The sequence below is a fragment of the Xenia sp. Carnegie-2017 genome, unplaced genomic scaffold (assembly GCF_021976095.1).
Source record: "Xenia sp. Carnegie-2017 unplaced genomic scaffold, XeniaSp_v1 HiC_scaffold_19, whole genome shotgun sequence".
NCBI lineage: Eukaryota > Metazoa > Cnidaria > Anthozoa > Malacalcyonacea > Xeniidae > Xenia > Xenia sp. Carnegie-2017.
The window spans coordinates 3,696,861-3,818,756 of record NW_025813481.1 but is presented as its reverse complement, the minus strand read 5'-3'; the positions used below and the strand labels follow the sequence as shown (position 1 = coordinate 3,818,756).

General features: G+C 35.7%; 8 protein-coding genes, 5 long non-coding RNA genes and 1 other non-coding gene across 20 annotated transcripts in view; 3 read left to right on the top strand and 11 right to left on the bottom strand.

Moving 5' to 3' along the window:
* Positions 1-5,857: 5,857 nt before the first annotated feature.
* Positions 5,858-7,109, bottom strand: LOC124437981 (serine/threonine-protein kinase pakH-like). Its single transcript, XM_046987988.1, has 2 exons — positions 6,356-7,109; positions 5,858-5,983 (listed from the first exon to the last, which is right to left on the bottom strand). Exon 1 carries the CDS (start codon positions 7,019-7,021, stop codon positions 6,377-6,379), a length of 645 nt encoding a protein of 214 aa, XP_046843944.1. The 5' UTR covers positions 7,022-7,109; the 3' UTR covers positions 5,858-5,983; positions 6,356-6,376.
* Positions 7,110-9,895: 2,786 nt separating this feature from the next.
* On the top strand, positions 9,896-23,081 carry LOC124438008. Its single transcript, XR_006945947.1, has 3 exons — positions 9,896-9,906; positions 10,138-10,143; positions 23,005-23,081. It is a non-coding gene; the product is annotated as an uncharacterized LOC124438008 (long non-coding RNA).
* LOC124437993 lies at positions 16,945-18,706 on the top strand. The gene is made up of 2 exons (XR_006945932.1): positions 16,945-18,043; positions 18,113-18,706. It is a non-coding gene; the product is annotated as an uncharacterized LOC124437993 (long non-coding RNA).
* A 2,941-nt stretch (positions 23,082-26,022) lies between the features above and the next one.
* Positions 26,023-35,602, bottom strand: LOC124439306 (60 kDa SS-A/Ro ribonucleoprotein-like). Its single transcript, XM_046989530.1, has 11 exons — positions 35,598-35,602; positions 33,655-33,768; positions 33,245-33,322; positions 31,192-31,901; positions 30,478-31,102; positions 30,058-30,135; positions 29,531-29,584; positions 27,726-28,603; positions 27,275-27,559; positions 26,610-26,846; positions 26,023-26,325 (listed from the first exon to the last, which is right to left on the bottom strand). The coding sequence occupies exons 3-11, from the start codon at positions 33,255-33,257 to the stop codon at positions 26,023-26,025; spliced, it is 3,183 nt and encodes a 1,060-aa protein (XP_046845486.1). The 5' UTR covers positions 33,258-33,322; positions 33,655-33,768; positions 35,598-35,602.
* Positions 35,603-38,122: 2,520 nt separating this feature from the next.
* LOC124438003 lies at positions 38,123-39,496 on the bottom strand. The gene is made up of 2 exons (XR_006945942.1): positions 38,738-39,496; positions 38,123-38,483 (listed from the first exon to the last, which is right to left on the bottom strand). It is a non-coding gene; the product is annotated as an uncharacterized LOC124438003 (long non-coding RNA).
* Positions 39,497-41,828: 2,332 nt separating this feature from the next.
* On the bottom strand, positions 41,829-42,350 carry LOC124439305 (short-chain collagen C4-like). The gene has a single exon (XM_046989529.1). It carries the CDS (start codon positions 42,333-42,335, stop codon positions 41,829-41,831), a length of 507 nt encoding a protein of 168 aa, XP_046845485.1. The 5' UTR covers positions 42,336-42,350.
* A 25,536-nt stretch (positions 42,351-67,886) lies between these two features.
* Positions 67,887-68,160, bottom strand: LOC124437999. The gene is made up of 2 exons (XR_006945938.1): positions 68,113-68,160; positions 67,887-67,933 (listed from the first exon to the last, which is right to left on the bottom strand). It is a non-coding gene; the product is annotated as an uncharacterized LOC124437999 (long non-coding RNA).
* A 270-nt stretch (positions 68,161-68,430) lies between these two features.
* On the bottom strand, positions 68,431-69,692 carry LOC124437977. Its single transcript, XM_046987981.1, has 2 exons — positions 69,043-69,692; positions 68,431-68,688 (listed from the first exon to the last, which is right to left on the bottom strand). Exons 1-2 carry the CDS (start codon positions 69,687-69,689, stop codon positions 68,433-68,435), a joined length of 903 nt encoding a protein of 300 aa, XP_046843937.1. The 5' UTR covers positions 69,690-69,692; the 3' UTR covers positions 68,431-68,432.
* Positions 69,693-71,342: 1,650 nt separating this feature from the next.
* LOC124437992 lies at positions 71,343-72,387 on the bottom strand. Its single transcript, XR_006945931.1, has 3 exons — positions 72,361-72,387; positions 72,118-72,219; positions 71,343-71,422 (listed from the first exon to the last, which is right to left on the bottom strand). It is a non-coding gene; the product is annotated as an uncharacterized LOC124437992 (long non-coding RNA).
* Positions 72,388-75,737: 3,350 nt separating this feature from the next.
* LOC124437959 lies at positions 75,738-92,331 on the bottom strand. 7 transcript variants are annotated; one of them, XM_046987920.1, is made up of 17 exons: positions 91,866-92,331; positions 91,135-91,702; positions 85,618-86,531; positions 84,689-85,398; positions 84,019-84,610; positions 82,639-83,357; positions 81,926-82,550; positions 80,839-80,901; positions 80,648-80,713; positions 80,362-80,448; positions 79,623-79,914; positions 79,495-79,550; positions 79,281-79,334; positions 77,954-78,040; positions 77,626-77,712; positions 77,365-77,418; positions 75,738-77,036 (listed from the first exon to the last, which is right to left on the bottom strand). In XM_046987920.1, the coding sequence occupies exons 3-17, from the start codon at positions 86,393-86,395 to the stop codon at positions 76,735-76,737; spliced, it is 4,572 nt and encodes a 1,523-aa protein (XP_046843876.1). In that variant the 5' UTR covers positions 86,396-86,531; positions 91,135-91,702; positions 91,866-92,331; the 3' UTR covers positions 75,738-76,734. The 7 variants fall into 7 exon arrangements, 5 of the variants coding, with proteins under 5 accessions (XP_046843876.1, XP_046843878.1, XP_046843879.1 ...); XM_046987922.1 differs by lacking the exon at positions 77,626-77,712 and having other exon boundaries at positions 91,866-92,330; XR_006945923.1 differs by lacking the exons at positions 75,738-77,036; positions 77,626-77,712; positions 79,281-79,334 and having other exon boundaries at positions 79,789-79,914; positions 91,866-92,330.
* A 362-nt stretch (positions 92,332-92,693) lies between these two features.
* Positions 92,694-100,300, bottom strand: LOC124437979. The gene is made up of 11 exons (XM_046987986.1): positions 100,051-100,300; positions 99,592-99,677; positions 98,815-98,916; positions 98,465-98,531; positions 97,906-97,967; positions 97,488-97,571; positions 95,906-95,950; positions 95,686-95,773; positions 95,376-95,426; positions 93,026-93,593; positions 92,694-92,949 (listed from the first exon to the last, which is right to left on the bottom strand). The coding sequence occupies exons 8-11, from the start codon at positions 95,708-95,710 to the stop codon at positions 92,865-92,867; spliced, it is 729 nt and encodes a 242-aa protein (XP_046843942.1). The 5' UTR covers positions 95,711-95,773; positions 95,906-95,950; positions 97,488-97,571; positions 97,906-97,967; positions 98,465-98,531; positions 98,815-98,916; positions 99,592-99,677; positions 100,051-100,300; the 3' UTR covers positions 92,694-92,864.
* A 1,319-nt stretch (positions 100,301-101,619) lies between these two features.
* Positions 101,620-116,805, bottom strand: LOC124437970 (60 kDa SS-A/Ro ribonucleoprotein-like). The gene is made up of 8 exons (XM_046987965.1): positions 116,677-116,805; positions 116,484-116,600; positions 110,223-110,289; positions 107,471-108,142; positions 104,251-104,361; positions 103,113-103,397; positions 102,538-102,774; positions 101,620-102,322 (listed from the first exon to the last, which is right to left on the bottom strand). Exons 4-8 carry the CDS (start codon positions 107,996-107,998, stop codon positions 102,020-102,022), a joined length of 1,464 nt encoding a protein of 487 aa, XP_046843921.1. The 5' UTR covers positions 107,999-108,142; positions 110,223-110,289; positions 116,484-116,600; positions 116,677-116,805; the 3' UTR covers positions 101,620-102,019.
* Positions 111,321-111,395, top strand: Trnaa-ugc. The gene has a single exon. It is a non-coding gene; the product is annotated as a tRNA-Ala (tRNA).
* Positions 116,806-119,155: 2,350 nt separating the features above from the next.
* LOC124438783 (probable serine/threonine-protein kinase ireA) overlaps positions 119,156-121,896 on the bottom strand; it is a 3,208-nt gene continuing 467 nt past the window's right edge. Inside the window, exons 1-4 of the mRNA XM_046988978.1 lie at positions 121,571-121,896; positions 121,333-121,371; positions 120,347-120,454; positions 119,156-120,037 (exon numbers count right to left, since the gene is read on the bottom strand). The exon at positions 121,571-121,896 is cut by the window's right edge and continues 467 nt beyond it. Coding sequence (XP_046844934.1) covers positions 119,403-120,037; positions 120,347-120,454; positions 121,333-121,371; positions 121,571-121,896 — 1,108 coding nt within the window. The 3' untranslated portion in view covers positions 119,156-119,402. The remainder of the gene's footprint in view (positions 120,038-120,346; positions 120,455-121,332; positions 121,372-121,570) is intronic.

Below are 121,896 nucleotides of genomic sequence, written 5' to 3'. Positions count from 1 at the left end.
GTCAACACCTGCAAACGTCGCTTGAAGGATCTCTTTAAAACCCATATCAGACATAAGTGATCCAGAGCATCCAACAAACCCATGAACATATGCATTCCTCAATGTTTTGGAATGAATTTCTCGTACATATGCGGATACGCCAAAAGGATGTTTACCATTACTCGATATAGTTGTTGATCAGAAGTAGAGCAGTGTAATCCTGGCCAGTTTGCATAACAAGTTTCTTTGCCTCGACCATAGCAGTCATCATCGTTTTTGGGTCTGAGGGAATATTGTTAATCAGGGATCGAAACACAGCTTTAGTTGCAGGATTCAATGTCTGACCTTGTTCACGTGCCATATTTGTGTTAAATCCAGAACATTCGGGCATTGTCGAATTTGAAATAATGTTACAAAAAAACTTGAAATTTATGGTATTCGACCTGTTCTTGGTTATGCATTGGTGTGCTAGCCCTTTTAATGTTGAAATTGAACGTTTTGCTTCATTTACTGGCATTGTTAAATTTGAGGGGCCATGAAAATTTTGAATTTGAATGCCGCGTGGTATGCTATCTTTCATTTTTTTTTTCCTTTAGACGGCGGATATTCTGTGCACTAAAGCTTTGATCAGTGGATTTCGTCTATGTCAGTAGCATTATCAGAGGGTGTGTAGATAGCTGGCAATTCTGGGATGAAATGTTGGCATCAAAGTTATCAGCCACCACCTGGACAAAATTTGGGAAGCATTTGAAATCCCCATCATTTCACAATAGTCTAAAGCTGCCACCGCAGCAGAGGTTTTAAACCTCAAAATTTCATTATATGAGCAAGTGACTGCAAAATCATACAAATTCGATATGAGGGATTTCTCTCTCGCAAAAAGATCGCGTGAAATTTGAAGGGAAGTAGGCCGGTTAGAAAACTGCTAGTTACTAGATTGCCAATAAGTATTGCAGGTTAAGTGTTAATCAATTAATGGAGATATAGGATAACAGATGCAACAACGTAGGGCTTGTGCTTTCGGCAGCAATGTTTTTATCCACAGACGTCTTGTACTAGGTTTCATTGCCAGGTTTAAGAGTTTTACACTCTGTAACTATACGCTCATCAATGGCATTTATATCAGCGCTGCCAATTTCCTCGAGCGACTTTAAGACATTGTGACGCTTTCTCCCGAAAAATATCATGCTTGCAACACCAGGAGATGACAGGATTAGCAAATCTTTACAAAGGACATTGTTAAGATTCTCCAAAAGTTTACGTCGAGAAAGTTGGTTTCCACTGTTAGAAATGTACATATTGTAAATTTCAACAGAGTTCCAAACTTGGGAGTAATCGGATCTTATCTTATTAATAACAGTTTGGAAAGTATCATCTTCGTCTTCTTTATTCTGACATTCCTTTGCTTTTGCACATTTGGACATTTGTCGTAGTGCCATGAAATTTAGTCGGCAGTCCCAGTGGAATCTGGCATCGGCAGCATAAGGGTAACTAACTGCCCCTAGTACTCTGGTTCTTACTTGCTCTGCTCATTTATCATTACGTATGTCACACGCATGTAATATCGTTTCTTTAAATGACTTTTGCCCCAAACCACGATCTGCCATCTTACACAACGTAAGTGAATGTCATCGACTAGGGTGACGGGGATCCTTCGCATAAAATATTTTTCACCGCATAAAACACAGTCTTCCTGGAAAGAAAACGTTGTTCTTGAATTTGATTGTCGTGTACGTTTTACAACAAATGAGCAAGTTGTAGCATCAGTTTTTTCTTGACTCACGCTTTGACGCTTTAAATGACGCTTTATATAGGTCAGTGAGGTATACGATGGAACACGTGACTTGCTACATTGTATTTGAATGTCAGGATTCCCTTCAAGGATTCTCTTTTTCTAACCATTCATGAATGGAATCTCCTCTACTTTTGCTCGTGTCAATGATTCTTTTTCACTCTTTCTTTACATGCCTTTATTAACACTTTGCTTGTGTCCTCACATTCAAAAAAAACAATCATCTATCTTCGAAAATTTCCGTAGGGATTTCCAATTTTTAAATAACAGCACAAATTGCCCACATTAATTTTTTTGTAATAATGTAGAAATAATTGTTGAAAACCCTTTTCCGTAGTTTTTACAATAAACATGATTGTTTCACTAATGACTGAGCTACTTCATGTAAGTTTTGTAAAATTATTTTGTGACTAAAGCGTAAGCCGTATGCAAAAAATAACTATTTCTTAATGTTTATGCCCAAATACTGATTGTTTACCATACAATAAATCTTCTATTCTTGCTGTACCCTGTGGCGTAACATTTCAAACAAAGAGCATTGCTTGTTTTTCAATATGGAGTCCATTTTAAATAGGAGTACGCAGCCAAAAGCTGCATTTTCACTTCCTTAAAGGTGTTAAATTGGCACACGGAAAATTATAAATTCAAAAACAAATTAAATAAATACAAAAACTCTAAAAATCTGTTTGGGGTCCTCCAAAACAAAGTTTAGCCTTTGGGAATTAATTAAAAAGTAATTAGAGATTAATAGGAATCTAATCTAATAGACACCAGAAATATAAAACATAAAAATCATGTCTAGCCGACATCAATTGACTAGATATGGTTAAAAAACTCAGGCCTACGTTAAAAACGATTACATGGTGGTAATTTTCGTTCCAGTGCTGAGTTCGACATATGGTGAAAATAGAATGTTAAGGGGCTGTTTACATGATCCCAGTTAACCGGGTTTCAGTGAGGCGTGAAATGATTTCGAGGGATTTCGAGGCAAAATTTCAAGATTAAAAACTAGAACAGTTTGTTAAATGCCGCAATTCATTCCTGTTGTAATTCTCAAATTAGGCCAAATTGATTGTTTTCATTTTAAATGTTTTGCGTAGTTATTAAATCAGAATATTGCGAAATTGCTCGAGAAGATTTATCTGATGACAAGTATTGAATCGTTTCCATTCGCCAAAATCATTTAACGCTTGGCTGAATCACGGCTACCCGGGTTTCTGTAATCAGCCCCTAATTGGAGCCGCAATTTTAACCCGATTAGCTAAAACAGGGTTGAAATTTCAACATTGGGCTTGAACTCAGCACAGGGTTGAAAATTTGGCTTATAATTGCGTGTTTGATATAGCGAATGATTTATATTAAGACGGAGCTGAAGTTTCAACTCACTTAACGGAGCTCAATTTAGCACAGGGTTGAAAATGCTCCATGGCTGTGCAACTGGCTGCTGTATATTTAATTAGTTTACTGGCTGCCGTTAACCATTTCATCATTCCTATTGGTCAGAAATTGCAATTGACTGGCTGCCACTATGGTAATCACATGTGTAATAAGATATGCGTGACACAAAAAATTTCAATAGAGTGACTATACTGTATGTTCTCTATACTGTAGCTGAGCTAAGCTTCACTCCTGAAAGTTGGAGTAAGCAAGTTCCTCCAGTGTTCGGCGGTGTTTTTGAGCGCTTTCCGGCACGCGTGTCATATTTGTCTTGATATTCATCATGTTGAATAATGTTGGTCACGAATGAATGTTTCCTCCAAGTTAGCGCGCATCAAAAGCTATCGCCTCAGCAAATGTAACTTTATGCATGCGCAAAGTAACTCATTTTATACCTTAGACGAAGATGGCGGCACAAAACGTGATAGCTGATATAATGTTAGAAGACCAAAGTCATTCATCGAAAGCGGTTTTATCCAATCTACGATTCTTCCGAAACTGCTCAGCCTCTTCAGCATCCAGCTCATGGACAATATTTGTAGCTTCCTGTGTAGGCCATCCTGAAATCCCACGCTTTATCCATGTAGTTGATTTAGCTGCTTTCAAACACCTTCGCCATAGCCGCAATAAAAGTGGCAAAAGCAACATTTCTTTGTCTTCTACCTCTGACGACGAATCAAACATACCATAAGCAGCAGCCATTTTGCTTTGAATAGCAAATATTACCGTAGACAGAGCATGCGTAAAGGTTACATTTGCTGAGGCGATAGCTTTTCATGCGCGCGCACTTGGAAGAAACATTCATTCCTGACCGAAATTATTCAACATGTTGAATATCTGGTAATTATGACACGGGTGCCGGAAAGCGCTCAAGCTTTCATTCATTTTGCATTTTATCTAACACAGACATATTTTTTTTAATCGATAGCTGTTTTCCAACTTTATACATAACATTCTTCGTCTGCAGATGGCTTGTCTTCTGATTTTAGTGTGGCATCTTTGATTTCATCCAAGTCCACTCCAAGTAGCAAGAAATGTCGGTAAACCTCGTACAAATCCCCGGCTGTGCTTCTACAGTAGAAAAACACAGGACTGTGGTTTATGCGTATATTTTGCCGATATCTTAAATAGCTCTCGAGATAATTTGATGCGAACGGTAATGAACTGTAACACGAGTAGGACTGAGAATGTCCATACAGGCTTGAGAACGAAAAATCTTCCGACTGTAGAATGGAATATGGCAAATCTATGTGTGTTTTCCATCTACAAAGAAAGCTGAGAATTATCAATAAAGCATTTTGACATGATGTTGAAATGTGGCAGGTGTACAAACAGCTTGGATATATTCAATAATCAAAAGCAAAAGCAAAAGGGAAAAGGAAGACTTGTCAAAAATATCTCAAATCTTTGGAGTGAAGTGAAACATCATCTGTATTTCATTGAATAAATTTGACAAATTTCATTGCATAAAATGTTACTTAAATAATTGACTTTGACTATTTGCCAATATCAATTAGCTTTCATACTGAAAACATTTACGAAAAAATAAAAACCGTTCAGGTCCTAAACGATGTTTTCCATTTGTTTCAACGTAAAAAGCCACTATTCCTGCATTCTAAAATCAATAAAAAAACATCATAACAGTTACATGTTTACTGGCGGTGGATACTGAAACGTCAAATATTGATTTTATTTGCTATTTGCAGAATTCAACTACATTTAAATGTACACAACAAACACTTATCATAACATATAACGAATACTTGGAACATTGGATAGATCATATGACTGGAGCTATCCAATTCTTAACTCCTCGCTGTATTCTGCGATGAGGTAAATCTCCAACGCTCAAAACTCTAAATAATTTTGAGTCGGAGCCATGCATATATTTAACAAAATACGAATGACGAACATACAATTTTAATTCATTTAACAAGATGAATGCCATGTATTCCGAGGAATGCCATGTATTCCGAGTAATCATATCCATTTGCAGAGATTACAATTTTTCACAGTATATATTACATAATTAATTATATGACTTCAGTATCGAGTGAGAAAATGTTTAAATGAAAAGTCATTAAATTTAAAAGCGAGACAATAAAACTTATGATTAGATAGTGTAAACAAATCCTGAACAAATGCATGATGTTCTTAATTATTCTTGTGATCAGGTTTAGTTTTCTTGTGAGCAGACCTAATGACTTTGTGCACCAGAAGAGGAAGTTCAGGAAAACGTTGCAGGAAATACTTTTTATAATTGCCTTGATTCACATGTTGTGATAGATGCGGACGACGTTTATCATGCCAATGTTGGTTAACGTTTCGTATGAATATTAAGCATCCTGCCCATGTAGACTCGTACTTTAGAGTTCTTATACTGTCGTTTACTTCTACGTTGATCAAATCTTTGACGACTTCATCATCGATACGCTTCATCCATTCTGTGGAACCATACAACTGCTTATGAACGTCTAAAGTGGGAGAATTTTGACTTTGTGAATGTTTCACCTCCAGTTGCTTCCCCATATCACACAGCATGTTAAATTTCTCTTCGTCTGATTGTAGATAAGGGTGTTTTAACGCCTCGTTGGCAGATGGCCTGTCTTCAGGTTTTAACTGTAGCATCCAATATAAAAGGTCTTTGAACGTAGCATCCTCGAGTTCGTCCAATCCAACTGGGTTTCCAATCAAAATGTTGTCCAGTCTATGCTGTTCAATTCCAAAAGGATGTTTTCCCTCTGTTGCAACATAATAAGCCACCATTCCGGCATTCTATTTTCAATAAACAATTGTCATAAACAGTCAGTGGTGGATACTAAAACCTTAAAGATTAAATCTATTTGCGATTTGCAGAACTCAATCATAAATGTGCAGCTTAAAAAAATCTAAAAAATTTTCTCCAAATAGAATTGTAACCATATATATGTATCAAAAGCAATCTAAATAAAGAATATACCATTGTAACTGTAACACGATTAATAAAAATTGATTTATTTCTATTTAAATTTATAGGTTGACACTATATGACGATTTAATCGAGGCACAGAGGTAAAATCATTATCACTACCAAATACCAATATTTAATTTATTGCAAACAAAACATTGAGCTGTAGTTGGACCTCTAGTTCTACTTCAAGAACATACCATAATGTCAGACTCTGTTTTCTAACGAACTTTATCAATTGATGCATTTGATTTGTCATATGACTCTGGAGCTATCCAATATGTAGCTCCTCTTTGTATGCTCCGATGTGTCGAAGTTTCATCAGATAACATATGACTTATACCAAAGTCAGCGATTAAAAAATTTCCATCCACATCTCGAAGAACGTTCGAGGGTCTTAAATCCCGATGAAGAATAGGACGCTCACCACTGTGAAGGTGAACTAGACCATTTAAGATTTGAATAAGAACTTTAGGAACGACTTTTTGAAGATCTGGCAAAGAAGAAGAATTCACATAACTCTCTAACGATTCTTCACACAAATCTAATATCATGTACAAATACTCTTCGTCAAGGCTCTCCTTTAAATCCCAAAAATTCACAACATAATTTGAACGCTTTGCATTCAACACATTAAAAATTTCTTTTTCTCGATTTGCATAGTCTTTGCCGCTATCTTTGTGTATTCGCTTTACTGCTTTTCCATAACCATTGTTTCCCAGGGCAAGGTAAACACGGGTTCCATCACTTCCCTTGCCAAGCAAAAACTCCTCCTTGAAAATTACACGCAATTCACTGAGCAGTGTAACTTTTTCTGGATGTTTGCGTCCATATTCCTCCATCTTTTTAAACTTTTCCTGATGCATTATTGATTTATCAAAACATTTCCATGGTTGACGCAACAATTCTTGAACTTAAAGGAGAAGTACAAATCAGGAAAGATTAAAAAAGGACTGATAAATTTATCAATTCACATTTTTATTTGTTTTGGCAATATCACATAACATATAACATTGCTGTGTTTTTCTCTGGATGAGAAAACACGGATGTTTTTTGCTTTGATATGGAAATAATATTTACTCCGGTAGAAATGAGTTGGTCATCATAAATAATTAGACGGTGACAAAACTATTGTCATTAATGCGTTATTTATAAACATTTGTAAGTATTATACTACATGATAAACTAACCTTCATCATCATCGTTACTATCTGCAATGTATAAAAAAAATCACATTATTATCACATTTACGCATTATACGTCAAATTAAATATCTTTTTTTTAAAAATTGTGACTAAATAGAGACGAAAAGCCTCTTAAATGAATTGAATTTGCTCCAAGACAGTTTTTACAAACAGCAAACAGGAGTTAACAACTACAAAAATCTATCCCAAAATAACGTCAATTCATACGTCAATTGTCAAATTGTATATTACTTGTATACATCTACTTTAAAAACTCAGTGATATTTTAAGACTGAAAATCAAGAACAGTACATTTTCAGTCAGTGTTATGTGTGAATGACTCTTTTTACGTCTTTTTAGGGACGAATAAACCTGTTGTTGTAACTTAGCTAATCACAGATAATAATGTTTTTTTAACAAATTTTCCAGCATTCTTTGCAAAAGATTGGCATGATAAAAAAACAAGGGCATAAGCACGGGGTACCAAGTATTGGAAAGCAGATATCGGAAAGCAAATACTGAGTGGAAGGTACCTGATACCAGATAGCAGTTTATTCGTATAAATTTATGTTTTTTGCGAAAATATTGCATTTCAAATTGTTATCTAATATGTGCCTAATTCAAGAAGAATTGATCACAGGCTCCCACAGAAGTAGCATTGTGTCTTTGCCACACATTGTGATTGCTTGCGCAATAAAAATAAATATTTGCTGATTCGCTTTGAGAATGATCGTGGAATGACCACTATTACGGTAAGAAAAAAAAGAAGTAACAGTTGTGGCATTGCTTGCTTTTTACTTTTCTTTCTTGGAAAACGCTAACATTTTTTTTCTAGTGTTTTTGGTATTCCAAAAGTTCTTGCTTTCAAGTAGTAAATTCCTCCTGCGTTTTCCTTTGATTTTGAAAGGAAGCTAAAAAAGTATTTTCTTGTGTTTATCGTCAAAGGAGAAAATTACGTGTGCACAAATGGAGGAAGCAACGTATCGAGGACAAAATATCAGAATATTCAGTCAGTATATTCAGCTTTTCATGCATGCAAACACAAATTTCAATTTGCAATGCTTCCATTGTTACACAAAACAACATAAACACAAGAATGTTTTTTTTTTGTCAAAAAAGGTAAAAGCTTCGGACAATAAAACTTTTAAGACCTACAATTAAATACGTTAAGTTTCTTTGTTGAATCGCCTTTTTTTTTTTACCACAACAAGTTCATTACGTCTTCTTGATAAAGCGTTTATCCGGTATTATATTATACTGCTAAATAGTACCAGTCTTCTCTAGCATTACCCCGCTACATGTTACCCAGTACTTGCTACTTGGTACCTGATATCACACCCACATTCTTGACTCTGCCGCAGTGGTATTGAGAATCAAGTGAAAAGAAAATGTTCGTGTAAATGGTAATAAATCTGATAATAATAAAAAAATGATACATGAAATGAAAGCGTTCATGGATTTCTGCATCGCATCATTTTTGTAATAGAAGTATAGAACCTGCTGTGGGTTGAAGACCCCTCAACATCTTTAGAATGATGATATAAGAATACAAGATTCTTCCTGTGATTGGTTAATCCCTCTTTTACTACTTAATTTATTTATACATTGTAAATACTTATATCCTTTTTGTAATCTTATTCCATACTTATACTACCATTCTAAAGATGTCGAGCGCTGCGATGAAACGTCAATAAAATTTCCTCTTTTCATATTTCTGACTACAATGGCAGTTCATATTATTGCAATAAGTTGGGCATTAATGTTCATGATACGACTACGTTTCACGCATGGAAAATCTACAGCCACTGTTTGAATTTTGCAGGTGTTAACATGCTGAGAGAGAAAAACTGGAGTTTGAAGGTAACGCTTTTCAAATACATTGAGTATAAGCAGACATAAACAACCGTATAAACATTATTACTATTAGTTTTTGCATGACTATACCGACCTTTTCGATGTCGTTTCTTTTTTATTGCAGTATTAAAAAAACAAATCTTAAAAACAACGTTACGTTAAATTTACACGTGGCAGTTAACTGATCACTTGCGCATTTGTTTTCATTAGATAAAAAGTCGGAGACTTTGGGAAGAACAAAAACAGATTATTTTAATTTTGTTTAAGTAAATCAGATGGTAGGGAAATACAAAATATAACGCCAACGCATCAATCGTTTTCAGTTTCAGGAGAGTAAATTAAATAATTAATTTGCCGTCAATGTAATGAATAATTGATATTTGCTGAACACAACACAATAAAATAATTCATTCAATGGTAAGAATTTTTTATTCTTAGGGTTTCGGATAAAAATAGCGATCTGTCAAAACGCTGACATTTTGAAAACAACGCTTGTTAATTTTCACACGACTCACGCCAATATCTAAGTCACAATGAGCATTTTCATAAAGAACATTTTTTAGCATGCATTTTATTTTTTTGCTGCCCACATCGGCTTTGCATACTTTTAACGATCTTGTGCAAATATTCTAGTGTAACGATCTTATGTTATTATGCAGTACAGTACTATGCAAAACTTTTAGCTCACCTTTTAAAATGTGAAAAATTTAGTAGTAATGATGTATTTTAGAAATTCAGTAAAGAAACTAGTAACTGTGTATGTAGAATGTAGATTTACATGTATAATTTACGTTGATAATATGAGGCTGGGAAGTAAAGAAAAGACTGTTACTTACCAGCTTCCGATTTAGAAGGCACAGCACTTTTGGCAACGTTAACATCTTCAAATGCAGTAACAATGCAATTATATGATAACATAATTACAAAACATCACATGCAGCAAGACTAAGGTAATATTTGGTGAGCTATTCCACAATAATTTCCCACTTCATTACCTCTCGTTTTAATTTTTTCATCACTTTCTAAAGACGTGATATTGGGCAAAATACCCTCTCTTTTTATATATTGCTCTATGGAGAATAAGACAAGAACATTAATGCAAAGAAAAGAGTTTCAAGCTCCATTAATAAATATCAAAAATTCGTATTACTCATTGTACTAGAAGATGAAGATTGGTCTACTTTTTTAAGTTCATCATTATGGGAAACTAAAACATAAATTAGATTTCAAAGTTGACAGGAGTCATAAAATAATTAGCACCAATAGCTGCGGATAGCGCTGTGGATTCACATTGAAATAAAATGTACCTTCTTCTAACGCACGACAAACTAAACATAAAAACAACAGTATAATTACATTGAAACACAGCAAACTAACTGCTTGAAATGCATTTTAAAAAAGTAAGTAAGCAATTCAAACTAGCTATAAAACATAATCACAGACTGGCTGGTTATGCTCATGATGTGGCTAACTTTTTTCTAACAATCATCAGTGATTTTTCTAAAACTTATTCTAAAGCTTAAAGAGAGGTTTTTGATTTTTAGTCGCTGAAAATTTTAAGAATTGTACTTTAAAAGACGTCCATGTTTTGGTCATATATTTAGGAACGCAAAAAGGGACTGTATGGATTACCCGAACTCAGGCTATACCTTAGAATAATGACATTTTAAACTTACGCTTCAATGTTTTGTATGACGACAAAAGTGCGTGAATATGACTGGCTAAATTATGATAAACTTCTGTAAAGCCATGCAAAAGTCATGATATTGTTGTATCCCATGAATTAAATAATAGCTTGAAAGACGCTATATGATACGTGATATTTTTTTTCTGTGCAGTACAATTATACAGGGTGTCACACTACCGAAACCATCTTATGCTAGAGTATGAATGCCCTAGCAATGATAAATTCATTGTATAAATTTGAGGTATTTTCAGAGAAGTCACTATTTTGTGTTTTTGGCCAGCCCAGTGTGTGAGATTTTCAATACCTTGCGTAAGTAGTGTTTGTGACAATATTTTACAAAATTATTATCATAGTTGTGAAATTATAATCTTTCACTTCTTAAAGAGGCTTTTATAAATCTTATATAAATGTCTCATACATTTTATGTTCGTTAAATATGGATCATTTGAATTGTGTTGAAGAAAGGCTGTTACATGTACGCATTGCGTACCTGTTTTTCTTCAATGATCACTCTTATACACTTTAATGTAAAATTTACATTGTAAATATGAGTTGAGAGACAAGCAGGAAACAGAACGACAATGAAGAATGATTTTTCTGAAAAATAAAAATTTTGTTACCTGATGCATCGCTGTCTTCGAAACCGTGATTATCATTCAATTGACCTGCAGAAGTTTCTGTTATTTTTGAAGCTGGAACAATGCAAAAAAAAAACATTAGCAAATGATAATATAATACAATACACAGCTTTCTTAAGGGGCGTAGCTAACTCGATGATGACACAATAATATTCATTATACATGTTTTGCAAGATCAAGTTCTTTTGAAATTATTTGTTTCTTACGGATAATAACACGCATTTATGAAGAAAAAAATTATGCAGAATATCTTAGATAGACTGGGTGATGTATCAGAAGAATATGGTATGAGCACAAATATAAAGACGACAGAAGTTACTGCAGTTTCCAAACAATTTGGTGGCAATCTTGATATAGTTTTGAATGAAGAATTACGCCGGTAAAACATATTTGTTATTTGGGTTCCTTGATAACAGATAATTACAAGAGATAAAAATGAAAAGAGATATGGCAAAATCAGCTTTCAACAAAAGAAAAGTACTCACAAGAGGTATACGTAAAAAAAAGAAAAATTGAATCATTAAAACAGTTGTTTGGTGTTTGTAGCATCGTTTTTGGATCATAGTCATGAAGAGCAAGCGATAGATATGAGAAAGATAGAGGCACTTGTGATGTGAATCTCGGGAAGAATGGAGAGTAGGCTGAATAGAAAGGAAAACAATAGAAGTGATGTTGATGTTGTAGATGAAAAAAGAGAGATGTTGGGTAGAAATACCATAGAATTAAAAAGAGGTAGAATTGACACATCTTTCGCAGTAATAACGTGTTGAAATAAGTGGCCGAGGAAAGAGTTTATAGCAACAAACCGAAGGAAAGAAAAAGAATAGGAATGCTAAGTAACTGGAAAGAGTACAAATATGCCAACGTGAAAAGAAAACCTGAGAATTGAGAGACCTAGAGAAGATAAATGCTTAAATAGACCTCTCGGCACATAAATAACTTGACGGCGATAAAAGCTATTGTCATTAATGCGTTATTTATAAACATTTGTAAGTATTATACTACATGATAAACTAACCTTCATCATCATCGTTACTATCTGCAATGTATAAAAAAATCACATTATTATCACATTTAAGCATTACACTTCAAATTCAATATCTTATTCTTTAAAATTGTGACTAAATAGAGACGAAAAACCTCTTAAATGAATTGACTTTGCTCCAAGACAGTTGATAATAACAGAAAACGGGAATTAACAACCACAAAAATCCATCCCAAAAAACGTCAATTCATACATCAGTTGTCAATTTGTATATCAGTTGTATACATCTACTTTGAAAACTCAATGATATTTCAAGAGTGAAAATCAAGACCAGTATATTTTCAGTCAGTGCTGTGGGTGAATGACTCTTTTTACTTCTTGTTAGGGACGAATAAACTAGCTAATCACAGACAACAATGTTTTAAACAAATTTTCCAGCCTTTATATGTCAATTTCCAAATGTCAACATTAAAAACTAATATTTAGTGCAAAGAGGACATGTTATAATTGAAATTATTCTTCTTAAATGTGGCAGCATAGAAACAGAAAACACGCTTAAAATTAGTTTCTTTTCAATACAGTAAAATGTAAACGGACATAAACAAACAGAGTAATCATTTATCGTAGGTAAAGTTCATGACTTTTGTGACGTCGTCTTTCTTTCTTTTCTGCATTATGAAGAAATAAAGAACATGAAAACAAACATTATAACACACAATTTTTCATGATTTGAAATTTACAAATTTTTACCCAGGTTATGCAATTACATGTTTGTAGACGTTAGTAGATAATTCAGGTTGTTGCAGACTGTTGGTTCTAGCCTTAGCTGATGTTTCGACACTCTTTGCAAAAGATTGGTATGATGGAAAACAAAAGCATAAGCACCGGGTACCAGGTATCGGAAAGCAGATATCGGAAAGCAAATATCGAGTGGAGGGTACCTTGTACCAGATAGCAGTTTATTCGTATAAATTAATGTTTGTGCGAAAATATTGCATGCCCAATTGCTATCTAAGATGTGCCTAATTTAGGAAGAATTGAATACAGGCGTCCATAGAAGTAGCATTGTGTCTTTGCCACACATTGTGATTGCTTGCGCAATGAAAATAAATTGTTGCAGGTTCGCTTTGAGAATTCCGTGGAATGACCACTCTTGCGGTAAGAGAAAAAAGAAGTAACAGTTTTTGCATTGCTTGCTTTTTACTTTTCTTTCTTGGAAAACGCTAACATTTTTTTTCTAGTGTTTTTGGTATTCCAAATGTTCTTGCTTTCAAGTAGTAAATTCCTCCTGCATTTTGCTTTGATTTTGAAAGGAAGCTAAGAAAGTATTTTGTTGTGTTTACCGTCAAAGAGGAAAATTACGTGTGCACAAATGGAGGAAGCAACGTATCGAGGACAAAATATCAGAATATTCAGTCAGTATATTCAGCTTTTTATGCATCGAAACACAAATTTCAATTCGCAATGCTTCCAATGTTATACAAAACAACATAAACAAAAGAATATTTTTTTGTTAAAAACGGTGAAAGCTTCGGACAATAAAACTTTTAAGACTTACAATTAAATTCGTTAAGTTTCTTCATTGAATCGCCGTTTTTTTACCACAACAAGTTCAATACGCCTTTTTGATAAAGCGTTTATCCGGTATTATATTATACTGCTAAATAGTACCAGTCTTCTCTAGCATTACCCCGCTACATGTTACCCAGTACTTGCTACTTGGTACCTGGTATCACACCCACATTCTTGACTCTGCCGCAGTGGTATTTAGAATCAAGTGAAAAGAAAATGTTCGTGTAAATGGTAATAAATCTGATAATAATAAAAAATGATACGTGAAATGAAAGCGTTCATGGATTTCTGCATCGCATCATTTTTGTAATAGAAGTATAGAACCTGCTGTGGGTTGAAGACCCCTCAACATCTTTAGAATGATGATATAAGAATACAAGATTCTTCCTGTGATTGGTTAATCCCTCTTTTACTACTTAATTTATTCATACATTGCAAATACTTATATCCTTTTTGTAATCTTATTCCATACTTATACTACCATTCTAAAGATGTCGAGCGCTGCGATGAAACGTCAATAAAATTTTCTCTTTTCATATTTCTGACTACAATGGCAATTTATATTATTGCAATAAGTTGGGCATTAATGTTCATGATACGACTACGTTTCACGCATGGAAAATCTACAGCCACTGTTTGAATTTTGCACGGGTAAACAAGCTGAGAGAGAAAAACCGGAGTTTGAAGGTAACGCTTTTCAAATACATTGAACATAAGCAGACACAAACAACCGTATAAACATTATTACTATTAGTTTTTGCATGACTATACCGACCTTTACGATGTCGTTTCTTTCTTATTGCAGAATTAAAAATAAATCTTAAAAACAACGTTATGTTAAATTTACACGTGGCAGTTAACTGATCACTTGCGCATTTTTTTTCATTAGATAAAAAGTTGGAGACTTTGGGAAGAACAAAAACAGATTATTTTAATTTTGTTTAAGTAAACCAGATGGTAGGGAAATACAAAATATAACGCATCAATCGTTTTCAGTTTCAGGAGTGTAAATTAAATAATTAATTTGCCGTCAATGTAATGAATAATTGATATTTGCTGAACACACAATAAAATAATTCATTCAATGATAAGAATTTTTTATTCTTAGGGTTTCGGATAAAAATAGCGATATGTCAAAACGCTGAAATTTTGAAAACAACGCTTGTTATTTTTCAAACGACTCACAAGAATATCTAAGTCACAAAGAACATTTTCATAAAGAACATTTTTTGGCATGCATTTTAATTTTTTGCTGCCCACATCGGCTTTGCATACTTTTAACGACCTTATGCCAATATTCTGGTATAACGATCTTATGTAAATATGCAGTGCAGTCCCTTTAAATGCGGAAACATTGAGATTGAAAAATCAAAGATGAAAGCATCTGTCGAGGTGAAAAGAGTTCGGAGAATAAAAGAACCTAATGTTTTTAAGGTTACCTTCTGAAAAGCTTGTGTTCATCGAAAAGTGTTCATCCAAATTATCATCTGCATCTAAACACATGATGAAGAAAATAAACGTGTATATCACATGTTACACTACCCAGTTTTTGTAAAATATGAATAAAAAGTAGGTTCACTTTGGGATAATTGATCCAATAAAGACACAATAAAGTTGGTCCCATGACGTTGAACACTCCCCCTCAGACCTTTCAGCGAGCCATAATTTATTTAGAGTTTGCAGTTACGTAGCCATTTATTGTATGTGATTCGGTCTTGCAAATATTACATGCATGGTTATGCTAATACCGTGTGTTTGCAAAGAGGGAGTTGAACCAGTGAGTTGAACTACCTTACTTTGTGGTTTCTAATCTTTTGGGTGGAAAAATAACAACGTAGGTTTTATTGCAAGTTTTTCTGTAAAACGAATAATTTACTCTTCCATAACGCATCATAAATATCTCTTGAAACAGTTATCTTTCACAAAAAATGAAAGGAAACGGATAACTTAGATCCAACATCAAGGCATCTAGCTACTACCTAAACGCTAAATGAAACTATGTATTCGTAAACATATTTATTGGCTTTTATTGGCTATCAATAATCAAATAATATGTTTTAAAAGGATGTTTTCAACAATATTCTATTTAAGTTAATTTGTGTACGTGTAACGTATACATGCAACTGACACGTTGATCATGATGGTTTTCACATTTCACTTTTAGCATCATAGCCAGTTTCCACTTTCCATACATATTGATCAAATTTCTATGATAACAAAGTTTGTTGGCTACATATAACGATACCTTTTAAAATTAATTTATTAGGCTATAAATTATTGTTTGTTAGGCCGTATTCTGTATCAAGAAAATGTGCTAAAAAATGATTTCTAAATGCCGAAATTCATGACTACATAAAAATCACAGAAAACTACTTATTTTTAATGACTGAATATGATTTAAGTTGTTTGCATCTCTTGAAATTGCAATCTTTGGAGTTTCAGTACTCCAAAGTTTCATAATATTCGTTTAAAGTTTTACCTGTCGCCATCTTGTTTTATTTGTGAAACTGATGACAATATAGCAAAAATTGCGTGTGCACTGTTACATGATAGCAACTACTATCATGTAATATCATTTATAAACTACTATTATATTATATTATATTACTAAGCATTCCATATTTTTATATTTTAACTTTAAAATCCATTTTGCAATGTCATTACTAATTAGGACATAATCTAGAAGTTTGCTTACATGCGTAAACATATTTTGAAACCGCAACCGCATTTGTTGTTGTTGTGGTTAACTATTTAGTGCTGTAACATACTGTATTGCGTATGGGATGTAGGTCACAAAACCACAATACTTCCCATTAGATATTATATATATATGAGTAGTTTACACCACTGATTACAACCTACGAGAACAACCTACGAGCACAAGCTACGAGGAGATAAACCTAGGAGGCATAGACTACCGAAGTAGTTTGACAAGCTACAATCTACCAGACAACTATCTTGGCATTTATGCCATAACTATCTTTTGGCTTTTGTGCCTTTAATCAATTTGGAAAACTATTGTGAGTCATTGTTGGACTCACGAACGCTCAAGAATAAAGACTCACGGTTGTACTCAGACAGAGGAGATAAGTTTTATTCATACTTATTGATATTATAATTAAGACACTTATCCACTTTAATATTTACGCGTTGGTTAATAAATTGTTTGAGAAATATAACTGGTTCACATTATCTTTGTTGCGTGTGGAAATAGAACCAAAATTAATAGTTATTCTTTCGGGACCACGCACGTAACATGCACAATGATCAAAACAACAAAAAGGCGAGCTTGCGGGGATGTGTAATCCATTTTAAAGGTGAAAATGGGCCATTGACTGATTTTACCGAGACATCTTTGAAAAAAGTTTTACATTGTCACGAGCTTTGGTTACTATACAATGGTGAGCAAAAAGACATCGCTGAAAAGAACAAAAATTTGATGAAAAAAATTCAGTCCATGAAAAGTCCTTTGGCTGAGTACCGTGGAGAGTTAAAGTACCATAGAAATTGCTAGGCAAAGTTCACCAATGTCGGCCTGATTAGACGGGCTGAAAAAAGAATGAGCAAAAAGTTTGAAGCTTCAGCAGCCACTGTCAATGAAAACTATATACAAGAAAATAAGTCGACAGATGTAAATGAGCCACACACGAAACTGCTACGATCATCCTCGTTTTGTCATGACAGTTCTAAACCTCCGATAAGAACTAAAGCAGTTTTGCCATCAATAGGCATAATATGCAAGCAAGAAAAGTCCTTCGTCACTCAATCGGTAAATAATGGAACAAATAAACCAATATGTTACAGGTATTCCAATACCTGTTTTGTAACATCATGTTCTGTACTTAATCTACCTACAATATGATTTTACTTTTGTTGTCTTACTGATGGTGAGCAATGTCCAATTTTTCTACAATTTGGTAAAGATCTTTATTTATTGACAAGAGTTCAGCGATAGTTAATGCTTCAAGGTAAATGTAAAATTTATTTTTGCTACTATTGTCTTTTCTGCATTTGCTTTGTATTTCTTTCGGTCCTAGGTACACTCTCTTTGCATCTGGCAAGTGTTCGGACGAATGCCTTCCCCCGAATGCAGATAGCCTGCTTTTGCACATTAAGAGAGCCAACTACCAAGCAGCCATCTGGAAGAATAGTTTGCAATCGCACATTAATGTTCAACCTCCTGTGAGCCATGGATGGCATATGAAAAATGGTCATTTAGAGATTCTTTGGATGACTGGACCATCTGCTCCAGATACACTTATTGAGTGCGTGACATGCAAGTGTAAAGCTGGTTGCAAGAATCTTCGATGCTCGTGCGTGAAGTCTGGTTTGCAATGCACTGACATTTGCGGTTGTTCTGACTGCAGTAACTACGCCTCTGAAGATGACGGCCCAATGAAAGAGCCGGATGAGTGCGATGATAGCGATTACGATGATGCCGACGATACACATGAAAACTTCATAAACGATTTCAATGAAATGTTCTATTAAGAATGCACTGCTCAGCAGTGTGTACAGCAGGAGCTAGATGGCGACCAAAGGATTCTGAGTACGCAATCTCATGTGCCAATTTATTATCGTTATATTATTACCACAAAAAGATGAAGGACTCCTTCGCAATTCAATTTCAAGAATTGTTTTTTCATTTTTTAGTCTTTTTGTCCATCAACAGTGGCGTAGCTAGGAAAAATAGCCACTCCCTCCAATCCATCTCGCGCCGGAGGCGCGACCCTACTAGGGAGGTCCGGGGGCATGCTCCCCCGGAAAATTTTGAAATCCAGAGCCTTGGAAACAGCATTTCCTGCGATTTCGAGGGCGAATTATTTGTTGTACAATAATTTATAAAAACCAATTTTTGTTAGCTGCATTCTTAATGTGGCAATCGTTGAAACTGCAACTAGTTAAAAAGGTACTAAAGGTGGCTCAGAGAAACGTTACGCAGGAGACAATTGTCCCCTAAAACATAATTTACTCATAACTGCCCCTGCATAAACAGAAGAAATTTGTATTAGCACAAAAAATAATATAGTATACGACACTTCTAAAGTGCATAGAGAGAGATTTTTCTTAGCATTCTACTTGTTAGTTTAAACTTGTTTAGATTGGGGCAAGTAAACAGGGATGGCTTTATTCTTTAAAGTTATGCTTAATTTTCTCAATGAAGTACCATGTATTATACGAACAAATATCAAAACACATACTATACTCATCGTTTATAAAGAAAGGCCAGCCTCCTGGGTTTTTCTACAAATTTTTCAACCACCTCGTTATGCAACACCTCTGATTCCTCTTTCTTTTCAATGATATCTTTGTGAATAGATATTCTACACAAAGAGCTAAGCCGACCTTGACCCATTCTATTTCTTAAATAGCTTTTTACCCTTTTTAAGCAAGAAAACGACCTCTCTACTGAAGCACTTGCCACTGCCAACACACCATTCAATTTTAACAAATTTACCACTTGACCTAAACTCGACTGGAGATTAAATTTGAAGATGTATTTAAGAACCTCATTACTGCACTCTTTGTGAAAGTCCTTGTCGTTGTAAATGAAGGAAAGTTGACTCTCCAAAGTTTGGATGTCAAAAAGAGGACTATACTTATCTTTGAGAAGATTGATCTTCTCCTGTGGAACTATGCCCTTCCATGTAGTAAATAGTTTAGGATTTACAAGGTCTAAAAACTCGAACTGATTAATATCTTGAAATCGTTCACTTAACATGCCTTTAATGGAATCAATAATCTCAAAATAAAGCTGTTTGTAATTGTATCTACTATCTGCTCTGGTTGCTGGTGGGCCTACTTTTTCTAGTGCAGTTTGGTAAAACTCGGTGAAAGCTTGATCTGTGGTGACACAATAAACTGCTTGAAATTGTCAATCTTGCTTATGCCATAGTTAAAATGGGTTTCCTATTTTGAAGAATGGAATACAAAATTGTGGACTGTTCTAAAATCCTGTAAAACACACACTAGAAAACAAAAGAGAAAGCTATCAAGATAATGCAGTAAGCCACTTATTTTACTTAATGACTCATCATCCCACCCAGCTGGTTGTTCAAGTACCCTCTCAAAAATATCTAAAAGTTTTTCATAGTTTTTGTGCAATATATTGATTAATCTAGAGCGATAATACCATCTTGTTTCACCAGGGGCAGGAAACTCAAGGTTGTTAGATGTGAGAAAAGCTTTTCTTTTGGGGGCATTGCTTGTAAATGTGCTGAATGTAGCTATATTAATAAAAAAGATTTTAACAGGAGAAATTGATGAGGCTGACTGGCATAGGACCAGGTTCAATCTATGAGCTGCACAATGAACAAAATGAGCAAAAGGATACTCTTGTCGAACCAATGCTTGAACACCATTGATATGGCCAGACATGACAGCACCGTCATATGTTTGTAAAACCAGTTTTTCTTTTATATTAGAATACTCACCAAGTTAATCTTTGACAACTTGTGATATTGCTGTGGCATTTCTGTTCATACTTACATCCACAAATCCTAATTGCCTCTCCATAATTTCACTTGCTTTGTCAAACCGAGCAATAACACTTAGCTGCTCTTTGGTGGAGACATCAGATGCTTCATCAACCTGAATACTCATAAATGTGCAATCATTTATTTCCTTTCTGATTTCATCTTCAATAATTGAATCAAGAGAGCTGATAAGACCATTTTGAATTTCTGGGGAGACTCCAGTAAATCTTCTGTCACCAACTATATCAGATTCTGCTAAGTCTACTGTGCAGTCGACGCTCAAATACAGAATCAAACTTAGCAAAACATTCGAGCAACTCTCTATAATTACCTTTGTTCAAGCTACCTTCGGACTCATTGTGACCTCTAAATGGCAACTCTTGCTTTGACAAATACAGCACGGCCTCAGTAACAGTTTTTAAAATTTCGATTTTGTCTTACCTCCTCATTGTGACGCTGAATCTCATTTCTTCTAGCGAGGGACATAAGACAATCAATTCGTTCACTAGCTCCATACTTTTTCCATGTCTTAAATGCAGTCAAATGCGATTTAGATTTTTCATGCTTCTTAGCATCAGACATAATACTCCACATATCGTTGTAGCCATTCTTAGTCCACGATGGCGATGTTTTTGGGGAAAACATTAGACATGGCCAACAAAACACTTTCTGCAAGGTTGTACTGCCACACAGCCAGTCCTTCGCCTCATACCAATCTCTCTGAAATGCTCTTCCCTTATTTTGGATAGTTAAATCAGGAGTAGGCCGTTCATGAACGATAACATTCTGTTCGACCGACGATCGAGCAGAGAACGGTTTAGCTAATAAGCTATTTACTAAATCAACATCAGTTGAGCAAATCGCAGTCGCACTTGAAGCCATTGTGTCATACACAAATACAAAATAGCAATTTGAGAGTAAACACAATGGAAAATTAATACCGACAATGACACGTAATTTGATAATCACTAATCGCTGTACTCGTATTAAAAGGTCGAATAATTACAACCTCCGCCAATTTAAAATAGCGGGAGTTCGACATAAAAACAGCAGATTTGAGCATGCGTCAAGTCCCTTAGCCAGCCAGAATTCAAAACTTCTTATATAGAATTATATTGTATGTTCCGCCCTCTGAAGATGGGCGGAATACGTGGAGAATCGCGCGAGTATGCAATGTGCGAGAAAAGGCGGTTGCTAGGTTACATAACAAATCTTGAGATTTTGCTGTATTACGATTACGAACCACCTAATAAAAGCGTAAATATGAACGAATAAAACATAATATCAGACCTGCCAACTCTCCCGGTTTCGCCGGGAGACTCCCGCTTTTGCTGCATTTTTCCCGACCTCCCGACAAAGATACTAAATCTCCCGGTTTTTTTAAAGCTTAGGATTTTAGAAGTTTGTTGGCATTTTTATTCATCGCATGGAAAGAAATACTCGATGAATAGCATTCAAAACATAACGTATTGTAGCCGCAGTGCGCCGTGAACTGGGCATGACATTGATTTTTGTTTTTTCGTATAATTATGTAACACAAATTGGCTGCCAGTTAAAATTTTTGTGCATAACACTTGAGGTAATCATTGCCATTTGCCTAATAAATCAATCTAAAAATATGTCGTATACAAGAATAGAAATCTCCAGTTTTTTTGCCAGATCTCCCGGTTTTTCTGCATTAATCTCAAGGTTTTGTATTCCTTGGGGTTGGCAGGTCTGTAATATTACAAATTGTTCGTGAAATAATGTATATCTTATGTCCAAATAGAATATTATTATTTTTTTGGGAAATTTCTACTCCCGCCGGGCGGGAGTAGCGGGACCGCTAGCTACGCCACTGTCCATCAAGCAGCTATGGAAGATTAATAGCTAAACATATCATTTCAAATTAACTTAGAAAGATTGACCTTAATCATTATTTAGCACCGTTCTTTTGAATATGAGCCAGCAAATTTAGCGAATTTCACACAAAACAATATGGCGGATATAGAAAATAAATGTCGAATTTTTGATGGCTCTAGCTCTCTTGATTGCAAGTTTTCGGGATGTAAACAGGCAGATTTATGTTAAGTGAGTACATATAAGTACATCTATGTTGCTTTTACTTAGTCATGAATTTCTGCATCTCAACCTGAACAATAATCCACCATAGAATACGGCCTAGTGCACGCGTCAGTCGCTTGAACGGTAGAAACACACATGCAGCGACCATCGCGACTTTTACCGTGGCGTCTATTGAACATGGCGGTGATTTTAGTTTGTTACAGACACAGATATCACTTAAACTTTTATTTTGGCCTTTATTATAGCTACTAATATATGAATATTTACTCAGTACAAACTACTATGTGGAGAAAAGAGAACAAGCCAGTTAAAACACGCCAATATGATCATAGACCCATTACGCGTATATTGTGGATAATCTTATTCTGCGCACTTAGGTTGTGCATTAGGGTTCCAGTTTGTAGCTCCTATTGTCCCTATTTGATAAGTCATATAAAAACTGAAAGATTCCAGTGTGAATTCACTATATATTGCCTTCGTTTTTCAAGGTATATTCTATAAATTTCGTATGATGCTTATGACAGGAAATATGATATGCATTTAGGAAGTTAAAATGTATCCATTGGCCAATCAGTGTAAAGCGACTGAAGCGACCAAAGTCAAAAGTTCAACATGTTGAACTTTCAAAGCGACTAGCTGACGCGACTACGCTACTAGCTTAGTAACCGCGCAAAGCGGTAGTTTTAGACGCGCGACTGAAGCGACTACCCAGTGTGTTTCAGCCTTTAGTGTTTTCTTCAATTTCTTGACTTCACGGAAGTGCATAAAGCATGGGTTGAGCACAATCTGCTTTACCCATTGAAATCTGAAAAATACAACATAAAATTGACACTTACACAACATACTTGAAATCTTTTGAAAATAAAACACACACCTATTTTTCATGGTGCAGCATTTGTATATAATTATCATAACAAATAACTCCATCATCACCCACAGATAATTAAGCACCTCATTTCAGTCAGTATTACGATTATTTATATATTATTTATGCTAAATGTCTTTTCTCAATGCCTAAAAGTTTTAATATTCTTTCCAACTAAAAATATTCTATGCTATTTTTTAAATTTTTTTTAGTTCAAATAACAATTGCAACTTTTTATATTTGTCTTAATTAAAATTCATTTATATGATAAGTAGAATCTATATCTACATCCACAATTCTTCATCTTTGTTCACACTGAATCATCTTTGTTGTCGAAATATCTTGCCAGAAAGTGCAATAAAATACGTTTCAATTAATTTTCAATCTCTTCGGAAATTTTTTCATCAAATTCAGCAAACTGATTCAAAGGTGATGAAGTCTCATTATTATGCAACAATAATCCTGGAGGGGATTGTAGATTGACTAGGAATGAAATTGAATTAGAAAGAATGTAAAAAGTAGAAAAAAATATTTTTGAAAAGTTGGAGTTACTATGCTCAAATAAATTTAATTTACTCACATTGTTAGCAACATTTAAAACTTCATCCAAATTCATGTTACTGGAGATCTCCATTGGAACTATTTCATGACTAAATGCAACAAATTCATGTTTTTCTGTTCGTGCTGTCATCATAGCCATTGCAGCAGAAGCCATGTGAGGTTTTATTGAACTTGCACCAATACATCCACTGGATTGCTTTGAGCCACTTACATCCAAAAACCAAAAAACGACGAAACCTATTCATATCAACATTCCGTACAAAACCACCCGCTCTGCTTTCAGGTGTATTTACCATTTGACTATGGGGAACGGCGTCATCCTGTTCCATCGGTTCGTCCGCCATAGTCAATCCGTCCGTATGTAACAAATCACCTTATTATCGTTCTACCAAAAGGGGAATGGCAACAGTGAAGTAATGTAATGTGGAAGTAATAAACGTCACGATCAGTGGTCACGATCATTATAGAACTCAATGGTCACGGTCGGTGGTCACGATTTCCCAGTGAACTCCATATATATATATATCTGGAATGATAACGACAATACATTTTATAGATATAAAATTGAAGCCAAAGTCCTAGTCTCTTGCGCGGTTTGTACGTCAGTTCCAGTCCTTCAAAGTCGAATATTTACGCGGTTTGTACACGGCCAATACCAATTTGAATACAAATTGTGAAAGCATAAACATATAAACAACATCACGACAAACAACACACGAGGCCAACTCCTCGCAAAAGGTTATTTTTTACAGCTAAAACTTTAATACAGTGAGTTCGTTGTAACTTACAACTTGTAACGAGGAAAAGCCAACTAAAAATTACACTGTATGCTAAAAAGACAATACAATAGAAAATATGACGAGAAAAGATTCAAGCATAAATTTTTCTTTCGTCGGAAGGTAAATTTTCAAACGGTGTCAGACAGTGTTTGTCTTTTTTTGTCATTTCAGTGGATTTAAAGATCTGTTTTTCCGAAGAAAAAAGAAACTTGAATATCCAGTTTCATAAAAAATATTGAGTCTATAATTTTTAATTTTTATAGAGCGTTTGTATTTTTCATCGATTTTGATAGTGCTTGAAATACTTAATGGTTGTCATCTCGATGTCAATAATTGAATATCCTTAAAGACTTTGCATGTTTGTAAATGTAAAGCGTCCAGGTTGGTATAGTCCTGAGAAGGATCGTTTTTGTTGTTGTTGACTGACGTTTCGACAACCTTAGCGGTAGTCATCTTCAGAGTCATTTTTTTGACCTGGACGATCTACATTTACAAACATGTAACGATACTCCCGGGTTCAAACCATTTACTTTAAAGACTTTGATATGTTTTAAAGGAAAACCGCAGCGTAAGAGCAGATCGACTAAGTTCACCTCACCCTGCTTCTCGATTTATCACTTTGATTCACTTTCTGTGAACCTTTTCATTCCAAAAATTTCGTTATTTTTACGCTCTGATCAAGCTCCGAACTCTACCATTACCAAGGGACAAATGATTTAAAAAAATTAAAATGAACACGCGAGAGACTAGAGCCTGACGTGTAATGAGGAATGATGACGACAAATATTTTTTTAGCTTCAATTTTTGCCTTCGGTTATCATTCCAGTTATTCAAATGTCGAGTTCACTGCGATTTCCTAGTAAAGGGGGCTTGTTTCTATCGCTCAAAAATGTACCGAGACTACGAGAGCTGACCGACCGAGTCACTAAGAAGAAAACGAGCATTCGTTCGAGCAATCATCGTTTCAATTTATTATTATAGTGAATGTTTTGTTATGTTCAAAGTAGGAAGACTTTTTAATAAATACCGAAGTACAAGCTACTCCATTAAAATAGTGAGAATAACCACTTAAATTTACAAAAAAATTATTGAGAAATTTAAGATTTACATGTCATACATCATACATGGGGGTCACTACATTAAAATTTGTCATGTCATGAGGACATTTGTGGATAAGAAACATTAATGTTTACTAAAAACTGTTAAATATTCCCCAAGATAAACTCTCTCATCACCTGTGGTGCAGTAGAGTCAAAGCCAACTATATCAAGCATATCAGGATCATCTGGGTCAGCCAAAGTGACGCCATTTGATGTCATGGCAACCACAATGAGTTTAGCATCATGAATCTTTGAATGGTGACGATATTTTGCGAGAGCCTCTCTTGGTAGAACATCGCCAAAATATGATTCAGAGTCTGTGTAAACAATAAAGACATCAATCTTTAAATTGTTGTAAAGGGCATAAAGCATGGGCTGAGCAAAGTCTTTATCACCCTTGCGAATCTAAAAAATATAATTTAAAATCATTTGAAACCAAAATACATACGTACATATTTTCGAGACTGTAGCATTAACACACTATTATCATAAACAGCTTCATCATTATTCACACATAATTAAAAGCACTTATTATGTCAAACCACATTCCAAAAAGGGTTCCTAAAAATAATTGTGAGCACTCAAATACAAAGTTGAATCATTTACAATGATAGCAAATAGTCACGCACAGAAAAAATTTCAAGGCTTGAAGGTATTTGAATGAAACAATGTTCAATGATACATCTTACTTCATTACAAATCTTTAAAACTTCATTCAAATTCATGTTACTGGATATCTCCATTGGAACTATTTCATCACTAAATGCAACAAATTTGTGATGTTCTTCTGTTCTTGCTGTCATCATAGCCATTGCAGCAGCAGCCATGTGAGGTTTCATTTTACTTGCACCAATATATCCACTGAATTGCATTGAACTACTTACATCCATGGCTAGCATGTAACTTTTTCCTGTTGGTGCAACATTCTAAAATTGTACAAAATGACATAACATGAAAAATGCAAGTTAACAAAAAATAGAATGCTAGTTATTCCAAAAATGACATCACACCAGTTAATTTCATTGCATGAACTTGTACATGAAAAGAATAAAGCAAAGTGATTCATAACATGTATACTACATATAAAAGACAATACTTACAACTTGCATAGCAATAAAATTAGCTTAAGTGGTCTATAATGTGTATTGGTCATGTATTTCACACCAAAGACAACAATTGTGGGAGAAAAACTGATTTTGTATGCTGTCCAGTACATCAGCAAGATTCTTGGAGAGGAGGATTGCCCTTAATACAATTTTTCCTGGTGCAAAAAAAACTATAATCTTGAAAATATTATGGAGGAGTGGTTTCCCCCCATTGCCTTCCCTTTGCCAATGCACATAATTTTGTCTACCTTGAATGATAAATAAAATGCTTTCTCCAATGCTTTGGTGATTTCCACATTGGCTTTCCATTTCAGAGAACCATTCTTACCCTTTCCTGACTCATATGTTTTCAAAGCCAATAACATGTTAAATGGATGGATACGTGCACTTCTTAACTGATTCTCGTTGCACAGTTTATTACAAACATCTTTAACCTGAGGTGATCCTTCAGCAAGCAAGCCAATGGAAGTCATTTTGTTTAAGTTACGTATCATTGCCGTCATTGGCATTTTGTTTAAGAGAGCATCCCACACCTAGAAACAAGAGTTGCAACAAAAAGGATTTCAGATTAACAGCTTGCAAATTACCCAGTGACAAACCAAAAAACTCACAGCTAAACTAATTATTTCAGTTAGTAAACACTGAAATGATTACAAGTTGAGAACTGTAAAAAGAACACAAAAAATGAAATGTTTTTACCTCTTTGGAATTAAGGAAACATGTTGGAATATGTTCTCGAACAAGATTATGTTGATTTATCAATTCAACCACTCTTGCCTCCTCTTGCACTGTTTTTACTTCCTCAACTGCTCTAAAAAACTCCAAAAGTGCATTGCCATTCTCTCCAATTGAACGCCGTGATGTTGTTTCATCTTGTGGAAAAAAATAAGCATTAAGCTTCTGCCAACCACAAACAACATACGTCATTATAACAAACAACTCATCAGAAACATCAGTCCCTTCTGAATTAAGATGCATTAACCTTGCAACATCACTATGAGACCATCTTTCATGCTTTTGGTATTTAGTGATATCCATGGCCAGTTTCCAAGGATCTTTTTCTTTGTACCAACGTTTTATGGCATTCCTATGGGCACGACCCCAACCTTTGCCAGGCTTACTCAACAACTTGCAGAACTCAATAAACATAAACAAATGAGTCGGAATTCGACAGATTCTGGGTAAAGCATTGTATGCTTCTCTTTTCGTGGCAAGATCCCCCTTCCGGGCACAAATAGCGAGAGAAAACACGATGGCCTGCTGCCTTGGTGTTCGTCCTTCAATGCTATACTTCTCTATTTCATTGACAACTTCAACACTCCTTCCTGCTTCCAAAAGATTAGAAAGGGCTTTCGCATTTTCTATAGCTAGCTTTCTTTCGTCAATGTAGAACGTGGGTGTTTCACTTCCCAACACCAAAAAACGTCGCAACCTTTTCATGTCATCAACATTCCACACAAAATTTTGCAAGCTGTTTTCATTTTCACCTCTATTGAATGATGTGCCTTGAGAATCCAGCTTTTGACTTTGAGCAACATCTTCGTCCTCTTCTATAGCCAATCCACCTTTCAAAAATACTAAATTCGATGTATATGTAAAAAAGTAAACAAAATAAAATTTTAACAAAACAACTTTCACAAAAATAACGATAAAAGTTTACTAATTTAGTGATTATATCGTCTACCAAGCAGAACTCAAAAAAGTAGTACGTATTGGTAGGTAGTGAGCGTACCCTTTCCTTTACAGTTTACACGAAAATTTTATAAAAACTACAACAGAGACGGGTGAGTCTATTGCTGTTCCGTGTAACTACTTGTAGTGTTTACCATTGTACTGTAAGTAACGCTAAACGCTACGGTAAATACAACAAATCAACACACGCTAGACTACCATGTTACAATTCTATATGACAGAAAACCACCACGAATGGAACATTAAAAATAAGTGCACAACTCGCTTGTGATTCAACAGACGCTCTATACCACGAGAATAACTATTTAAAACACGTTTTAAAACACCAACCACACTCCCGAACATCATCGAATGACAAATCACAACATTGATTGCAAGGACTCGGCATAATTCATCACATACAGCACTGAATACAGACTTCTCACGTTAAAAAGTTGCTATATTTACTCAGAAAAAAACCCATTAAGAAACTGAACAGATCACAACAATTACAAACATCTACAAACGACTTATTCACAATTTTGAACAAATGAACAAATGATAAAAACGAGCCACTTCAACAAATTGACAAATGAACAAAATGACAAAATGAACAAATGAACAAATGACAAAACAATGAACAAATGAACAAATGACAAAACCCATTAAGAAACTGAACAGATCACAACAATTACAAACATCTACAAACGACTTATTCACAATTTTGAACAAATGAACAAATGATAAAAGCATACCACTTCAAACTAATCTACGAAAACAATGCACAATAGACCCCTTCCACACACACAAATAAGTTTGTTGCCATCAAATACCGTCATAACTTGGGTTTTCTTTGTTTTTTCTTCCATTTACTCTTTCAATTTCTACTAGATGGAAGCAAAATGAAACTATTTTAAGTCAAGCAAACTCAAATTGCAGCCAGAAAGACAAAACTACTTTCGAATGAGAAATATATAAACAAATTATTTAACTTTCTCAGATATAAGTCTAAAACACAATGCACACAATTAAAGTTGAATGGAATTGAGAGAAATAATGCAGAGCATTTATACGATACCCATAAAAAATTTTAATTCATAGAAAAATTTTTAAGCTCGGAGTCATCTCTTGGATATAGTGACGGAACCATCATTCAGCCAAATCATCGAAACTAAAACTGCATTTTGGTGCTTAATGGATTTTCCTAATTCAATGACTAAATATATAACCATATCCTTTCAGACAAACACACCAGATCTTCTTTTCTTCTTACCACATCATTTTGCTTATGTTTAATTCTTACTCTCCTACAAGCCTAAGATTTATGATTTAAGAGTGACAAAGCAAGAATTATATTTACCGTTAAGATCCACATCGTCATTTATGTCTTCACTTTTCGTTCCATTGATTTCTTCAAGTTGTTCAACCAACTTGGTATCTAAGAACGCATGGTTGCAAGGGCAATTTGAAATAAAGAAATGTTATAAGGTTGCCAAAAAGACCAACTTTACCCCAAATAAGAAATAATGAAATAGTAAACGTCTTGACAGCATGCATAAAATACATAAAACTAAAAGCAGTTGAGAGTTGTAAGAGGATAATTGAAGACTTTAGTACTAAAATAATCATTACCAGAAATCAACATCAAAATAGTACATCCTAGGAAACGAATGTACGATTACGGTGAAAATGACAATTAAGTTTGGACATTATAGTGTCATGGAACCATTAATTAGCTACAACATCGGTGAAAAAAATCATTTTCGTAGCTCTTACTTACTCGTAAAATGTTTCTTGACATCAGGTCTTGTTTTCCAGTCAGTCGACCTTATGATTTTGTGCACCAGAAGAGGCAGTTCAGGAAAACATTGCAAGAAATAGTCTACATAGTTGCCTTCCTTGACATAACGCAACAGATGTGTACGAGATTTATCGTTCCAATGTTCATTCACGTTTCTTATAAATCTTAAAGACCTTGCCCATGTAGGCTCGTAAGTCAGAGTTATGTCTTTGCCATTCTTTTTAAAGGTTGTGAAATCTTTCAAGACTTCATCATCGATACGCGTCATCCATTCTATGGGAGAATATAATTGCGCAATAACATCTGAATTTGGAGAACTTTGACCTTGTGACTGTTTTATTTCCGGTTGGTTTCCCATATCACATAGCATGCTAAATTTCTTTTCAAGGGATAATAGATAAGGGTGTTTTAGCGCTTCTTCAGCTGATGGCCTGTCTCCTGGTTGTCGTTGTAGCATCCATGATAGAAGATCTTCAAGTGAAGCATCCTTGATTTCCTTTAAGCCAACAGGGTTTCCATTTAACAAGTTTTTCAGTCTATACTCTGGAGGTCCAAATAGATGTTTCCCTTTTGTTGCAACAAAATAAGCCACCATTCCCGCATTCTAAAATATATGAAAACATAACAGTGTCAACAAAAGATTTCTCAAAAAATTTGGAAGTAATTTGCAAATGGTTATATTTTTACACCCACCATTACATCAGACTCTGGTTTGTATCGTGCTTTATCAAATGACTCTTCATCAACATCGTACGATTCAGGAGCAATCCAATAGTGAGTTCCCTTAGTAGCATTACTTACATGTGTCTTAAGGCCGTTTTTCAATATACGACTAATACCAAAGTCAGCTATCAGATATTGTCCTTGTGCATCTCGAAGAACATTAGATGGTTTTAAATCACGATGAAGAATAGGATTTGGTTCGCTATGAAGATCAGCTAATCCTTTTAAAATTTGCTTGAGAATTTCGGGAAGAGACTTTTGAAGATCCTCCAAAGTAGAAGATTTTACAAAATTCTCCAGCGATTCTTCACATAGGTCAAGTATCAAATAGACATGTTCTGTTCCAAGATTTTCTTCGTAGTAGGAATAATTCACAACATATTGCGAGTACTTTGCGTTTCCCTCATTCAAAATTTCCTTTTCATTCTCTGCTATTTTTATGCAGCTATCTCGACGAATTCGTTTCACTGCTTTTCCATAACCATCCTTTCCTAGTCCAACATAAACACGGGTTCCATCGTTTCCTTTGCCAATGCAAAATTCGTCTGAGAAAATTACCAGTACATTGTTCACATTTTCAACCTTGTTATCAGGGTGCTGCCCACAATTAATTAGCTTTAACAACAATTTTTTGTGCTTTGTTGATTCATCAATGTGTTTCCATTCTTGCAACTGCATATCTTAAATTATGTAAAATAAATTTAGAGATTAATGATGAAAACATTCAATCAATTGGGAGTAGTTGAAAGTTTCCATCATACACAAAATTCGGATGGTGGCAAATTATTTATCATATATTTCTGATTTATGCAATTGATTGGACAGCAGTATAACGGTATAAGCAGATACCATAACATTTTTTTGTGAAATAAAGCCGTATATAATGACACCCAGTGTTTGTTGCTTTTGAGTGTAAAAAACGTGATAAACATGTTTATCAGGTCTACAGCTATATAATCAAGTGACAAATACAACAGAACAAATTTATTTCAAATCTCAACTTTTACTGTCGACTCTAAGTCTTTATAAGCAATTCGATGCTCGCCTATCTAACAATCTGTTATGTATTCACTTTTTATTAGTGAAATTAGACCACAGATAAGAGACCGTGCACGAAAAAAGAAATCATCAATTTTAAACTTCAAGGGAAGTATAATGCATGGCTCAAATTTTTGATCTAATATTTTCAGAAAGGATTTCGTATTGTCCATTTCATCCATCATTTCCAAATTCCAATCCCCGTGATATGATATTGTACATTTTTATTTCTGGTAAAATAACTGTGGTAAAAAGTATTTCTTTGAAAGTAACTTACTGGTTAAATGTTCTTCGAGATCTAGAATTGATTTCCCTTCAATTAACCTCATGATACTATGTACAAGTAGAGGAAGCTCAGGGAAAACATGCAGGAAATACTCTTCATAGTTGCCATTGCTTTGAAGCAGTTGTGTAGGAGGCTTATCGTGCCAATGCTTCTGAAAGCTTATTAAAAACTCTGCACAAGCTAACCATGCAGAGTTGTAGTATCGTTCATCGAAAAGATTAAAGACTTTAGAGTCGATACAAAAGGAAACTATTTTAATTCAAGCAAACTCAAATTGCAGCCAGAAAGACAAAACTACTTTCGAATGAGAAATACACAAACAAAATATTTAACTTTCTCAGATATAAATCTAAAACACAATGTACACAACTAAAGTTGAATGGAATTGAGAGAAATAATGAAGAGCATTTATATACCCATAAAAAATTTTACTTCATAGAAAAATTTTTTAAGCTTGGAGGCATCTCTTGCATATTGTCACGGAACCATCATTCAGCCAAATCATCGAAAATAAAACTGCTTTTTGGAGCTTAATGGATTTTCCTATTTCAATGAACAAATATATAACCATATCCTTTCAGACAAACACATCAGCTCTTCTTTTCGTCTTACCACATCAATTTGCTTATGTTTAATCCTTACTCTCCTACAAGCCTAAGATTTATGATCTAAGAGTGACAAAGCAAGAATTATATTTACCGTCAAGATCCATATCGTCATTTATGTCTTCACTTTTCGTTCCATTGATTTCTTCAGGTTGTTCAACCAACTTGGCATCTAAAAATGCATGGTTGCAAGGGCAATTTGAAATAAAGAAATGTTATAAGGCTGCCAAAAAGACCAACTTTACCCCAAATGAAAAATAATGAAATAGTAAACGTCTTGACAGCATGCATAAAATACATAAAACTAAAAGCAGTTGAGAGTTGTAAGAGGATAATTGAAGACTTTAGTACTAAAATAATCATTACCAGAAATCAACATCAAAATAGTACATCCTAGGAAACGAATGTACGATTACGGTGAAAATGACAATTAAGTTTGGACATTATAGTGTCATGGAACCATTAATTAGCTACAACATCGAGGAAAAAAATCATTTTACTTACTCGTAAAATGTTTCTTGACATCAGGTCTTGTTTTCCAGTCAGTCGACCTTATGATTTTGTGCACCAGAAGAGGCAGTTCAGGAAAACATTGTAAGAAATAGTCTATATAGTTGCCTTCCTTGATATAACGCAACAGATGTGTATGAGGTTTATCGTTCCAATGCTGATTCAAGTTTCTTATAAATCTTAAACACCTTGCCCATGTAGGCTCGTAAGTCAGAGTTATCTCTTTGCCATTCTTTTTAAAAGTTGTGAAATCTTTCAAGACTTCATCATCGATACGCGTCATCCATTCCATGGGAGCATACAATTGCGCAACAACATCTGAATTTGGAGAACTTTGACCTTGTGATTGTTTCATTTCCAATTGATTCCCCATATCACATAGCATGCTAAACTTCTCTTCATCGGATTGTAGATAAGGGTGTTTTAATGCCATTTTGGCAGATGGCCTGTCTTCTGGTGAATGTTGTAGCATCCATGAAAGAAGATCCTTAAGTACAACATCATCAATTTCCATCAATCCAACAGCATTTCCCTCTAGCAAGTTTTTCAGTCTATACACTGGAGGTCCAAAAGGATGTTTCCCTTTTGTTGCAACATAATAAGCCACCATTCCTGCATTCTAAAAACAATTAAAATGTAAACAGCACGAAAAAATATTAAAAATAAATTGAAATGTACCATGCATATGGGTACACATCTGCACCTACCATCACATCAGATTCTCTTTTGTAGCGTGCTTTACCCCTTGACTTTTGATCTACAATGTAAGATTCAGGTGCAATCCAGTACTGAGTTCCCCTATTAGCATCGCTTTTATGTGTTGGAAGGCCATTCTCCATTATTCGGCTTAAACCAAAGTCAGCTATCAGAAATTTGCCTTGTGCATTGCGGAGAACATTGGAAGGTTTCAAATCTCGGTGAACAATAGGATGTTCACCACTATGAAGATCAACTAATCCTAATAAAATGTGTCTGAGAATTTTGGGAAGAGAATTTTGAAGATTCTCCAAAGTAGAGGATTTTACAAAATTCTCCAGCGATTCTTCACATAGGTCGAGTATCAAACAGACCCAATCTGTTTCAGTGTCTTTTTCGAAGTAGGAATAATTCACCACATAATTTGACTTCTTTTCTTTAATTTCATCAAAAATTTTCCTTTCTTTCTCAATGATAAAGTTGTAATTGAGTATTCGTTTCACAGCTTTCCCATAACCATCCTTGCTCAGTCCAAGATAAACACGGGTTCCATCACTTCCTTTGCCAATGCAAAATTCATCAGAGAAAATTACTTGAACATCGTTTAAAAGTTCAACCTTTACATTAGGATTACGCCTATACTCAATCATTTTTAAAAATAATTCTTTGTGTTTTATTGATGGATCATTAAATTTCCATTCTTGTAGTTGCATTTCTGAAATTGAAGGAAAAAAATTAAATTTAGAAATGAATGGGGATAATAAAATACATAAAAGTAGTTAAAGATAGACTATTACAATGAGAAATTGGATAGCGACTGTACAGTTTGTTAAAAGTTTTAAAATGATAAAAGTATAAAATTGAGGTTAAGTAAAACGGAAACAATCAACGAACAGATTACTAAAAAGCTTTCTCATTAGTGTAAACTCTCTACCTTTTTCGTTCTTTTTCTTAATGATTTCTTGTAACTTGGCTTCCATTGAATTTCTTAAGTAATAACGCTCTTCTTCTTTGTATATTTGCACCAGACGCTCCATGACGTTCATTTGTTTTTCTATATCTTCATCTTCTGTGACAATCCCCAGATACATTTCATAAATTTCTGCTGCTTCCCTATATTGCTCAAGTTTATCAAATAATTCTGCTAATTCCCATAAAACAGCCAACACTCCACTGACAATTCCAGCTGAAGTAACAATTGAAAAGTTCTTCCATCTATGTATGACGAAATCTTTACTAACGTTGATACCACCAACTTTTCTTTGTCGTTGTGGTCGATGGTGCTGTTCATGTCGTTGCTGTTGATATTCAATAAGAGAAAATCCTTTTCTATAATGCTCCAAAGATTGCTCATAATTTTCAAGCAACTTATTCAATCCTCCCAATGCAATATGGCAGAGACATTCCATTTCATCTTTCTTCATTGCGTCCTCCAATCTTTCAATGGTAGAATGAACACTTCCCAGGCCAAGGTATACTTGATGTTCAAAATATTCACTTTCAACTTTAGACGAAAACTTTAAGCAATGATTAAAACTGTTCAATCCTTCCTTCCAATTATCAGAGAGTGTGTAAGCATTACCAAGACCAAATAATGCCATCATTTTGATGCTGTTCTCGTCTGCAACTTTTACACAAATATTGTAATGTTCAATAGCCGTTTTATAATCGCCATTATTCATAGAACAATTTCCTTCTTCCAAGATCCCCATAGCTGTATGAACTTGATTTCTTTTCGTAAACACACAAGGTTTGTCGTCGTTTACATTTTGTGTTATGATGGCCAGTGTAGCACATTGACACATATTCTGTGACATTGAGTTCTATAATAACTGGAGCGGCTAACTGTACTGGGGCGAGGACGCCGAAAAATGGCGGCCAACGGACGTATTTCCGCTGAAATGATCGCTTTGCAGAAAAATAATATACTCGACCTCCCCCTGGTGTCTATAGTAAATTATAAAGAATTTTTCAAAAACAAACACGATATCACAGAATATGGATATCGTTGGTTTCATATTCTGTGACGATATCTTTTTTGGCATTTCTTTTATAATGCCAACACTTCAATCGTTCAATTGTTGGATGTCGTAGTTTCCACAAAAAGGAACACATCGCTTCTCACAGGTGAGATAGTTGCTTGTTTTGTTAGTCCGTCAACGATTGAAAAGCAATTATACATGCACTTGAAAAGCCATAAAATACATATTTAAGACTGACTTGAACGCCAAATATACTGATGTTTTCCTGTTTTTGTTTATATAACTCAGCATACTTTTCTGTCATTTGTTAATGCATGAAATCGTAAATTTACCCATCAATTTGCAAAATAGTTTCCCTAAAGCAAAAAAGACCCTGCACACATTTTGCTCTGTGAGTAAGTATCAAAAAGAAATGATCAGCCCAAACAGTACCCATGATTTGGAGCAGAGCTTGTTATGTTCTATTTGCTGACGACATACAGGGAAGATCAAGGAGTAAAGATGACTGGAAGATGTTATTGACCAAGCAGTCTTAAAAAATGATAATGCTGTAAAGATAATTGATTTATTGTCTGCCCTATCCAGAGTTATTTAATTTGATCGTGGTCAAATTCTATGGATGGAGACAATGGATTCACTAAGGGTGCCTTGAATGCTTTGAAGTTAAAGTTCATGAACCAAAGAAAGATGGCAAGAAGGTTGTGTGTGTTTTGATGCTTAATAGTCCGTGATCTGTGCCTAAAAAATATGCTTTAAACATGAGTTTCGTTGGACACCTCAAGGAAGGTCGCAAAATTTTCAAAATAGATAGAAAGTCACTTGCTGTTTGATATTCTTTTTATTGTCACTTCTAAAAAGCTGCAGTTTTTTAGTATTTCGCGGTTGAATTTCAAAATTCCTCGCTCCTTCAATTTTGAATGTCGCCATTATGTCGCCATTTTTTTGGTGCGGAACTCTTTGATCTAACTGCCGTTGTCATGGTGAGGCAAATTTATTAACGGGCGCCATCTTGAAAGGTGGCAAAAAGGCGAGACTCTTAATAAAGTCCAAGTAAAATGTAAGTTTTAAATGAAGAATTCTATCGAAAATTTTGGAAGCAAACCTAAACTGTCACCTTTGCACTTATGTACCAACATAGGAGAAGCCTGTTTTAGACCTAAATCTTGTCAGTTTAAGAACTCATGGTTAAATCGTGCGCAACTTCACTTTTCGAAGGATAGCAACGCATCTTTCCATAAATTTTTCCTTAAACACTAAAGCTTGGTAAGAAATTGATCATTACCACTAAAGAATTTTTTGTTAATAAGCTTTTAAAGAGGCACATCATTATGCAAAGGCCTAAGATAAATGTAAAAATTGTAGAACAAACATTTAGCAGCTTACAGCTATGTTACAGATTCCATAAAGTACATGCTTTTCTGATTAACCTGCTTTAAGTGATGCAAGAGCAAAAATAAAGTTTTAAAAGTATTGCTATCAGGCTATTAGACTCACTAAACACAAGAATTACTTTGATTCAATGTTTTGACCACTCTTTCTACAAGGTCACTCCACATAGGATAAGTGAAGTCCATTCTTTACTTTGGAAGAGTAGAACTCTAAAATTTCTCTTTTTAAATATAGAAGGACAACATTTTTTGGTTTTGTAGAACCTACACTAAGCATTAAAGTGCTTGCTCACTTACTTCTAACAGAGGATCTTGTCTCCATTACATACCAATGTCCCAAAACCATCTTTAGTTGCTGTTTCCATGCATTGATTATATAAAGAATGACTTCAAAAATAATTCAGATATTCTTTATTTTAAATCAACATTATAAACTTTTATCAAAGGACAACAGAGTAAATTAGTATGTATAGATCAGAATCATAACTACATTTCTTGTTGAGAAATATATATACAGGATCACTTTTTCAATCAATGTGCCAGAACTCTTTCACTCTCCTTTTCATGGTATGACAAAGACAACTTTTATCTATGAAAGTCCTCGCTAATCAAATTTACAATAAAACAAGTTTCAACCCAAGCAAAAAACCCCAGCTTTCTGGCTTCTGAAATGGCTCACTGAAAAATATTCTTTCTTGAATTGTAAAACATGATCTTGAGCATAAAGCCTTAACTGAAGATTAACAATCATCACAACCTATGAAAGAGATTGTTGAAAAATACAAAAGTTTACCACTTCTGACATATTGTAAACAAATAGTAGCTAAGTTTGTTCTAAGAATCATATAATGTTGAGTTCTAGCTTGGTGTTTTGAGATTTTATGCTTCTTAACTGAGATTTTTAACTTCTTTTAAAAAAATACCTCTCAGTTGTCTACAGAATGCAATAAGAATGACTTTAGCAATATTTACACTAACTCTTGATTAGCAATGGAAGTTTATGGAACTTACATTTTTGTACCAAGCCGCGCTTTGGCCTTTCTGTTTACAACTACAAATGGATATTACTCCTCCGGATGAAAATGGGAGGCAAACGAGTGACGGGAAACTGCAAGTCTGAAATCGTATGGATGACCATTCCCCTAGCGCCGAATTCCCTACTTGATAACGTTCATTGTGGTTGTAAGACTGGCTGCAACGTGGCTGTAACTCCCAACGTTGTTCATGTAACAAAGCCGGAGTGAAGTACACAAATGTATGGTCGTGTACTGCATGCACGAATGTAGATATTGATAACGACAATGATGTTGAGGAAGAGGAGTTTTTAGATGATGACATTGACGACGAATTCGAGACAGACCTTTAAAAAAAGCGCGCCTTGTCTTGCACAATACGATTATAACTTTCAAAATATTATCTTCGCAACAATTGCTAAAATCCAACCTAATGCACGAGTGAAATATGTATTTCTTTCAGACATTTTATTTATGTTGCCAGTATTATCGTGCGGAATAGCTCTCTATTAGGTCTGGCACTAGCACACAAAATATAAATAACATGAAGTTTCCTTGGGAAAATGGCGGATTCCGAAATTGTAATGAGCTACAAATTTTAAAATTTTAATGTAATATAGCAATAAAACTGCAGCTTTTTGGAGATGACAAGAAGTAAAACTGCGTTCAGCATGTAAAAGTCGTTCTGTCTTGAATTTTTCACGACCTTCCTTGAGGTGTCCAACGGGAATGAAAGAAAATCGGTCACAGATCACGGACTATAATGAAATGTCAATTCACAAACATATAAAATGGGAAGACCATAAACGTTGTGTCTATGTAGACATTTGTACTGAGATTGATGATGACTTGATGCAGATGTGAAGCATCAAACTGTATAAGCCATTGGGTTTTGTTAACGAGTGATAACTTTCCCGCGTAAAGTTTACTAATAGGTCATTGATTGGGTAATGATGTGATTTAATTATTTTATTTTATTATGATTATTTTATTATGATTTTATTAGAGGTGAGATGAACACATTGGCATTATTGATTTTGAGATGTAGAAGCACATATATTTTACTTTTATATACAGTGGCGTAGCTAGCGAAAAACATTTGCTCGGGCTCACGAGGCGCACCTCACAGTTTGAGAAGGAGTGTACACAAATCTAAGCGCCCCGGCCCTAGTTCACGTACGTATGCTAGCATAATTACAGCGAATGTCAAGCCCAGGACAACGACAGGAGCCAATGACGGCCGGCCCATCCCCCGCGCCCGCGCTGCCGGCCGTCGGGGTCTATTAGTTCTGATGTGATTATTATTTAGAAGTAGCGTATAGTAGGGTACGTGGTAAGATGAATAGTGAATCCAAAAGAGTCCGTATGAAAAGACAAGAGCAAAAAGAAAGAAGAGAAAGAGAGAAAAAATTGAATAATATAACAATAAGACAAAGAGAAGAACATCTTAAATTACAAACCAGGCTGCTAATACAGACAGGTACGATACAACTAGAAGAATAATATTTATATAGTATATAGAATCGAGATGGACACTGTTAGAGAGATTCTGCTACTAAATAAACAGGGTGTTATAAGTGGAAGAGCTCTAAACTCATTCCTTGAAGCTTTTCAACTACTAGCATCTACATCAAGAAAGCGTACTAATATAGTTCCACCTGAACCTCCTTCGGCACCCCGTAATCGTAGACCTATTAAGCCTAATGACGTAATAAAAAGTAGACCACCTGTTATAACAAATTCTGTAGGTTGGGAAGCTGCGTGTGGAAATATGAGCGACCCAGCGTTAATACGCTATAACGCACTTCAGTTTCTAAGTGCAATTCCTCCAAAAACTAAAACTCCGACGCCTCCGGCGGCCGGTTCACCCCCTTTGCCAAACGTGAAGTGTTCTTATTCAGTTCTAGATAATGAAGGTAAGCATTCGGACTCGTATAGCGCTTCGTGTAGCAAATCTTCATCAAATAACCGTTGAAGATTCGGGTATTATACTTTCTATAGTGAGTGTGATAATTACTTTAGCAGTTCTCATCTGTTGAACAACTAATGTTGCATCAGCAGGTAAATCTACATCTATAAAATCGCTATAGCTACATTCAGAGTTAATATCACCAATACGATATGTTTTTGTTTTACTTAAACAAGTAATTTGCTAGGAGATTGAAGTACTTGTAGCGCACCTGCACTTGTAAAACATTTTCCACTTAGTGATATTCGGTAGAATCCAGCGGTTTCGATGGTGATTGTAGAAGAATCTTCTTCACCTTTTTCACACATCGCGACATTGGTCCAATCTGAATCTCTTTTTCCAGTGACTGAAGTACCAACTTGAGTGTACACATCTACTGGAATTTCTAGTCGCTTTTTATGTTTTTCACGTCTTCTATGATGTTTTACACTACGGACGTGGTGTCTTTTTACCGGACGTAGCAAAACTTTGAGAGCCTCACGCGTAGGTTTATCTACGTCTGAATAGTTCCAAGAAGATATGACTATTTTTTCAGCACTAGAATTATATTCTAGTTGGAATTTTTCAAAATTTTTCTCTCTATTTTGTCGTGAGTATACTTCTACTGCTCGGCGAAAGAGATCGTTTGTTGATTCAAATTCATGAACCTGAGTTTCAGCTGCGTTAGACATTGTAAGTCTATATAAACTATAAAAATTTATTGATTTAGAATTAAGAATACTCTAAATAGTGTACCTCATATCTTCGCGTCCAGTTAGGGGGTATTGTACTAACATATGATCAATTTGTTAGTGGTCTCATGTACGAAACTAACATAGGGTCCCCACTTTCGTTGAAATACGGTGGTTCTAATATTAAACCACTCGTGTTGAGACCGTTCAAACCAAATGTTTAATAATGCTATTTTATTATTTTCGAGTGTTTTTCCAGTAGGAAACGTTACTAAAGTTACATTTACTCCGCTCATGTCTGGGGGGTAAAATCCATTAGGAGAGTTTAAAACAGGTTGATCTCCTTGGTCTCCTTTAAGCCCATCAGCTCCTGGTTGTCCTTGAGGTCCTTGACGTCCTGAAGGCCCCTGAGGCCCTGTGGCTCCAGTATCTTCTTTAGGCCCTGTGGCTCAAGTATCTCCTTTAGGCCCTGTGGCTCTAGTATCTCCTTTAGGCCCTTGAGGCCCTGTGGCTCCATTATCTCCTTTAGGCCCCTGAGGCCCCGTGACTCCAGTATCTCCTTTAGGCCCTTGATGACCTCTAGGACCTGTTGGACCTCTAATGCCTTGTTGCCCCTGAGGCCCTGCGGCTCCAGTATCTCCTTTAGGCCCTTGAGCTCCTGTGGCCCCGGGCGCACCATCGCTTTCATTGGTCCCATCAGTTCCGTCATCTTCTCTAGGACCCTCATCACCTTTCTCTCCTTTTGGTCCTTTAAGACCCGTATCTCCTTGAGCCCCTGTAGCTCCTGTATCACCTTTCTCTCCCTTTGGTCCTCTAGGACCCGTATCTCCTTGAGCCCCCGCAGCTCCTGTGTCACCTTTATCTCTCTTAGCTCCTCTTGGGCCTCTAGGCCCTGGTGGTCCTGGTTTTCCAGATCCATAACCATCATCAGTTCCACCGATTACTAAAGTTGCCATTAGTTTGATGCGACGTTTATAAACCTATTATATATAATAGAAAAATTTTTTATATTTACTGGATTTATATTTGACCGCGAGAGATATCTATGACAAGCCTCCAGCCAGAGCCGCGATTTTATAAAAGCTTGAGCTTCACCTTCACAGCGTGCGCTTTCAGCAGCTGCGGCAACAGCTTCTTCTTTTTCAAGCTCTAAGTTCTTATTTGTCTTTTCCATCTCTTTGAATAGCGAAGCTACGTCGGCAGCCTGTTTCTTACGCATCGGAGCGTCGAATTCATCTTGGATAACGCGTATACGCTCGTTAAAACGCCGTATTTGATCTAGAACCTGTTCAAACTCTTCATGTGAGACTCGGCTGTCACTGAGAGCACGTGACGTAATATCACCAACAGTCATCAGAATCGTCGCAGCAGCTTGGGCTATGCGGTCGTGCTTTTTAGCCTTTTTCTCGAGCTTTTTACAAACAACACGCCCAACACCTGAGATCAACCCGCCAGCGACAGCAAGAGCTTCAAGAGCGGCCTCAGCCGGGGCGCCCACACCAGATAGAGTGAGAGTAATACCTCCAGTTCCTGTCACGACTGTAAAGGCACTCGATGCAGCAGATAAGGTGTCGAGTGTCGAAATAATGCGCGTGTATTTCTTACGCAGCTTATGACGAGCGTCACGCTCTTGGCGGAGCTCTGCCTCAATGCTTGAAATGCGAAAGTTGCTCGTTTCGATTGATGAACGGGGTGAAAGAACGTCTTCTACCTCTTGGTATTCATATTCACGTTTTAAATCCGGATATATCCGTGGTTTTGGCCTAGGAACGTCTACTGGCTCGACTGGAGGTGCGCTTGCAGTTGCCATTATATGGCAGTACTATATATAGATGCAGAAAAATTGGTCTGTTTGTCTGATGTGATGTTATATGGCGCTCATAAATTTCGACCCACCGACCGCTAAAAAATCAAGGCGCCACCATTGGATGATGCCCGAAAGCCATTATCTAATCGTAGGCCCTACTAATTCCGGTAAAACGAACCTTTTAATTAACATGATTATGCGTTGGCTTGATTTCCCTAAATTAACTATTTACACAACAAGTCGCGACCAGGAAAAATATCACATTCTATCAGAGTTCTACGAAAGCATCTGCCTGGAAGAATGTGTTGAATTAAGAGAGCCTGATGATGTAATGCCAGTAGAGGAGTTGGACACTAATCCCGAGACAGTAGTCTTTGACGATATTCGGCTGGATTCAAAAAGCTTAAACCCAATCAAAGAGTATTTCTCAGCAAGTCGACATATATAGTAGTTCGACAAGTATATTCGACGAAATACCGGCTGTATTGTGCTTATGAGAGGTCTTGACCAGCTCGACGTCAGAGAAATCGCAGCTGACCACGCTGATGGTATTACAAAAGAGCAGCTAGCGGCGGCTTACCATGAAGCCACTGAAAATAAGTACGACTACTTTATAATCGATCCTACTGCAGAGAAGGTTCCTTTCGCTATCGGAAGCGTTTTGACGGAATTCTGGTAGTCCCGAAGCGGTAATTCATTCTTTGAAGACATCATTAAACTTATTCTTGTTGGCTCTTTTATATTTTGGAAGATGAGGAGTAACCGCCTGCATTATAGCTTCGACGGTTTCAGCAGGCCAACCCGAGGCGTCGTATTTTTGACAAATCGGAACGAAATTTGCTATGAAAGAAGGGTAATTTAAAGGCACTCCAGTAGACCAAGACATATCAGCCGCCATACAGATTACATGGTTCAATTGAATTACGTTGAATGGAATTTTGTGCTTAGAGCAGATTTTATACATATACGTTTTTACCTTATAAAAATGAGTCACGTGACTTCTCGCGAGGTTCTATAGGCGATTTTTTTGTACCACGTGACTCTTCATCCGATTCCTCTGTATTAATAACAGGCGCTGGCAGGGTAAAACGTGGTTTATTATCTTGAGATTGTGAATCAATAGATGCTAGCACCGACTGTATTTCAGGTAGATTATAATTTTTCATTACACCATATGGGTCGTCCATTTTTTTGTTCTATAATATAGTAAGATAAAAAAAAATTTATCTATCTTCATCTACCTTGAGATTGAAGTTCAAGTATGTTCAGGTCAGTTGCATCTATGGAAGAGCGCGAAAAATTAGTCCAAGAGTTTGTAAAAAATCGCGCGGAACTCAAGCGGCGCCGAGTCGATTTCATAGTGTCTCGACAGCACGAAGGAGAATTCTTTGAAAGGGCGTATGAACCAATTGTAAATGCTGAAAAATCTGCAGCAGAAGCTATTAACAAAAAACAAGACGAAGCAATTGAAGGGTTGCAAGAAGTCACTCAAGCGGTTGAGAACACTCAACAGCAGCTTGCCCAACGGCTAGATGATCTAGTCCTGTTAACAAAAGACAAACCATCTTGGAAGACTATTGAGAATTCAAAGTTGCTTGATCGGTTGGAGGCTGGTGAGTATATGAACGACGTAGATTTTGAAAATCTTGGAAAATCTATCGGCTCGTCTATAAGAAAAACCGCTTCTCCAGCTAACCGAAGAGCTAGGTAAAAAAACTTCGAACGTTACAAGGTTCAAAAAGAAAAAAGAAGTCGCCCCAAACAACTCCTTAAAAAAACAGGAACTGGAGTGCACTATTATAATAGCCCATCAGAGCTTATCAACCGCCTTCACCTTCCCTGCAAGTCTGTAGAGGCTGGTAATGACTCTCGTGAGTTGAAGAACGATATTGAAGCGATTCTAACAAAACTGCTAGACGAAAGTGCGATATCGAAAAGTTATTACCGAAAAATTAGAAATGCATACATGCGTTAAAATTTCTCCTTATATATTATACAGAGCTATTGCTTAGTCTGAGTTACGTTTAGTGTTATCAATGTAACCATAATGGCTGGAGTATTAGAAGACGAAATCAGCATTGAGATAGACTCAACAAGAGCCATTGCGGCGCACGGTGGAGAAGCGAATGACTTTCAAATTGGCTTTAGGCCACCTATACTTTTAGAGGCTAACAAAAAATATCAAGTGGCTCTTACTGAAGCTAGTTTGTGGAATTCGTGGGAAAATGTTACTACTAAAAACAATCAACTTGAGTTTGACATTAGAAATGGAAACTATGGTGATACTGATGGTGCACAGAGAGGAGAGCTTAAACAGACTCCAATTAAACGGCAAAAAATCACAATAACCCCAGGCGCTTACAACATTCCCGACATCAATCAAGCTATTGAAGATGCTATGCAATCATTGGGGGTAAAGTTCGCACATGAAGATAAGATCGCGAGACGTGATCCACCCTTTGTGCTTTCAGTAAATATTCCTACATCAAAATCTGCGATTACTATTAAAGGTGACCTTGTAGTTTCCTTTGACATAGATAACAGCATAGGCCCTATTCTTGGGTTTGCTGTGGGTGGAGGTGATATTACTAGAGGAAAGACTTTAAGTCAGAATCGAATTAACATTACAGATGTACAGAAGATCCATATTCACTGCTCGCTTGTTAATTCATGTATAGTAAACGGGAATCCTAGTGATGTTATTAAATCGTTTACTCCAAACCGAGGACCACGACGTTTGTTGGAAATAAGTCCTAGTCCACCGACCTGCTTACCACTCATAAAAACTAGCCTTATTACTAAAGTGAGAATGGAAATCACTGATCAGTCAGAAAATAAGATTGATTTAAATGGTGAGCAAGTAACTTACACTTTAAACATCCGTCCAAAAATGTGATTATACACGCTCATAAGCGAATATACTAGGCAAAATGATAGTTCCTATGATTAGACGTGGTATAGTTCGTCAAAAAATTGTCAGGGGGTCATTGATTGGACACCTGTGGACCTTGCTGGTAAGGCAAAGGGTGCGCTATTTAGTGCGGGGAAGTCCGCAGCTGCAGCCTTAGGATCTCGCTTAGGCAAGTTTGCTCCAAAAATCAAGAATGTGGCCGTGGCGGCGGGTAAAAAAGCAATTCGTGACACGGCTACAGCAGCCAAAAAGGCTGCTATATCGACTGCAAAAGAGCAGTTCTCTCCTGAAAACGTAAGCAGTCTTGTTGCCGATCTCGCCCGCGGAGACGTTAAAGGAGTGGCAAGAAAAGCTAAATCACGTGCATTTGCAGTGGCTCATGCTGGGGCTGAAGCTAGTATTAGTACTGCAAAAACGCGCGCAAAAAGTACTCGCACTGCTTTAACGAAAGAAGCTGGAGCTAAACTTAATGAGCTGGTTGGGACTTCTGAAGCTAGAAAAGCTCTAGTATTGCGCGCTGAAAGCCTTGCTAAGCAACAGCTGACTTCTCGAGACTTAGGTATTCTAAGCAACCTCGTGTCAGGTAACGGCATGATGTATGCCTAAATATCACATCAGACTAAATATTAGAAATAATAATTAAACTACATCAGTCAGATGATCGGCAGACGCAATTTTTTTATAATATATATATACTGTACGAAGTACAAACTATCATAACAATGGCTACGGACATGATATTCCCAGCACTTCGACTCTTTGACGAGACCCCCGTTGACCGGTCTGTTGAGCGTCTGCAGTACGAAAGAGTTCTTCCCCGCGATCCAAATTTCGATAATAAGAATATCAATATCGACACTGAGAACGCTGACCAGCTTTTATGGCTTCACATAAAAGCTGGTCCAGATCCAGGTTAACAACAAGACCGTTGAAGAAATAAGTCAGTATGCTTCAACTGTCAACACGATCATGCAGCTTGTAACTGATTCGGATGATTCGTCCAGGAGCACCGCCACGAGTGCTTTCTGGTACCGCGACACTGGAACTGGTGCACCTAATCCGAATAAGTTTGTGAACAGAACTAACGCTCAGTTGCTTCCTGCTGCTAATGTAGGTAACGGTGTCGCTTTGAATGGCGGCAACTTCCTTGCTAACTTTAACTTAAACCTCAACGCAACAGAGAACCCTAACTTCAACATTGGTTTCGCCAGTCACCCCCAGCTTTGCGCGGGCGCCAAAGACGTTACCATGATGCTTCCCCTCGCTGACATCCTAGGCTTCTTCAAAGACATTGATTCAGCTTTCATAGGTATAAAGTTCAATCTGAATCTCACTCGCGCTTCTGCTGAAAACTCGCTTCATAGAGCAAATGGGGTAGATGCTGGAAAATTTAAGATAAAATATCTTTCGCTCTGGGTTCCTTTCATCACTCCTTCGATCGAAGTTCAAACCATGATAGAAAGCAAGTTGGTTGCTGGTTACACACGCATGCTATACTTTGAGAAAGGTCGTATTTACCGAGAGAGATACGCCAGAGGGTCAACCAAAGTCTCGTGGCGTGTGACGACAACCGGAAGTGAAGAGCTACCAACACACATCTTCGTAGCGTTCCAAGATGCAGAACGCTCAGACAATCAAGAACAAACTATACATGTGTTTGATAATGCTAATTTGCGTGCGATTCATGTGCGGATTAATAACAATCACAAGTATCCTGAAGAAGAGCTTGAAGTCAATTACGCAGAGGCTGAGAGAAATTACAGCAGAGCTTACATGATCTTCCAAGACGCTGCGATGAAATACAGCGACCCGGATACAGGCTCTCAAGTAAACGTAGGAAACTTCGCAAACCTCTTTCCTATTTACCACTTTGATGTTAGTCATCATCCTGAAGCTTTGAAAAATGCTCCGGCAAACATTGATGTTCGTTGGATCTTAGGTGGCCCTTTTAATAGTGCTATTAATACTGGTGGTGAACAGGCGTACCACGTGTACTGCTACGTGCTTGGCGAGCGTTTCCTTCGGCTCAATGCGATTGACGGTAAAATGGACATAATAGTTTAGTCTGATGTGATGATTATTCTGATGTGATATGTTGATATTTAAGATTAAAAAAATTTTTCGACTGGATATATACGCAAATTTTTTTGCAAGTGCACAAAATGTCGGACATTGATAACGCAATATTTGTTAAAGCTCTCAGACCCGCCATGGAGCGAGTAATCACTCAGGAATTTAAAGGCGCTGGTATTTATCTTCCTGGGTCAAGAAGTATAGAAGGTGGTAGCTTTATTGGAAATCTTGTTGGAAAACTCATACCTACGGTCACTAAACTCATACCAAAAGTGTTACCGTCTCTAGGCCTAGCAGCTATATCAGGTGCTATCACCGGCAGCATGCAAAAAGCAGTAGCTGGTAGTGGTATAGTTAGAAGAAGAAGAGGTATCACACCATTTAATGGACCTGAGTATAATGACAGTCGTCTTGGTTTCGGTAGTAGCTCTGGTAAGAAAGGTCGTTCTGGATACATAGTTCACGGTGTTAAACTTTCAAAAGATCAGAAAACTACCTTGGCAAAAGCAGTTAGGACAAAAGTGGAGTAACTTTGCGAATTACCAACAGCGCTCTTGAAGGTCCTGATATGCTTATGCTTACTAATACACAGATCAAGCGAATAATGGGTGCAAGATCCAAAGGATCTGGAATCGATCTAAAATTGTCTAAGAGTCAGATTACAGCCATGACGCGCGCGCAAAAAGGTGGATTCCTTGGTTCTTTGCTTGCAGGTATAGCTGCTCCCATCGTAGGGCCTGTCCTAGGAAAAATCCTTGGATTTGGAACGTCGGGGGAAGGAGTATACCTCCCCGGGACGCGGTGACGCGGTGGGAAGTGGAAGCCGCTATCAAACAAAGATATCAATCGTATAGTAAATGGTAATCTAAAAGCAGTAGCTAAAGGTTTTAGGTGGGTGTTCTCAAAAGACATGCTTCCTAAAGAGCCTCTTAAAGCTGAAGAAAGTGTTATAATCAACTTACAAGACTTTCTCGATGGAGGTGGGACTCACTGGGTTTGCGCCTTTGCTGATAAGTTCTGTGTAGATTACTTTGACAGATTTGGCCTTCAACCACTTGACGTAGTTAAAAAGTGGATGGAACGGTCAAAACTTGTTGTTCGCTATTCTAGCAACGAGATACAGGATCGGCGCTCCATTATGTGTGGGTGGTACTGCCTTCTCTTCTTACACGATCGGGTTCACAATCGGTCTGCGACAGATATTCTGTTAGATTTCGATTCGCGCCCTTTTGCGCATAACGAGCGTATTGTAAAACAGTTTGCTAGAGAAATTTTAAGAGCGCGCTAATAACTAACATAGCGATGCATTTTCATATCAGACTAAATTTTTGTGCATTATATAGAGATGGCCATCGCTTACTGTTTGTACTGTAAGAAACGACAACCTGTTGTCAAAGGAAAAATCGAATATACAAAAAGCCAACCTAGGCTCACGGGGCGCTGCCGAGTCTGTGACAGAGGCGTCCCCAAGTTTCTTTCTAAAAGTGAACTTCTGGATAAAAAAGGAGGGAGAATAAGAGGTTAAATAATGCGCTTTCATTCGGTATTAATCCAATTGATTTGGCAATCAAAGCCGCGAATAAAATTGATAAAATCAGAAAAGCTTGGTGAACATAACACATCAAACACAACACATAGTCAACTGAAAATGACGGTCGCGTTTTGTATGCGTTGCAAAAGACTGCAACCAGTTATAAGTGGTATAGTTGTAAATGAAAACGGCAGCCCCAGACTTGCAGGGCGCTGTGGTGTATGTGGTAGCGCTGTTTCTAGGTTTCTTTCCCAAAGCGAATCTCGTCGTAATGGAGGAAAAATAACCGTTTCTACGGACGGAAGCGTTGAGGAACGCCTCGCAGACGCGTACTACAGTCCTGCGGGGTACTGGCTCGACCGTGCTGCTATCCCAAAGCTGGATAAAGAGGCTGGCGTCAGCGAGGATGAGGCTCATGAATGGCTAAAAAACAGGCCATCTGGCAGATCTACTTGCCCGCACCAGCACGAAGTGCTATCCGGCGACCTAAGTTTGACATCAGCACCCCGAATGAGGTCCACCAGGCCGATCTCATGTATTTGCCTAACGATCGAGTCGGAAGACGCACATTCAAATACGCACTGACGGTCGTCGACGTAGCAAGTCGGTATAAGGAGGCCCAGGCGATCACAGACAAGACAGCGACCCTGGTTGGGAAGGCGTTAGAGTCCATTTATGCCCGTGGGCCTCTTCGATGGCCTAAGGTTTTACAAGTCGACCCTGGCTCGGAGTTCCGCGGGGCTGTGCAAAAAGCGTGTGATAAAAATGGTGTCACGATTCGACGGGGTAGAGTCGTAGTTTATAGAGATCAGGGAATCGTAGAAAGATTTAACCGAACTTTGGCGGAGCGATTGTTCGGTTACCAGTATCATCGCGAGCTGGCTGAGCCCGGAACTCGGAACAAAGAATGAGTATCACGATTGCCTGAGGTGGTTAAAGCGCTCAATAATGAAACTACTCGTTTGACGGGCGAAAAGCCCTCCCTTGCGATTCGGAAGAAGAGCGTTAAGGCCAAACCCAATGCGACGGCGCTTCGGCCAGTTGGTTTCAAAGAGCAACGCTTGTCATCGGATGTTATGGTGCAGTATTTGTATGCGCCTGGCGAACTCGAAGGGGGCGAACGGCGAAGGGCGACCGATCCTATCTGGAGTGTGACCTCCCACCAGGTCGAGCGGGCTGTGGTTGAGGGCGGGAAGCCTGTGTTGTATTATTTGAGCGATGGGCCCAAGCGCGCCTTTGTGCGAGGAGCTCCAAGTGGTGCCCTTTGGGACCGAAACACCGCCGGCTTAGCCGTGGAAGGCATTTATTTCTGTTATTCTGATGTGATGATTAGTCTAATGTGATATTCACCTGCGCACCGGCTTCCCTATGCCCGTATGCTAGGGTAGAGATCCCATCGGCCGCGATCCAGCGCTTCGTGTCCAGCGGGCTCAACAATGTCTTGTTGACATGCTCGCCGAAGATCTGATGTCCGCGACTGCGCAGCATATCCATACCGTGGCGGAGCGCTTTGCTTTGAAGAGCGCCTCTTTGTACTGGGCATGACTGATATGCTTTTTCACGACGGCCTTTTTAACACCTTTGGCTTTGCGCTCCTCCAGATCATCGGCTTTCAGGATAGAGTACATCTTGGGCCTGAGTCCCACAAACTCGGCGATAGGCACCCCAGCGTACTCGTCCTTCATTTTCCCCAGCACCTTTTTCTTGGCTGTGCTCAACAGCGGATGGTCTTTGGGTTAGTTGCTGGTGTCGTACTGACCGGCGTCGCGTCTCATGTCGGCGTACACGTCCTCAGTCTGGATCTCCGGCACAAGGCTGTCGGTGTCGGTGTAGAGGAGCTCTGCTGACGACCCGTACTGCACCTTGAGATGGTTGTAGTACCAGTCGTACATCAAATGCTTTGAGAGGTCGAGAACGCTAATGCCCACGAAGACCGGCCGGTTGAGCAGCAGACTGCTTTTATTCATGTGAACAGCTGCGAGGGCCCCCAGCATCGCAAAAGATGAAATGCCGATTGAATGTCGGCTTGGCAATAAGTTTGCGGAGTCTCTCGGTCTCGCTTGGCCGGAGCAGCTTCACATCGACAAGCTCTCGGAGGTTCTCCATCGTCTTGCCGAAGACGCTGTTGTTCAGCAGTTTGCAGAGGTTGACTTCAAAGTCACTCTTTGCCTTCTTCCGGAGTTCGGTGTTTTTCCGGATGTAGGGCTCCATCCATGGGCTTTGATCGAAGCGGAGTGCCCTGTGGATCTTTTTCAGGCGCATGCCAAGCTGCAGATAGAGCTGCAGATTCCGATAGTTCAGGATGTATCGGGTCTTGTCGAACAGATTGGGGACCAGCTTTTCGACTTCGTGAGACGCACCCCCATACATCTGTTAGAGGAGATTTTGCTGGATAGAGGAGAGAATCCGACATCCACGCGTTGTCTACCTTCAGGCGTTCTGGCGCTAACGGATATGCATTGTGCTTGTCGTGCAGCTCTTCTGGGTACTCCAGATCAACTTCGAGAATGTAGCCCTTCTCTGCATCTACAGGCTGGTTCAGGGCCGCCTTCGCATCCTCTTGGGCAACCCACTCAAACGCACCTGTCGGCAGCGGGTGCGACATCGCCCAGCAGTACAGGTTGTTGGCGTCGTAGTACTGGATCCAGCTTTGGGGCTTCCCGGGTTGTTGGCCTTGGCGAAGCGCCTGCTGGCCTTGCTGATGCCGCCGCGCAGGCCCTTCTCGATGAAGAGATGCATGTCGATGTCGGTGAGCAGCTCGAGCTCCACCCCTGTGTGCTTGAGGATAGCGTCCCAGCTTAGGCCCGGGCTCGTGTAATAGTGGGCCGGGTCTAGCCGGTATCGCTCGAGGCACAGTTTTCGGAGGTTCTCGAAGACGTCGGCGAGGAGGAGGACATCGGTTTGAAGGTAGAGGTCGTGATAGTCGCTGAGGTTTGTACTGCCGAAGGCGTCCCAGACCTTTTTTCCGTGGGCATAGTCGTCGTCGGTGATGCCTTCATCGGAGAGCTTGCTGTAGAAAGCCTCCTTCGGCGGGAGGATCTCCTCGTCGAATCGGGGCCAGCCGTCCATATACTCGTAGGGGTAGACCCCCTTGCGAAACAGGAGGGTTCGCCTCTGGAGGTTCGGCTCGTAGTCTGCTGTGATGCGCATGTCTTGCGGGTCGCTGGCTTTCACCAGGCCATCCAGGCTTGACAGCATAAACTGGGCGCTGTCGATGAATCGGAGCTGGCCGATGCTGAACGAGATGTACTTCTCGGCGTTGTTGGGAATGCAGGTGACCTTCCCTTCAGTCTCTGCGATGGTCTGCATGATTAGATGGCTGTCGTAGCCCCGCAGGTTGTGGAAGACAACCGGTATGGTTGTCGTCTTTGGGCTGAGCCGCAACTTCAGGTTGCCCTCATTGTGGGCCGCACCTCGGTACTTGCCAGTAATGTGGCAGTGGTCTCGAACGGAATCGCCTTCGAGGGGCTTGCCGCAGACGTGGCAGTTTGTGGCTTTCTTGTGGCTTCCCCAGTCCTTTCCTGTCATGTGCATAGGCTCGGGGTTAGCCAACACCGTCTTGATCTTACGCTCTTCTTCTGGGAGCGCTTCCAGGAAATGCTTGGCCGCGTCAGGCACTCAGTAAAGCTGCGGCGGCTGAGTTTCCCGGTCGAAACGAACAACTATGAATGAGTAGCCGCATGCTTCGTGTCTGGAGGTTTGCTCGGTGCCGCTCTTTTCAGTGTTAAGCGCGGGGCCCTCGATTTTGCAAACCAGACTCTCGAAGTCGGCGTAGATTATGAAGGGCGCTTAGAGCTGTTTGTGGTAGTTCTCATGCTCTCAAAATGCGTATTTTGTCGTTTTTTCCGGGGGTTGGCATTCTGATGGCAACCGCGGCCTGGTTGATGCCTCGACATTCAGGCTTATGCTCTTCCAGCAAATCCTGTCTGGTGAAGCCGTGAAGGCAACGCTCACAGAAGTGCAGCTGATGGTGGCCATTCTGGTTGAGAAGGCGGTCGAAGTTCTTGATCCAAGTGTAGTGGTGTTTCTCGGTATTTTTCGAATACGAGACGAGGAAGAGATTTACAGTCTTGCGGGCTCCCTCTACTTTGCTCAGACGGCAAGGAACGACGCCGCCTTCCCAACCGTACACGTTGATAGCAAGGTCGTTCTGACGCTCTACTCGTTCGAGCTGGGAGAGCGGTGTGTGTGAGCTCACTCCCGCAAAGTCAAGGCCATCTTCAGTGGGATATTTGGCAGGCCGTTGCGGGTCTTTAGCTGCAGGAAACAGCGCAGCCCTTAGAGATCAGCGGAGGCAGTCGTCGTCTTTATTTTTTACGTTGACGATTGCCTTCTTATTCTTGACCGCGGTGGGGAGAGGAAGGTATGAGCCTCCACGTAAAGGCTGGTAGTGAGCGATGTCAAGCCAGAGTGCTTTGACACGATCCACTATCCACCCAGACCCTTCCCGAGTGAACTTTTCCAATCTCTCCAGGATTGTTGGGAAGCCTTCGTGTAAGGCTTGCCGAATCTCATGCGCCTGTAGCAGCGTGATCTGCTTTATCCGGAACACTGGTGCTTGAAGCACTTCAGTGCCATTTGCTTCATCCTTCCGAAGCTCAACCTTTACAGCCAACTGGAACTTAACTCCTCGTAGAGCTAGTAGCTCCTCGACGAGTTTGCGTTTGATGTAGGGCTGGGCGCTTTTGAGGAAAGCCATCAAATCACGTTCGGAGGGGTGTCCCTTCGGCACCTGCATTTTCCAGGCTCTCAGATGATAGCTGAAGGCTTTCGTTTCATCCCACTTAAGTTCCGTAGGTGGTGGGGGAGGAGCCCTTGTGGGGCGTCGTGGTTTTAGAGCAGGTCTTGTGGTTGGTGTAGTATTTGTTACTCGTGGTTTTGGTGTAGGCCTGCGGGCGACAGGAACGGGAATCTTAGACGTCCTCGGCTTAGGAGTAGGTCTGCGGGGCGCAGGTACGGGGATCTTAGACGTCCTCGGCTTAGGGATTGGCCTGCGCTTTCGCGGTTTGGGGATAGGCGGAGTGACATTTCTTGGCGTGGGTGTTGAGGCAGCGGGCGGTTGAAGAGCCTTGAGAGAGTCGTGCAGCGCGTCTCCGCTGATCACACCTTGTTAATATAATTGTATAAGATCCTTATTATCGATTTCAGTTAACTTTTCAAAAGGCGGTTGCCAAGTTACTTTCTAATGTTGCCAACTACATTTCCAAATATGGAATATTCGATATGAACTTGTCAACTTGAGTTGACAAGTTGTGCAATACTGAAGTTGTGTACTTGAGTACTGAAGTTGTGAACTAAAGTTGCGAAGTACTAGCAAACGCGAAAGGTCTTTGTACCCTGTAGACATTTGGCAATGAATTCGTTCAGTAAGCAAGGAAAAGCTTTAGCAATTCTAATCCGTTTGACGGCCCTCTGAGAGTGTTATAATGCGATACGCCGTTTACGTTATGTAATAAATTTACAGTAAATGTGGCACTAGAAGAGTATCGTTGGATTTTAAATGCAGAAGTACCCTGCATACTGTGCCCTCGACGTCTGTTGTCACTCGTAACAACTACAGGCGACTGGCGACTCATCAAAGAAATGCATACGGTTGCAATCAATCAATGAAATATTTGCTACGTAAGCTTCTAACTTCTCCATAACGTCCGGCCGTTCTGTCTCTCGAGGAATTTGACTTATTATCTTGTAAGAGTAACCAAAATCTTTATTCAAAATTCTACTAATGGATGACCTACTAGGTATGTTTGCTGGAAGGCAAACTTTGTTATTTTCTAGATGTTGCTAAATCTCTTTTGCGTAAATAGATGGTTTATCAATTTTTAGATATTCAGTGTATGCAATAACGTCATCTGTACGCGTGGTTCGAGCATCACGTTCGCTCTGGTGATGTGCAATAGAACCAGTGTCTACCCATAGATCTATTGTATTTGATATAGTCTTATACGGTAGGTTTAGTTGTTTCGAAATGTTTGTCAAACGCTCGTTATTTAACCACATTTCAAGTATTTCATTTCTTACTTCTATTGGTAAAGCTTTTCCTTGCTAACTGAACGGATTCATTGGCAAATGTCTACAGGGTACAAAGACCTTTCGCGTTTGCCAGTACTTCGCAACTTTAGTTCACAACTTCAGTACTCAAGTACACAACTTCAGTACTCAAGTACACAACTTGTCAACTCAAGTTGACAAGTTCATATCGAATATTCCATATTTGGAAATGTAGTTGGCAACATTAGAAAGTAACTTGGCAACCGCCATTTGAAAAGTTAACTGAAATCGACAATAAACGTTTGAGTGTGTTCACAGCTACTCTCAACCAATCAGATTACAGATGTTCCCACTATAGATTTTACTACTTGGTCAGGCTGAATTTTCAGAACCCGACTAGATGTTGCGAAACAGCGTATTTGAGTTTGCTCGGTTGCTGTCAACCAATCAGATTGCAGATAATCCCACTATAGATTTTACTACTTGGTCGGGCTGAATTTCAGAGCCCTACTAAACTGCGTAATGCCTGGCACTAGAAATGCACTAGTTATTGTTGCTAAGTAACGTTTAAAAATATGATAATTTTGCTAATGACGACGCAATTTGACAAATATTACACTAAAAGACTGTGGATTATTCCAAAAAGAGTCGCAGAATTTAAAATTTTCGCAAATCCAATTTTAAAGAAACCAAATTTTTCATTTTTGGGAAAATATTTGGTTGGGCTGGGCCCGACCAGCCGGACCGCTAGCTACGCCACTGTTAATATATATATTTTTCATTAAACGTTTCAACATATATCGCTTTCGTTTGCTCTGTGGGTGAATGTTTAATAGGTTATGGGCCCAGGACGTGTATGATTGAATAAAACGTGTGTGTTTGTCCTGTTGGCGAATATTTAAACCAAATACATCGAGATCGAAATGGCGACCGAGATAACGAGGATTCATTAACTGAATGCCAGTAACTATCAATCATGGAAATACAATGTAAAACTGGTGCTTATGGAACGTGGTTTATGGGGATTTACGCAAGAGGGAAAAGAGATACCTCCAAACGAAGACGCGACAGATGTCGTTAAAAACGCATTCCAATTACGGTCTGATAAAGCTTACTCTTTAATAGCTCAGAACGTTGAGAAGCACCTACAAATTCACATATCAAATACGACGGATACTTTGACATCCTGCATGGGACAACCTCCGCAAGCAATTTGAGTTTTTGTCCATAACACAAGTCGTTCGACTCAACCGCATCAATGGAAGAAGATGGTGATTTGATGAAACATTTAACCAATATGACAACACTAGCTGAGCAGCTGCGAGAGATGCAAGACGATATTTCCAGTAAGAATTCGCTACCGTTGTATTGGGAAGTTTGCCAGAGTCATATGACAACTTTCTAACAAGCTTGAACGCGAGGAAAGCTGATGAATTGGAATGGGATAGTATCAAGGCTCTGCTGGTTGGAGAATATTTGAAAAGAAAAGATAAGGAGCAGCAAAACACGATCAACAATGCGCTATTTGTTAAGAGAGGATCACATAATGGAAGAGGAAGATTTCACAATGATAAAAAGGGGAAAAATATAATCTGTTTCAAGTGCAACAAACCTGGGCATATTTCCAAGAATTGTCCACTAAATAAAGGTACAAGTAACAACAGAGAGGAACATTCGAAAATGGCTGAAGGAGGAGTTGCATTAATTTCTAGTGAAGCTCCACTGAGTGGTATGTTGATTCAGCTGCCACAAAAGACATGACTAACTGTAAGGAGTCCTTCATTAACTATACAAAGTTTGAAACCCCAACAAGTATTTACCTTGGTGACGATACATGCATAAAAGCATCGGGTCAAGGAATGGTGAAGTTGTTCCCGAAATGTGATAATTCATATTATTTGGAATTACATAAAGTTCTGTATGTGCCAAAGTTGGCTAAGAATTTATTGTCTGTACCAGCGATGACTTTGATGGGGGCTCAAGTGTCTTTTGACAAAGAAAAGTGTATTGTCTCTAAAGATGGCAAAGAATTTGAGATTGGAAAACTGGCTAAGGGAATGTTGTACACTGTTGAAAATATTGAATATGCCAACTCTACAAGCGAATCATATGATGGCAGATATATGGCATGAAAGGTTTGGTCATTTGAACAGTCATTATATCAGTAAACTAGTGAAGGATCATATGGTCAATGGGATGAAGTGTGATGTAACTAAAGAAGCTCAGAGAGAATGTAAAGGTTGCTCATTGGGAAAAATGCACAAGTAATCATTTCCTAAAACAAGTAAGCACAGAGCAGAAGATGTCTATGAAATTGTACACAGTGACCTATGTGGACCAATGCAGGTGAAATCGATGGGAGGAAGTCGTTACATGATCACATTCACAGATGACTACTCTCGGTATACTGTGGCATACTTCATCAAAAGCAAAGATGAAGCACTGACAAAATGTTGATATTTGAGTGATTCATTACAATCAGAAATCAGGAATACATAGAATAGAAATGTAATTGATAGAAAAAATAGTTCATGGCTTCCCGTATAACATAACATGTGCTAAGTTAACATAAATACTTCATGCAATAATATTATAGTGTAACATTACATCATCAATAATACTTCATATTGCTAACACTCCCACTTAATGTGCACTATAAATGTTCTTTAAGAATTACGAATTCTTAAACTAAAATTTCTTTGACACCTAACATGTCTCGAAAGTTTTGGAATGTTTGCTTTGGTAAACTTTTCGTCATAACATCCGCTAACATCTGATCTGTACTACAGTATTGAACAATAATGGAATTATCGTTGACCTTTTCTCTAACAAAATGATACGCAACGTCAATATGTTTAGTGCGATTGTGAAATCGTGGATTCCTCGAAAGTTCAATTGCCCCTTGGTTATCTTCGTTCAGTATAGATGGTTGATCTTGATTTATTCCAATATCCGCTAGTAAACGTCGTAACCATATGATTTCCTGTGTTGCATAACTTAGTGCAACATACTCAGCTTCAGTCGAAGATCTTGCAACACAAGATTGTCGCTTGCTGCTCCAGCTGACGGTTGATTTGTTTATCTGGAATACGTATCCTGATGTAGATCTTCTTGTATTTACATCACTTGCCCAATCAGCATCTGAATATCCAACCACTTCGCATGTTGAATCTTTGCTTTGAAAAACAAGACCATAATTGATTGTGCCTTTTAGGTATCTCAACACTCTTTTTGCTCCCTGCCAATGCTCCTTTCCTGGCTTTGACATAAATTTTGAAAGAATACCTACAGCAGATGCCAAGTCAGGTCGAGTTGCCGTTGTCACGTATGTCAAACATCCGATAAGTTTTTGATATTCATGAATATTTGTTGCGGTCTCTTCTTCGGGCAGATTCTGAAAATGTTTTCCAGGTTCTAACGGTGTCAAAACAGGTTTGCAATGTTCCATGTTGAATCGTTTCAAGATTCCTTCTAAATATTTTGATTGACTAATTGTCAATTTTCCCCTTTTTCTGTCTCGTTTGATCAGCATACCAAGGACATGTTTGACTTCATTTAAATCTTCAACTTTGAACTTTATTGCAATGGCTTTCTTCTCCACCTTCAGCATTTTCGTAGAATTGGAAAATAGGAGAATATCATCAACATGAATAGATAGTATCACGAAATTCACATTTCCATCTTGCTGTTTAATGGATTTCACGTAAAGACATGGATCACAGCTCATTTGATTGTATCCTTTTGATTTCAGGTATGAGTCGATGGCGCTGTTCCAACATCTAGCTGACTGTTTTAAACCATAGATGCTTTTTCTCAATTTGCAGACATAGTCAGGATGCTTCTTACTAATATAACCTTCAGGTTGTCGCATATAAATTTCTTCATCCAAATTTCCTTGTAAAAACGCTGTTTTGACGTCCATTTGGTGAACTTCCCAGTCTTTTGCATTCGCTAAAGCTAACAACGATCGAACAGTTGTATTTCGTATGACAGGTGAAAATACTTCATGATAGTCGACACCTTCAGCTTGTGAATAGCCTTGTGCAACTAGGCGAGCTTTGTATCTCTGTATTTCTCCATTTTCGTCTCTCTTCACCTTGAAAACCCATCGGCTTCCAACAATATTCCTATTATCTGGTAATGGGACAAGTTCCCAAGTATCGTTCTCGATAAGTGAATGAAATTCGGAGTCGGTTGCTTTTTTCCAGTCATGTCCATGTTCTCCAGAATAGGCTTCGTTGATGTTTGCTGGTTCGTTGATTTCCGCAGTTAAATCATTGGCGATGTAGCATTCTTCATCAAACCTTTGGGGAGGTCTTCTTTGTCTCCTTTCACCAATGTTTTGTACTTCATTCATAAATCTCTCCTCGTACGTTACTCCCACTGGCTCGTTATCGTTGATTTCTGCATCCATGTTGACGTTTTCGATAATTGGATTCAAATCAAAATCTTTACCTGCTTGCGTTGGTGTTTCTTCGATAATCACCGGAACATTTTGCTCTTTCTTTTGGTCAAATGCAGTCAATGGTCTTTTGTCTTCACCAAAGTCATGGAATTGTGTTTCCACAAACATTGCATCACGGCTACGGATGAATTTCAATCCAATAGGGTCATAAAACTTGTACCCCTTTGTTCCGTCAGGGTATCCCACAAAAAGTGATTTCCGGGATTTTGGGTCTAACTTCTTACGCTGGTTCTCTGGAATATGTACATAGCTCACACAACCAAATACTCGTAGATTAGCTACATTCGGTTTTCTTCCATATAGACATTCGTATGGAGTCATATCCTTTACTGATGTTGTAGGACTTCGATTACGTAAATAGACGGACGTATTTACAGCCTCAGCCCAAAATTCATTTGGCAAATGTGAATGAGACAGCATAGAACGAGCAGATTCAACAATGGTACGGTTCATTCTTTCTGCAATGCCGTTTTGCGCCGGATTATGAGGTACACTTAACTGATGGATGATACCATTTTTCTTCAGGAAATCTTTAAATTGCTGTGAGCAATATTCCCCACCGTTATCAGATCGTAGGGTCTTGATAGGTTTGCCAGTAATGTTGCGAACATGACTATGAAATTCCTTGAATTTCTCTAAAACTTCGCTTTTCTTCTTTATGAAGTAGATGTACGTATACCTTGAATAGTCGTCGATGAATGTGATGTAGTAGCGCGATCCACCAAAAGAGTTTACAGACATGGGACCACACACATCACTGTGTACAAGCTCAAACGGTTGGTTGGCACGGTAATGGTCATCTTTCGGATAAGAACACCGATGTTGTTTCCCCATCATACATCCCTCGCAGAATGAGATATTTTCATTTACATCACTCATTCCTTTAACCAAATCTCCATTTAACAATTTACGAACATTGTTCATTCCCAAGTGCCCAAATCTGCAGTGCCATAAATGCAAGCTTGAATTTGATGCGTCCTTTGCAATGTTCACATGTTCATGTCCAATCCTTAATTTGTACAATTTTCCTTGTATGTCCCCAACAGCTAGAAGTTTGGAATTACGAGATATCTTACACTTGTTACCTTCAAACATAACAGTAGCTCCAAGTTTTATCATGGCATAGACTGATAGTAGATTCTTGTCCAATTCTGGTAAGTACAATACGTTGCGTAATGATATGTTCTGAACGTGATCATCAAGTATTGCTTTCAAATGATAGGTACCTTTTCCATATGCCAAGATTGATCTATTATCACCTAGATTCACCACCGAGGGTTGCTTGAATGTCACATAATCCGTCAGTGCTTCTCTTTCATATGACATATGCTGGGTAGCACCAGAATCTATGATCCAATCTGATCTTCCAATAAGTTCAGATCCATTGCTTATCAAGGCTTCATCCTCATGCACTTCGTCATCTTGTCCTTCGGCACAATGCGCTTGAGTGTTTCTGTTTGCACCATTCATAGTTTTCTTGTTTGGACAGTCACGAGCATAGTGTCCTTTCTCTTGACAATTGTGACATTTTCCTTGAAAAGGTTTTCTGTTGCTTCCATCGTTCTTCCTTTGCGTATTATTTTTATCACCACGATTCCTACCACGAATAAAATTTCCTCTATGAGCAGAATATGCATCTTCCTTAGTATTCTTCAAATCATTAGTACGGTCCACATCATTCAGAATTAAGTTCTTTACTTTTTCAAAAGAGATCTCTGTTTCTCCCATGGCATCTAAGGCTGTTATTAATGGTTTGTATTGCTCAGGTAAGCTAGCTAACAGAGTCATAGCCAATTCTTTGTCATCCACGCTGACTCCCATTTCCTTGAGTTGCTCATGCAGCGATTTGAGATGGCTGATGTGTTCAAGCACACTATCTCCAATATGGTATTTACAGGAATAATACTGTTGGCGTAGTCTCACCTTCTGAAGAAGTGATTCTCGTGCGAATTGATTTCTAATTGCATCCCATGCCTCCTTGGCAGTTTTCGTATCTCGCACGTGGATCTGTTGCTCGGGCTCGATGGCCAAACAGATGTACGTCCACGCTTTCTTCGCAGCCGAGTTAAACTTCCTTCGCGTTTAAGCACTAGCATCCTCATTTGGAAATTCAGCTGTTCCCTCCGCATGCTCGAAAAGATCCAGACTTTCCAAATACAGCTTCATGTTGAAAACCCATGAGAGGTAATTACTGCCGTTCAGTTTCGCGAACCTTAACGCATTCGACATATCCGACGTGGCCATGCTTAAATTTCGACTATATATTTTAATGCAATGCTTTTTCACTCAAATACTGACCTTTTACGTCCTGGGCCCATAACCTGTTGATATTTGAGTGATTCATTACAATCAGAAATCAGGAATACATAGAATAGAAATGTAATTGATAGAAAAAATAGTTCATGGCTTCCCGTATAGCATAACATGTGCTAAGTTAACATAAATACTTCATGCAATAATATTATAGTGTAACATTACATCATCAATAATACTTCATATTGCTAACACAAAATTCAAAGAATTTGTGTCCCATGCTGAAAATAAAAAGGGTCGTAAGTTAAAAATTTTGAGAAGTGATAACGGGGGTGAATATAGGTCGAAGGAGTTCACCAAGTTTTGCGCTGACAAAGGTATAATACAGCAATTTACATGTCCTTATACTCCTGAGCAGAATGGTGTAGCCGAGTGTCTAAATCGTACACTCATAGCATCAGCTCGATCAATGATATCCACGCAAATCTACCATTGCACTTTTGGGCTGAGGCATGTAGTACTGCAGTGTACATGCACAATCAAAGTCCCACAATGAAGTTGAAGGATAAAACACCTTTCGAGTGTTTGTTCGGAGTGTTCAACCTTAGAGTGTTCGGATGCATTTGTCACGTTTTCATTGCTGACAGCAAGAGAAGAAAGTTTGACCCAAAGTCCTAAGAGGCTATTTTCGTAGGCTATCCTTCAAACAAGAAGGGTTACAAGGCGTATGATCCAAGACAAAAGAAATTTGTAGTTAGTCGCGATGTAAAGTTTTCAGAGAAGAGATTCTTTCGTTTTGAGCTATCAGGGGACGAGAATGAAAGAATGACTAACGACACGGAGAATGATCTACACGTGGTTCTTATTCAACCCAAGGAGGACACAATCACCGATGCAAATAATCCAGTTGAACGTATCGAGCAGCCAGACGAACCATGGGAGAACCAGAAATTCCATCAGCGCCAATAACATATGAAGAGTTATTCATGGAAAATGTACGCAATTTGGGACCCGTCAGACAGCGTAAGGTTCCTGTTCGGTTTACAGATGACGCATATGCGATGTTTGGATCTATGACGTCAGAAGTTGATGAGCCAGAGAGCATTCGAGAAGCATTACATGGGAAGCATTCCCAACATTGGAAAGAAGCAATGATTTCTGAATATTCTTCTCTTGAAGACAACCAAACATGGAAATTGGTACTCCCAACTGGAAGCGAAAATGTGGTCGGCTCTAGATGGATTTTCAAAGTAAAACGTAATGAAAACGGAGCAATTGACCGCTTCAAAGCGAGAGTAGTAGCACAAAGCTATTCGCAAAATAAAGGAACAGAATACGATGAAGTATTTTCACCCGTAGCCCGGCATACATCATTACGAACATTAGGGACCTTACGATTTTACGACGCGCTTTTCAACGACGCTACTTGTGCGCGCACGTCCTGGGGCGAGACGCGTCGGCGTGGATAATAGATTTTGACTTAAGTTTTTGCCTGCGCGACGTGTGTAGCTTCAGCAACATCATTTTAGAGTATTTAAAAATGTCGTCATTCAGAAATGCAAGAACTGCTATCGCTTTTGCCTATGATGCAGCTTTAATTAATGACGAGGAATTTGTCTTACTATACGATGCTTGCCGTTCGAAAAATCCTGAAATAATGCACAATGATTATCCATCATTTGATCTGGAAGAAATAGACGAAGTTACCTGTTCTTTGGATTTTCGTTGTAAAAAGCATGAAATACCGCTGCTTGCTGAAGCTTTAGGTTTGCCTTACCGATTCAAGTGCAAGCAAGGAACAGTTTGCACTGGAGTGGAGGCTCTTTGTATAGCCCTTCGTTGTTTTGCTTATCCTTGCAGATACAGTGACTTGGTACCTCAATTTGGTAGATCTGTGCCTGAACTTAGCATGATTACCAATTCTGTGATAGATTTTATTTACGAAAGGCATGGGGAAAAAATAACAAATTGGAATCACGATCTACTGAGTCCCAATAACTTGAAAATTTATGCTGAAGCAATTCACCAGAAAGGAGGAGCTTTAGACAATTGTTTTGGTTTTATTGATGGCACAGTGAGGCCAATTTGCCGTCCAGATGAAATGCAAAGTTTACTATATAATGGTCATAAGAGGGTACATGCTCTAAAGTTTCAATCGATCACTCTTCCTAATGGAATGATAGCCAATTTGTTTGGACCAGTTGGTAAGCACATCATTTGACTAATATCCTTATGTTTACTTTGAATTTCATTTAGTTTTTTTGTTTTATAGAAGGAAAAAGGCATGATTCTGCTATGTTAGCCTCATCAGGGCTACTGCAGGATCTACAATTATATGCCTTTTACAATGATAAACCCATGTGCTTGTATGGTGATCCAGCCTACCCATTACGTATGCACCTACAGGCACCATATAGGAACAGGCAACTTACTGTCCACATGCAAGAATTTAACAAATCAATGAGTGCTGTAAGGATATCAGTTGAGTGGATTTTTGGGGACATAATAAACTATTTTAAGTTTCTTGATTTTAAAAAAGATCTAAAAATCAGCCTTAGTTGTGTTGGAAAAATGTATATAGTGGCTTCATTGCTTAGAAATGCTCTGACCTGCTTGCACTCAAATACAATCATTATTGGCGTTAGCAAACGCGCATGATCTTGAAGTCCACCAAATGGACGTTAAAACTGCATTCCTCAACGGAGACATTGATCATGATATTTATATGGCACAACCCGAAGGATTCATCGATCCAGAAAGACCTAACCATTTGTGCAAGCTGAATAGAAGCATTTACGGCTTAAAGCAGTCGGCCCGTTGCTGGAACGAAACCCTGGGTAAGTTTTTAAAGCCACGAGGATACCGAAGATCCAACGCAGATGGATGTATCTACATCAAATCAAAGAAGCAGAACGAACTCATTAAGTTTGTGATAATTGGTGTCTACGTAGATGACATCGTTCCTATCTCGAACGACATCACCATGTTAAAGGAAGAAAAGGAAGCAATCAGCAGAAGATTCAAGATGGAAGATAAAGGCAATGTTAATTTTCTACTGGGGATGTTGATCCGACGTAACCGAGAAGCTCAGGTTATCACAAATTAGCCAGCACAAATACATCGAGAAGATTTTGGATAAATTCGGGATGCAGGATTGTAAACCTATAATTGCACCCCTCGAACCTTCAAAGAAGTTTTTTGAATGCTCGGATGATGAAGAGAAGTTTGACACGCAAACTTATCAACAGGCAATTGGATGTCTCACATATCTTTCAGTAATTTCCCGACCAGATATATCAGTTGCAGTGGGAGTCTTATCACAGTTCATGGCAAAGCCAAGTAAAGAGCACTGGAGTGGTGTGAAGCGTATATTACGATACCTAAAGGGAACAACAGATCATGGATTAAAGTTTTCGGCCGAAAGAAACCCTGACCTTTTAGGGTTTTCTGATGCAGATTGGGCTGGAGACATTAATACACGCAAATCAACATCATGTTACATTTTTCAAATTGGTAATAGCACAGTCAGCTGGTCAAGCCGAAAACAAAGAACGGTTGCAAAGAGCACAACTTAAGCAGAATATGTAGCATTAAGTTACACCACGCAGGAAGCAATTTGGATTCAAAGATTACTTATGGACATTGGATTTGGAATGGAAGGACCAATTACAATCTTTGAGGATAATCAAGGAGCGATTGAACTTGCAAAGAATGCTAAGTACCACAACCGCACTAAGCATATTGACATTTGTCATCATTTTGTCCGGGAACGAGTTCAGTCGAAAGAAGTCAATATTGTTCACTGCTCAACTGATGAAATGAAAGCCGATATTCTGACGAAAGGATTACCAAAATTTATCTTTGAGAAATTAAGATCTTTGATGGGAGTCACTACAACATGAACAGTATAGTTTAACGATTTATAACTTTTCATTATTTTATTTCGGTTATGAGTTATCAAGTGGGAGTGTTAACGAGTGATAACTTTCCCGCGTAAAGTTTACTAACAGGAAAAATTAACAGAGAAAAAGCAGATTTCTACGATTCCCCACAAAAAACTGACGTTCAAATCACCTGGCAAACAGGCAGAAACAACAAACTTCTATGTTGGAAAGTTATCAGGGAAAAATGCAACATTAATTTATAGATCTCGTTCATACTGAAAAATTATTTCTTTGACTGAAACTTACTCGCAAACTGTTCTTCAAGATCAGAAACTTTTTCGAACTGTTCTTCTGACAGTACGAAATCCCGCAGTGATTCTTCACACAGGTCAAGTATTATATATACATATTCTGTTCTACTCTCTTGTTCTAAGTAAGAATAATTTACAACATACTCCAACTTTTGTGCATTGCTTTCATTCAAAATTGTGTTTTCTTGCAGAGCAAGATTGTTATCTCGTCGTATTCGTTTCATTGCTTTACCGTAACTATCTTTTCCAAATCCAAGATGAACACGTGTTCCATCACTTCCTTTGCCGATACAAAACTCGTCAGAGAAAATTACACATACATCACCCACATATTCAACCTTGATGCTGGGATTGCGCCCGTACTCAATAAGTCAACGATTTACATCGTCATCCGACATTTAAAATATTAAATGTTTTAGATCAGTTTATCGGCTCAACAAAGTTTTTTCTTTTTAATCGCTGTGGCGAAAAGTATACAAAAAATATAAGGTTAAAGACATAGAGTTAAATACAGAGGGATAAATAAGATAAACAGAACTAACCCTGGCAAATGAATAGATTATACATTATGAAATATTTCACATATATTCAACCTAACATTTAACGCGTACCATTTTTTAGTTTTGTGAGTAATACAATAAAACAAAGTCTGGAAAACTTACAATTAAGACGACGAATAGTTGTATTAACGTTGTTAATACATACACCCTAAAAGAAATCACAAACTCAAGTATTTTTAAAGAATATCAGCCTTTAATCATGTAAAGAATACAATATAACAAAGTCTGGTAAACTTACAGATAAACCACTGATCTCCGATCACGGTCTCCAATAGTTATTTCAACAAGTGTATTTCTATAACGTTGTCCGTCAGGTAAAAAACATCAATAATAACGCCTTGTTTGCAATGTCGTCATAAAAAAGATTATTTTAACAATGTAGAAATTTCAAAATAAAAGTAGGAAGTACATTTTTTGAAAAAATGCTATATGTTCTCCATGGGGGGAGGGGGGTGAATGAATAATTTGTGGATTTAAACGTCCTTCAAATGTAGCAAAAATAAAGAGTATGTTATTACATAGATAGTAAATTCACCATATAAAGTGAACCATATATAAGTCGAAAATAGCTTGTTAATAAATCATCCAACTTCAATTTTCTTTCTCCCCATCGCTACTTTCAAACTGAATTAAAACTGGTTCTGGTGGTAGGACTTGAACACCATTTATTGGCACATGATATTTCTTTCTAAAACCGCTGTTATTATGAACCGACGTTTTTCTACTTTCGTTTCCATTCCTCTTACGCGTCTCGCCATTTCGTAAACGCTGTTTATAGAAAATAGAAAATGTTGTATGATGAAAGACAATCTAAAGCAATGATGTGAAAGATTTTTGAAACTTAAGTTAAGTAAATAGAATAGACACATAGCAGTGCAAGGACAAACAAAACATTTACATTCACTTCAAAACATCAAATACATTTACTTTATTTTACATATAAATACCTCTAAAGTTTCTTCATTATGCTTTTCTTGATCTGATTGACTTCTCTCTTCAACAAAAACCTTCCTGTTTTCTTTAACGTTTATTTCAAGTTTGTTTTTAAATGATTTATAACTACCACGGGAATATCCATCCGTAGAGATATCTGATTGCCTGTCGCTTGGCCGCGAAGGAGTGGGTAAGAATTCAGAAAACTCACTGCCACTGATAATTGACATGATTTCTGGGTCATGTGATTTCTCTCCCCACTTTTTGTAGGAATAAATCGCTTGAAAATTTTGATTTTTAATTTGGTCTTTAAACACAGGAGACGATCTATAATCTACTTCTGATGCAGAAGTCTTCTAATAAGTCGAGGTTTTAGCATTTTTGGACAGTTTTCAACGATGTAGCTTCTGCCATTAGCAAAACCATGACTTTCAGTTTCGCAAACTTTCATTTCTTCATAATTTTCATAACTAGACGGCAAAGTTCTAAGGTTTATTGTCCAGGCAGATGGTAAAGGTTTTTGTCTGGGAGTAGTTGAAGATTTTTTGAAGTTTAGTCTTGAGTGGTTTCTTGGCAGTGATCTCCTTTGTCTATAAAGAACAATGGAAATTTTAGAAACTTTAATTACCAAAAGAAAAGGACAACATGTGTATTTGATGAAATGATACATAGTAAGCCATTCGTTGTAAATAAATGCCAGAGTAGGATTCCAAATGCAGTTGACTTCAAGTCAGTGACTTGTACTGCAACCAAGCAGTAATAGCTTAAGTGCTCTGTGTTAGTACAACTGACCTGTAATAGTATAACTGCCCTGTGGTAGAACAACTGACCTGTAATAGTGTAACTGCCCTGTGGTAGAACAACTGACCTGTAATAGTATAACTGCTCTGCGTTAGTACAACTGACCTGTAATAGTATAACTGCCCTGTGGTAGAACAACTGACCTGTAATAGTTCGACTTTCCTGGATGATCAAATGTTCTCACAACAACAACAGGTTGTTGATAATCAACACTAGACACATCATCGCCATATTGACTGTAACCCATGTTGGTATAATTTCTCACTGAATCACTGGGCATCATGTTTCTTGAACGGTTGTCATGTGACGCCATACTACGTGACGTCATTGCGGCTGTCTCCTTGGAAGAGAAGTTGATTGGCTGTAACCTCTCTGTACGTAGTGGAGCATTGGCTTTTAACTTCACATATTCTCCATATTTATCATCAACATTAAAATTACCACTTTCCTTTTTTCTGTTTTCATGAAACTCTGAAGACGACTTCCATTCTTCGACAACACGATACTCATTAGCAACTCGTCCCACATTATATCCACGATTCTCGTGGGAAACACGAATCGCGTCGTCCACACGACTATCTTTAGCTTCACGAGTTTGATTCGCTGATACACCAGCATTTTGAAGGGTTTCATGAGACATTTGTAACCTGTTTCTATGGCCAACTTTACTCTCTTCAACAGATCCATGATCTTTTAAGCCTAAAATGTGAACTTTGTCTGTTTTTACGTTATATTCAACTTCGCCTTTGTTTGCACCACTATCAATTTCATCCAAAGTATTTTCTCTCATAATTTTAGTAAAAGTTCTACTGTATATGCCTCCTTAAGCAGACTCTTTTCCATCCTTCGTATCGAATTTAAGAAAACGATGCTTGAATTGAAACATTGTTGAAAATGTTTGTAGAAAAAGGAAATCAAGCGAAGTGATAACGGTAATTATTACGACAAGTTTTTTTAAAATAAACATGGTTCAATACATTTTTATTAAATGTGCTTTATCAATAGTGCTTTTACGCAGTTGCGATAACGGTGATTATAGAGTTGGTAGCAATTGCCAAACTTCTGGGATGTGACCACCATTTTCAGCCGGTGTAATATAAACTGCAGTTTTCATTATTTTCTACAGAATCTTAAACCAAATTTTGTTAACAACTTACCTCTCGAAAAATATCTTGAAATAATTCTCACTAATAAACGACCATTAAAGTTTGAATAACAGATAAACCAATAGCAATGGCAAGCGGAAACAGATCTTAAATTCTCCTTTTATTACTCCGTGCAGTCATTCTCGAGACTCAGTTCAACAAGTAAATATTGACATAGAAAAGATATCCTTTTCCAAGTCTTCAAAAGGTGAAAGTAACCATATTATTTGCAATATTGTACATTCATCCATGTTCTAGAAAAGTGGATAGAAACAAGAAATTTGCCGAATCGAAACGAAGCATCCTTTGATAAATTTTCAGTAAAAGTTTTCGTTATTTGAATTATAGGTTTAGATTTGCAGACTCACAGATTAGACTTCGGACACCGGCAAGAAAAATGAAAAGTCATTTCATACATACGCAGTACAAAACTACGAAACTAGCATATTTACGATAATAGATATCGTTCATAGACGATGAAATCATTGCATATTTAATTCTTTAAGGAAAAAACAACATGTACGCCGAACGGTGGAAGATTTTCACATAAAAATAAGCATTCAACAAAGTCTTGTTTAATGTTTAAAGTTTGATGTACAAGTACTGACCTGTAATAGTTTGACTTTCTTAGTAGATCAAAAGTTCTCACAGTAAGAACAGTTGTTGGTTTTGAACATTAAACACATTATAACCATGTTGACCAACATAGTACACCTTCTCACCAGTGTGTTTATTGGCTGTAAACTCCTTCTTTAAGTCATAGAACATTGGTCCTTAAATTCACATATCCTCCATCAATGTTGCCATCATTGCTTTCCTGTTTTTTTGTTTTCATGAAACTCTAGGTTAGACTTACATTTCACAACATTGTCCTCATTATATACACGTCATCGGGAAAATAAAATTAGCTACGTCACCTACACGAAACGATAAAGTTTAAGCTGAGAAATAATGTAAAACGTTATCAACAGAAATATAAATTAAGTGATTGTTAAGTACTACAGTTGTAAAGTAACTTTGAGCATCTTTAAGTTTGTGTTGTAGATTTGTTCTATCATAATCGCAAATATCCATCAAATTATATTTAAAGAAAACGAAGTTTCAACACCCTACATGGCCTAAAATGAAATTTTTCTACCTTTACGATTCGCAACAGGGGTTTTATCGAGTAAAGATTGCTGCTTTGATGGAGTCAACGACAATAATAAAATCTTCTATAGTGACTGATATCTTCATTATCAGTGTCTGTCTCAAGGCTCATCAAAATACCTTTAATTTCTCAGAATTTAACAGCGAATACATCCTACCCGAGATATTTCTTAAGTCAATTTTTTGATATTTATGTTCACCATGTTAAGGCTTTTTCCTTGAAAATTGTCTGCAAAAGGATTATTTCTATTTTGAAGTTCTAAAATTTACATTCAGATGTGATTTGGCTAATATCACCAACATATAAAATGTACATGAATATTAAAAACCAAACATGAATATTAAAAACCAAACATTGACAGAATATTAAAAACCAAACTGAGTATGTCGGAATTACGTAGAATATAACGATACTGATGACAAATGTTAACTATAATAACTAACCAAACGTAACATGAAGTGTTTAAGAGTTTGAAAATATTTTCATGCTTTCACGAACATTTAACAACTATGATAAACGTTCTTTTTGTCAATTTTCAAATGTTTGTTTTTAGTTACATCAATCCTGTATTATGACTAGTGTCCAGCAAGATATGAAACGAAACAACATACCAGAAACAAGAAACAAGGTATGTTTCTCATTTCAGGGTGACAGTTCAACAAACTTGTAACGAAAATTGCAATTCATTTTTCCACCTTAATTCACAATTTCACACTCTGAGATTCATGACCAGTGTAAAATGGCCTTTCAGACTAGTTTATCACAAAAGAATATCATGCCTTTAGTAAAGTAAAGACAGTACATACATGAGCATTGCATTCATATTCAAAAACTGACAAAAGTCTGTTTTGATCAATGAAAATTGCCCCACAAAAAAACATTGTTGCAACATCAGTTCATCATTGATAAATTTAAATACAAACCTTCATTTTCAACAACATAAACAACGACGAAATATGACAAAATATACAGTTGAAATAACCAAATCATGTTGCAATGACAGGAATGTCTTCAGGAAAACTGACCTGAAATTAGCAAATACTTCATTTAAAAAAGTAAAGTGCAGTTATTGTTTGACAAATATATATTGGCACATGATACATGCTTAAAACTGATCAACTATATAAATAGTCTTTAATACATCACAAGTGTATGATGTCAATCACCAACAATTTACATATAAACCATTCACCTCTCCTTGAGATTCAAAGATATAATCACAAAAAGAGCAACCTAAAACACTTCTCCAATTCTTTTCCAGAACTATATTCCGAAATATACATGAGAAACATCATATGACATACAGTCACCATTTTTAGTGGACAATAATGTTGCGATAAATAAATGATTGAGGAGACTGAGACTATTGCATTTAAATGACACTTGGTAACACCTTTCTGATGTCAAAACTTTTAAAATTACCAATACCAGCGAATATCACACAATTCTCACGACATTTTTCATTTTATCTGTGCATTAATCATGTCACATGATAACTTCCTTATATCTTCCCTTTGTTCAAGCTTTCCTTCTTACAAAACCAGGAAAGGAGCCAGTCCTGGAGAGGAAAGAAATATGTAAGTCATAACGTTATAACCAATACGGCAATACTTACTAACCTTGAGAATCATTGTAAAATCCACAAATAACAAAACCTGTAAAAAGTTCGCAACATGAAATGATGTTTCTCGTTTATTTAAATTAAAAAATGGTTATAAAACTATTTTCATTTAAGTTCAATTTGTAAATATTATTATATTTCTACTAACAACGATGTTGCCATTTTAAAAAATTAACATTCATGTTACAAGTCCCCAGTCCACTTTAGACTCACCAACATTACCTTACTTATCTTCAGTTGAGATCAGGATTTTCTTCTCCATTTTTAATAAGATGACCCGTGTCCTCCATCCTGCACGCCTTTAGTTCTTTCATAAGTAGTAGGTTCGGCAAAAAGGAAGTAAATCGTGAAGTCTGTACTGTGAATTTATAATAATCGTGGAAACTGCTTTTGATATGAGCACATATCAACGCTTCGTGAACATTTTTTGGAGTAAAGACATTCTCCTACCTTGACAAGATGATTGCTCGTGTCGTTAAATCACCATATAATTTGAGTCCTTGTAATAGATAGCATTCGTGACAAAACATTGAAAAAAACCTAGTCGTATTTGACATAATTATATTACAAAAATTATAACTATTAAACCAAGCATTGAAATGAATATGAAATAATGAAAGTATTCAATTAATTTACTCAGAAACTGGCGACTGTAAAACTTGATTATTTTTTTTCTGTACCTATATTTTAGCTACAGATGCAAATATAGTTCTATAGCTGTATTTAGTTGTAAAATACAGCTCGATCACTAATAATTATATTTTTTGAATACACGCTTTTCATGATATGTAGCGACGGAAATCATGTTGAAGATAAGGACATTTCTAAAACAAGTTCTTAACTACAGTAGGAACTTTCGCAAAAAAATTGCGCAAATGTTAAATTAATGAATAAATTCTAAACAAACTAATGCTTGTAAAAATGATAAATAAATGAACATAAGTTAAATGAGTACATAGGTTTTAAATGAAGCATATATATGTTCTTCATCACAAAGAGTAATCATTTAGTACCACGTGAAAAGTCTTTGAAGGAGACATTTTCGAGAATTCCCAAATTTTCTAAACCATCTTTTAATCTCATGCAAACATAATACGTCTCGTTTTTCTCAGTCACTGCAGCAACTCCGTACGCAAATGGTATCTTTTTGTTGTTCTCATCATAATAATACATTAGGCAACCAGAATCTCCAGGCCGGTGGAATTCGTCATTACTCTTTACTGCCACTACGTCACGAAACACTTCTTTGTTGTTGTTGTCAAAAACGCTACGACTGAGGTCAGTAATTACGTATAAGCAAAACTCGTCGCCAACTTTATAAACTTTTTCATTTGCCTTTGATAACAAATTATCAAACACAGCATCGAAAGAACTCGGCACCTCTACTTTAGTCGCAGTAAATTCATTTTCTTTGTCATCAATTAAGATTGCCATGATGTCAGTTTCAAGATCAAATGAGAAAGGAAATAGCTTGCCAAGAGGTATTTTATGCTGTTTTCATGAGTATAAGAGTACTTTTTAGTAGAAATTTCTCAAATGCCAATTTATGATTTTCAATTTTGTCTCGAATGTAAATAAACTGATCGGCACCTTTCGGAACTTTTCCATATCCAGCATGAAGACAAGTCAACGCATAATGTTTTCCATCTCTACAGCTGAACAGAGTCAAAGTGCCAAGGGATTCTTCATTAGGCTCATCATCGCGCTTTGAGTGAACCATGTTGGATAGTGGTCGAATTATTATTTCGTCTGATGGGTCGACAAAACGTAATTCAATGTATTCTGACGCATTGCCATCAAATATCTTATTGATTTCTTGTTTCAAATCATTCTTTCTCATTTTTTTGTCCACTTCGAGGTACAAATGAAGATAACGCATCTCTTTGTTGGGATAGGCTATGCCATATTTGCCACAAAGCCAAGAAAAACTGTGAATGTGAAAACGTCATGGTGTTCGACAAAAAATTAGCACGATGGCGACTTGTCAAGCCAAATGAATCAAAATTATACTAAATATGATAAGAAATCATTACCTTTTCAATTTTTTATGCACACAATCTTTAATTTTGCAACCTTTAGTTAGAAACATATTTTTAAAGTCACTCGTGTTGGGATCGGGAGCTTCATCTACGAAAAAAAATTAATGCATTACATAGCACGGTGAATACATCATAGCAAGATAAAAGGAATACTTGCTGAGTTATTTCACTCTTCATTACATCTCACATTTTTGACCGTTAACAAAAATATGTGAATAAGGAAGATATAAACAAATCTCAATGGTTACATTGCATTCTTGTTTGCACTTAACATTTCAAAAGGCAATAAAGATTACGTTTGTGAAAATAAGCACACAAAGTGAATTAAAATTACTTTAACTTTTAAATCCCCGAAGCGTAATTAGTTGCACAGTCATTGAATTTTTAATGTTATAATCTCGTGCAAACAAATTATGGTATTTGCAATTTTTTGATACATGCTGTACTGGGTGTCTTCTCGTCTGCATAATGAAAAAATAAAAAAATAAAAAATAAGAACAATAGTATAACATTTAAAAATGACACGCTATGTAGACTATTCGTTGCACATTATTTTCAAATTAATAAAACTTAGTCAACAACAACAAAAACAGTCCTTCTCAGGACTATACCAACCTGGACGATCTACATTTACAAACATGTAACGATACTCCCGGGTTCAAACCATTTACTTCAAAGTAATTTAGACACCAATAATAACAAATGGTAATCGGATTGGTAATGCAAATTTTAGATGTTTTCAATTGATAATCAGAAAAATAAATATCCAAAAGGATTTGAGACGTTTACAAATGATAAAAGACATGATGATAACATGTCTATCATGACATATTGCAAATGGTAATGGACATTATGATAGAATGACAATAACCTATAAGACAACTTTCAGATATTCCAAAATTTTTGTAAGAATTTTCTAAGTTGGCATTCACGTAGTATTATAAATGTGTACATAAAGTTCTATGAAAATAAGCACAAAAAGTGAATTAAAATTACTTCAACTTTTAAATCCCCGAAGGGTAATTAGTTGCACAGCATTGAATTTTTAACGTTATAATCTCGAGCAAACAAATTATTGTATTTGCAATTTTTTGATACATGCTGTACAGGGTGTCTCAAAAAACTGCACATCTTTGAAATTAGCCGAAGTTAAAAATTTGCAAGATTCAGCAGTAATTGATTCTCAAATACACCCTGTAAAGCAATTAAAAAAATTAATACATACGAATTGCGGCCACGAAAAGCTAGGAAAATCAATTATATTACATTAAAGAATGATAATTTTAAAACATGGCATTGAAATATTTCTCGTCTGTGATTGGTTGATGACAGTGCAGTTTATCTCTAAGTGCACTGTGTTATTGCACTGTTCAAAAGCTGTAATTGCACTGTAAATACTGTAACCTGATTGCTAAAAACCATTGAAAGTTTCTGTGAGAATGTGGACTTTTTTTCAATTCAAAAAACAACATGGCGGCAGTTGTAAGTAAACCAAAGTAAACAAAGACTTCAACAATTGCAATCTTTTGAAATTCAAGAATTACCAAAGAATGCAATTGGTGAATCTTTTCTAAAAATTAGCAGCGTAATAAGACTTTTGAAGCGATAGAAAGTAAGGAAGCAGACAGAGTTGGGGTACACTCAAGAAATATCTCAAAGTATATTTTTATTAAGTAACAGAAAAGTTTCTCATCCAATTACGAGAAAAAATGCTATTACCTATACTAATTGGTGACATATTTTTACTCTTCATTACCTCTCCTGTCATCGTTTTGACCCTTAAGCAATGTCGTAATATTGGTAAAAGTATTCATATACAATGATAAAAATTGTTCATGTAAGTAATAGTTACGTGAATAACCGATGACTTATATTTTAAATTACTGATTATGGGCTGGGTCTGATTCCAGTAAATCTACTAGATCATTTCTCTCCATTTCCTTCAACAATTTCATCAAAGCAGAAACATCGTGATTAATGCTTGTCGTCTTCCAGTGTTGAAGCAACGCATCAGCAGGACTTTTTTCTCTTGAGAAGTCTCTAACCTCACCAGCTGTGAAATTCATTTTTCCAGCTAGTGTTTTCCAATCCTTGCGATACAACTCATCGTCTAGTTTATTACATAGCTGTCGATAAATCTCACAGTTTGATTGATCGATTGATAATCTTTGAGAATCTAAAACTATTGACAAACAAGAAAACGAAATTATCTCAACCAAAACATTTGAAAGCAATGACAACGTTCTACTTAAAAAAAAAATGTTCACAGTAGACAGTCAAGACATCCTTTCAAAATTAAGGTATTAATTCGCGAGTTATTTCACTCTTGGTTACCTCTATTTTGATCCACAACATTTGTGTTATTTTTGAATTAAAAGATTTTAGTTGGCTACTTATAACGATACCTTTTAAAATTAATTTATTAGGTTATAAATCATTGTTTGTATTTAGCGTTAAAAAAACATGGAAATGTTTGGGCAAATGTTTGCTAACAAAATTTTTTTGCTTACCAGGTTTTGATGTGGAAGGCGAAACACCAATGATGACTTCACTGTTATTATGATCTAATAGATAAATCAAATTAATTTCTTGCAATGCAATTAAATAACATTACAGTATGATGAAAAATTCTAAAACTGTCTTATCTGACCCTTTACAAACGTATGAATGATACGCATGATATAAACGACTCTTAATCGTTCGTGTTTCACTTTTAAAGGGAATGTAAAGATGTTTGTGCAAATGTTTGCTAACAAAATACAATTTCTTATCAAGTACTGCTGTAGAAGGAGTTTTGTCAATGTCGTCATAGTCGTTGTCACTCATGGGAGATGGCAAAGATATCTTTTCGTAAGAAGCTGGAAATTAATGCAATACATTACACGGTTAATACATCATAGCAAGATAAAAGTAATACTTGCTGAGTTATTTCACTCTTCATTACATCTCACATTTTTGACCGTTGACAAAAGTATGAGAATAAGGAAGATATAAACAAATCTCAATGGTTACATTGTATTCTTGTTTGTACTTAACATTTCAAAAGACAATAAAGATTACGTTTGTGTAAATATTTGCATATAAAATTCCATTACTTACTAGGTCCTGATGTAGACGTTATACCAATATCAGCATCACTGTCATTATCATTTAGTAGATATAGCAACGATTTCTTTTCTTCAAATGCTGAAGCAATGTAAATATGAAACATTTAAGAATGATGATATTATTAAGAAGTATTGCAACAAATGTAAGCTTTTATCTGTTAAACACCACACAAAAAGAAAGTTCCCTTCTAGCTATTTAACTTTTTAACAGATTTTTGGGAGCTGTAAATGGTTGTTTGTTTACGACAAAGTGTCATATATTTTGTAAACAAACTTGATCATGCTGATTTTGTTGTGACTGGTGTGTAAGATGGTCTTACTAGGAAAAATCTGAGCGTATTTTCACCAAATCGAAAAAGGATCTTCAAAATATTATGTTAACTATAGGTATTTGGTTATGCCTTCGAATACTTTTAGTTTTTACTATAGTACGTTTTCCCTTTAATACTTTCTACATTTAATTCACATTAGTTATAGTTTTACTCAAGCCTAAAATCAAAGTAATTTAGTCACCAATAGTAACAAATGATAATCGGATTGGTAATGCAAATTTTAGATGTTTTCAATTGATAATCGGAAAAATAAATATGCAAAAGGAATTAAGACGTTTGCAAATGTTAATCGACATGATAGAATGATAATAACCTATAAGACAACTTTCAGATATTCCAAAATGTTTGTAAGAATTTTCTAAGTTGGCATTCACGTAGTATTATAAATGTGTACATAAAGTTCTATGAAAATAAGCACAAAAAGTGAATTAAAATTACTTCAACTGTTAAATCCCCGAAGCGTAATTAGTTGCACAGCCATTGAATTTTTAATTTTATAATCTACTGTAAACAAATTATGGTATTTGCCATTTTTTGATACATGCTGTACAGGGTGTCTCAAAAAATTACACATCTTTGAAATTAGCCGAAGTTAAAAATTTGCAAGACTCATTCAGCAGTAATTGATTCTCAAATACCCTGTTAACGCAATTAAAAAAATAATACATACGAATTGCGGCCGCGAAAAGCTAGGAAAATCAATTACATTACATTAAATAATGATAATTTTAAAACATGGCATTGAAATATTTCTCGTCTGTGATTGGTTGATGACAGTGCAGTTTATCTCTAAGTGCACTGTGTTATTGCACTGTTCAAAAGCTGTAATTGCACTGTAAATACTGTAACCTGATTGCTAAAAACCATTGAAAGTTTCTGTGTGAATGTGGACTTCTTTTCAATTCAAAAAACAACATGGCGGCAGTTGTAAGTACCAAAGTAAACAAAGATTTCAACAATTGCAACTGTTTGAAATTGAAGAATTACCAAAGAATGCAATGGGTGAATCTTCTCTAAAGTTTAGCAGCGCAATGAGTTTTTCTGAAGCGATAGAAAGTAAGAAAGCCAGACTGAGTTCGGGTGCAGTCAAGAAAAATCTCAAAATATGTTTTTATTTAGTAATAGAAAAGTTTCTCATCCAATTACGAGAAAAAACGCTATTACCTATACTAATTGGTGACATATTTTTACTCTTCATTACCTCTCCTGTCATCTTTTTGTCCCTTAAGCAATGTTGTAATGCTGGTAAAAGTATTCCTATACAATGATAAAAATTGTTCATGTAAGTAATAGTTACGTGAATAAACGATGACTTATATTTTAAATTACTGATTATAGACTTGGTATGATTCCAGTAAATCCACTAGATCATATCTCCCCATTTCCTTCAACAATTTCATCAAAGCAGGAACATCATGTTCGTTGCCTGTCGTCTTCCAGTGTTGAAGCAACGCATCAGCAGGATTCAGTTCTCTTGAGAAGTCTCTACCCTCACCTGCTGTGTAATTCATTTTTCCAGCTAGTGTTTTCCAATCCTTGCCATACAACTCATCGTTTAGTTTACTACATAGCTCGCGATAAGTCTCATAGTTTAATTGATTGATTGATAATCTTTGAGAATCTAAAAATATTCACAAACAAGTAAACAAAATTATATCAAATAAAATATTTGAAAGCAATGACAACGTTTTGATTTAAAAAAAAGATGTTCGCAGTAGACAATACTATACATAGAGTATTATAAAAAATGTGTAAGTAATAAAGTCTGGTTTGCACTTCCGGTTTTATTAAAAGATTAACTGCAGTCATTTATCACACAAAAGTCACTTACGTATCTCTCGAAACAACAATTATAAGTTGCAATGCAGTCTTGTTTGAATTGAACGTTCAAAATGGGAGTGTATAGATTTCTGAGTAAATGTTTGTTAACAAAATTTTATTATGAAAGAATGTTATATGGAGTGCGGTGGTTGAAATTAAATGAACCTAAAAAATTCATGAGACAATTGCTTAAATTGTCCAGCAAAAGTGCGAAGATCATATCTTCATTTAAAATTTTATTACTTACCATTTTTTGAATTTAAAGCATCGTCGACATTACTGACATTAACATCGGATTGATATGTCAAATGAAGCTTTTCTAAAGCAGCTGGAACTACATTACATCACAACATGAATGTTTATTACAAAACAAAGCATTACGGTTAAGGTGTTGTTTAGTGAGCTATTTCGCTCTTCATTATCTCTCCGCAATAACGAGAAACAGAAGGTAGAATTCACTCTTAGAAAATGTGGTTCTGAAAAGCCAGTCAACATGAGTATGATGATGAAAATATTAGCATGTACATGTTTACCTTTTTCCTCGTAATCTTTTGACGGATAGGAGAATGGCCTTTTGGGTGTTTTTTTTGTCGTCTTTCCTAAAGATAAATCAGGCAAAACATAAAAGTAATAACAAAACTTCGAGGTCGTCGAGTTCCATTTCGTTATAAGGTTCACCGAGATTTTCAAATGCGAAAGTACAAGGTAAACACGTGGTATCTACCTTCTTTTAACAGTCTACCAAAACTTTCTCTTGTTATTTTTGAAAGTTCTTTTGACTTCTCGTCTGCATAATGAAAAAATAAAAATATAAAAACAATAGTATAACATTTACACATGACACACTACCTAAACGATTCGTTGCACATTTTTTTCAAATTAAAAAAACTTAGTTGGCGACGAATAACTTTAAATTTTAAAAACAAATTATTGGGCTCTTTAGGAAAAGAAACACAAGCAAAATGATAATAAATAATGATGATCCTTCCGCAGGTTTACCTAACGAAAATTTGTTACGACTTTTACTTCCTCTAAATCATCAAGTCTTAATGTCTATGATATTGTCAAACTTAGTTCACAACCTCCACCCCAATCCTGAATTAAAAAAAAAACACTTTTGAGATTTGTGCAAGTCCAACATTCAGGAGTCTACACACAACTGAAGCTCGCAAAAAAATACAAATCTCCTCTGAAATTGGAGTAAAAATATTTCTATATACAAATATGTATATAAGTTTGAAAATTGGTAAACCAGGCATTTAATACATAAAAACAGACGTATCGACATACCTATCATATACTCACAAATAAAAGGGAGAAAAAAACTACAAACAACACCAAAACTACAACATTACACTCTAATAATATTAACACCGATCATATTAACCATACACCAAAACCCATGGCAACGCATTCCACCCCATCCAATCACATTAATCCACCCGCTAATTCAATTAGACGCCAATCCATCTTAAATATCTAAGAATGCATGGTCGCAAGGGTAATTTGAAAAAAAGAAATGTTATAAGGCTGCAAAAAAAGACCATCTTTACCCTAAATGAGAAATAATGAAATAGTAAACGTCTTGAAAGCATGCATAAAATACATAAAACTAAAAGATGTTGAGAGTTGTGCGAGGATAATTGAAAACCTCAATACTAAAATAATCATTACCAGAAATCAAGTTCAAAATAGTACATCCTAGGAAACGAATGTACGATTACGGTGAAAATGACAATTAAGTTTGGACATTATAGTGTCATGGAACCATTAATTTGCGAGAACATCGACGAAAAAATAATTTTACTTACTCGTAAAATGTCTCTTGAGATCAGGTCTTGTTTTCCAGTCAGTCGACCTCATGATTTTGTGCACCAGAAGAGGCAGTTCAGGAAAACGTTGTAAGAAATAATCTACATAGTTGCCATCCTTGACATAACGCAACAGATGTGCACGATGTTTATCGTTCCAATGCTGATTCAAGTTTCTTATAAATCTTAAACACTTTGCCCATGTAGGCTCGTAAGTCAGAGTTATGTCTTTGCCATTCTTTTTAAAGCTTGTGAAATCTTTCAAGACTTCATCATCGATACGCGTCATCCATTCCATGGGAGCATACAATTGCGCAACAACATCTGAATTTGGAGAAATTTGACCTTGTGATTGTTTCATTTCCGGTTGGTTCCCCATATCACATAGCATGCTAAACTTCTCTTTATCGGATTGTAGATAAGGGTGTTTTAACGCCTTTTCGGCAGATGGCCTGTCTTCTGGTGAATGCTGTAGCATCCATGAAAGTAGATCTTTAAGTACAACATCATCGATTTCCATCAATCCAATAGGGTTTCCATCTAGCAAGTTTTTCAGTCTATACTCTGGAGGTCCAAAAGGATGTTTCCCTTTTGTTGCAACATAATAAGCCACCATTCCTGCATTCTAAAAACAATTAAAATGTAAACAGCACGAAAAAATATTAAAAATAAATTGAAATGTACCATGCATATGGGTACACATCTGCACCTACCATCACATCAGATTCTCTTTTGTAGCGTGCTTCACCCCATGAATTTTTATCTACAATGTAAGATTCAGGTGCAATCCAATACTGAGTTCCCCTATTAGCATCGCTTTTATGTGTCGTATGGCTGTTCTCCATTATTCGGCTTAAGCCAAAGTCAGCTATTTGAAATATTCCTTGTGCGTTTCGTAGAACATTGGAAGGTTTCAAATCACGATGAAGAATTGGACGCGGACCTCTATGAAGGTCAGCTAATCCTTTTAAAATTTGTTTAAGAATTTTGGGAAGTAATTTGTGAGGGTAATAGAAACAACTATTTGAATTTGATTCCACATATTCCTTCAACGACTCTTCACATAGGTCGAGTATCAAATAGACGTATTCTGTTCCAAGGCGTTCTTCGTAGTAGGAATAATTCACAACATATTGCGAGTACTTTGCGTTTCCCTCATTCAAAATTTTCTTTTCGTTCTCTGCTATTTTTATGCAGCTATCTCGACGAACTCGTTTCACTGCTTTTCCATAACCATCCTTTCCTAGTCCAACATAAACACGGGTTCCATCGTTTCCTTTGCCAATGCAAAATTCGTCTGAGAAAATTACCCGTACATTGTTCACATTTTCAACCTTGTTATCAGGGTGCTGCCCACAACTAATTAGCTTTAACAACAATTTTTTGTGCTTTGTTGATTCATCAATGTGTTTCCATTCTTGCAACTGGATATCTTAAAATTATGTAAAATAAATTTAGAGATTAATGATGAAAACATTCAAACAATTGGGAGTAGTTGAAAGTTTCCATCACACACAAAATTCGGATGGTGACAAATTACTTCCAAATCACTTCAAAATTAAATCATATATTCTGATTTATGCAATTGATCAGACAGCAGTATAAAGGTATAAGCAGATACCAAAACATGTTCTTTTTATTGTCAAATAAAGCCGTATATAATTACACCTAGTGTTTGTTGCTTTTGAGTGTAAAAAACGTTAAGAACATGCTTATCATGTCTACAGCTATATAATCAAGTGACAAATACAACAGAACAAATTTATTTCAAATTTCAACTTTTACTCTTGACTCTCAGTCTTTATGAGCAATTCTATGCTCACATATCTAGCAATCTGTTAGTATTCAATTTTTATCAGTGAAATTAGACCACAGATAAGAGACCATGCACTATAAAAAGAAATCATTAATTTTAAACTTCAAGGGAAGTATAATGCATGGCTCAAATTTATGATCTAATATTTTCAGAAAGGATTTAGTATTGTCTATTTCAATCATCATTTCCAAAATCCAATCCCCGTGTTATGATATTGTACATTTTTATTTCTGCTAAATTAATTGTGGTAAAAAGTATTTCTTTGATAGTAACTTACTGGTTAAATGTTCTTCGAGATCTGGAATTGATTTCTCTTCAGTTAGTCTCATGGTACAATGTACAAGTAGAGGAAGCTCAGGGAAAACATGCACGAAATACTCTTCATAGTTACCATTGCTTTGAAGCAGTTGTGTAGGAGGCTTATCGTGCCGATGCTGGTGAAAGTTTAGTAAAAATTCTACACAACCGAACCATGTAGAGTCATAGTGTCGTTTCTTGAAAAGCTTAAAGACTTCAGGGTCAATACAATCTTTCCAACTTCTTTGACGATTCAACTGCTTATGGACATCTGAATTAGGATGATGAAGTAAACGATATATTTTTATCACTGTTTGGTTACACAGGTCACACAGCATATCAAACTTCTCTTCATCAGATAGTAGATAAGGGTGTTTAAGCGCTTCGTTTGCTGATGGTCTGAGTTTGGGATTTAGCTGTAGCATCCATGAAAGAAGATGTTTAAGTTGAACATCCTTGATTTCCTTCAATCCAACAGGATTTCCACGTAACAAGTTTAGCAGTCTACACTCTTCAGATCCAAAAGGATGTTTACCTTTTGTAGCAACATAATAAGCAACGAGTCCTGCATTCTAAAATCAATAAAAACAGTGTGAAAGAAATGTAAAAATTCAACTTTATTTCACACATGGTTACATTTTTATACCTACCATTACATCCGACTCTCTTTTGTAACTTGATTTGTCAAACTTCCCATTATCTTTACAATATGATTCAGGAGCAATCCAATACGGACTTCCCCTATCACCATTGCTTGCATGTGTCGTAAGGCCATTCTCCATTATTCGGCTTAAACCAAAGTCAGCTATCAGAAATTTTTCTTTTGCGTGGCGGAGAACATTGGAAGGCTTCAAATTCCTGTGAAGAATAGGACTTGGCTTGCGGTGAAGATCAACTAATCCTAATAAAATGTGTGTGAGAATTTTGGGAAGAGAATTTTGAAGATTCTCCAATGTAGAAGAATGCACAAAATCTTCCAACGATTCTTCACATAGGTCGAGTATCAAATAGACCCATTCTGTTTCAGTGTCTTTTTTGAAGTAGGAATAATTCACCACATAATTTGACTTCTTTTTTTCAATTTTATTAAAAATTTTCACTTGTTCCTTTGCAAAATCGATAAAGTTGTACTGAAGTATTCGTTTTACAGCTTTCCCGCAACCATCCTTGCTCAGTCCAAGATAAACACGGGTTCCATCACTTCCTTTGCCAATGCAAAATTCATCTGAGAAAATTACTCGAACATCATTTAAAAGTTGAACTTTTACATTAGGATCTTGCCCATACTTAATCATTTTTAAAAATAATTCTTGGTGTTTTATCGATGGATCATTAAATTTCCATTCTTGTAGAAGCAGTTCTGAAATTGAAGGAAAAAAATCAAATTTAGAAATGAATGGGGATAATAAAATACATAAAAGTAGTTAAAGATAGACTATTACAATGAGAAATTGGATAGCAACTGTACAGTTTGTTAAAAGTTCTAAAATCATAAAAGTATAAAATTAAGGTTAAGTAAAACGGAAACAATCAATGAACAGATTACTTAAAATCTATCTCATTAGTGTAAACTCTCTACCTTTTTCGTTCTTTTTCTTAATGATTTCTTGTAACTTGTCTTCCATCGAATCTCTTAAGTAATAACGCTCTTCTTCTTCGTATATTTGCACCAGACGCTCCATGACGTTCTTTTGTTTTTCTATATCTTCATCTTCTGTGACAATCTCCAGATACATTTCATAAATATCTGCGGCTTCCCTATACTGCTCAAGTTTATTAAACAATTCTGCTAATTCCCATAAAACAGCCAACACTCCACTGACAATTCCAGCTGAAGTAACAATTGACAAGTTCTTCATGTTAAGGTTGACGAAATCTTTACTAACGTTGATACCACCAACTTTTCTTGGTCGTTGTGGTCGATGATGCTGTTCATGTTGTTGCTGTTGAGATTCAATAAGAGAAAATCCTTTTCTATAATGGTCGAAAGATTGCTCATAATTTCCAAGCGACTTGTTCAATCCTCCCAATGCAATATGGCAGAGAAATTCCATTTCATCTTTCTTCATTGCGTCCTCCAACCTTTTAATGTTAGAATGAACACTCCCCAGGCCAAGGTATACTTGATGTTCAAAATATTCACTTTCAACTTTAGACGAAAACTTTAAGCAATGATTAAAACTGTTTATTGCTTGCTGCCTTTTATTAGAGAGTGTGTAAGCATTACCAAGACCAAAATATGCTATCGTTTTCAGGCTATTTTCGTCTGCAACTTCTACACAATTATTGTAATTTTTAATAGCCGTTTCATAATCACCATTATTCATAGCACAATTCCCTTCTTCCAAAACCTCCATAACTGCTGGAACCGTGAAAGCCTGATCTCTTCTAGTAGTCACGCGAAAATTTATCTAAGTTCTCCAATGTTCTGCATATGAACAGCAAACTTTTCTTTATTGTACTTATTTCTATGCGCCAAACATCAAAGTTTAACTATATAAGGCAAAATTATAAGCTTTATTTAGTCCACTCTTTAGTTTCAAAATTACAATAGAGGAAATTCATTTATGGAAGTTTAGAGCAAGAAAATGAGAGGTCTGACTAACATGTATGTATAGTGTGTGTAGGGTCTCATATACCAGTAGGTTAAAGAAACGGCAATTTTGCAAATTGAAGGTAAATCAATTCTCAATAATGAATGTTTTAACATTTTAATTCATTCAAGTGTCCATTTCAGCAACATTGAATTTAGGAGTGATTTCCACCGTACCAGTAAGAAAAGTTTTTAAGTTTCTCAAATCGCTCCATTTTTAAGGTTGTTTAAAGTAGGCAAAATGCTCCTTTTTATGGAGCTTGTCAGTCGCTCGAAAAGTCTGGAACGACTTACTTTTGTAACGTCATGCAAAGTATTCATCAAGATATATATATCAACCACGTGTTTGTCGGTAATTGCACGTTGCAAACCCCCACTCCCACAGTCACAAAAGTCACGCATCAAGACAATACTTAATTCTTCTAACTCTGTAAACTTCTTATAGCTAAAATACAATTATTTAGCATATGAAGACAACGCAAGATGCGACAGCTTGAAATTGAATAAAACGATCCATTAAAAACTTTCCGTCTGATTTCTTTTGAGTATCTTTTTTTCTAGTATTTTTAAAAACAGGTGTTGAAACACACGAAGAAGAAAACAATACAACAAAGTCTGGAAAATTTACAATGTGACGATCCTTAAGTTAACAGTGTCACAAATTTTGATTTCTTTATCATTTTTGTTCTCGTCAGATCAGAACCATCAAGCTATGTCGAATACCTGTCTTGCATATAGTTGCACATAGTCGTAGATTAATATATATAAATTGGGACATTTGCTCCAACTCGTGTCTAATACATATTTGAGCGAAATTGCGCATGCATAAACCACGATGCGTCAATACCGAAACGTGCTTTGAAAAATCCTTAGCGTTTTATTGATGAACAACTATAACTCTGACTTCATCAAACGCAACACTTACAAACTCAACGAACCCAACGAAACGAACAACTCATTGACAACAGCGACAATACCTTACATCAAAGGTACGTCTGAGACTATCTCGCGTATCTTACAACCATACAACATACGTGTCGCACATAAACCAATCACAACGTTACGACAAGTACTAACGAACATAAAGGACAAAGAACTACCCAACGAACGACAAGGTGCAATTTACAAAATAAACTGCTCCGACTGCCACGCCTCCTATATCGGGGAAACTGGCAGGAACTTAAACATAAGACTTACTGAACACAAACGAGCTACATAGAAACAAGACAAAACTAATCACATTGCCGAACATCACCGAATCACAAAGCACAACATTGACTGGGACTTGGCAAAATGCATTACTTACAGTACTGACTATAGACAACGGCTTACAATAGAAAGTTGGTATACCAACTTAGACACTAATTCACAATGACAATACACAGTTGACACCCACACATTACAACTAAAAACATCGCAACTAAATCATACATCACAAATAAAAACATTACACTTCACACTAATTCACAATGACGATACACAATTGACACCCACACATTTCCTGTACACACAATGAAATTCAATCAAACTACGAATGTGTCCCAATTTAAACATACAAATATATATATAAACTGGGACATTTGCTCAAACTCGTGTCTAATATATTTGAGCAAAATGGCGCATGCGTAAAAAAAGATGCGCCAATGCCGAAGCGTGCTTTGAAAAAACGTCAGCGTTTTATGGATAAATTTGTAGTAAATAATGATTTTTCTACGAAAGAAAACCAAACAACAAAATAAAGGCGCCAATTTTCTTAATATAGAAGCATATGAGGTTGACCAGTCCAATCTTAATTCGTATGTAGTTTCCAAATAGGGAGGTACCCACACGTCACAATGCATTGTAAATTGCAACTTACATGACCAACCTATTATAAACTCCAAAGTTCAGGTCTACAGCGCGATGAATCTCTGTCAAAAGAGACTCACAAGACGCACCAAGAATCAAATTCTTATAATCCGTTGGCCTTAGTTAGACTTCTGACACAATGAATTTTCTAATGAATGAAAAAAATCCGCAAAATTCAACCTCACGTTTTAAAGCGTTCCCGTTTTTAATATTGACTATTGATGAGAGTACAATACAACTAAGTCTGCAAAACGTACAAAAAATTCTCCAGTCTTCAGGTAATTCAACACTATTGACTTCTTCACCGTTTTTACTAACGTCTGACTAAAAGCATCAAAACAACAAGAATGACTTGTTTTGCAAGTCCTCATACCTACATAAATTTTCTCAATTTGAAAAGATCACAGCAAGATATAGTGACCTGGCGACCCTTGGTGGCGGAGATTGGAGGAGTTTTGAAAAGGCATAGTTTCAATTTTACACGCGAATGCTTTCGAAAATGCCTTTTGTGTGAGACATAAGCAAGTACAATAGAGGAAACACAAAAAACAGTCGATTATTCATCATATACATCATATTGCACACACTATACTTGTGTTTTAACCCGATGCCTGCCTTAATCAATGCCCTAAAAGCACAAGCAACGTCTTTCGCCCGTTTTTAGTCGTGCTCACTCAGGCCGGCAAGACCAAATTATATATTCCTAAAGGGTTAGAAACGACTGGAATGAGATGCAAAATTGAGCAACTGTACTCCATGAAATGTTCCAAAAAGTCTCCCTTGTCTAACCGAACTCCTTTCTTTTCATGCAAAGGTGTGAAAGGCGAGTTTCAGGCGCCTGAAAATCAGATTGCTTATTCAGCTTTTTACAAGACTGTCCATGCCAGATTCAGAAGTTAACCATTTGTCATTGATCTATGATGTAAATGGCATTTGTAATTCCTAGGCATGCTGATGAGCCCTGACATTGGGCGAAACAGCTATTTCAAAAAAATTATTTAGTTGAAATAAATGAATGATTTGCTTTGATTTGATTTGAAATGTAAAATGATTTTGAGAATTCAGATGTGATCGATTTTAAACTTTCTCGGAGTGCATCAACCATGACACCACCGACTTATGTTAGCACCAATCATTTTAGTAATTCATGTTTACAATCACAACAGCACGACTAGTTGTTTTAGTCTAGCTACGCCACTGATGTCAGTCTGATGTTTTTTTTTAATAAACCATGCTAGTTTAAAAATTGCCAACTTTAGACAGCAAAATTTTCCTGAAAGTGTATAAAAACAACACACACTTAACAACATTTTCAACAAACCATGCGTGTTCAAAGACTTGCCAATTTTATGAAAACAATCGAATCTTAACGACAATATAAAAACACATGTTCATTTGAACGATAAACATGATTTTCAATATCGTCATTATCCCAGCAGTAAAAGAAACTTATTTTTACTTGGATAGGAAAATGATAATTTTTGAAGAATTCAGATGTTAAAGATAAAGATTAAATCAAATTTAGCTCAAACAAGAGCTTTAAGACAGCGTAAAATCTGTTGAAAGCGGCGTTGCAATACATTTCTTTGCCATAAAAGAAAAGATAATTAATAAAAACATATTATTCATATCGTATTCAAATGGCATATATATCCGACTGCGAAAGAACACGTCATTTCAATATTCGCATCATTCTTGTTTTGCTTAGCATGGTGCATAATGAACCGGTAACTTTTATACGAAGTCGATCATCGATAATCCTAAATATTTGTAATAGTTGTAATTTACTTAACGTTCACAAAGACTATAGGAATATAGTTACTCTTTAAAACATAGAGTAGACTGAAACTATGCGCTCACCCCCCAGAATATAGGTGATGGAATGCAAACTTGAAGGGCTAACTTAATTCAAATGCTGGAAAATCCAGATAATGTTTGATGTACAGAATAATGCTTGATATGCAGAAGTATCTGACATAGGACAAGACATTTCCGACATTTTCAGTTGTACAATGAGCTAATCGAAGACAAGCAATCGTTTCTTGTTAAATCATTTCATGAAAATGTTCATGAATGACAATATTTAAAGTATCAATGCAAAATGGTTTATATACATATCATAAATGAAAAAATTAATTTAGACAACACCAAGTACAGTTTTCTCAAGAATTATATTTCTCATAATACAATTTGCTTGCGTGTCCACTTCCGCCAACGTAGTTCATAAAATTGTCATGAAGAAGAGAAAGTATACACGCTAACAAAGCTAAAGCATCGTGAAAACGTTAAATATAACACTGTCGACATTCTGTATGTATGAAAGTTTAATTATGATTAAAAACGCAGCAGAAAAAACACTTTAATGCTATAGAATTGTTTTAGTCCGTATAGTTACTGCCTACAAACTTTATGTTTTTATGCGTGATGGGTAGAAAATCTTTACTTCTAAACTAAATCGGAGTATTTGTAAAGAGAGTTATAAATAAGTTACATACACAAACTTTCGGCAATGAAAATTAACGTCTGACGCAATATAATTTTCTTAATGTTGTTAATATATACACCCTAAAAGAAATCACAAAGTCGAGTATTTTTAAAGAATATCAGCCTTTAATCATGTAAAGAATACAATATAACAAAGTCTGGTAAACTTACAGATAAACCACTGATCTCCGATCACAGTCTCCAATAGGTATTTCAACAAGTGTATTTCTATAACGTTTTCCGTCAGGTAAGAAACATCAATAATAACGCCTTGTTTGCAATGTCGTCATAAAAAAGATTATTTTAACAATGTAAAAATTTCAAAATAACAGTAGGAAGTACATTTTTTTGAAAAAAATGCTTTATGTTCTCCATGGGGGGAGGGGGGACAATGAATAATTTGTGGATTTAAATGTCCTTCAAATGTATGAAAAATAAATAGAAAGTTATTACATAGATAGCTAATTCACCATATAAAGTGAACCATTTATAAGTCTAAAAAAGCTTGTTAATAAAACAATCAACTTCAATTTTCTTTCTCCTCATCGCTACTTTCAAACTGAATAAAAACTGGTTCTGGTGGTAGGACTTGAACACCATTTATTGGCACATGATGTTTCTTTCCAAAACCGCTGTCATTATGAGTCCACGATCAACTGCTCGTTTCTTTATTAAATGAACCGACGTTTTTTCTACTTTCGTTTCCATTCCTCTTACGCGTCTCATCATTTCCTAAACGCTGTTTATAGAAAAATAGAAAATGTTGTATGATGAAAGACAATCTAAAGCAATGATGTGAAAGATTTTTGAAACTTAAGTTAAGTAAATAGAATAGACCCATAGCAGTGCAAGGATAAACGAAAAAAAATCAAATACATTTACTTTATTTTACATATAAATACCTCAAAAGTTTCTTCAAATGATTCATTATGTTTTTGTTGATCTGATTGACTTCTGTCTTCAACAAAAACCTCCCTGTTTTCTTTAACGTTTCTTTCAAGTTTGTTTTTAAATGATTTATAACTACCACGGGAATATCCATCCGTAGAGATATCTGATTGGCTGTCGCTTGGCCGTGGAGGAGTGGGTAAGAATTCAGAAAACTCACTGCCACTGACAATGGACATGATTTCTGGGTCATGTGATTTCTCTTCCCACTTTTTGTCGGAATAAATTGCTTGAAAATTTTGATCCTTAATTTGGTCTTGAAAGACAGGCGATGATTTATAATCTACCTCTGACGCATCTGAATGTGAGCTGAGTTGCGATCGACCAGAAGCTTTGTAATAAGTCGAGGTATTAGCATTTTTAGCATGGGATAGTTTTGGACGGTTTTCAACTATTTATCTTTTACTATTACCAGAACCATGACTTTTAGCTTCACAAACTTTTATTTCGTGATTTATTTAATCTCATGTACGAGTTGAGCCTTGATATTTGGCTTTTCTTCTAGGTGGTAAGTAATAAGAGTGAACATCTTCATAATTTTCATGTCTTGACGGCGAATTTCGAAGGTTTATTGTCCAGGCAGATGGTAAAGGTTTTCGTCTGCGAGTCGTAGAAGATTTAAAAGATTTTTTGTAGTTCAGTCTTGAGCGGTTTCTTGGCAATGATCTCCTTTGTCTATAAAGAGCAATGGTAATTTTAGAAACTTTAAAAACCAAAGGAAAAGCCAACAGGAATGTATTGCTAACGCTAATTGGGGGGCTCTTATTCATTTATTCATGATATGCTGAATTAATATCTTTTGAAATGTATTGTTATCTACGGATCTATAACATGCATATATGAATAAGAGCCCCTCCAATTGGCGATATCAATACATCCCTGAAAGACAACGTGTGTGTTTGATAAAATTAAGCATAGTAAGCCATTGGAGGTGAATAAATAACAGAGTAGGATTACGTGTGCAGTTGAATTCGAGTCAGTGACTTGTACTGCAACCGAGCTGTAATAGTATAACTGGTCTGTGGTAGTACAACTGATCTGTAATAGTTTAAGTGCCCTGTGGTAGTATGACTGACCTATAATAGTTTAAGTGCCCCGTGGTAGTACAACTGACCTGTAAGAGTACGACTTTCCTGGATGATCAAATGTTCTCACAACAACAACAGGTTGTTGATGATCAACACTAGACACATCATCACCATATTGACTGTAACCCATGTTGGTATAATTTCTCACTGAATCACTGGGCATCATGTTTCTTGAACGGTTGTCATGTGACGCCATATTACGTGATGTCATTGCAGCTGCCTCCTTGGAAGACACGTTGATTGACTGTAACCTCTCTGTACGTAGTGGAGCACTGGACTTTAGCTTCACATATTCTCCATATTTATCATCAACATTGAAATTACCACTTTCCTTTTTTCTGTTTTCATGAAACTCTGAAGAAGACTTCCACTTATCAACAACACGATCCTCATTAACAACTCGTCTCTCGTTATTTTCACGACTCTCGTAGGAAACACGAATCACGTTGTCCACACGACTCTCTTTAGCTTCATGAGTTTGATTCGCTGATACACCAGCAATATGAAGGGTTTCATGAGACATTTGTAACCTGTTTCTATTGTTAACATTACTCTCTTCAACAGAGCCATGATCTTTTAAGCCTAAAATATGAACTTTGTCTGTTTTTACGTTATATTAAACTTCACCCTTGTTTGCATCACTATCAATTTCATCCAAAGTATTTTCTCTCATAATTTTAGTAAATGTTTTACTGTATATGCCTCCTTAAGCAGACTCTTTTCCATGAATGCTTGAATTGAAACATTGAAAATATTTATAGAAAAAGGAAATCAAGCGAAGTGATCACGGTAATTAATACGACAAGTTTTTTAAAATAAACATGTTTCAACAACTCATGATGCCATCTTCAATAAATACTTGCTTGTGATAGGTGCATATAGGGGTTTTATGTTATGTACCCATCACACAGAGTACAAAAAGTTCAAGAACGAAGTAGAAATTGACTTAAGAAGGAAAACAATATCAATACTGTCAGATTTAGTAAAGACCGCAAACGAACAAAATTTATGCTAAGATCAAATGAGAATTATGGATATCACTTGAATTAGCACGATAAGCGACATTATGAAAACGTACGTCCTTGTATGTGTAGTAAAGCTCATAAACTTCTTTGTACACATTTAATGCATACAACAAAGGTCCATTTTTAACCTTTCAGAAAGTAAAAACATCTTAGTCTGACATCGAACTAGAATTCCTAGCTTGCAACTAGTACGACCAATCGTTTAGGCTAATAGTTAAATTCGTTCGTTTTGTGCAATGTATTGATTTTTGAACAATACTTGCACTTTGTGTATTGTAATGAAGTACAACTAAATCATAAAGGTTTCATGACTTTCTCCATTTTCAATGTTTGTACTAGACTCCCCGAAGCTTCAAAAAATAAGGATGCGGTATATACTATACTCGTCGACTTTAACCCCACCTCCAAATTTACATCTGTTCCTATGCCTATGTATCAATCCTATGTATATCTATGAAACACCGAAGCATTGGCGTTGTGGCTGGGGTACAGCCAGGGGGGAATACCCCACAAATGATTTGAGGGGAGACACCACTACCAGAAGGCATATGGGGGGCGCCAGAACGCATCTTTACAAACTCCTTTAAATTTATTTCAGGAAACAAAATTCAAACAAATAAAACCACTGAACGACGGAACGGATCAGAAAAAATGGCGGACGGATCTATTTCTGCTGATATTCACCAAAATTGACAAATATTATTTCGCATTGTAATACAATTTGTAATCAGAATGATACAATATTTTGATCTATTCATATCCAACACTTTGCCGCGTTTTTACTCAAAATTACAAGGAACATATAATAAACAGGCACCGCGGAGGATCGATAATGGGGGGCTAATATTCATATATATTCATATATGCAGGCTTATAATCTTTTGAAATACATTGTTTTCTAAGGATTAAAACATGAATACATGAATGAGCCCCCAATTATCTATCCTCCGCGGTGCCTGAATCTTGTATGCCGAAGGTTCATTTGAATTGTCAAAAGCTCTTTTTTGATGACGACATTAACTTAAAACTGACTTATTTTGTGTTGTTCAACACCTAAACTTTGTAAACTATAGCTTTGGAAAATCGTCCAGTTTGCACAAATCTTCTTAAGCTATTTTTATAGTTATTATGGATATTATTATTATCTTACACAAACAATCTCATGAAGGGATTTTGAATCGAAAATGCTTAAAAATATTGGGCGCAAAGAGACGTAAAATATCCTGAGATGACGAGATAACAACGAAAAGCATAATCAAGGAGTATATGTTGAATGTTAGAAAGTATATCACTACGTATGGAAGATACAATTTATAAGTGCCTTATACATAAATTTGATAGTATAACTTACTTTCATAGTCGGGGTAATATTCCGCTCCTTCACCTTTAGACTCGTAACGTTCTGTCAATTGAAAAGTCACCAAACGTGTGACAGTATTTTAGTCAATGAAATTCGACTCAGAAAAAACCTTAAAGATATATTTATAGTTGGTGCATAAAGACATAAAATCTCTTGACGACGATTATCGAGATAAAAAGATGAATAAAATGTACGTATGTTCTACGATAAAATGTTCGTAAATATATATCCATATTTTTGCATGTATAGCTTACACACAATTTACGTGGGTCTCGCATAAATTCGATTGTATATAACTTACCGTCATCCATGAAGTAACTTTTCATTCGTTGAAGGCAACTCTATAAATTCTGTATTATCCAAGGTGAATACATCGAACTTAGGAAATTCTACAATCATAAATACAAATTTATCAAATCTTCGTCTTTCTCACTCGTTGAAATGAAAAGATTAAAATAAAATTCTTGCACAGTTTTAATATTCAATCATTAAGGCGTTTAAATTACATATAACATCATAACCTTCAACGCCGTACGTCAACAAAGCAACTTTCCGTGATTATTAACCTTAACATAGATGAAAATTTATAAAAATTAAACATACGCAGGAAGAAAATTTTCAGAAATTGTACTCATCCTTGTTAAACGTTACTTGTATCAATGTTTTAAAACATCCAACTGTATGAAGTTAATCGTCAAAAATCTACGATAATCATTTCATGCACGCCAAATAAGGATGTTTTTTTTACAAATTATTGTCGAAACAAAAATATTTATCATAATAGTAGCAAAGTAGCTACATCTTAGGGGAAAGCTTATTATTCACAGATTCTAAAAATCATGATTACCCAACAAAACAACAAAATCACAAAAAATTTGTCACAGCAACAAGGTAGCTATAACAAGGTATATAAAAGACTACTATCGTCAAGTTTCATCTTTATAAACTTCATTTAAAAAATATTAAGTGCAATGGTTTACTTTCACCAATTATGATGAAGCTATCACAATCAGGGACACCTTTAAACTCAGTAAGGCAATGGGGTCTTTGTCAATGTGAACAAAATTGGAAGTTATTTTTTTCCGTACTAATCTCTACCAAGAAATTTAAAAACATAAATCAAAACACAATCCGCTTATTGTAATCACAGCAAATGGAACGTTTTATAGTATAACTGTTTAATGTTTGTGATTAACCATTGATTGCAGTCGACTAGATTTAAAAAAAAACACAGGAGATTCTAAATTTGGACAACCGAATCAAACAAGGCGCTACCATGCAACACCTAATGAGAAGAAAAAAACCTTAAGGGTACTGGCATGTAAGATATACAGTATTAGAATTTAGAATAGTCTGTTCATCTAAAATGCAAGAATTCATTGAAAAATGTGATATTACGCGTGTCAATGACACATTTAAGATGCAACTATTTAAAATAACAAGAAAAAGATCTTTGTTCATTCGATACTAGCGATACCGAGAATTTGTCTATTTTTACTTTCCAATTATCATTCTAATCAAATTTTTCCTGGTAAATGTTCAAATGGTGAATTATATTACGCGTGTCAATGACACACTTCATTGCATAACTATTTAAAATGCAACTATTTAAAATAACAAGAAAAAGATCTTTGTTCATTCGATACAAGCGATACCGAGAATTTGTCTCATCTTATTTTCCTATTATCATTCTAATCGAATTCTTCCTGGTAAATGTTCAAAATTATTTTTTGTTAACTGTAACTGAGAGACTGAAAGATATGTGTTAAAAACAGAAATTGGGGATTTGTACATGGAATTAAAGACTGTTACGCTCAAAAAAGCTAAATTGAATTTGTAAAGTCTTTTGTTTTGTATAAAGGTAATAACAAAATGTTAAGAGTTTTTCATTTAGGCATTGGAAGTTTGATTTAATGACTTTCTATCTTATAGAAAAACCTAATACAAACTATTGGCGATTGAATCAAACGCCTGACGCGTGAAATGTTCTTAAAATGGTTATTTGGGTATTGAAAGAATTCACAAATGCAATCTAGAATAGCAACGTGTAGTTTTTATCCAGTAAAAAACATGTCACAACTATGTTTGTAAAAATTCTCTCACTTTTAAAAGTTTCAACAACCTCCACTTCTTCACCGTTTTTGCTTCCGTCTGACAGCACGAATGCCTTCTTCTGCAGCTCGTGACCTTGAGAGAAATAAAGATTTCTTTACAATGTAGCATTTCAAATTCAAAAGATCATAGCTGGAAAAACATGCTTTATGGAGATTTCTCTAAGCAGATTTCGTAAATGACTGCATTTCAGTATGCTCACAATCGTAAAGTAGAAATGTGTTTAAAAAAGTATCGTCTACAAATAAACAGTTATTACAAATAAACATTAATTCCAATAAATCTTGCATAAATCTACCAATAGCAAAACACAAATTGTTTATGAATGGACTGTTTCTTGAATTATTCAACTGGAATTTTCTTTATATCATACTGGATGATGGCTTGGGCAATAAGAAAAAATCCTTACTTTATCGTTTCTGTCAACATTTTGTTGACCTTGCAACTGCTCATGAAAACACTTCGGACATTCTGTGAATTTGACAAAATGCATTAACAAAAATAGGTACGCTTGCGTACACGTGGGAAGCCTGTAAAACAGGAGACGCAAAAAGATTGAAACAAGTGGAGTTGCAGTTACTTTAACACAGGATAAGAATTTTATAGTATGCATAAATTTAACAGTTTGCAATTGTGATGAGACCATCCGGCAATTGCAATGAAATATGAGTTATGTTTGATCTCATTTATCTATGCTTCAAGACCTGGTATTTAAATTCTGTTTAAACAATATTACTATTTTGAAACATTGAATTCATTGATTGACAACTTGTTTTATCATGATACTTTGAACTCCTGATACAAACAACAGAATTGTTATTATTTGTGGAGGATTAAAAAAAGGTTTGAACTTTTTGTAAATAAGAAATATGATAAAAAGGCAGTGCATAGAGTGTCATCACAGACATGATATCTGCCACTCTCTTGTTTTGCATAGCCTAATTTCTCGGACAAATAAAATAACTCACCTTCAATGTTGCAAACAGACCAGTGAGACCTCTCCCAGAAAATTGTACAGCTCAATATTAGTGCAAACTAGATAGACAGTAATGAGTAATTGTAAACAAACATTAAAAATACTTATTGCAGATACATTTTCATTCAGTGACTGTATCCAAATTATGAAAAATACGCATGAGTTTAGCTTAATAATAATGGAATCCAACAATTATATACTTTTTTGGAGCCCATTTGCAGATGGTAGAGGTCTTTTTTGATTGCATAACAAAATGTGTTAATGAAAACTATTAGTAAGAAATAGCTTTAGGTGCACTTATGTAAGGAATTCTCTTTTCAATAATACAAAAATCAGGTGCACCTTTACATGAAAATACGATCATTGGCCGACTCTAACCAGCAAGGGCATGAATTTTTCCAAAGTATTTTTTTACAACAACGGAATGTCTTCAGGAGAATGGGCCTGAAATTAAATAAGTAAATACTTGATTTAATAAAGTTAGATGTAATTACTGGTAAACAAAATAATGGAACATAATAATTGCTTAAAATTTCTCAACTAAATAAGTCTTCATTTTCAACATATCACAAGTGCTTGATACCTTCATATCAATCACCAACAATTTACACAAAAATTCATTCAATTTTCCTTGAGTTTCAAAGAAATAATCACAAACAAATCCTAAAACACTTCTCCAATGTTTTTCCAGAAATATATCCCACAATTACCCATGACATCATTTTTGTCTAACCTCGGACATTCATTTACTGGACTATTTAATGTCATGGCATTTTTCGTTTTATCTTAGTATAATTGCATTAATCATGTCAGGTGATAACACCAATAAAAATAAGCCTTCACTTTGTAGCCCTTGTTCAAGCTTTCATTTAATATCATACTGCAACTTATCTCACTATATCTCATTCAAATTTAATTATAAATTACATGCTTGAATAATTACAAGCTAATATGCACAAAACCAGCAAAAGAACCTGAAGGGGAAGTTTTATCTATAACCATTAACCAATACCTGCATAAAACTAGTTTCATTTAAGTTCATTTTGTAAATATTTATATTTTTGCTAACATTTAATAAAGTTGTTTCCATTTGAAAAAAATTCAAAACATTCATCTTACTTGTCCCCAGTCACTTTCTTCAGTTGATAAAACTTATTATTTTTCCATGGCCTGATGTCTTTTGAGCAGCCACAAACGTCTGCCATCTACAGAAATCAAACACAAGTTCCTAAACTGCATAAATGATTGGTGCAAACTAACAAACCAACAAGGGCCTAGAGAGGAAATTTGATCTATAAAAAACATTAACCCATATATATCCATCATATCTCATATCTACTCACATTGAAGCGTTGATGATAAATAAACTGTGAATCATTGTGATATCTACATATACTAAACCTATAATAATATATTTCTCCTTTACTTAACTAACTTTGATGATTACAATACTATTTTCATGTGAGTTCATTTCGTAAATATTTACTAATTTTATTTATATTATACGTACAAAACCAACAGAAGAGCTTTGAAAGCAAACAAATATAAAACCAATACAAACTGTCACCACCGACTCACCCTGAATGGTTATTGATAAACAAACTGTGAATCATTGTAAAATCCACAGATAATAAAACCTATAAAAATGTATTTCTCCTTTACTTAACTAGCTTAATGGTTATAAAACTATTTTCATGTAAGTTCATTTCGTAAATATTTATTTATATTATTGCCAACATTTAACCAACATTTAAAAGCGATGTTTCCATTTAAAAAAAATTAAGATTCATGTAATCATCTTACTTGTCCCCAGACCACTGAAGACTCAACGGCCTTTCCAGCTGGCTTACCTAACTTATCTTTAATTATGGTCGTGAAGATTTTCGTCTCAATCCCATAATCCTAATTGATAACAAGTCAATGAATTGTAAGAGTCCCAAACAGTTATAAAATGTAACGACAGAAGAAATACCATGAACTAGGTACAAGGAGAGATGATCTGTTTTAGTCGATTTTAATTTCGTTTATAAAAATGTGTTTCGAGATAGGAATGGACCGTGACTTCCTTCAGTTTTTTATGAACATGCTACAGAGTCCACGGAATCTACAAACTTGCTAAAATCTTAAACATAGACTGCATTCTGGAAAATAACTTTGTTCAAATCCCGAGTTTAATAAATAAGTCTCATTCTACTCGCTACGAACGTCCTGCAGTGTTCTAGCTGTTCGAATTTTGAAAGCTGGTCATTTGCATCATACAATATGATTTATACCAAAATGCTGAAAATCTTCCTTCTTAAAAATGACAATGCACATAATATCCACATCCTTATTAGACAACCCATTCTTTGATGACGGATGCACTTTAGTGAAGTCATTTTAGCGATGGTTGTTATATTTTATTTTTTTGTTTAAAAGCATAACATTGACTGGGAAGCCCTTGCATGCATTGCCAACAATCGTTCTTTCAACAAATAACTTAGTATAGAAAGTTGGAGTACAAAACATGAACAAAATGCATTAAATCTATTCACAACAACAAGTTTGGAAAATACTCTCAGGCTCATATCATTGACTTGGTTTGATTCTTACATGCACCTTGATATTTCGAGCAGACACCTCTTTTCTTCTGGGATTTTCTGTCGGTACAACAAGAAAAAAAGCCCAGAAATATGTAATAAACACTTGCATGTAAAACAATACATACAACTGCAGGGGCTTCGAAAAGTGTGTGTGCCATGCTAACTGTGTGGTAATTCACAATAGTTAAACTAGTATAATAAATTTTTTGATATTTAATTCGATTTTTTTTTCTTTAACTCTATCATGTCACCCTTATTGAAAAGTTGGCACATCTGTATAAACCAAGTATTCAATTTTTTATCAAATCTTATAAAAAATGCTCACAATGTAAAAATTGAAAGTTTCCGACCATACATAGCTTCAAGGCTCCTGAGCCATTTTTTTTGTAGAGCTAAACGATCAAATATTAGGGAAAAATGTTATTGACAACATCCGAAGACGAATTGCTTTACGAGCGAGTTGTTGTTGACAAAATTATGAGATTAATGACTTGGTTTACTGTATTTATGTTTAATTAGTAAATTTAAATAGCCATCAAAATAAAAATAATCTGATTAAAATTCCTCTCTCAAGACGAAAAGCTTATCATTAAATAAGTGATAACTCGCGAATAATTGCGAAAATTGTCTTTTGTAAGGCAAGGCATGAGAAATGTGGATAAATTGACAAATTGACTTTGTACAAATACCGAAGTTCATTGTAGAGATGAATAAACACGGGATGTAGTCCAGACTGTTAGCTATCCTGCTTTTAGTTTTCCCGTGTTTTGCTAAAGTTTTTTTTAGGGAAAATGTCATAACAGGGCGATTGACCTTTACAAAATTCATGCCCGCAAACATGCACGAAGCAACTTTGACGACCACATGCAACATTCAACTTGAGCCATCAAAAATTATGAATTTTTGTCATATATTAATGAAGACATTCGTTATAGAGAAAATACAGTAAAGTTCACTAAAAACTTCTAAAGATTCCACAAGATAAACTCTCTCATCATTTGTGGTGCAGCAGAGTCAAAGCCAGCTATATCAAGCATTCCAGGATCATCTGGGTCAGCAATAGTGAAACCACTTGATGTCATAGCAACCACAATGAGTTTAGCATCGTGAATCCCTGAGTGGTGACGATATTGTTTGAGAGCTTCCCTTGGATGAACATCGCCGTAATGTGTTTCAGAATTTGTGTAAACAATAAAGACATCGATCTTCAAATTTTTGTCAATGGCATAAAGCATGGGTTGAGCACAATCTGTTTTACCTTCTGGAATCTGAAAAATACAATATGAAAATTCATGCTTTACACTACATACTTCATAAACATCATCATATCTTGTCGCGCCAAGGGGCGATCCAAACTCGGGCTGGAAGTTTGAAAGTGTTGCGCGTGTTGTAGCAATCAGTCGAAATCAGGGACGGCACGTGAAGCCTTGCTACTTGTTCGCACTACATACTTTAAATCTTTCGAGTATTTTGAACAACTTACTTCATTACAAATGTTCAAAACTTCATCCAAATTCATGTTACTGGAGATCTTCATCGGAACTATTTCATGACTAAATGCAACAAATTCATGATGTTTTTCTGTTCGTGCTGTCATCATAGCCATTGCAGCAGAAGCCACATGAGGCTTTATTGTACTTGCACCAATACATCCACTGGATTGCATTGAGCCACTTACATCCATGGCTAGCATGCAACTTTTACCTGTTGGTTCAACATTCTAAAATTGTACAAAATAACATGAAAAATGCAAGACAACAAAAAATAGAACACATGAAAATACATCTGATTAGAGAACTTCAAAAGATGCAACTTTTATGTGAAAAAGATCAGCTCAAATGATTCATAATGTATACCATATATTTATACCACACAAGAAAAAATACTTACTATTTTTATAGAAATAAAAGAAGAGTAATCTATAACACATACAATCATCCTCCGCAATGAGTATAACTTGTATGTGAATAAAATCAGTACACATGATACATAATGTAAATAACATCTCATGCAAAGAGGAAAATTATGTTACAAAAATTGACTGTGTGTTCTGTCTACCTTAAATGATAAATAAAATGCTTTCTCCAATGCTTTGGTGATTTCCACATTGGCTTTCCATTCTAGAGAACCTTTCTCACCCTTCCCTGACTCATACATTTTCAAAGAAAATAACATATTAAATGGATGGATACGTGCATTTCTTAGCAGATCTTCATCACGCAGTTTATCACAAACATCTTTAACTTGAGGTGATCCTTCAGCAAGCAAGCCAATGGAAGTCATTTTGCTCAAGTTACGTATCATTGCAGTCATTGGCATTTTCTTTAACAGAGCATCCCACACCTAGAAACAAGTGTTTAAGAGTAAGAACAACAAGCGTTCCAAATTTACAACTTGTAAAATATCCTGTATTTTGCCAAATAAATTACAGCTTATCAATTATTGATTCAGAAACTTCGCAATTCTTGTATAATGAATTTCCAATTTATAAATATAAATTAAGTAAACTGATACCACAGTTGTAGTACAAACAAAGGGTCCAACATGACGATTATCACTAACATAAGCAATGACCTTAGAAGTTAGGAAAGCAAACTTAAGAAAACACCTCTATCGACAAAAATTCACACATCTTGAAACACTTCCTAAGTTCCTATCCTCACCTAATTGCAAATTACATTATGATGACGCCTGTTTTACAGTTCTTCGCGCTGACAATTTCTCTTCCACTATTAAAATTAAAGAAGCTCAAATTTGAACTTAATAAGCAGGTCACCGTGTTAAAATATTTTTTTAGTTTGTGAATATATTTTATGTTCAAAGTTCATTCACTTCACGTATTATCCGCTTTTTATATATTAATTACTTGTAAAGAAATTGTAACTCTAAACTTATCTCTATTGTCTGTAAATAACTTATCGAATGTCATGTATAGTATACAACATTTATGTAACTAAGCTCATTTAATTTGTTCGCACTGACGATGGCATAAGATTGCCTAAACATGTTTGCAAGAAAAAGGTTTGTATAGATACATTGTATAGAAACAAAAAGGTTTGTAAAGTGAATGTATAGAAACATTCACTTTAAAAGAAAAAACTCTCAGCTAAATTTATAAATTAGTTCAGTAAGTTAACACTGCGATAATTAAAAGTTCAGAAATGTAAAAAGAAAATTAAAAACGAAATGTTTGTACCTCTTTGGAATTAAGCCAATGTGTTGGAATATGTTCTCGAACAAGATTATGTTGATTTATCAGTTCAACCATTCTTGCCTCCTTTTGCAATGTTTTTACTTCTTCGACTGCCTTAAAAAACGTCAACATTGCACTGCCATTCTCTCCAATAGGACGATGTGGAGTTGTCTTATCTTCAGGAAAGAAATATTCAAAAAGCTTCTGCCAACCATGAACAACATACATCATTATAACAAACAACTCATCAGAAACATCAGTTCCTTCTGGCTTGAGATGCATTAACCTTGCAACATCTCGATGAGACCATCCTTCACGCTTTTGATATTTGGTGAGATCCATGGCCAGTTTCCATGGGTCTTTTTTTTTGTACCAAAGCTTTATCGCATTCCTATGGGCACGACCCCAACCTTTGCCAGGATGACTAAACAACTTGCAGAACTTATAAACCGACTATAAATATAAGAAAATATAAAAATTACAGAACCACGAATTACAATTTTCCATTATAAAAAGTATTTTTGATTGGTTTTTCTCTTCGACAATAACATGTTTGTTTCTGTATTGATTACGAGGAAAATATCCATTGATCAAGATATTGGTCGTCACATGAGTAATGATGTAATACGTAGAAACAAATAAAAGTATTTTTATATATAGCTATCATTATATTTTTAAGTTTATTGTAGACAAGCATATAGTTTGTACAATCAATTTTGAAAAAAAAATTTTATTATCGTCGTGTGCAAGCGCAAGAGCAAAAAATTATTTTAGTTGCAACACAGTGAAAGTTGAGAACGCTTTGATTTATTAAGAATGTTGCAGGTTTATGAACACGGATATATAAAAAATCATTCACAAAGGTATCCTTCTTCCACACTCTTTTCTGCATTAAGACAACCATCATTAATCCCTAGCACAAAGTTTATGTTTTTGTTTTGCATTCGATTGACAGTTGAGTATCTCACCGTCGTAAAATGGTGACAGTATAGGAATGAATAAACATTTTAAAAATTATTATTTTGCCCCATTATAACGGAAAGAGTTAAAAATAGCAATCTGTCAAAACGCTGACATTTTGAAAACAACGCTTGTTATTTTTTAAACCACTCAAACCAATATCTAAGTCACAAAGAGCATTTTCATAAAGAACATTTTTTGGCATGCATTTTAATTTTTTGCTGCCCACATCGGCTTTGCATACTTTTAACGAACTTATGCAAATATTCTAGTGTAACGATCGTATGTAAATATGCAGTACAGTTCCCTTTAAATGCTGAAACATTGAGATTGAAAAATCAAAGATGAAAGCATCTGTCGAGGGGAAAAGAGTTCGGAGAATTAAAGAACCTAATGTTTTTAAGGTTACCTTCTAAATAGCTTGTGTTCATCCAAAAGTGTTCATCTAAATTATCATCTGCATCTAAACACATGATAAAGAAAATAAACGTTTATATCACATGTTACACTACCCAGCTTTTGTAAAATATGAATAAAAAGTAGGTCCACAAACGGATAAAAGACGAAAAATGTCGGTCTGACTAAAATTTTGGGATATTTTATCCAATAAAGATACAATAAAGTTGATCCCATGACGTAAAACACTCCCCCTCAAACCTTTCAGCGAGCCATAATTTATATAGAATTTGCAGTTACGTAACCATTTATTGTATGTTATTCGGTCTTGCAAATATTACATGCATGGTTATAATAATATCGTGTGTTTGCAAAGAGAGAGTTGAACTAGTGAGTTGAACTACCTTACTTTGTGGTTTCTAATCTTTTGGGTGGAAAAATAACAACGTGGGTTTTATTGCAAGTTTTTCCGTAAAACTAATAATTCACTTTTACATAACACATCATAAATATCTATTGAAACAGTTATCTGTCACAAAAAAAGTTAAAGGAAACGGATAACTTAGATCCAACATCAGGGCATCTAGCTACCACCTAAACGCTAAATGAAACTATGTATTCGTAAACATAATTATTGGCTTTTATTTGTTATCAATAATGAAATAATATGTTTTAAAATGATGTTTTCAACAATATTTTATTTAAGTTCATTTGTGTACGTGTAACGTATACATGTAACTGACACGTTGATCATGATGGTTTTTACATTTCACTTTTAGCATCATAGCCAGTTTTCACTTTCTATACATATTGATCAAATTTCTATGTTTACAAAGTTTAAAATTTTCACATGATTTTGATCCACAGCATTTGCACTATTTTTGAATTAAAAGATTTTAGTTGGTTTCATATAACGATACCTTTTAAAATGAAGTTATCAGGTTACAAATTATTGTTTGTATTTAGCGTTGAAAAACATGGAAATGTTTGGGCAGCAAATGTTTGGTAAAAAAAATTCTTTTGCTTACCAGGTTTTGATGTGGAAGGCGAAACACCAATGATGACTTCACTGTTATTATCATCTAATAGATAAATCAAATTGATTGTTTGCAATGCAATTAAATAGCATTACAGGATGATGACAAATTCTAAAACTCTCTTATCTGACCCTTTACCAACGTATGAATAATACGCGTGATATAAACAACTCTTAATTGTTTGTGTTTGACTTTTAAAGGGAATGTAAAGATGTTTGTGCAAATGTTTGCTAACAAAATACAACTTCTTACCAAGTACTGCTGTAGAAGAAGTTTTGTCAATGTCGTCATAGTAGTTGTCACTCTTGGGAGATGGCAAAGACATCTTTTCGTAAGAAGCTGGAAATTAATGTATTACATTACAATGAAAATGCACATTGAATTCATGCTAAACATTGAACACGGCGAATAAGTTTTACGTGAATTTCAAAGGAGATTTATAGTATTTGTTAGTTAGAAAATTTATAGTATTTGTTAGTTAGCAAATTTGTCTCTTAATTAAGCTGAATTCATGGGCATTTTCTACCTTGGTTCTTTTTTTTCTCACGAAATTCTTGTAATCTTGTTGTCATTGAATCCTTTAAGAAATCACGTCCTTCTTCTTCGTATATTTGTATCAGATATTCCATAGCGTTCTCTTGTTTTTCTATATCTTCATCTTCTGTGACAATCTCCAGATACAGTTCATAAATATCTGCTGCTTCCCTATACTGCTCAAGTTTATCAAACAATTCTGCTAATTCCCATAAAACAGCCAACACTCCACTGAAAATTCCAGCTGAAGTAACAATTGACACGTTCTTCAAGTTATTCAAAAAATCTTTACCAACGTTAATACCACCAACTTTTCTTGGTCGTCGCAGTCGTTCACGCCGTTTATTTTGCTCTTGTTGATTTCCTTGTTGATTTTCTTTCCGTTGTCGAGGTTGCATTTCTTCTTCTTGGTGTTCACAATCAATAAAAGGGAATCCGTTTTTATAATGCTCCAAAGATTTCTCATAATTTTCAAGCAACTTATTCAATCCTCCCAATGCAACATGACAGAGACAGACCATTTCATATTTCTTAATACCATCCTCCAATCTTTTAGTGGTACAATGGATACTCCCCAATCCGAGGTATATTTGATGTTGAAAATATTTAATTTCTAGTTCAGAAGAAAGATTCAAGCAATCATTAAAGCAGTTTATTGCTTCCTCCCCTTTATCAGAGAGTGTGTAAGCATTAGCAAGACCAAATAATGCCATCATTTTGATGCTGCTCTCGCCTGCAACTTTTACACAATTATTGTAATGTTCAATAGCCGTTTCATAATCGCCATTATTCATGGAACAATTCCCTTCTTCCAAGATACCCATAACTGCTGGAACCGTGAAAGCTAGATCTCTTCTAGTAGTCACGCAAAAATTTATCCAAGTTCTCCATTGTTCTTCATGTGAACAGCAAACTTTTCTTTATTGTACTTATTTTTTTGCACCAAACATCAAAGTTAAACTGTTTAACTATATAAGACAAAATTATGAGCTTTATTTAGTCCACTCTTTAGTTTCAAAATTACAATAGAGGAAATTCATTTATGGAAGTTTAGAGCAACCAAATGAGAGATCTGACTAACATGTACGAAGAGTGTGTGTAGGGTGTTATATACCAATAGGTTAAAGTTAGGGCAATTTTGCAAATTGAAGGTAAACCAGTTCTCGACAATGAATGTTTTAAAATCCTCCCGATAAGTTTAGTAAGTTAATTCATTCATTCAAGTGCCCATTTCAGCAACATTAAATTTAGGAGTGATTTCCACCGTATTAGTAAAAAAGTTTTTAAGTTTCTCAAATCGCTCCATTTTTAAGGCTGTTTAATATAGGCGAAATGCTCCTTTTTATGGAGCTTGTCAGTCGCAGGAAAAGTTTGGGACGACTTACTTTTGTAACGTCATGCAAATTATTTATCAAGATATATATGTCAACCACGTGTTTGTCGGTAATTGCACGTTGCAAACCCCCACTCCCACAGTCACGAAAGTCACGCATCAAGACAATACTTAATTCTTCTAATTCTGTAAACTTCTTAAAGCTACAATACATTATTTAGCATATGAAGACAACGCAAGATGCGACAACTTGAAATTGAATAAAATGATCCATTAAAAACTTTCAGTCTGATTTCTTTGAGTATCTTTTTTCCTAGTATTTTTATACACAGGTGTTGAAACACGCGAAGAAGAAAACAATACAACAAAGTCTGGAAAATTTACAATCAATGTGACGATCTTTGAGATAACGGTATCACGAATATTGATTTCTTTACCATTTCTGTTCTCAATAAAGTAAATAGTTTCAACCCGGGACTATCGTTACATGTTCGTAAATGTAGATCGTCCAGGTTAGTATAGTCCTGAAAAGGACTGTTTTTGTTGTTTTTGAGATTAATATATATAAAATGAGACATTTGCTCTAACTCGTGTCTAATACATATTTTAGCAAAAATTGCGCATGCATAAACAAAGATGCGTCAATACCGAAACGTGCTTTGAAAAATCCTCAGCGTTTTATTGATGAATTTGTAGTAAATAATGATTTTTCTAGGAAAGAAAACCAAACAACAAAATAATTTGTTTAATATAGAAGTAAATGAAGTTGACCAGGATCAAAAAATTTTAAAATGTCTCGTAGTACAATGCCCTCGGTGCAGTCCAATCTTAATTCGTATGTAGTTTCCAAATAGGGAGGTACCCACACGTCACAATGCATTGTAAATTGCAACTTACATGACAAACTTATTATAAACCACAAAGTTCAGGTCTACAGCGCGATGAATCTGTGTCAAAAGAGAATCACAAGATGCACCAAGAATCAAATTCTTATAATCCGTTGGCCTTAGTTAGATAGTATACGGAAAAAGCACATGATTAAATCTTTGGAAGCTTCAAAAGATATACATTTGATAAAGTTGCGTTTAATCTATTCGAGATTGCAGTAACGCAGCATAGATAATTGGTTAATGATAAACTATCTCAAAAGGTTGATTCTTCTAATTCTCATCAATAAGGTGCTCCACCTTTATGAAATAAACTTATCAGCCTATAACTCTAAGTATTGAAATCATTCCCATGCATATTCTTTTTCATAAGAAAATTTGCATGAGTGTGATCTTCCTACCACGTTTATAATACCACTCTTGTCATGAATACACGTTAACAAAGTAAAAACCAATGTTATTGCCTTGTTTCTTGGAAATCGAAAATCTGCATCTTGACTAGAGAATAAAAACTGTACAAAAAATACACCAATTATTATGAAATGGTTTTAGTTTGAATTGTTATTGCCTAAATAGTTTTTACTTTGATTCCGGTGTGTTGCAAAGAATTATCCTGTTAAAAATATAATCTGAAGATTTGTACTCGGAAAATAGACATATAAATAAGGAAGAAAGACAGGCTTTATGTGATCAAATTTAACTTCTGACACAATGAATTTTCTAATGAATGAAAAAATCCGCAAAATTCAACCTTACGTTTTAAAGCGTTCCGGTTTTTAATATTGACTATTGATGAGAGTACAATACAACTAAGTCTGAAAAACTTACAAAAAATTCGCCGGTCTTCAAGTAATTCAACACTATTGACTTCTTCACCGTTTTTACTACCGTCTGACTACAAGGATCAAAACAACAAGACTGACTTGTTTTACAACTCCTCATACCTACATAAATTTTCTCAGTTTGAAAAGATCACAGCAAGATATAGTGACCTGGCGACCCTTGGTGGCGGAGATTGGAGGAGTTTCGAAAGGGCTTAGTTTAAATTTTACACGCAAATGCTTTCGAAAATGCCTTTGGTGTGGGACATAAGCAAGTACAATAGAGGAAACACAAAAAACAGTCGGTTATTCAGCTTAGTAACCTAGCAAAGCGGTAGTTTTAGACGCGCGACTAAAGCGACTGCCTAGTGTGTTTCAGCCTTAAGGTTTTTTTGATGCACTAAAATTTCAATATTTGCTTACAATCTTAACGAATGTACGCGAAAACAAATACTATAAGCACAAGCAACGTCTTTCGCCCGTTTTTAGTCGTGCTCACTCAGGCCGGCACGACCAAATTATATATTCCTAAAGGGTTAGAAACGACTGGAATGAGATGCAAAATTGAGCAATTGTATCTCCATGAAATGTTCCAAAAAGTCTCCCTTGTCTAACCGAACATTTTTGTTTTCATGCAAAGGTGTGAAAGTCGAGTTTCTGGCGCCTGAAAACTAGATTGCTCATTCAGCTTTTTACAACGCTGTCCATGCCGGATTCACAAGTTAACCATTTGTTATTGATCTATGATGTAAATGGCATTTGTAATTCCTAGGCATACTGATGAGCCCTGACATTGGGCGAAACAGCTATTTCAAAAAAATTATTTAGTTGAAATAAATTAATGATTTGCTTTGATTTGATTTGAAATGTAAAATGATTTTGAGAATTCAGATGTGATCGATTTTAAAATGTCTTGAACTGAATCAACCATAATGACACCACCGACTTATGTTAGCACCAATCATTTTAGTAATTCATGTTTACAATCACAACAGCACGACTAGTTGTTTTAGTGTAGCTACGCCACTGATGTTAGTCTTTGTTTTCTCGGTGCCGGTGCACGAGAAAACATGAGCCCAACAAAATTGACCAGCTCACCACTGTGTGACTTCATAGCTCAGTTGGTCAGAGCACTGCACCTGCACCGCAGAGGTCATGGGTTCGATTCCCGTTGAGTCACCTGATTTTTTCAGGTTTATGAGACAATTGCTTAAATTGTCCAACAAAGTGCGAAGATCATATCTTCATTTAATATATGTTTTTATTAATTATCTTTTCTTCTATAACAAAGAAATGTATTCCAACGCCGCTTTCAACAGATTTTACACTGTCTTAAAGCTTTTGTTTGAGCTAAATTGATTTAATCTTTATCTCTAACATCTGCATTCTTCCAAATTATCATTTTCCTATCCAATGACGATAATGACAATATTGAAAGTCATATTTATCCTTCAAATGACCATGACGTTTTTAAATTGTTGTTAAGTTTCGGTTGTTTTCATAAAGTTGGCAAGTCTTTGAACACGCATGGTTTGTTGAAAATGTTGTTAAGTGTGTGTTGTTTTTATACACTTACAGGAAAATTTTGCTGTCTAAAGTTAGCAAATTTTTGAACTAGCATGGTTTATTACAAAAAAACAAAGACTAACATCAGTGGCGTAGCTAGACTAAATCAACTAGTCGTGCTGTTGTGATTGTAAACATGAATTACTAAAATGATTGGTGCTAACATAAGTCGGTGGTGTCATTATGGTTGATGCACTCCAAGAAATTTTAAAATCGATCACATCTGAATTCCCAAAATCATTTTTTCATTTCAAATCAAATCAAATCAAATCATTAATTTATTTCAACTAAATAATTTTTTTGAAATAGCTCTTTCGCCCAATGTCAGGGCTCATCAGCATGCCTAGGAAATACAAATGCCATTTACATCATAGATCAATGACAAATGGTTAACTTGTGAATCCGGCATGGACAGCCTTGGAAAAAGCTGAATAAGCAATCTGGTTTTCAGGCGCCAGAAACTCGCCTTTCACACCTTTGCATGAAAACAAAAGAGTTCGGTTAGACAAGGGGGACTTTTTGGAACATTTCATGGAGATACAATTGCTCAATTTTGCATATCATTCCAGTCGTTTCTAACCCTTTAGGAATATATAATTTGGTCGTGCCGGCCTGAGTGAGCACGACTAAAAACGGGCGAAAGACGTTGCTTGTGCTTTTAAGCCATTGATTAAGGCAGGCATAGGGCTAAAACACAAGTATATTATTCATATCGTATTCATATTGCATTCATATCCGACTGCGAGAGAACAAGTAATTTTAAAATTCTCATCATTCTTGTTTTGCTTAGTATGGTGCATTTAATGAACCGGTAACTTCTACTTCTTTCGTTTTTCAAACATTAACGTATATGAAGTCGATCATCGATAATCTTCAATATTTGCCATAGTTGTAATTTACTTAACGTTCACAAAGACTATAGGAATATAGCTATTCTTTAAAACATAGATTAGACTGAAACTATGCGCTCCCCCCCCGAATATAGGTAATGAATGCAAACTTGAAGAGATTAATTTAATTCAAATGCTGGAAAATCCAGATAATGTTTGATACGCAGAATAATGTTTCATATACAAGTATCTGACATAGAACAAGACATTTCCGACATTTTCAATTGTACGATGAGCTAATCGTTTCTTGTTAAATCATTTCATAAAAATGTTCACGAATGACAATATTTAAAGTATCAATGCAAAATGGTTTATATACATATCATAAATGAAAAAATTAATTTAGACAACATCAAGAACAGTTTTCTCAAGAATTATATTCTTCATAATACAATTTGCTTGCGTGTCCACTTCCGCCAACGTAGTTCATAAAATTGTCATGAAGAAGAAAAAAGTATACACGCTAACAAAGCTAAAGCATCGTGAATACGTTAAATATAACACTGTCGAGATTCTGTATGTATGAAAGTTTAGTTGTGATTAAAAATGCAGCAAAAAAAACACTCTAATGCTATAGAATTGTTTAAGTCCGTATAGTTACTGCCTACAAACTTTATGTTTTTTTGCGTGATGGGTAGAAAATCTTTATTTCTACACTAAATCGGAGTATTTGTACAGGGAGATATAAATAAGTTACATACACAAACTTTCGGCAATGAAAATTAACGTCTGACGCAATATAATTTTCTTAACGTTGTTAATATATACACCCTAAAAGAAATCACAAACTCAAGTATTTTTAAAGAATATCAGCCTTTAATCATGTAAAGAATACAATATAACAAAGTCTGGTAAACATACAGATAAGCCACTGATCTCCAATCACAGTCTCCTATAGTTATTTCAACAAGTGTATTTCTATAACGTTTCCGTCAGGTATGAAACATCAATAATAACGCCTTGTTTGCAATGTCGTCATAAAAAAGATTATTTTAACAATGTAGAAATTTCAAAATAACAGCAGGAAGCAGTGCTGTAGAAGTGGGGGCGCTTGGGTGAGGAGTCGCCCTTCTTTCTTTGAAATGGGTGATTTTTCATAATTTCATGACTTCAGCTTCGTCAAGAGAGAGCCCCCCAACTGATAAATTTAGTTCTACAACACTGGTTGGAAGTACTAGTCCGTATTCTGTGCATTAAAAAGTGGCTTAGAAAACGATTTTTGTTTCCCCCACTCGTGCACCTTGCTTCTTTTCAATTTTAATGCGTGAATACTTGGCTATCAGTGGCGTAGCTAGAGCTGCTCAGCACGACCAATCATTTGATGCACTGAAATTTCAATATTTGCTTACAATCTTAACGAATGTAAGCGAAAACAAAATCTATTTCTATGCGTCCTTTGCATTTTGCAATACGTCATATTGCACACACTATACTTGTGTTTTAACCCGATGCCTGCCTTAATCAATGCCCTAAAAGCACAAGCAACGTCTTTCGCCCGTTTTTAGTCGTGCTCACTCAGGCCGGCACGACCAAATTATATATTCCTAAAGGGTTAGAAACGACTGGAATGATATGCAAAATTGAGCAATTGTATCTCCATGAAATGTTCAAAGCCTCCCTGGTCTAACCGAACTTCTTTGTTTTCATGCAAAGGTATGAAAGGCGAGTTTCTAGCGCCTAAAAACCAGATTGCTCAATCAGGTTTTACAAGGCAGTCCATGCTGGATTCACAAGTTAACCATTTGTCATTGATCTATGATGTAAATGGCATTTGTAATTCTTAGGCATGCTGATGAGCCCTGACATTGGGCGAAAGAGCTATTTCAAAAAAATTATTTAGTTGAAATAAATTAATGATTAGATTTGATTTGATTTGATTTAAAATGAAAAAATGATTTTGAGAATTCAGATGTGATCGATTTTCAAATTTCTTGGAGTGCATCAACTATAATGACACCACCGACTTATGTTAGCACCAATCATTTTAGTAATTCATGTTTACAATCGCAACAGCACGACTAGTTGATTTAGTGTAGCAACACCACTGATGTTAGTCTTTGTTTTTTTTTAATAAACTATGCTAGTTCAAAAATTTGCTAACTTTAGACAGCAAAATTTTCCTGTAAGTGTATAAAAACAACACACACTTAACAACATTTTCAACAAACCATGCGTGTTCAAAGACTTACCAACTTTATGAAAACAATCGAAACTTAGCAACAATTTAAAAACATCATGGTCATTTGAAGGATAAATATGACTTTCAATATCGTCATTATCGTCATTGGATACGAAAATGATAATTTGGAAGAATGCAGATGTAGAGATAAAGATTAAATCAATTTAGCTCAAACAAAAGCTTTAAGACAGTGTAAAATCTGTTAAAAGCTGCGTTGCAATACATTTCTTTGCCATAAAATAAAAGATAATTAACAAAAATATAAATTATTCATATCGTATTCATATTGCATTCATATCCGACTTCGAGAGAACAAGTCATTTTAACATTCTCATCATTCTTGTTTTACTTAACATGGTGCATTTATAGAACCGGCAACTTTTACTTCTTTCGTTTTTCAAACATTAACGTATATGAAGTCGATCATCGATAATCCTCAATATTTGCAATAATTGTAATTTAAATAGCGTTAACAAAGACTATAGAATATAGCTACTCTTTAGAACATAGAGTAGACTGAAATTATGCGCTCCCGAATATAGGTAATGATGCAAACTTGAAGGGACTAATTTAATTCAAATGCTGGAAAATCCAAATAATGTTCGATATACAGAATTATGTTTGATATACAGAAGTATCTGACATAGGACAAGACATTTCCGACATTTTCAGTTGTACGATGAGCTAATCGAAGACAAGCAATCGTTTCTTGTTAAATCATTTCATGAAAATGTTCACGAATGACAACATTTAAAGTATCAATGCAAAATAGTTTATATACATATCATAAATGAAAAAATTATTTTAGAAAACACCAAGAACAGTTTTCTCACGAATTATATTTCTCATAATACAATTTGCTTGCGTGTCCACTTCCGCCAACGTAGTTCATAAAATTGTCATGAAGAAGAGAAAGTATACTCGCTAACAAAGCTAAAGCTTCGTGAATACGTTAAATATAACACTGTCAAGATTCTGTATGTATGAAAGTTTAGTTGTGATTAAAAACGCAGCAAAAAAAACACTCTAATGCTATAGAATTGTTTGAGTCCGTATAGTTACTGCCTACAAACTTTATGTCTTTTGCGTAATGGGTAGAAAATCTTTACTTCTAAACTAAATCGGAGTATTTGTACAGAGAGATATAAATAAGTTACATACACAAACTTTCGGCAATGAAAATTAACGTCTGACGCAATATAATTTTCTTAACGCTGTTAATATATACACCCTAAAAGAAATCACAAACTAAAGTATTTTTAAAGAATATCAGCCTTTAATCATGTAAAGAATACAAAATAACAAAGTCTGGCAAACTTACAGATAAGCCACTGATCTCCGATCACATGGCTTTGATGGACGATGACCGTCTTAACAAAATTATGGGAATGCAATACATTTCCAATGACCAATTCAAAGCCATATGAATAAAATTGTTCATGTATCGTCTGTTTTGTCATATCAAATTAAAAAACGAATAAACACTTGGCGGAGGAAATAAGAAAGACTTATTCTAAACCATGAGCATTTCATATTTTTACTATGTCTCTAAAGTTAAACTAGAGTATTTTGTAGTACAAAATTTGTATATCTTATAATTCTTCTTAAGTCGATGTTTATTAATAAAACTTACTTTTTAAATTTGTCTTCGTTGTAAAACGTCTTCCTGCCAAATGATGTAACTTTGCGGAATTATGAATGAACGTTTGCAGGTAAATCCATGACGACGGTCGTTTACCAATGGAACTCCCTGAAATAGAAACGTTTAATAAATTGCCATGTTTATTTAGAAATTTCAATCATTAGTATTTAAATTGAAAACTAACACGCAGTTTTCTCTCTTTATGTCAGTCGATGCGTCATTTCTGACAGTTTCAAAAACAACTTCATAAAATTTTAGACATGTTTCAACAACTTATGAAAACAGTATCTGAAGACGTCTATCTTTGTGAGAAGCAGTCTTTAGCAGATAGATAAGGAATCAGTCGTCACATAATAACTAAGATCCTGTGGAGAGAAAAGTGCAGCATTTTAACAAAAAGGCGCTGTCATAGCAGGTGCTATTTGTGACGCTGCCTGTTTCGAAAAACCATTATTAAAACAGCTGTTACAAAAAGGTAATTTACGCGGCTATGAATTTAATTTTGTTTATGATGGCTTAGGTCGAGTATTGTCGAGACAGGAAGAAATCGAAGAACGAGGCATTGAGAAAAGATAGATCCACTGGAGAGATCACATATAGAAAGTCTCCAAAACAAAACGCTCACGATACAAGTCGCAAGTTACAAGCAATTTTGGAAATAATCACTAGAATCGTTGTCAAATCTAGAACGAATGTATATTTCTTGTAATGTTCACTGTAGATATGATACAATGCCACATGCAACATAAAAAATGTAACATGTAACAGCATTTTAAGTAAGACGAAGATTTGGAGATGACATTTATAAAGCCTGCATGAATACAAAGTTAAGTTTAATCAAAGGAAATAACACAGTTTGTGGAAACGTTGAATGATAACATTTCCTTGCAATATATGCTGTATTCTTGCAATCAAGACTGGCAATCAATCTTTTTTAATTAGAGGCAATGGGTTCAAAATAAACATTAATAAGCAATATTAATCGATCATTTCAAAGAAACACAAACCTTCATTTTCCACAACAGAAAAAAATCAGAGATCATGACAGATAACAAAATCCTGTTGTAATTACTGGAGGAATGTCTTCGTGACCTTAAAATGAACGAGGATAGTTGCTTTGATCTGCGTAGATGCACTTTTGTGAGAGGAATCTATAATAGCAACTCTTCATTAGAGTAACTTTAAACTTCTCAACCAATCAAGCACCAACAAACAATTGTCAATAACCAACAATTTACACATAAACTCTTTCACCTTTCCTTGAGCTTCAAGGAAATAATCACAAACAGAGCGACCTAAAACACTTTCTCCAATCGTTTTCCAGAAATATATCCCTAAATATACGTGGAAGATATCAGATGACCCAGAGTAACCACGTTCAGTGTACGGTAATGTTGTGATAACCAAATAATAGTGGAGCATAAGAATTTTCTTTGAAACGCCTTAATTTTTGTAAACATACTTACGGCTACCCTATACGACTCGCTTTAATAATTTTCTCCAGCTTGAAATAGAAAAGATGTACATGTTCGTAACATATTCAACTTTTATGACGAAGTATATAACAAACATTACATTGATTTGCAAGATGCTTTACGACTATAATTAATACACACATTTCCCTAATTGCTTTTCATGCATTCACATCCTACATTAATTAAGACCTTTACATACATATATGATCAAATTTAAGTTTATTAATAATCCATACTTCAGTGACTATACATGCAAGTAATTCTTGACATAACTTTATGAATCAATTTCTTGGTCGTTGCTCAAGTTAACAATTTGAAAGTGGCACATGATTAGTTAAAAGTTTGTTATACTTCATTTTCCATCAAGATTACGGTTGTCAATAATATCTTCACTTTTCTTTCCATTGACTTCCTTCAATTTTCACAGGATTATGTTTCCTAAAAACGTTTGAAACGGAAAAAAATAGAACTTAATTTTACTTAACGTTGAGAAGGTTGGAAACATTTATAAATTGCTTAAAACATACATCTTAAAGAGTAGAAAAAATAGTTAAATGTGACAGAGAAGTATGTTATTATACATGAAACTCAAACATGGCTAAGTCGTTAAAATGGGGTATTATTTAAATAGCTTACATGTAAAATGTTTTTGCAATTTAGGTCTTGTTTTCCAGTCAGTCGATCTAATAATTTTGTGCACCAGTAGAGGAAGTTCGGGAAAACGTTGCATGAAATACTCTTTATAGTTGTCTTCCTTGATATATGACGATAGGCCTGAACGAGATTTATCATGCTAGTGCTCATCAACGTTGCGTAAGAATCTTAAACAGCTTGCCCATGAAGACTCGTAGGTTACTGTCCTTTATTTGTTGTTTACTTCAAATGTTTTTAAATCTTTCAAAACTTCATCATCGATAAGCTCCATCCATTTTGAACGAAAATTCAACTGCTCACGAACATCTAAATTTTGACATTGTGGTTGTTTTATCTCCGGTTGGTTCCCAACTTTACTCAGCATGTCAAACATTTCCTCATTAGATCGTAGATAAGGATGTTTAAACGCCTCGTTGGGTGATGGCCTGAGTTCAGGCTTATGCTGTAGCATCCATGAAAGAAGATCTTTAAGTTGAACATCATCAATTTTCTTCAAGCCAACAGGGTTTCCATATTTCAAGTTTTCCAATATACTCTCTTTAGTTCCAAAAGCATGTTCCCCTTTTGTTGCAACATAATAAGCCACCATTCCTGCACTCTAATATTCATAAAAAACCCATAAATAGTCACAACATCAACTGTAGATACTGAAATTCTAAAAATTTGAGTTTCATCGTTATTTGCAGAACTGAACAATAGCTATATATTTTTTAACGAACATATCTACCATTATATCAGAGTCTTTCTTGTAACGACCATCAATCAAGGATTCAGGTGCAATCTAATACTGAGTTCCCCGATTAGCATCGCTTATATGTGTGTTACAGTCACTCTCCAAAATTCGACTAATACCAAAGTCAGCTATCATAAATTTGCCTTCCACGTCTTGGAGAACATTAGAAGGCTTTAAATCTCGATGAAGAATAGAACTTGGGCCACTATGAAGATCAGATAATCCATTTAAAATTTGTCTAAGGATTTCGGGAAGGGCTTCGTGAAGTTTATCTAAGCTAGTAGACTCAACAAAACTTGCCAAAGTTTGTTCGCACAAGTCTAATATCAAATAGACAAATTGTTCCCCTTCCTCTTCTACAAAGTTCCAATACATTACAACATGCTTCGACTTCTTTGCGTTTGGCTCATACAAAACATTCTTTTCTCGTAGAGCAATATGGATACAGCTATCATTAAGGATTCGTTTAACAGCTTTTCCATAACCATCTTTTCCCAAACCAAGATAAACACAGGTTCCACCACTTTCTTCGCCAATCAAAAACTTTTTCATAAAAATCACACGTACATCGCCTTTAATTCTAATATCACCTGGATGTTCAAGCCAATGTTTTTGCATCATTTCAAACTTTTCGCGATGCATCACTGATTCGTCAACGCAATTCCATTTTTGCGACTTCCCAACTTAAAATAATTGTATGCCATTTAGCAAAATATAAAAAATAGTCAAATAGTCAATAGACATTTCAATTGTTTTAATATTAATTTGGTGTAAAAGTTTTCATCAGTCTAAAATTTCAGTACGCCTCTGGCTCTGTTAGTTTCAAGTGCAAGCACAAATCATGGTTTCAAAGTACGTTTGCTACATAATCACAATATAAACTGCGAAAATGCGACCTACATTTTAACATTAGATAATCAACAGGAATGTGGGTTCGATATGTAACATTTTTATTGCAAACAATTAGGTTTATAGTTAAAATAGTGTCTTACCAAATTTGTGATATTCATTGACGTGTATCTGGGCTAGAAACTTTAGATTGAGTATTTTGTAGTCCGTTTTCTCAGCAATTTCAAGTGGGCTTGAATAAGTGTATGTCTCTGTAGTAAAAAGAACAATAAATACTATTAACATAAGTAACATAACAGTAACCATTGCAACCAGACTGCAAAAAAAATCGCAAAAAATTAAAATTTAACTATTCTAATCATGTTAAGGTTACTTGGCTGTGAATTATAAGAAAAGTATAACAGTTGCAACTCAAATCTATTATTATTAGTAACACAATAAGAATTTTTTTCAAAAATTGTAGCATTAACAACTTTATTATTCTATTTTTCATCGAAACACTCAGAGATACTTGTAACCACACTCTACCCCCTGGAGAAGTCGCAAATGACACAGAAGTTGTCAGATGCTTATTATCTTTTTATGAACATTGTATTTTTTAGTCTATGATATATTTGTTAGCTTTTGACGCACAATTGTTTTGTATTTGTTCAAACCTAGTACTTAAAAATCAATGTTTGTTAATATATTTGGTAAAACACATGACGTAGTTTCTAAAGGTACGTTTACACAAAATGTTTTGTCGAGCCAACATTTACAGGTATGTTAACACAAACGATTTGTCGGACCGACACTGACGCCTTATTACGTGTTCTTGTCTTACATGGAAAGGCGCCGGACTCAAAAAATCGGATGAAAATCTTTAGCAAACTACAGATTTGTGACCGATTTTTACTATGTTGCTATAGTTTCTAAAATAAGCAAATTATGACCATCGAAAATAATTATCGAAATGTCTTCTGTCGAAACAGAAAAAGAAAGTGTTGAGAGGATTGTTGTTTTCATCGAATAACCAAAAGCTGCATAATATTGCGTCTGTTTAAACATCTACAATAGTGAAAAGTGTATTTTATATTATACTAAAAACATTCAACTCGAACAATAATATAATGATTTCCACTATGCTGACCTCGTTCATGTTCCTGATATGTTCTCTCGTCAGCTTTCTCTAAAACATCACAAAGACACAAAATTATGAAAAATTGATAGTCAAAAAGTCGATTGCTATATGTATATTTTTTTATACTTCTATGACTTTATTTATATTGTATTATCAATTGTCATTACCGTTTGTCATATTAAAAACGTTTCCATCAGTAAAATATTAAAGAAAAATTGAAGGAAAATAAAATGAAACAACTTTTTACCTTTATAAGAGGCAGTTCGACCATTGTCGTCACGGTTGGTGTTGTTCAATGCAGTGTCATCGTCGATGTGTTTATCACCAACGGATAGAGTGTCGCCATCGTTCCTCGGTTTAAAAAACTGACCACCCTGAAGGCCGAGTGCTTTTAAGGCAATGTTTAATCTCAAGCAGATATAATATTTCTCTATGGTCTCTCCGTCACAGTCAGCTATTTCTGCAATTCCATACGCAAACGGTTGCCAATTATTTTTTTCATCCAAAAAATAAACAAGAACACCAGCGTACTGAAGAAATGACTCATCAAATTTTATCTTGATAACATTACGC

Coding starts and splice junctions, on each gene's coding strand:
- LOC124437981 (XM_046987988.1), bottom strand. CDS start 7,021: ATGCATCAGGAAAAGTTTAAAAAGATGGAGGAATATGGACGCAAACAT.
- LOC124439306 (XM_046989530.1), bottom strand. Junction 27,560..27,725: donor GTTTCCTTAATTCCAAAGAG/GTAAAAACATTT, acceptor TCTTGTTTCTAG/GTGTGGGATGCTCTCTTAAA. Junction 26,847..27,274: donor CATTTTATTTATCATTCAAG/GTAGACAAAATT, acceptor GTACAATTTTAG/AATGTTGCACCAACAGGAAA.
- LOC124439305 (XM_046989529.1), bottom strand. CDS start 42,335: ATGGCAACTTTAGTAATCGGTGGAACTGATGATGGTTATGGATCTGGA.
- LOC124437977 (XM_046987981.1), bottom strand. CDS start 69,689: ATGAGAGAAAATACTTTGGATGAAATTGATAGTGGTGCAAACAAAGGC. Junction 68,689..69,042: donor GGAAAGTCGAACTATTACAG/GTCAGTTGTTCT, acceptor TGTTCTTTATAG/ACAAAGGAGATCACTGCCAA.
- LOC124437959 (XM_046987920.1), bottom strand. CDS start 86,395: ATGGAGGTTTTGGAAGAAGGGAATTGTGCTATGAATAATGGTGATTAT. Junction 80,714..80,838: donor TGGTAGACTGTTAAAAGAAG/GTAGATACCACG, acceptor ATTTATCTTTAG/GAAAGACGACAAAAAAAACA. Junction 79,551..79,622: donor TCATACCAAGTCTATAATCA/GTAATTTAAAAT, acceptor ATCATTGTATAG/GAATACTTTTACCAGCATTA.
- LOC124437979 (XM_046987986.1), bottom strand. CDS start 95,710: ATGAAAAGTTACTTCATGGATGACG. Junction 93,594..95,375: donor ATATTACCCCGACTATGAAA/GTAAGTTATACT, acceptor AAACAGACAAAG/TTCATATTTTAGGCTTAAAA. Junction 92,950..93,025: donor GGAAAGTCGTACTCTTACAG/GTCAGTTGTACT, acceptor AAACTATTACAG/ATCAGTTGTACTACCACAGA.
- LOC124437970 (XM_046987965.1), bottom strand. CDS start 107,998: ATGGGTATCTTGGAAGAAGGGAATTGTTCCATGAATAATGGCGATTAT. Junction 103,398..104,250: donor ATTGGCTTAATTCCAAAGAG/GTACAAACATTT, acceptor ACTTGTTTCTAG/GTGTGGGATGCTCTGTTAAA. Junction 102,323..102,537: donor TTTTGAACATTTGTAATGAA/GTAAGTTGTTCA, acceptor TGTATTTTTCAG/ATTCCAGAAGGTAAAACAGA.